Source organism: Dermochelys coriacea, chromosome 24 (genome assembly GCF_009764565.3).
Source record: "Dermochelys coriacea isolate rDerCor1 chromosome 24, rDerCor1.pri.v4, whole genome shotgun sequence".
In the NCBI taxonomy this organism is placed as follows: Eukaryota; Metazoa; Chordata; order Testudines; family Dermochelyidae; genus Dermochelys; species Dermochelys coriacea.
In genome coordinates, this window is record NC_050091.1 from 16,231,972 (window position 1) to 16,335,287 (window position 103,316).

Genomic DNA, 103,316 nt, shown 5'->3' on the forward strand with positions numbered 1-103,316 from the left:
GGTCATTGGGCTGATTCCTCTCGCTCACCCTGGGGTAAATCCAGAGTGACTCCACAGGTGTCACTGCGGCCAATTCCCCCTCATTCACCCTGGAGTAAATCTGGAGTGATTCCACAGGCGTCACTGGGGCCGATTCCCTTCTCACTCGCCCTGGGGTAAATCCAGAGTGACTCCACAGGTGTCACTGCGGCCAATTCCCCCTCATTCACCCTGGAGTAAATCTGGAGTGATTCCACAGGCGTCACTGGGGCCGATTCCCCTCTCGCTCGCCCTGGAGTAAATCCGGAGTGACTCTACAGGTGTCACTGGGACCAATCCCCCCTTGCTCCCCCCCAGTGTAAATCAGGAGTGACAATAGACAAATCAGCCCCATTGACCACCATGAGTTATTCTTGATTTACACCAGGATGAGCAAGAGGGGAGTGAGCCTCAGTGACCCCCCATGGGTTAATCCTGATTTACACCAGTATTTGCCAGTGTTACATCTCACTCCACTCTCTATTTACCCTCCTATAAAGGCCAGTAACTCTTCTCTCCCCCCGCTAGATACACACAGGCACAAAGCGAGGGCAGCAAGTGCCCAGTTACTGTTTATCGACTTCTGATGCCTGCCTGCACCCCATCCAGGCATCGCTGTCCCAATGCAGTTAGTGCTGCTCTGTGCCAACAGGATGGATAGGCTCTGGTTTCAGCTCCCTGAGGTGACTCCGGAGTCACCCTTCACCCAATGATAGCAATGGAGCCAGCAGCGGATTCTGCTCTCAATTGCACAGGGTAAATCTGGAGTAGCTCACTGACTGTGATGGGGTCATGCTTTGCTTGGAGGAAACCCAGAGGAACTCCACAGATTTTAATTCAGATTCTGATGTCTGTTATGCTGGTGTCAATCTGGCCTCATCCCTTTCACCCCAGTAGCAGTAGCACCAGATGCTAATCTCCATGACCTCGATTTCTGTCCAGAGATGAACTAGCTAACTGAATGGAATTACTAGAGAGTTAATCCCAAAATGAATGAGCCCCAGTGACACCATTGGGGTTTCTCCTGATTTATACCAGGGTCAGTGAGAGGGGAATTGGCCCCATTGATCCCAGTGGAATTACTCCTGAGTTACACTAGGGGTACTCCTGAGCGAGAGGGGAACAAGAACATAAGAATGGCCATACTGGGTCAGACCAAAGGTCCATCCAGCCCAGTATCCTGTCTACCGACAGTGGCCAATGGCAGGTGCCCCAGAGGGAGTGAACCTAACAGGTAATGATCAAGTGATCTCTCTCCTGCCATCCATCTCCACCCTCTGACAAACAGAGGCTAGGGACACCATTCCTTACCCATCCTGGCTAATAGCCATTAATGGACTTAACCTCCATGAATTTATCCAGTTCTCTTTTAAACCCTGTTATAGTCCTAGCCTTCACAACCTCCTCAGGCAAGGAGTTCCACGGGTTGAATGTGCGCTGTGTGAAGAAGAACTTATTTTTATTTGTTTTAAACCTGCTGCCCATTAATTTCATTTGGTGGCCCCTAGTTCTTATATTATGGGAACAAGTAAATAACGTTTCCTTATTCACTTTCTCCACACCACTCATGATTTTATAGACCTCTATCATATCCCCCCTTAATCTCCTCTCTTCCAAGCTGAAAAGTCCTAGCCTCTTTAATCTCTTCTCATGTGGGATCCATTCCAAACTCCTAATCGTTTTAGTTGCCCTTTTCTGAACCATTTCTAATGCCAGTATATATTTTTTGAGATGAGGAGACCACATCTATACGCACTATTCAAGATGTGGGCATACCATGGATTTATATAAGGACAATAAGACATTCTCCATCTTATTCTCTAATCCCTTTTTAATGATTCCTAACATCCCGTTTGCTTTTTTTGACTGCTGCTGCACACTGCGTGGACATCTTCAGAGAACTATCCACGATGACTCCAAGATCTTTCTCCTGATTAGTTGTAGCTAAATTAGCCCCCAACATATTGTATGTATTGTTGGGGTTATTTTTTCCAATGTGCATTACTTTACATTTATCCAAATGAGCCCCTTTGATCCCAGGGGAGTTATTCCTGATTTACACCAGGGTGAGTGAGAGGGGAATGAGCCCTATTGATATCTGTGGCAGTACGCCTGAGTTACACCAGGTTGAGTGAGGGGGAATTGGCGCCAGTGACTCCTGATTCCTGTAGTGTAACTGCCTCAGGGGCTGTATTCGCCAGGGTATAGAAGAGCCATGCTGAGCGTTGTCATGCTCGTGCTCCCGAACTCAGCCCCAGGGCTCTGTGTGGCCTCCTGCTCCATGTGTGTGATCAGCCCACAGCCCTGTGCACACACTAAGCCCCTGTTAGCCCAGGGTGTTAGTCAAATGTTTGCAGATACTTTTCCCCTCATGGCACCTTCAGAGGCATGATACTTCCGTGTGCAAAACGCTCTCAAAACACTCACCGATGTCAGCTCTGCCTCTAGTGCAAAGTCTAACCAGGGAGCACCCCGCCCCGCCCAGAGCTGGGGCTAGAACCCAGGCTCCCAAGCCCCCTCATTAAACACACTAGACCCCCACTCCCCACCCCCACTAGACCCCTCCTAGAAATGGGAACAGAACCCACAAGTCCGACTTCTACTTGTTCTCAATACAAATGTTTATTCAGGGACCAGTCACCTTGCCATCGACAGGGCCAAATCCCCAGCTGGTGTAAATCAGAAAGGGTTCATTAATTTCAGTGGAACTACAGCCAATTGACCCCAGCTGGGATCTGGCCCCACTGCTTTATTCCTCCCTATGGCTGGGGTGTGGCTGCCAGATTTCAGGCATTTATCTGATGCCCTGGAACAGAGTCAGTTTTGTCCCTAATCTGATAATCCCCCAGCATTTTACCTACTCATGTTACAGTTACAACACCCCAGGGCACAGAGCCAGGGCTGCAGCTGGTTCACACATCACAGGAGTAATGCAGCCACAGGTTGAGTAGCAGACCTCAGAATAGAACCCAGGAGTCCTGGGTCTCAGCCCCCCTGCTCTAACCACCAGCCCCACTCCCCTCCCAGAGCTGGGATAGAACCCAGGAGCTCTGGCTCCCAGCCTCCCTGATCTAACCACTAGACCCCACCCCACTCTCACAGCTGGGATAGAACCCAAGAATCCAGGTTCCCAGCCCCACTCTAACCACTAGACCGGGGTGGCCAACCTTTGGATCTGGAGCCACATGCGGATCGTTGGAAGTTAATATGCGGCTCCTTGTATAGGCACCGACTCCAGGGCTGGAGCTACAGGCGCCAACTTTCCAAAGTACCAGGGGGGTGCTCACTGCTCAACCCCTGGCTCTGCCACAGGCCCTGCCCCTACTCCACCCCTTCCCGCGCCCTCCCCTGAGCCTGCCATGCCCTCGCTCCTCCCCACTCCCTCCCAGAGCCTCCCGCACGCCACAAAACAGCTGATCGGGAGGCATGGAGAGAGACAGGGAGGTGCTGATCAGCAGGGCTGCCAGGGGGTGGGAGGTACTGGGAGCAGGGTGGGGGAGCTGATGGGAAGCTACTGACGTGTTATTGTGGCTCTTTGGCAATGTACATTAGTAAATTCTAGCTCCTTCTCAGGCTTAGGTTGGCCACCCTTGCACTATACCCTCACTCCTCTCCCAGAGCCAGGATTACAACACCATTCCCCAGTATGCTGCTTGGGAACCTTCTGCTACAAGAGGTTATTCTCACACGCAAGTTAAAACCAAGGTCTTCCTTATGCCTCAAAATCACAGATGCGGAAAAGCCCCACTGAATTAAATCAGATATCTCCCTCACCTCAGTCCCTGGAAAAATCATGGAGCAAGTTCTCAAGGAATCAATTCTGAAGCACTTAGAGGAGAGGAAACTGATCAGGTACAGTCAGCATGGATTCAGCAAGGACAAGTCATGCCTGACTAACCTAATTGCCTTCTATGACGAGATATCTGGCTCTGTGGATGAGGGGAAAGCAGTGGACATGTTATTCCTTGACTTTAGCAAAGCTTTTGACACGGTCTCCTACAGTATTCTTGCCAGCAAATTAAAGAAGTATGGGCTGGATGAATGGACTATAAGGTGGATAGAAAGCTGGCTAGATCGTCGGGCTCAATGGATAGTGATCAACGGCTCCATATCTAGTTGGCAGCTGGTATCAAGGGCCCAAGGGTTGGTCCCGGGGCCGGTTTTGTTCAATATCTTCATTAATGATCTGGAGGATGGTGTGGATTGCACCCTCAGCAGGTTTGCAGATGACACTAAACTGGGAGGAGAGATAGATACACTGGAGGGTAGAGATAGGATACGGAGGGACCTAGACAAATTAGAGGATTGGGCCAAAAAAAATCTGAGGAGGTTCAACAAGGACAAGTGCAGAGTCCTGCACTTAGGACGGAAGAATCCCATGCACTGCTACAGACTAGGGACCAAATGGCTAGGTAGCAGTTCTGCAGAAAAGGACCTAGGGGTTACAGTGGATGAGAAGCTGGATATGAGTCCACAGTGTGCCCTTGTTGCCAAGAAGGCTAACAGAATTTTGGGCTGTATAAGTAGGGTCATTGCCAGCAGATTGAGGGACATGATCGTTCCCCTCTATTCGACATTGGTGAGGCCTCATCTGGAGTACTGTGTCCAGTTTTGGGCCCCACACTACAAGAAGGATGTGAAAAAATTGGAAAACGTCCAGCGGAGAGCAACAAAAATGATTAGGGGACTGGAAGACATGACTTATGAGGAGAGGCTGAGGGAACTGGGATTGTTTAATCTGCGGAAGAGAAGAATGAGGGAGGAGTTGACAGCTGATTTCAACTAGTTAAAAGGGGGTTCCAAAGAGGATGGATCTAGACTGTTCTCAGTGGTAGCAGATGACAGAACGAGGAGTAATGGTCTCAAGTTGCAGTGGGGGAGGTTTAGGTTGGATATTAGGAAAAACTTTTTCACTAGGAGGGTGGTGAAGCACTGGAATGCGTTACCTAGGGAGTTGGTGGAATCTCCTTCCTTTGAAGTTTTTAAGGTCAGGCTTGACAAAGCCCTGGCTAGGATGATTTAGTTGTGGATTGGTCCTGCTTTGAACAGGGGGTTGGACTAGATACCTCCTGAGGTCCCTTCCAACCCCGATATTCTATGATTAATATATTATCTATGATATCCTTTCCCCATGGCTGATGCCCACATTTACCCTGTCCCCCAAGCTGGAATTCTGAGAAAGGCCCATCTGTTTGCTAAGCTGTCTCCTTGTGTTAAGTTGCAGTTTCAACATGAAGCTGACAAATAAAGTATTAGAGGGATTTCCTGCTCCACAGGGCTGGCGAATGTGAAAGCTGGGACTGGGGGACAAGGACACATGAGGATGGCCTAGTCTTGCTCAAACCATATACAGGCCTAGTTAGATTGGTGAGGAGTGAGAAAATCCTTGTGGCCCAGCTGTGCCGGCAAAAATCCCAGCTACACCCAGAAGAGCACTTCTGTCAATACTGCAAACGGCATTTGGTGACACGGCGTTCTTACCCCACCAGAAAAATTCCATCTGCGGGCGTCTACACAAGGGGTTTGTGCCGGCCTAGCTATGCTTCCCCAGACCTCAGAGGCTGCTGATTGGGACGACAAGGACTGGAGGACCTGGACGCTGGAGAACAGGCAGAACGACCAGGAATGAAAGAAGTGTGTGCCCCAAGAAAAGCAGCGAGAGGCAGGGGACGGAGAGCTACAGAAAGTCCCCCATGACTCTTCTCCAGCAGCACACACAATAGCTGCAGAACACCATGGAGCAAACCGCCCCCAATGCTCTGTGCTCCATGGATGATGCGATGTACACAGAGCCATTCGTACCACACACACACAGCGCCTGTATGGCTGGCCTCCCCTTTCCATGTGGATGGAAGAGAGGTGGGTAGAGAACTACCACCACGCATGCTGTACTTCATTCCGGGTCAGGCAATGAGCTCCCAGTGTGTTTCAGTCTGATGTGTGTAATAGACTCATAGACTTTAAGGCTAGAAGAGACCATCGTGATCATCTAGTCTGACCTCCTCTGCATCACCGGCCATAGAGCCTTGCCCACCCACTCCTGTAATAGACCCCTAGCCTCTGGCTGAGTTACTGACGTCCTCAAATCATGATTTAAAGATTTCAAGTTCTAGCAAATCCGCCATTTACACTCGTTTAAACCAGCAAGTGACCCATGCCCCATGCTGCAGGGCAAGGCGAAAAAACCCCAAGGTCTCTGCCAATCTTACCTGGGGGAACATTCCTTCCTGTCCCCAAATATCACGGTCAGTGGGTCTACCTTTTAAAAAGGCTGCATGTGAGGTTTTCCAGCTGGTGATACCCCTCAGTGTTTGCTGTTCTTAAGCAGTCTGGTTTTTTGCACTCAGTAAAGTTTGCTTTTGAAAATTACTGTTTGTTTTATTGGGTGTCAGACGTGTCCCAAACCAAATCTCCCATGTTCCCTGCCCTTCCTCCCCCACCATGCCAACTATCACATTCACAGCAGACATTTATAGGATCACAGAAATGTCAGGCTGGAAGGGCCTCGAGAGGTCACCTAGTCCAGTCCCCAGCGCCAAGACAAGACAAAGTAAGCCAGGACCACACTGACAGATGTTTGTCTAACCTGTTCTCAAAACCTCCAGGGATGGGGATCCCACAACCTCCCTAGGTCACCTGTCCCAGTGTTGACCTAGCCTGAAAGCATGGACGACGCATGCACCCCCCGTTCGGGGAAGCTAGCCCCTTGCCCCTCCTCTTCCACCCAAGACCCCACCCCCACTCCGCTCTTGCCAGCTGCCCACTGGTGCAGCCCCAAACCCCTGCCAGTGCCCGGAGTAGCCCTGAACCCTGGCTGGCCTTCTAGTGCCTGGAGCAGTCCAGAGGGCCAAGCGCTAAGTCCGGGCCACCCAAAGGAGTTCTGAGCCCCACAGCAGCCCGGCCCGGAGGCTGTAGCCGGGAGCATTAGTGGAGGTTTGAGGAGCCTTAGCCTCCCACAGTCTTCATTACCCATCACCCAGGCCTTAGAATTAGAAAGATTTTCCTAATATCTAACTTGTTACCGCAATTCCTTCTTGTCCTACTCTTGATGGACATGAAGAACAATTGATCCCCACCCTCTGTATAACAGCCATTGACATATTGGAAGATTGTTATCACGTCCGCCCTCAGCCTTCTCTTCTCTGGACGAAATCACGCACATCCCACAATGAAGTACACTACACAAAGCAGCACAAAGCAGTGCTGTACTCTATGGGTCAAGCGATGTTTATGACACATAGGTAAAGTGATCTTTCAAGGCCACCGTCAGCCCTGCCGCTCCTCTATGGGTGATTCCTGCCCTCACATCTGGCTGTTCTAAATCGGCAGACTGCCTTTCCACTTTGCCCATCCACCCATCCAGGAGCATGACAGGAGCGTAGAATTGGAGAGACAAGGTGGGCAAGGTAACATCTTCTATTGGACAAAGTTCTGCTGGTGAAAGAGACAGGCTTTCCAGCTCCACAGAGCTCTTCTTCATGTCATAGGCCAGGCATGGGAGGTTGTTGTCTCGCTCTGCTCAGCACTGGGGAGGCTGCGGCTGGAGTCCTGGGTCCAGTTCTGGGTGCGGCACTTTAGGAAAGATAAGGACATATTGGAGAGAGTCCTAAGGAGAGCAACAAAAATGATCTGAGGTTTAGAAAACGTGACCTACAAGGAACAGTAGAAAGAACTGGGCCTGCTGGGTCTAGACAAGGGATGGCTGAGGGGGACTTGATGACAGTCTCCGAATATGTTATGGGCCATTATAAAGAGCATCAAGTGTTCTCCATGTCCACTGAAGGCAGGACAAGCAGGAATGGGCTTAATCTGCAGCAAGGGAGATTTAGGTTAGATATTAGGAAAACCTTTCTAACTCTAAGGGTAATTGAGCTCTGGGATAGGCTTCCAAAGGAGGTTGTGGAAGCTTGGTCATTGAAGGTTTTTAAGGACAGGTTGGACGAACACCTGTCAGGGAAGGTCTAGGTTTACTTGGTCCTGCCTCAGCGCAGAGGGATGGACTAGATGCCCTCTCACGTTCCCTTCAAGACCAACCTTTCCATGACTCCCCACTTCGCTTCACAGCTATGAGGTGATACACACCATGCAGCAATACCAAGAACATCTGCCTGGCTGTGCCCCAGAGTAGCCAGAAAGCATCACCAAGCACCCATTTCAGTCTACCAAACCCACATTCTACAGCCATCCTGAAGCTGTCCAGACAACAGCTAAACCTCTCCTTGCTGCTCTCCAGGTGTCCAGTGAAGGGTTCCATAAACCAGGGAACAAAGGGTAGGCCAGGTGTCCCAGAATCACTACTGGCATTTCAATTCCAGGATCTACGCTAGGAATTATTTGGGGCAGTTCTCTGGCCTATGCTATGTAGGTCAGACTAGATGATCTACTAGATGGAGGCAGGGATAGCACAGTGGTTTGAGCATTGGCCTGCTAAACCCAGGGTTGTGAGTTCAATCCTTGAGGGGGCCATTTAGGGATCTGGGGCAAAAATTGGGGATTGGTCCTGCTTTGAGCAGGGGGTTGGACTAGATGACCTCCTGAGGTCCCTTCCAAACCTGGCATTCTATGATCACAGTGGTCCCTTCTGGCCTTGGAATCTATGAACCCTGATGTGATTATGCCATGGTCCTACTTGTATCTTTGGGGAAAGTTCTGTGTGCCCAAAGATGTGAGTTCCACACACCTTCCCAGACCAGCCACCATTCACACCAGTAAAATATCCCTGGTAATCCACCAGCACAGTGTCATGGATTCACAGCATCTGGGTGCTATCCAGGCCTTGAAACAGGCCTGTAAGGATCTTGAATGTGCCAGGTACCACAGCAGCAAAGGGGATGGGAAAGATGCTTTAAGATCTATGGATAACAGCCATGGTTTCACCTGAATTCATAATTGCCAAGCTAGAGGGTTGGAGCTCATCCTGGTTCAAGTGACCTTGCTCAATGCAGTCTTGACGGAGGAAGAGATCTGACAAAAATGGGAATTTGGGTATCGTTTTTATCATGCTGCAGTGTGTCTCACTTTCCCTTGGTGCTTCATACTGCTGTTCACTGAATGGGAGGGGAGAGGGCCGAGGCATTGGCCTCATGAAACCAGAGTCAACAAATGGGACACAACCAGTGCCTATGAATAGAGGGTTGGAAGAGACAGTGGAAAGCCAGTGGCCAGGACATTCCCACCAAATGTGTAACAACCAAGAGGCAGGAAATTTATCCCCCTACACACTGCTCATCAGGGAAGCAGACCAGAGGCCCCGAGCTGGAGAAGGAAGGGAAAGGTGACTGGCACCTGCGGAAAGAGGTCAAGTGAGCAGAATCCCCCACAATGAGGGGTTGGATGAACACCATGGTCCCATAAGTCAGCTTGTCACTGAGTAAAAAGAAAAGGAGTACTTGTGGCACCTTAGAGACTAACAAATTTATTAGAGCATAAGCTTTCGTGAGCTACAGCTCACTTCATCAGATGCATTTGGTGGAAAAAACAGAGGAGAGATTTATATACACACACACACACACACAGAGAACATGAAACAATGGGTTTATCATACACACTGTAAGGAGAGTGATCACTTAAGATAAGCCATCACCAGCAGCGGGGGCGGGGGGGGGGGGGAAGGAGGAAAACCTCTGATATTCTTGTTAACTGCTGGAATTAGCCTACCTTGCTTGTCACCATGAAAGGTTTTCCTCCTCCCCCCCCCCCCCCCCGCTGCTGGTGATGGCTTATCTTAAGTGATCACTCTCCTTACAGTGTATGATAAACCCATTGTTTCATGTTCTCTGTGTGTGTGTGTGTGTGTGTGTGTGTATATAAATCTCTCCTCTGTTTTTTTCCACCAAATGCATCCGATGAAGTGAGCTGTAGCTCACGAAAGCTTATGCTCTAATAAATTTATTAGTCTCTAAGGTGCCACAAGTACTCCTTTTCTTTTTGCGAATACAGACTAACACGGCTGCTACTCTGAAACCTGTATGACATATGTAATGCTGTGAACAATAGATTGGGGTGGGTATACTAACAGTATGGGTGTTTCTATTACTTAATAAGGGGTTTTGGGGTGTTGTAACGGATGTAGGCGTTTACATTCTAGCTTGAATAAAAAGAGTGTGCTGTAACTAATCCAGTGCTTACTTGACAATTGGATCGAGGGGAATAAGTTTCGCAATAAAGAATCCCATCTACTCAATCTGCCTCTGGGTCAACCTGCTCTTTTTCTTCTAACAAGTATCATTTCTTCCACACATAGCTCAGTAGCAACCCCTTTGGCTAATTCAGGGTTGAATTTGACAGGTTCCTAAAGGAGGCAAGTTTGCTTCTCTAAACAGCAAAGATGATAGCTGTGATGTAGGATTTTCAGGGTGGAGAATGAAAAATAAGGGGATCCTCGTGGTCAGAAGATCCCACAGAGAACCATTGGTAAGAAATGGGGACCGATTTAACCCAGTGAAGGAAGAGTTAAAGTGTGTTGAAAATGCTGTGCCAGTTCACGACAAAAGAGCCGTTAATGACTGGCTTCAGAGCTTACTCCTTTACCTTGGCAAACTTCATCAGCATGTTCTCCCAGGGAATGCGGAACTTGTCCATTTTTAAGTAGCCATTATCCATTTCATCATAACCAAATTTTGGTCCAATGTCACCCATAGTAATACTTGCCATAGAACAAACAATGGGAAGGATGATTAACGACAGATGAAAGACCTAACCCTTCTATGACGGGATCCCCAGGGTGCAGCCTGGGACTGGGGAACCGCTGTGCCACCTGAACTCTCTCCACCCCGAGCTGTCTCTCACTGTGCCTTGCTAGTGACCAGCAGCAAATCCCTCCAGGTGCTGTGATCACTCAGCACAACCGCATGTGGAGACCCCAAACCCAGCTAGCTTGCCTGAATGCTCCCAGAGCCACTCACAAATCACACAGAGAAAGGCACCCGCCAAATCCCCCCAGCTCCCAGCCTTGTACCTCAGCTCAAGACGAGTAATGCAGATTTATTAATTGGTTCACCACTTCATCAATGGAAAGTGCACATACACCAGCCTTTGCAAAACCTGAGCAGATTTGCCCCACACTTCATACAAACTCACTGGTAAAGATAAACAGTTAAAGAAGTTTATTGACTACAAATGATAGATTTTAAGTGATATTAAGTGATAGGCAAAAAGTCAGTGTTAGTTACCAAAAGAAAAGAAAATATAAGCACACAGTCTAAACTCTCAACCCTATTAGACTGGGCAACATCTCGATTAAGCAGTTTTTCTCACCCCACTGGATATTGCAGTTCTGCACTGCACTTGTTCTCTGAGTTCAGTCTGAAAGATAAGCCATGTATGTTAACAATACTTGCAAAGCTATATGGCCTGACAATGTGTTGACCCTTTGTTTCCCAACAGTGCTAAACCCAAATGTAGACTCTTACCTGGCAAAGACTCATAGGTGCCCAGCTACTGTATGGGTACAATGAAGGCATGCAGCCCTTTGCATTGGCCCTGAGTGTAGAGCTGAGCCAGAATTATGTCATGGTTCAAGGTCTTTCCAACAGCAAGAGCAGAGAAAAAATATATCATTTTAATACATGCAAACTCTCTCCGATAAAACACCAGCCGTGATTTGATTAGCTCTACAATGTCTGAGCTTATCAGTGCTAATTGAGGGCCTGATCCTATAGCTGGATCACAAATGGAACTTTCATTAGGCGGAGCCGGGGGACCAGGAGTCCGGGGCTGGGACTGCACGGGTGGAGCCGGGGGACCAGGAGCCCAGGGCTGGGATGGCAGGGGAGGAGTCAGGGGACCAGGACCACGGGGCTGGGACGGCAGGGCGAAGCCGAGGGACTGTATCTACCCTGACTTTATGTATCTGTCACCCAGGCTGGGCAAAGTTTGATTTTAATGTATATTTTTATCAATTTAAATTTCCACAGTTGCAGAAAATTGGGGGGGGCCTGGGGGGTGGATGAGACACTATGGGGGTCAGTCTTGGGGGGTTCACACACTGGGGGGGGGTCAGACAGCTGGGGTGCATCTCGCTGGGGTAAAACACGGAGTCAGTGAAACACAGGATGTCAGTCTCGGGATTCTCACACTGGGGGGTCAGACATGCGGGGTCAGTCTCGGGAGGGTCAGAAAAACCTGGGGTGTCAGTCTTGGGGATTCACACACTGTGGGGGTCAGACATGCGTGGTCAGTTTCTAGGAGACAGTAAAACACAGGGTGTCAGTCTTGGGGATTCACACACTAGAGGGGTCAGACATGCGGAACTCAATCTCGGCGGGGGTCAGTGAAAGATGGGGTGTCAGTCTGGGGATTCACACACTGGGGGAGTCAGACACGCAGGGTCAGTCTAGGGGGGGTTAGTAAAACACAGGGTGCCAGTCTCAGGGATTCACACACTAGACGGGTCAGACACGTGGAACTCAATCTCGGCAGGGGTCAGTGAAAGACGGGGTATCAGTCTCTGGGATTTAAACACTGGGGGGTCAGACACACGGGGGTCAGTCTCGGGGGGTTAGTAAAACATGGGGTGTCAGTCTCTGGGATTCACACACTGGGGGGTCAAACACACGGGGTCAGTCTCGAGGAGGATAAGTAAACCACAGGGTGTTAGTTTCACGGATTCACACATTGTGGGGGTCATACACGTGGGGGCCACTCTCAGGGTGCTCAGTAACACACAGGGCGTCAGTCTCAGGGATTCGCACACTGCGGGGTCAGACTCGGGGGGGTCAGTGAAACACGGTGTGTCAGTCTTGGGGATTCACACACTGCGGGGGTCAGACACGCGGGGGTTAGTCTCGGGGAGGTCAGTGGAACACAAGATGTCAGTCTCGGGGATTCATACACTGGGGGGGTCAGACACGCGGGGTCAGTCTCGGGAGGGTCAGTAAAACATGGGGTGTCAGTCTTTGGGATTCCATAATGGGGGGGTTCAGACACTCGGGGTCAGTCTCGGGGGGGTCAGTAAAACACGGGGTGTCAGTTTCGGGGATTTACACAATGGGGGGTCAAACACGCGGGGGTCAGTCTCGGGGGGTCAGTAAAAAACGGAGTGCAAGTCTCAGAGATTCACACACTGGTGGGACAGACACGCGGGGGTCAGTCTCGGGGGGGTCAGTAAAACACGCTTTGTCAGTTTTGGGGATTTACACACTGGGGGGTCAGACACGTGGGGGTCAGTCTCGGGGGTCAGTGAAACATGCGGTGTCAGTCTCGGGATTCATACAATGGGGGTTCAGAGAAGTGGGGTCAGTCTTGGGGGGTTCAGTAAAACACATGGTGTCAGTCTCGAGGATTCACACACTGTGGGCGTCAGAAACGTGGGGGGTCAGTCTAAGGGGGGGGTAAAATACAGGGTGTCAGTCTCGGAGATTCACACACTGGGGGGGTCAGACATGCCGGGTCACTCTCAGGGGGGTAAGTGAAACACAGGGTGTCGGTCTCGGGGATTCACACACTGGGGGGGTCAGACACGCGGCGGTCGGTCTTGGGGGGGGTTCAGTAAAACACGGGGTGTCAGCCTTGGGGATTCACACACAGGGGGGTACGATATGCGGGGGTCAGTCTCGGGGGGGTCAGTAAAACACGGGGTGTCGGTCTCGGGGATTCACACACTGGGGGGTGAGACACTCGGGGGTCAGTCTCGGGGGGTCAGTAAAACATAGGGTGACAGTCTCGGGGATTCACACACTGGGAGTTCAGATACACGGGGTCACTCTCGGGGGGGTCAGTAACACACGGGGTGTCAGCCTGGGGGATTCACTTACTGGGGGTTCAGACACGTGGGGGTCAGTCTCAGGGGGGTCATTAAAACACGGGGTGTCAGTCTCGCGGATTCACTCACTGGGGGGTGTCAGACATGCTGGATCACTCTCGGGGGGGTCAGTGAAACACGGGGTGTCAGTCTCGGGGATTCACACACTGGGGGGGTCAGACATGCGGGGTCAGTCTCGGGGGGTCAGTAAAACACAGGGTGTCGGTCTCGGGAATTCACACACTGGGGGGCTCAGACATGCGGGGGTCAGTCTCGGGGGGGTTCAGTAAAACATGCGGGGTTAGTCTCGGGGATTCACACACTGGGGGTCAGACACGTGGGGGTCAGTAAAACACGGGGTGTCAGTCTCGGGGATTCACACAGTGCGAGGTCAGACACGTGGCGGTCAGTCTTGGGGGGTTCAGTAAAACATGGGGTGTTGGTCTCAGGGATTCACACACTGGGGGGTCAGACACATGGGATCAGTCTCTGGGTGGTCAATTAAAAATGGGGTGTCAGTCTGGGGGTTTCACACACTGTGGGGGTCAGACACGTGGGGTCATTCTTTGGCGGGGTTCAGTATAACACAGGGTGTCAGTCTCGGGGATTCACACACGGGGGGATCAGACACGCGGGGGTCAGTCTCGGGGGGTCAGTAAAACACAGGGTGTCGGTTTCGGGGATTCACATACGGGGGGTTCAGATACGCGGAGGTCAGTCTCAGGAGGTCAGTAAAACATGGGGTGTCAGTCTCAGGATTCATACACTGGGGGTCAGACAAGTGGGGGTCAGTCTCGGGGGGTCAGTAAAACACGCGGTGTCAGTCTTGGGTTTCACACACTGGGGGTCAGACACGTGGGGTTCAGTCTCGGGATTCACATACTGTGGGGGTCAGAAACGTGGGGTCAGTAAAACACGGGGTGTCGGTTTCGGGGATTCACACATGGGGGGTCAGACACGCGGGGGTCAGTCTCAGGGGATCAGTAAAACACAGGGTGTCAGTCTCAGGATTCATACACTGGGGGTGAGACACGCGGGGGTCAGTCTCGGGGATTCACACACGGGGGGGTCAGACACGTGGGGGTCAGTCTCAGGGGGTCAGCAAAACACCGGGTGTCAGTCTCAGGATTCACACACCGGGGGGTCAGACACGGGGGGGTCAGTCTTGGGGGGTCAGTGAAACACGTGGTGTCAGTCTCGTGGATGCACACACGGGGGGTCAGACAAGCGGGGGGTCAGTCTCGGGGATTCACACACGGGGGGGTCAGACACTAGGAAGTCAGTCTTGGGGATTAACAGACGGGGGTCAGACACGCGGGGGTCAGTCTCAGGGGGCCAGTAAAACACAGGATGTCAGTCTCGGGGATTCACACACTGGGGGGTCAGACACGCAGGGGTCAGTCTCGGGGGGTCAGTAAAACACACGGTGTCAGTCTCGGGGATTCACACACGGGGGGTCAGACACACGGGGGTCAGTCTCGGGGATTCACACACGGGGGGGTCAGACACGCAGGGGTCAGTATCAGGGGTCAGTAAAACATGCGGGGTCGGTCTCGGGGATTCACACACGGGGGGTCAGACACATGGAGGTCAGTCTCGGGGGGTCAGTAAAACACGGGGTGTCAGTCTCAGGATTCACACACGGGGGGTCAGACACGCGGGGGTCAGTCTCGGGGATTCACACACGGGGGGATCAGACACGCGGAAGTCAGTCTCGGGTATTCACAGACGGGGGTCAGACACGTGGGGGTCAGTCTCGGGGGGTCAGTAAAACACGGGGTGTCGGTCTCGGGGATTCACACACTGGGGGTCAGACACTCGGGGGTCAGTCTCGGGGGTCAGTAAAACACAGGCTGTCAGTCTCGGGGATTCACACACTGGGGGGTCAGACACTCGGGGGTCAGTCTCGGGGGGTCAGTAAAACACAGGCTGTCAGTCTCGGGGATTCACACACTGGGGGGTCAGACACTCAGGGGTCAGTCTCGGGGGGTCAGTAAAACACAAGCTCTCAGTCTCGGGGATTCACACACTGGGGGGGTCAGACACGTGGGGTCATTCTCGGGGGGGTCAGTAAAACATGGGGTGTCGGTCTCGGGGTTTCACACACTGTGGGGATCAGACACGCGGGGTCAGTCTCGGGGGGGTCAGTAAAACATGGGGTGTCAGTCTCAGGGATTCACACACTGGGGGGTCAGACCCGTGGGGTCAGTCAAAAATGGGGTGTCGGTCTTGGGGTTTCACACACTGTGGGGGTCAGACACGTGGGGTCAGTCTTTGGCGGGGTTCAGTACAACACGGGGTGTCAGTCTCGGGGATTCACACACGGGGGGATCAGACACGCGGGGGTCAGTCTCGGGGCTTCAGTAAAACACAGGATGTCGGTTTCGGGGATTCACACACGGGGGGTTCAGATACGCGGAGGTCTGTCTCAGGGGGTCAGTAAAACACGGGGTGTCAATCTCAGGATTCATACACTGGGGGTCAGACAAGTGGGGGTCAGTCTCGGGGGGTCAGTAAAACACGCGGTGTCAGTCTTGGGTTTCACACACTGGGGGTCAGACACGTGGGGGTCAGTCTTGGGGATTCACACACTGTGGGGGGCAGAAATGTGTGGTCAGTCTCAGGGGGTTCAGTAAAACATGGGGTGTCGATCTCAGGGATTCACACACTGGGGGGTCAGACACATGGGGTCAGTCTCGGGGTGGTCAATTAAAAATGGGGTGTCAGTCTGGGGGTTTCACACACTGTGGGGGTCAGACACGTGGGGTCAGTCTTTGGCGGGGTTCAGTATAACACGGGGTGTCAGTCTCGGGGATTCACACACGGGGGGATCAGACACGCGGGGGTCAGTCTCGGGGGGTCAGTAAAACACAGGGTGTCGGTTTCGGGGATTCACACACGGGGGGTTCAGATACGCGGAGGTCAGTCTCAGGGGGTCAGTAAAACACGGGGTGTCAGTCTCAGGATTCATACAATGGGGGTCAGAGAAGTGGGGGTCAGTCTCGGGGGGTCAGTAAAACACGCGGTGTCAGTCTTGGGTTTCACACACTGGGGGTCACACACGTGGGGTTCAGTCTCGGGGATTCACACACGGGGGGTCAGACACGCGGGGGTCAGTCTCGGGGATTCACACACTGTGGGGGTCAGAAACGTGGGGTCAGTCTCAGGGGGTCAGTAAAACACGGGGTGTCGGTTTCGGGGATTCACACACGAGGGGTCAGACACACGGGGGCCAGTCTCAGGGGGTCAGTAAAACACAGGGTGTCGGTCTCAGGATTCATACACTGGGGGTAAGACACGCGGGGGTCAGTCTCGGGGATTCACACACGGAGGGGTCAGACACGTGGGGGTCAGTCTCAGGGGGTCAGCAAAACACCGGGTGTCAGTCTCAGGATTCACACACCGGAGGGTCAGACACTGGGGGGTCAGTCTCGGGGGGTCAGTGAAACACGTGGTGTCAGTCTCGTGGATGCACACACAGGGGGTCAGACACGCGGGGGGTCAGTCTCGGGGATTCACACACGGGGGGGGTCAGACACACGGAAGTCAGTCTCGGGGATTAACAGGCGGGGGTCAGTCTCGGGGGGTCAGTAAAACACACGGTGTCAGTCTCGGGGATTCACACACGGGGGGTCAGACACACGGGGGTCAGTCTCGGGGATTCACAAACGGGGGGGTCAGACACGCAGGAGTCAGTCTCGGGGGTCAGTAAAACACGCGGGGTCAGTCTCGGGGATTCACACACGGGGGGTCAGACACATGGAGGTCAGTCTCAGGGGGGTCAGTAAAACACGGGGTGTCAGTCTCAGGATTCACACACGGGGGGATCAGAAACACGGAAGTCAGTCTCGGGTATTCACAGACGGGGGTCAGACACGCGGGGGTCAGTCTCGGGGGGTCAGTAAAACACAGGCTGTTAGTCTCGGGGATTCACACACTGGGGGGTCAGACACGTGGGGTCAGTCTCGGGGGGGTCAGTAAAATATGGGGTGTCGGTCTCGGGGTTTCACAGACTGTGGGGATCAGACACGCGGGGTCAGTCTCGGGGGGGTCAGTAAAACATGGGGTTTCAGCCTCGGGGATTCACACACTGGGGGTTCAGACACATGGGGGTCAGTCTCGGGGGGTTCAGTAAAACATGGGGTGTCAGTCTCGGGGATTCACACACGGGGGGTCAGACACATGGGGTCAGTCTCATGGGGTTCAGTTAAACACGGGGTGTCGGTCTCAGGGGTTCACACACTGGGGGGTCAGACACATGGGGTCAGTCTCGGGGTGGTCAATTAAAAATGGGGTGTCAGTCTGGGGGTTTCACACACTGTGGGGGTCAGACACATGGGGTCAGTCTTTGGCGGGGTTCGGTATAACACGGGGTGTCAGTCTCGGGGATTCACACACGGGGGGATCAGACACGCGGGGTTCAGTCTCGGGGGGTCAGTAAAACACAGGGTGTCGGTTTCGGAGATTCACACACGGGGGGTTCAGAAACGCGGAGGTCAGTCTCAGGGGGTCAGTAAAACACGGGGTGTCAGTCTCAGGATTCATACACTGGGGGGTCAGACACGTGGGGTCAGTCTCGGGGGGTCAGTAAAACAGAGGCTGTCAGTCTCGGGGATTCACACACTGGGGGTCAGACACGTGGGGTCAGTCTCGGGGGGTAAGTAAAACAGGGGGTGTCGGTCTCGGGGTTTCACACACTGTGGGGATCAGACACGCGGGGTCAGTCTTGGGGGGGTCAATAAAACATGGGGTGTCAGTCTCGGGGATTCACTCACTGGGGGTTCAGACACACGGGGGTCAGTCTCGGGGTGGTGAATTAAAAATGGGGTGTCGGTCTTGGGGTTTCACACACTGGGGGGTCAGACCCGTGGGGTCAGTCTCAGGGGGGTCAATTAAAAATGGGGTGTCGGTCTTGGGGTTTCACACACTGTGGGGGTCAGACACGTGGGGTCAGTCTTTGGCGGGGTTCAGTATAACACGGGGTGTAGGTCTCGGGGATTCACACACGGGGGGATCACACACGCGGGAGTCAGTCTCAGGGGGTCAGTAAAACACAGGATGTCGGTTTCGGGGATTCACACATGGGGGATTCAGATACGCGGAGGTCAGTCTCAGGGGGTCAGTAAAACACGGGGTATCGGTTTCGGGGATACACACACGGGGGGTCAGACACGCGGGAGTCAGTCTCAGGGGGTCAGTATAACACGGGGTGTCAGTCTCAGGATTCATACACTGGGGGTCAGACACGAGGGGGTTAGTCTCGGGGGGTCAGTGAAACACGTGGTGTCAGTCTCGTGGATGCACACACGGGGGGTCAGACACGCGGGGGTCAGTCTCGGGGATTAACAGACGGGGGTCAGACACGCGGGGGTGAGTCTCGGGGGGTCAGTAAAACACAGGGTGTCAGTCTCAGGATTCACACACCGGGGGGTCAGATATGCGGGGGTCAGTCTCGGAGGGTCAGTGAAACACGTGGTATCAGTCTCGTGGATGCACACACCGGGGGTCAGACACGCGGGGTCGGTCTCGGGGATTCACACACGGGGGGATCAGACACTCGGGGGTCAGTCTCGGGGGGTCAGTAAAACACAGGGTGTCAGTCTCGGGGTTTCACACACTGTGGGGAACAGACACGCGGGGTCAGTCTCGGAGGGGTAAGTAAAAGATGGGGCTTCATCCTCGGGGATTCACACACTGGGGGTTCAGACACATGGGGGTCAGTCTCAGGGGGGTCATTAAAACACGGGGTGTCAGTCTCGCGGATTCACTCACTGGGTGTTCAGACACACGGGGGTCAATCTCGGGGGGTCAGTAAAATACAGGGTGTCGGTCTCGGGGATTCACACACTGTGGGGCTCAGACATGTGGGGGTCAGTCTCGGGGGAGTTCAGTAAAACATGCGGGGTTAGTCTCGGGGATTCACACACTGGGGGGTCAGACACTTGGAGGTCAGTCTCGGGGGGTCAGTAAAACACGGGGTGTCAGTCTCGGGGATTCACACACGGGGGGGGTCAGACACGTGGGGGTCAGTCTTTGGCGGGGTTAGTAAAACACGGGGTGTCAGTCTCGGGGATTCACACACGGGGGGGGTCAGACACGTGGGGTCAGTCTTTGGCGGGGTTCAGTAAAACACGGGGTGTCAGTCTCGGGGATTCACACACGGGTGGGATCAGACACGCGGGGGTCAGTCTAGGGGATTCACACATGGGGGGGTCAGACACGCAGTGATCAGTGTCGGGGGTCAGTAAAACACGGGGTGTCAGTCTCGGGGATTCACACACGGGGGGATCAGACACTCGGGGGTCAGTCTCGGGGGGTCAGTAAAACACAGGGTGTCAGTCTCGGGGTTTCACACACTGTGGGGAACAGACACGCGGGGTCAGTCTCGGAGGGGTAAGTAAAAGATGGGGCTTCATCCTCGGGGATTCACACACTGGGGGTTCAGACACATGGGGGTCAGTCTCAGGGGGGTCATTAAAACACGGGGTGTCAGTCTCGCGGATTCACTCACTGGGTGTTCAGACACACGGGGGTCAATCTCGGGGGGTCAGTAAAATACAGGGTGTCGGTCTCGGGGATTCACACACTGTGGGGCTCAGACATGTGGGGGTCAGTCTCGGGGGAGTTCAGTAAAACATGCGGGGTTAGTCTCGGGGATTCACACACTGGGGGGTCAGACACTTGGAGGTCAGTCTCGGGGGGTCAGTAAAACACGGGGTGTCAGTCTCGGGGATTCACACACGGGGGGGGGTCAGACACGTGGGGTCAGTCTTTGGCGGGGTTAGTAAAACACGGGGTGTCAGTCTCGGGGATTCACACACGGGGGGGGTCAGACACGTGGGGTCAGTCTTTGGCGGGGTTCAGTAAAACACGGGGTGTCAGTCTCGGGGATTCACACACGGGTGGGATCAGACACGCGGGGGTCAGTCTAGGGGATTCACACATGGGGGGGTCAGACACGCAGTGATCAGTCTCGGGGGTCAGTAAAACACGGGGTGTCAGTCTCGGGGATTCACACACGGGTGGGATCAGACACGCGGGGGTCAGTCTCGGACGGTCAGTAAAACACGGGGTGTCGGTTTCAGGATTCATACACTGGGGGTCAGACACGCGGGGGTCAGTCTCAGGGGGTCAGTAAAACATGGGGTGTCAATCTCGGGGATTCACAGACGGGGGGTCAGACACGCGGGGGTCAGTCTCGGGGGGTCACACACGGGGGGGTCAGTCTCGGGGGGTCAGACACGCGGGGTCAGTCTCGGGGGGATCTGACGTCACTGGTTTCATGGCGGAGATGTTGGGGTGCAGACTCAGAGCTTTACACCTCCAGCCGCTCGGGCCGCCCCCCCCCCAGCGCGTGTCCCGGGGCCGCTCCCGAGTCCCTCCGTGCGGCCCCGCCTTCCGCGGCTCGAGCCCCGGCCCTCTGGCCCGTGGTCCCCGGCGGGAGGTCTCCCTCTGCTGGGCGCTCCTGGAACTGCTGGCTGGTGGCATGGTGGGGCCGCGGTCCGTCGTGCAGGGGGCAGCCCTCAGAGACATCACAGCTACCCACTGCTCCCAGCTCCGGCTCTGGTGCGGACGGGGCGGGGGTGCAGTGCTGGGGGCGGGGTGGGGCTGGGAGCCAGGACCCCTCGGTCTCTCCCCAGCTCTGGGAAGGGCGGGGGGGTCTAGTGGTTAGAGCGGGAGAGGGCCACGACTCTTGGGTTCTCTCCCCAGCTCTGGGAAGGGAGTGGGGTCTAGTGGTTAGAGCGGGAGAGGGCCAGGACTCCTGGGTTCTCTCCCCAGCTCTGGGAAGGGAGTGGGGTCTAGTGGTTAGAGCGGGAGGGGGCCAGGACTCCTGGGTTCTCTCCCCAGCACTGGGAAGGGAGTGGGGTCTAGTGGTTAGAGCGGGAGAGGGCCAGGATTCCTGGGTTCTCTCCCCAGCTCTGGGAAGGGAGTGGGGTCTAGTGGTTAGAGCGGGAGGGGGCCAGGACTCCTGGGTTCTCTCCCCAGCTCTGGGAAGGGAGTGGGGTCTAGTGGTTAGAGCAGGAGGGGGCCAGGACTCCTGGGTTCTCTCCCCAGCTCTGGGAAGGGAGTGGGGTCTAGTGGTAAGAGCAGGAGGGGGCCAGGACTCCTGGGTTCTCTCCCCAGCACTGGGAAGGGAGTGGGGTCTAGTGGTTAGAGCGGGAGAGGGCCAGGACTCCTGGGTTCTCTCCCCAGCTCTGGGAAGGGAGTGGGGTCTAGTGGTTAGAGCGGGAGAGGGCCACGACTCCTGGGTTCTCTCCCCAGCTCTGGGAAGGGAGTGGGGTCTAGTGGTTAGAGCGGGAGAGGGCCAGGATTCCTGGGTTCTCTCCCCAGCTCTGGGAAGGGAGTGGGGTCTAGTGGTTAGAGCAGGAGGGGGCCACGACTCCTGGGTTCTCTCCCCAGCTCTGGGAAGGGAGTGGGGTCTAGTGGTTAGAGCGGGAGAGGGCCAGGATTCCTGGGTTCTCTCCCCAGCTCTGGGAAGGGAGTGGGGTCTAGTGGTTAGAGCGGGAGAGGGCCAGGATTCCTGGGTTCTCTCCCCAGCTCTGGGAAGGGAGTGGGGTCTAGTGGTTAGAGCAGGAGGGGACCAGGACTCCTGGGTTCTCTCCCCAGCTCTGGGAAGGGAGTGGGGTCTAGTGGTTAGAGCGGGAGAGGGCCAGGACTCCTGGGTTCTCTCCCCAGCTCTGGGAAGGGAGTGGGGTCTAGTGGTTAGAGCAGGAGGGGGCCAGGACTCCTGGGTTCTCTCCCCAGCTCTGGGAAGGGAGTGGGGTCTAGTGGTTAGAGCAGGAGGGGGCCAGGACTCCTGGGTTCTCTCCCCAGCTCTGGGAAGGGAGTGGGGTCTAGTGGTTAGAGCAGGAGGGGGCCAGGACTCCTGGGTTCTCTCCCCAGCACTGGGAAGGGAGTGGGGTCTAGTGGTTAGAGCGGGAGAGGGCCAGGACTCCTGGGTTCTCTCCCCAGCTCTGGGAAGGGAGTGGGGTCTAGTGGTTAGAGCGGGAGAGGGCCAGGACTCCTGGGTTCTCTCCCCAGCTCTGGGAAGGGAGTGGGGTCTAGTGGTTAGAGCAGGAGGGGGCCACGACTCCTGGGTTCTCTCCCCAGCTCTGGGAAGGGAGTGGGGTCTAGTGGTTAGAGCGGGAGAGGGCCAGGATTCCTGGGTTCTCTCCCCAGCTCTGGGAAGGGAGTGGGGTCTAGTGGTTAGAGCAGGAGGGGGCCACGACTCCTGGGTTCTCTCCCCAGCTCTGGGAAGGGAGTGGGGTCTAGTGGTTAGAGCAGGAGGGGGCCAGGACTCCTGGGTTCTCTCCCCAGCTCTGGGAAGGGAGTGGGGTCTAGTGGTTAGAGCAGGAGGGGGCCAGGACTCCTGGGTTCTCTCCCCAGCACTGGGAAGGGAGTGGGGTCTAGTGGTTAGAGCGGGAGAGGGCCAGGACTCCTGGGTTCTCTCCCCAGCTCTGGGAAGGGAGTGGGGTCTAGTGGTTAGAGCGGGAGAGGGCCAGGACTCCTGGGTTCTCTCCCCAGCTCTGGGAAGGGAGTGGGGTCTAGTGGTTAGAGCAGGAGGGGGCCACGACTCCTGGGTTCTCTCCCCAGCACTGGGAAGGGAGTGGGGTCTAGTGGTTAGAGCGGGAGAGGGCCAGGACTCCTGGGTTCTCTCCCCAGCTCTGGGAAGGGAGTGGGGTCTAGTGGTTAGAGCAGGAGGGGGCCACGACTCCTGGGTTCTCTCCCCAGCACTGGGAAGGGAGTGGGGTCTAGTGGTTAGAGTGGGAGAGGACCAGGACTCCTGGGTTCTCTCCCCAGCTCTGGGAAGGGAGTGGGGTCTAGTGGTTAGAGCAGGAGGGGGCCACGACTCCTGGGTTCTCTCCCCAGCACTGGGAAGGGAGTGGGGTCTTGTGATTAGAGCGGGAGGGGGCCAGGACTCCAGGGTTCTCTCCCCAGCTCTGGGAAGGGAGTGGGGTCTAGTGGTTAGAGCAGGGAGTGGGGGCTGGGAGCCAGGACTCCTGGGGTCTCTCCCCGGCTCTGGGAGGGGAGTGGGGTCTAGTGGTTAGAGCAGGGAATGGGGGCTGGGAGCCAGGACTCCTGGGGTCTCTCCCTGGCTCTGGGAGGGGAGGAGGGTCACGTGGTGGAGCTGGGCATTATGACTCTTGGGTTCTGTTTTGAGTTCAGTGTGTGACCTTGTACCCAAGCTGCTGCTTCTCGCCAGGCTCAGTTTCCCCCCGGATACACTCCTATGGCAGTAGCTGATGAGGGTAGACCCAGGTTCATATCCCGGGACTGTCTCCCTTTCCCTGAGTTCCTCCTTATTTGGGAATCAAAGACATGGGTGCCATCCTGGAGGGGGAGGGGCATTGGAATCCCTGGCTTTGTGTGTGTGTCCCCTCTTCCCTGGAGGACATACAAGATAACCTACTACTACTGCACCTTAGGGGTCTGACTCCTGTCGCTCAACAGGGGCGTTCTGTCCAATGGGGCTGGTATCTAACCAGGGCTGGGTTAAGACAATCAGAGACCCCTGCAGTCCCATCCCCTGTGCCATGTCTCCCCCTGGCAGCATGTGGCCACCTTCTTTCCCTCCAAGATAATAGCAAGGGACTGCTGTCCTCCTGCAGCTGGGATGTTTGTGCTTGGTTTCGAGGCTGGGCCACCCCCTTTATGCCCTCCCAGCTCCCTGCTGGGGTAGGGCTGGCATGACCCCAAGGGCAATGGGGTTAGAGATTGACACCCTTTTGGGATGCACAAAGGAGCTCTCACCCCTCAAACCAATGAGCTCATGCTTAGACAGCGTTGCTGCATCAGCTACATCAGGGCAGCTCCCCCCTCTGAGCAACACGCTCAGGCTCTCTGCAGATGCAGGCAGCATCACTGCATTCGTCACACATGGGGCAGCTCCCCACTCTCTCAGCAATGGGCATACACTCACACAGGCACCAGTCATTTTTTTGTCACAACCACATGGATGAGAGTCTCCAGATTTTTTAATGCACCTGGGAGCCTGCTGGATTCTCATGACTCAAGGAGCCGGGGCCCCAGACTGGAGGTTATAATGCCTATGCCGTAATCCACCATTGTTCCTGTTGGTCTTCAAATATGTTGATCCCTGAGAATACTGGACCTGTCCACGGAGTATAGACTGTACCCCAAGTAGGATAGGAGGGGTGAAGAGTTAAAATCCTAATTAATCTCTGCACTGAAGCAATCTATTTCTTGGACCTAGCATTTTCCGTGTGTCTTTGGCCAATTTTTGTCCACTCCCCAGACCTGTTACATTGTGCTGGGTGCAGTGCTCTGCCCCACACAGAGCTGCTTCTCAGGGGCAATATGCTTCCTATTCAGCCCCTTAGACATGATAAGGACTCAGTTATCAGTGCTTCCCTGTGAAGGAGAGAAGTGATTTTATAGCCTGGAAAACAGAGGCATGGAAAAGGGAAGTGAATTGCAAAAGGCCTGAGAGAGACAACACACACCAAAATCCAGGAGTCCTGGCTCCCAGCCCCAGCCACTGCTCCCTTCCCAGAGCTGGGATAGAACCCAGGAGTTCTAGCTCCCAGCCCCCCTGCTTTAACCACCATATCTCCCCTCCCTATCCTATTCTAGATCCCGGGAATCATGGCTCAAGTCCTAGCCCCCCCCCCATCCATAGCTAGAACCCAAGAGTCCCAGCTCCCCCCCCCCCCAACCACTAGACCCCACTCCCATTCCAGAGCTGGGAGAGAACCCAGGAGTCCCAGCTCCCAGCCCCTCTGCTCTAACCACAAGACGCTACTCCCCTCCTAGAACTTTGCTAGAGCCCAGGCTCTAATTTTTTTGGCCTTTAGACAATTCATCCCTCTTTCCCGACACCTCCCAGCTGGTGTCTGCAGTGACATCCGGGTTGTGGTGTCGCTGGATCCTAAGGACTGGGTTGGGTGGTGTCAGTGCCTATTGTTATCTGGTCGCTGGGTGGGGCATTTGTGTCCTCTTAATTCTTTTGCAGCCTCAATTATCATGAGCAAGGGAGCAAGAGAACCTAACTCAGGATCTTTTTGTTCTTTTAAATAATAGGTAACTCATAACCACCATTCCCCACACTCCCTCCTCTCCTGAGGGACCTCTGCCCCTTTGCAGGCTCGGGACTCAAGATCCAATCTGCTTTGGAACAATGTGTTCCAGTAAGAAGGCTCTTAAAGCACTCTGCAGGGAGCACCCACCCAGCACTAAGGTGCAGCCACCTTTGGGGTGGGGCAGCTGGGAACAGAGGAGGTGCCTGGAGATGACTAGGTGTCACGAGTCCCTGAGTGATGCTCTGGAACTGCTTCCTACGAAGCCAGTCAGGACTCTGGGGAAGTCGCCTTTCCGTGAACAGACTGTCTCCAGGACACACAGCTTCCACCTTCCTGGGTCTGACCTCGGAGCATTCAGCATCCTCTGCCCCTCAGTGCACTTCCCACAGCAAGTCCGTCCAGGCGGGGTCCTGGGGAAGCCAGAGGGTCCTGCCCCCCAACTCCGCAGTCAGATGTGACTCTCAGCCAGCCAGTAAAACAGAGGTTTATTAGACGACAGGAACATGGTCTAAACCAGAGCTTGTAGGTACAGAGAATAGGACCGCTCAGCTGGGTCCATTTTGGGCAGCAGTGAGCCAGACAACCACATCCGCACTTCACTCCATGACCCCAGCCAGCCCCCAACTGACTCTCTCCAGCCCCCTGCCCCCCTTCTCTGGGGTTTGTCCCTTTCCCAGGCCAGGAGGTCACCTGATTCCTTTGTTCTCCAACCCTTTAGCTCTCACCTTGCAGGGGGAAGGGCCAGGCCATCAGTTGCCAGGAAACAGGGTGTCGGCCATTCTTGGTTCCAGATCCCTGCACACACCCGTCCTTTAGGGCTCTGCAATGATCATACACCCCTATCCCACCCCCTAGATACTTAAGAACTGCATAGGGGAAACTGAGGCACCCCCACAATATTCAGAGGAAACATTAAGAACAGTCCCGCTTCATCACACTTGCCCCACAGGGACACATCACCCAGCACTGAGATGCAGCCATCTCTGGGGTGGGGCAGCTGGGGAACAGCCACATAGCAGCAGTGCATGGGGAAGACTCGTGCCGGGCCCAGATTCAGCCACCTCTGAGGCATAACAGGTAGGTAACACCCATACAGCTGTGCCATAATTTGGGATCTGACAAGAAAGGGAATCCTGTATCTAATCCAACCTTGAGGGGTAGGTTTCACACAGATGGACTGGGTACAAATTTAACCAGGATGAGGGCTGGGAAGGCAGAGCTTGATCCTGACAGTGCATGGAAACAGGGGGCATCCACCCCTGAATTCCATATCAAAGAGATGGGGGGGGGCTGGGAGCCAGGACTCCTGGGTTCTATCTCTGGCTCTGGGATCTAGTGGGTTTGAGCAGGGGGGCTAGAAGTCAGGACTCTTAGGTTGTAGCCTCAGGCCACACAGGCAGAACCTCACTGATGATGGAGTTCCCTCACCCCAGTCCTCTTGCTAGGCTAATCTGAGCAACATGCGTTAAAACACAGCCCAGTGGAAGGTCATACAATGCGGGGGGAGACACAGACTGTCAGTCAAGCTCACAGGCTGGAGAGGAGGGGCTGTACTCTGGACAGCAGTGACTCTGGGAAGAACCCAGGTGTCCTGGTGGAGTCAACTGCCCATGAGCTCCCCAGGCGATGCTGTGGCCAAGAGCGTGAGTGTGACCCTGAGCTGCAGAACCAGGGGGATAGTGAGTAGGAGCTGGAAGGTGGGGCGCATAAGGGAGACTACAACTAGAAACTGCACCCAGCTTGGGGGGGGGGGTGTGCATGTCAAACAGAGCGTCAGGAAATCGGGGAGGGGGTCAGAGAAGAGCCACAGGAACGATCCGAGGGCTGGAAAACCTGTCCAAGAGCCAGGGACTGAAGGAGCTCGATCTAGTGCATTTAACCCAAAGAAGGTTCAGAGGGGACTAGATCCCTGTCTGTCTGACCTCCCCGGGGAGATTTCAGGGAGCAGAGGGCTCATTAACCCAACAAGCAAGGGCAGAGCAAAAGCCAATGGCTGGAGCCAGACAAATCGAGACTGGGAATAAGGGGCAGATTTTCCCAGAAGACTGCCCCAGGGAAAGGGCGGGAGTCTCCAACCCTTGGAGTCTTTCCATGGTGATCAGACACCTCTCTAAAAGCTGCACTCTAGCTCAACCATCAGATCTGTGCTGGAGGCCAGGATTCCTGGGAGAGGTTCTCAGCCTGGGCTAGGCAGGAGAGATGAGTGGGTGGGCACTGGTTGCAAAACAGCCTTAAAAATGTGATGGAAGTGTAACCAACACAGTGCTGCTGCCCGAGTTTGCAGACAGCCTGAATCAATTGCTCTGATAGTGCGGAGCTGTGCCAAGTACAACAGATGCAGCAACACAGATTGGAACTGGCTGCCCCAGAAGGCCCCATATCCCATTCCCTGACCCAGCTAGTCCTCCTTGCCCTTATCAAGTTAAGCAAAATCAATATTACAACATAAATGTTTTAAGAGAACTTGATCAAGATTGCAAAGCCAAGCACTCCAAAAGGTAGGAAATGCCAGAGTTAATGCAGTCTGTGCAACCTTAATTAGGGCATCTGCATTGTGAGACAGTCTCTGATTACAGGATCACATACACTGTTTCCAGAAGATGCCAGCCTTGTGCTAATGGAGTAACTGATAGCAGTAGTAGGTTGTTATGCTCTGTGCAGACAAGCCACTAGAGGCAGATGAGACACTTTTCCAATAGGTTTCACAAATGTTGGCTGACAGGACTGGTGAGACTCAGGACATCTCAATTCCATTCTAGGCTTTGGAGGGGAGCATGTTCTTATGGTCAGACCCTTCTGCCCATTTCTCCCCAGTCCTGATCTGTTCTGCTCCAGCCAGCCAGCCCCTTCCCCAGTCCTGTCTCTTCTCCCCTAGTTCCTTGTCCTATTCTCTCCCCATCCCAGGCTCCTTGTCCTGGTAGTCTTAGTCTTCCCCTCTAGGTGCCCCCTTCCAAGTCTCAGTCTTCATCCCCTGGCTCCCAATCTCCCCAACATGGATCCTTGTCCCAGGCTTCTCCCACGCCTGAGATCCAACTGTTGTCTCCTCTCCATTCGAGTCCAGCTACTCCCTTGTCCATGCTACCTGGGTCCAGCAATAGGGCACTAGCAGCATGGGAGAAACTGTGGCTGCTGCCTGTTCCACTTCCACCGCATGTGGAGGAGCAATTCCAGGGAAAGTCGAGCTGGGACCCAGCAGCCCAACATGTCTTTATTGATCATGTGATAACTGAGAGCTTCATTTTTGGGCAAATTCAGGCAGATTTTCAGAAACACAGGAAAAGGCACATCCCTGACCCCAGGGTGACCACACCCTTCCAAATTTCCAGTCCCTGTTCCAAAGCATGGATGTGCTAGAGCTGCTCAAGGCAACAGTTGTGTTAAAAAAAAATTTTACCAAGCAAAAACAAGGTGTTCATCCTTAACATTGAAAATGGCTAAATTGATACTGAAATTTTAAAAAAACAAAAAACAAAACAAAACCCAGCTGCCTGAGTCAGACACACAGCATGGAACATTTCAGCCCAAATGGATAAAATTTAGCAAAGTTATAAGCATGAAAATAGGTTGTTATAATGGGACATGCCAGGCAACATTAACCTAGGCAGTGCTACTAGAGCTGCTTATAATAAAGTAAGTTTAATTTATATTAAGAAATACACCACATTTCATAATCATTTAAGTAAATTGATTTAAATCTGATTTAAAGTTAAAACAGTGCAAACTATGAATATAGACAAGTCATCCATTCTTTGTCAGCCATCGTTGTTTAGATTTTGAGCTCACGGGCACTGTCTCATTGTGTGTCTGGGCAGTGCCCAACATAATTGGGCCCTGATCTCAGTTGGCAACCTTCATGGGGATACTGTAATAGAAATAAGTAAATACATCTTAGGAAGGCCAAAAAAAGTATTTGAAAAACAAAATGGCCAAAGACTCAAAAAGTCATTGCAAAATTTTTTTTAAGTACATCAGAAACAGGAAGCCTGCTAAACAACCAGTGGGGCCACTGGATGATCAAGATGCTAAAGGAGCACTCAGGGATGATAAGGCCATTGTGGAGAAACTAAATGAATTCTTTGCATCGGTCTTCATGGCTGAGGATGTGAGGGAGATTCCCAAACCTGAGCCTTTCTTTTTAGGTGACAAATTTGAAGAACTGTCCTAGATTGAGATGTCATTAGAGTAGGTTTTGGAACAAATTAATAAACTACATGGTAATAAATCAGGACCAGATGGTATTCATCCAAGAGTTCTGAAAGAATTAAAATGTGAAATTGCAGAACTACTAACTATAGTCTGTAACCTATCATTTAAATCAGCTTCTGTACCAAATGCCTGGAGGATAGCTAATGTGATGCCAATTTTCAGAAAGGGCTCCAGAGGTGATCTTGGCAATTACATATTGGTAAGCTTGACTTCATTACTGAGCAAAATGGTTGAAACTATAGTAGAGAACAAAATGGTCAGACACATAGATGAACATAATTTGTTGGGAAGAGTCAACATGAGTTTTGTAGAGGGAAATCATGCCTCACCAATCTAGAATTTTTTGTGGGGGGGTCAACCAGCATATGCACAAGGGGGATCCAGTGGATATAGTGTACTTAGATTTTCAGAAAGCCTTTGACAAGATCCCTCACCAAAGGCTCTTAAGCAAAGTAAGCTGTCATGGGATAAGAGGGAAGGTTCTCTCATGGATTGGTAATGGATTAAAAAGATAGGAAACAAAGGGTAGGAATAAATGATCAGTTTTCAGAATGGACAGAGGTAAATAGTGGTGTCCCACAGGGTCTGTACTGGGACAGTCCTATTCAACATATTGATAAATGATCTGGAGGTGAGGTGGCAAAATTTGCAGGTGATACAAAACTACTAGAGAGTTAAGTCCAAAGCAGATTTTGGAGAGTTACAAAGGGATCTCTCAAAATTGGGTGACTGGGCAACAAAATGGCAGATGAAATTCAATGTTGATAAATGCAAACTAATGCACATTGGAAAACATAATCCCAACTATACATATACAGTGATGGGGTCTAAATTAGTTGTTACTACTTGAGAGATCTTGAGGTCATTGTGGATTGTTCTCTGAAAACATCTACTCAGTGTGCAGCAGCAGTCAAAAAAAAAAAGCTAACTGAACCTTGGGAATTGTTAAGAAAGGGATAGATAATAAAAACAGAAAATATCATATTGCTTCTATATAAATCCATGGTATGCCCACATCTTGCATACCATGTACAGTTCTGGTTGCCCCATCTCAAAAAAAATAAAAATATTGGAATTGGAAAAGGTTCAGAAAAGGACAACAAAAGTGATTTAGGGGTATGGAACGGCTTCTGTATGAGGAGAGATTAATAAAACTGGGATTTTCATCTAGAAAGAGATGACTAAGGGGGAGGAGAGATATGATAGAGATCTATAAAATCATGACTGGTGTGGAGAAAGGAAATATTATTTATTCCTTCTCATAACAAGAAATAGGGGTCACCAAATGAAATGACCAGGCAGCAGGTTTAAAAAAAAAAGGAAGTATTTCTTCACACAATGCATGGTCAACCTGTGGAACTCTTTGCCAGAGGATGTTGTGAAGGCCAAGAGTATAACAAGGTTCAAAAGGAGCTAGATAAATTAATGGAGGATAGGTCCATCAATGTTTGTTAGCCAGGATGGGGAGGGAAGGTGTCCCTAGCCTCTGTTTGTCAGAAGCTGGGAATGGGCAACAGGGGATGGGATAGCTTTACGATTACCTGTTCTGTTCATTCCTCTGATGCCCCTGGCATTGGCCACTGTCAGGAGACAGGACAAAGGTCCATCTAGACCAGTAGACTGACCCAGTATGGCTGTTCTTATCTGTATTGCAATGTTTTGATGCACAAATCCTGAGCCGGGGGGGGGGGGGCAGAAAACCACACACCTTTCAACCAGTATTTTCTGGCTTGGGCTTGCGTTTTTTTTTACAATCAAACTTTTCACTAATAAATAGGGAGCACTGCGTCCTGGAAAATGATTAAGTTCCAGCTGTTCCTTTGCTCAGCAATTATCAGAAGAAAAGGCAGAAGCGATAGTGTAGAGTTGACCCAATGCTGAATGGATAAAATCAGTCTGAGTAGTTCCATTCTGGGTCACAGCCATTCAAACAAAGCACCATATCCCACATACCACACTCTGACCAGCTGGCACTGAGTGCACATTCGTGTCATAATGGGCCATGCTTTTCAGAAGAGGTTCATGATATTGACAACAGCCTGATATCTGCTCCCAAATCTGGGAGAGGAGTTGGATCTAGTGGGTCAGAGCAGGGGGAGCTGGGAGTCAGGATTCTTGGGTTATATCCCTAGCTGTAGAAGTGGAGTGGGGTATAGTGGTTAGCATTGAGACCTGGGAATCAGGACTCTTGGCTTCTATTCTCAGTTCTGCTGTTAGAAACATCTGCAGAGTAGGATTTAACTGTCACCTGAGATCAGGGCCCTATTGTGCCAGATGCTGCACAATCAACAAGAGACAATCCCTGCCCCAGTTGAGATCAGGTCCCTGTTGTACTAGCTGCTGCACAGACACATGAAAGGCAATCCCTGCCCACAAAAGCTTACAATATAAATAGACAAAGGAGGCAGGAAGTGGGACAAAGAGGGGGAGAGGCCTGCCCAAGGTCCCACAATATATCAATGGCAAAGCCAGGAACAAAATCCAGGAACCCTGCCCCCCCAATGCAGTGTCATTGCCTCTAGGCCCCACTGACACCCAGTGGCAAAAGAGATTTGCCAAAAGATGAGTGAAAACCAACCACAACCAAGGCATGATGATTCCTGACCGGCTGCCCTTCAAGGTTCTGCCCAGTGCTTAATGTCCTGAGTGATGGGGCTTTCACCCCACTCTGGAGGAGATTCCCCAGCTGCCCAGAGCCCTCTTTGCTGGGGAATGGCCGTTGGGTCCCAGCATGACATTCTTCTCACCTTAATGGTATTGGGCACTCGGAGAATGAATGTTAGTCAATAGGGATGGCAGAGTGGCCATAGGCTAGATGGTGCAGGATATATCCTGCACCCAGCACTCACTCATGGCTACCCCCATGTGGCAGCTGGAAGTACTTCAGCACTGCACTGGGCAGGTCCCACAGGCTTTCCAGAAGGATCCAGCCCACCGTTCCAGCCTATTGAGTCTCAGCAGCCAATGAGCAGGAGGCACCACCCACCCTGAAAGGGGGCTGGGGATGAAATATTGCTGCAGGGTGCCAAGTGGGCATGTCCCTCCTGCCATTGGATGGACCCCCAGATGCAGATTGTACAAAAGCCTGACAATCCAGATGAGATTTCATCCAGATGGCCCTGACGAAGTAAGTCCAGTCATGTGGTTAGAGCATGGGGGTGCTGGGCACCAGGGCTCCTGGGTTCTATCCCTGGCTCTGGATGGCAGTGGAATTAAGTGGTTAGAGCAGGAGGGACTGGGAGCCAGGACTCCTGTGTTCTGTCCCCAACTCTGGGAGGGGGAGAGGGGTCTAGTGGTTAGAGTAGGGAGGGGCTGTCAATCTATTTCTTATTTTCTCTTGTTTGTTGCAGAAATGGGGCCCATCCGGATGCTACTGCTCTGGGCCTGGCTTGCTCTCCTCTGTGGTGAGTTGAATTGTGGGATAGGTGCTATATACAGGGTGGGGGCTTGTGCTGTATGCAGGAGGGCATGTGCTATATGTCTGGGTGGTGAGGACCTGTGTATACAGAGTTATGCCATGTGCTGGTGGTAAGGATCTACCAAAATTAGTGGCCATGAAAAACATCATGGCCTGTGAAATCTGGTTTCCCCCATGAAATCTGGCTATTGTTTGGGGGGGGTCACAGTATTGCCACCCTTACTTCTGTGCTTCCTTCAGAGCTGGACAGCTGGAGAGCAGCAGCAGCTGCGCCCAGGCCCTCAGCTCTAAAGGCAGTGCTGCTGCCAGCAGCAGCACAGAAGTGAGGGTGGCATGATACGGGGACATTGTCACTTTCTGGGGGGCAGGGCCAGCCTTACAGGTGGGTGATTGGGCAGCCACCCAGGGCACCATGGATAGGGGGGCACCAATGTTACACACACACACACACACACACACAGCCCAAGGCTCTTTTAACCCCTGAGTGATGGGGCCAGAGCTAGGGAGGGACAGGGCTAGGGGCACCCCAACCAGGGGCTCCTACTGGCTCCAGCTGCTAGTCCTAGCTGGGCTGAGGAGGGACGGGACTTCCTCTTCCCCTGCACAGGCTGCTCCAGGGCCAGGTCAGACCCACCTCTAGGAACCTCCCCTGGCTGCAGGAAGCTCCATGGCTGTTGCTGGCGGCAGTACAGAAGTAAGGGTGGCAATACCATAGCATGGAACTCACTTCTGTGTTGCTGCTAGCGGCGGCACTGCCTTCAGAGCTGCTTCCAGCAGCTACCGCTTTCCCACTGGCCAGCTCTGAAGGCAGCGGTGTGGTGGCAATACTGCAACCTCCCTCCAATAGCCTTGCGACCCTGCAAATACCCCCTTTGGATCAGGACCCCCAATGGTTACAACACCAAGGCATTTCAGTTTTAAAATATCTGAAACTGAAATTTCAGATTCTTAAAATCTCCTGACTGCAAAATTTACCAAAATGGAAGGGGAAATGAAATTTCAAAATGAAATTTGTTAGGGCCCTAGCTGGGGGATGACGTGTTGTATATGGGGGGGAGCAGATGTCAGGTGCTGTGTACCTGCAGGGGGGAGGATCTGTGTAGACAGGGGAGGACATGCCATGTGCTTGGGGGGAATGTGCTGAATACAGGACGGGTCAGGTGTTGTATATTTGGTGGGAGGATCTGTGTACATGGGGGGGAAGATGTGCCTTGTGCTTGGGGGGGAAGATATGCTGTATATGAGATGGGGAGAAGGTGATATATATGGGGGGGGGATGCTCCCTGCTCTCACAATTCATTAGTACAAGTTACCAGGCAATGTTATCATACCTGGGCCCCCCACCCCTTCCACTTGCACCAGCTAAAGGGGGAACCACAGGACCCCCTCACCTGCCATGGCACAGCTCCCCTCTACCCCCTGCCTCTCTCCCCAGCATGCCCCCCCAACCAAGATACCCTTCCTTCCTGCTCAGCCTCCCTCCTGCTCCCCACAACCCCTTGCGCCCTCCTCAGCCTCCCTCCTGCTCCCCACATCTCCCAGCTTTCCTCCTCCCCCATTCAGAAAGAGGACCAAAAAATGCCACCATGGGAGAAAACGGAGTGGTTAGAGACCAAAGGGCATCCTTTACAAAAAAATGGAAGTCAAATCCTAGTGAAGAAACTAAGGAAAAAAAAAAAAGAGAGAGTGTAGACTTTGGCATGTCAACTAGCAAAACACAAAAAACAGTAAAAAAGTGCTTAAGTACATCAGAAGCAGGAGACCTGCCAAACAATCAATGGGGCCAGTGGGCAATTGCGGTGCTAAAGGAGCACTCAAGGAAGACAAGGCCAGCGCAGAGAAGCTAAATGCTTTGCATCAGTCTTCACTGTGGAGGAAGCGAGGGAGATTCCCACACCTGAGCCATTCTTTTAGGTGACAAATTTGAGAACTGCTCCAGATTGAAGTGTCAATAAAGGAGGTTTTGGAATAAACTGATAAGTCACCAGGACCTGACAGGATTCACCCAAGAGTTCTGAAGGAACTCAAATATGAAATTGCAGAACTAATAACTGTGGTATGTAACCTATTGCTTAAATCAGCCTCTGTACAAGATGCCTGGCGGATAGCTAATGTAATGCTGATTATTTAAAAGGCTTCAGAGACAACTCTGGCATTTACAGGTAGGTAAGCCTGACTTCAGTAGCAGGCAAATTGGTTGAAACTATAGTAAGAAAAGAATTGTAAGACATGTAGGTGAACACAATTTGTTGGGGGAGAGTCAACATGGCTTTTGTAAAGGGAAATCATGCCTCACCAATCTACAGGAATTCTCTGAGGGGGCCAACAAATGTGTGGACAAGGGTGATCCAGTGGATATATTTCAGAGTAGCAGCCGTGTTAGTCTGTATTCGCAAAAAGAAAAGGAGTACTTGTGGCACCTTAGAGACTAACAAATTTATTAGAGCATAAGCTTTCGTGAGCTACAGCTCACTTCATCGGATGCATTTGGTGGAAAAAACAGAGGAGAGATTTATATACACACACAGAGAACATGAAACAATGGGTTTATCATACAAACTGTAAGGAGAGTGATCACTTAGATTCATAGATTCATAGATACTAAGGTCAGAAGGGACCATTCTGATCATCTAGTCCGACCTCCTGCACAGCGCAGGCCACAGAATCTCACCCACCCACTCCTATGAAAAACCTCACCCATGTCTGAGCTATTGAAGTCCTTAAATCATGGTTCAAAGACTTCAAGGAGCAGAGAAGCCTCCCTCGAGTCAACCATGCCCCATGCTACAGAGGAAGGTGAAAAACCTCCAGGGCCTCTCCAATCTGCCCTGGAGGAAAATTCCTTCCCGACCCCAAATATGGCAATCAGCTAAACCCTGAGCATATGGGCAAGATTCACCAGCCAGATAGCCAGGAAAGAATTTTCTATAGTAACTCAGATCCCATCCATCTAATATCCCATCTCAGGGGATTTGGCCTATTTACCCTGAATATTTAAAGATCAATTACTTACCATTATCCCATCATACCATCTCCTCCATAAACTTACCGAGTAGAATCTTAAAGCCAGATAGATCTTTTGCCCCCACTGGTTCCCTTGGAAGGCTATTCCAAAACTTCACTCCTCTGATGGTTAAAAACCTTCGTCTGATTTCAAGTCTAAACTTCCTGGTGGCCAGTTTATACCCATTTGTTCTTGTGTCCACATTGGTGCTGAGCTTAAATAATTCCTCTCCCTCTCCTGTATTTATCCCTCTGATATATTTATAGAGAGCAATCATATCTCCCCTCAACCTTCTTTTAGTTAGGCTAAACAAGCCAAGCTCCTTAAGTCTCCTTTCATAAGACAAGTTTTCCATTCCTTGGATCATCCTAGTAGCCCTTCTCTGTAGCTGCTCCAGTTTGAATTCATCCTTTTTAAACATGGGAGACCAGAACTGCACACAGTATTCTAGGTGAGGTCTCACCAGTGCCTTGTATAACGGTACTAAAACCTCCTTATCCCTACTGGAAATGCCTCTCCTGATGCATCCCAAAACCGCATTAGCTTTTTTCACAGCCATATCACATTGGCAGCTCATAGTCATCCTATGATCAACCAATACTCCAAGGTCCTTTTCCTCTTCCGTTACTTCTAATTGATGCGTCCCCAACTTATAGCTAAAATTCTTGTTATTAATCCCTAAATGCATAACCTTACACTTCTCACTATTAAATTTCATCCTATTACTATTACACTTAAGATAAGCCACCATCAGCAGCAGGGGGGGGGAAAGGAGGAAAACCTTTCATGGTGACAAGCAAGGTAGGCTAATTCCAGCAGTTAACAAGAATATCAGAGGAACAGTGGGGGGTGGGGTGGGAGGGAGAAATACCATGGGGAAATAGTTTTACTTTGTGTAATGACTCATCCATTCCCAGTCTCTATTCAAGCCTAAGTTAATTGTATCCAGTTTGCAAATTAATTCCAATTCAGCAGTCTCTCATTGGAGTCTGTTTTTGAAGCTTTTTTGTTGAAGGATAGCCACTCTTAGGTCTGTAATCGAGTGACCAGAGAGACAGAAGTGTTCTCCAACTGGTCTTGACGTCTGATTTGTGTCCATTCATTCTTTTACGTAGAGACTGTCCAGTTTGGCCAATGTACATGGCAGAGGGGGGCATTGCTGGCACATGATGGCATATATCACATTGGTAGATGCGCAGGTGAATGAGCCTCTGATAGTGTGGCTGATGTGATTAGGCCCTATGATGGTATCCCCTGAATAGATATGTGGACAGAGTTGGCAACGGGCTTTGTTGCAAGGATAGGTTCCTGGGTTAGTGGTTCTGTTGTGTGGTGTGTGGTTGCTGGTGAGTATTGGCTTCAGGTTGGGGGGCTGTCTGTAAGCAAGGACTGGCCTGTCTCCCAAGATCTGTGAGAGTGATGGGTCGTCCTTCAGGATAGGTTGTAGATCCTTGATGATGCGTTGGAGAGGTTTTAGTTGGGGGCTGAAGGTGATGGCTAGTGGCGTTCTGTTATTTTCTTTGTTGGGCCTGTCCTGTAGTAGGTGACTTCTGGGTACTCTTCTGGCTCTGTCAATCTGTTTCTTCACTTCAGCAGGTGGGTATTGTAGTTGTAGGAATGCATGATAGAGATCTTGTAGGTGTTTGTCTCTGTCTGAGGGGTTGGAGCAAATGCAGTTATATCGTAGAGCTTGGCTGTAGACAATGGATCGAGTGGTATGATCTGGATGAAAGCTAGAGGCATGTAGGTAGGAATAGCGGTCAGTAGGTTTCCGATATAGGGTGGTGTTTATGTGACCATCGCTTATTAGCACCGTAGTGTCCAGAAAGTGGATCTCTTGTGTGGACTGGTCCAGGCTGAGGTTGATGGTGGGATGGAAATTGTTGAAATCATGGTGGAATTCCTCAAGAGCTTCTTTTCCATGGGTCCAGATGATGAAGATGTCATCAATGTAGCGCAAGTAGAGTAGGGGCATTAGGGGACGAGAGCTGAGGAAGCGTTGTTCTAAGTCAGCCATAAAAATGTTGGCATACTGTGGGGCCATGCGGGTACCCATCGCAGTGCCGCTGATTTGAAGGTATACATTGTCACCAAATGTGAAATAGTTATGGGTGAGGACAAAGTCACAAAGTTCAGCCACCAGGTTAGTCGTGACAGTATTGGGGATACTGTTCCTGACGGCTTGTAGTCCATCTTTGTGTGGAATGTTGGTGTAGAGGGCTTCTACATCCATAGTGGCTAGGATGGTATTTTTAAGAAGATCACCAATGGACTGTAGTTTCCTCAGGAAGTCAGTGGTGTCTCGAAGATAGCTGGGAATGCTGGTAACGAAGGGCCTGAGGAGGGAGTCTACATAGCCAGACAATCCTGCTGTCAGGGTGCCAATGCCTGAGATGATGGGGCGTCCAGGATTTCCAGGTTTATGGATCTTGGGTAGCAGATAGAATACCCCAGGTCGGGGTTCTAGGGGTGTGTCTGTGCAGATTTGTTCTTGTGCTTTTTCAGGGAGTTTCTTGAGCAAATGCTGTAGTTTCTTTTGGTAACTCTCAGTGGAATCAGAGGGTAATGGCTTGTAGAAAGTGGTGTTGGAGAGCTGCCTAGTAGCCTCTTGTTCATATTCCGACCTATTCATGATGACAACAGCACCTCCTTTGTCAGCCTTTTTGATTATGATGTAGTGTACTTGGATTTTCAGAAAGCCTTTAACAAGGTCCCTCACTAAAGGCTCTTAAGCAAAGTAAGGAGTCATGGGATAAGAGGTCCTCTCATGTAACAGAAACAGGTTAAAAGACAGGAAACAGAGGGTAGGAATAAATGGTCAGTGTTCAGTATGGAGAGGTAAATAGTGGTGTCTCCCACCAGGGGTCTGTACTGGTACCAGTACTGATCAACATATTCATAGATCATCTGGAAAAAGGAGTAAACAGTGAGGTGGTCAAGTTTGAAGATACAAAATTATACAAGATCATTAAGTCCCAAGCAGACTGCAAAGAGCTACAAAAGGATCTCTCAAAATTGGTGACTGGCAACAAAATGACAGATGAAATTCAGTGTTGATAAATGCAAAGTAATACACATTGGAAAACATAATCCCAACTCTACATATAAAATGATGGGGTCTAAATTAGCTGTTACCACTCAAGAAAGAGATCTTGGAGTCACTGAGTGGATGTTTTCAGAGAACTATCCACAATATGCAGCAACAGTCAAAAGAACAGCATGTTAGGAAGAAAAAGTAAAGATCAAAATGTCACTCTATAAATCCATGGTATGCCCGCACCTGGAATTCTCTGTGCAGATCTGGTCGTCTCATCTCAGAAAAGATACATTAGAAATCGAATTGGAAAAAGTTTGGAGAAGGGCAGCAGAAATGCTGAGGAGTTTGAAACAGCTTCAATATGAAGAAATGTTAATAAGACTGGGACTTTTCAGTTAGAATAAGGGGGGATATGATGGAGGTCTAAAAATCACAAGTGGTGTGGCAAAAGTAAATAAGGAAGTGTTATTTATTTGCCTCTTCATGTAAACACAAGAACTGGGATCACCTGATGAAATTACTAGGCAGGAGGTTTAACACAAACAAAAGGAAGTATTTCTTCACACAATGCACAATCAGTTGAGGGGGGGGGGAGCAGGGGGATGCAACTAGGCAGCAGTGACCATGAGATGGTTTTGAGTTCAGGATCCTGACAAAGGGAAGAAAGGAGAGCAGCAAAATATGGACCCCTGGACTTCAGAAAAGCAGACTTAGACTCCCTTAGGGAACTGATGGGCAGGATTCCTTAAGAGGCTAATTGAAGGGACAAGGAGTCCAGGAGAGCTGGCTGTATTTTAAAGAAGCCTTATTGAGGATGCAGGAACAACCCATCCCTAAGTGCAGAAAGAATAGCAAATATGGCAAGTGACCAGCTTGGCTTAACAGTGAAAACTTTGGTGAGCTTAAACTCTAAAAGGAAGCTTACAAGAAGTGGAAATTTGGACAGACGACTAGGGAGGAGTATAAAAATGTTGCTCGAGCATGCAGGGGTGTAATCAGAAAGGCCAAGGCACAATTGGAGTTGCAGCTAGCAAGGGATGTGACTGGTAACAAGAAGGGTTTCTACAGGTATGCTAGCAATAAACAGGTGGTCAGGGAAAGTGTGGGACCCTTACTGAATGGGGGAGGCAACCTAGTGACAGATGTGGAAAAAGCTGAAGTACTCGATGCTTTTTTTGCCTCAGTCTTCACAGACACGGTCAGCTCCCAGACTGCTGCACTGGGCAACACAGTATGGGAAGTAGGTGAGCAGCCCTCTGTGGTGAAAGAACAGGTTAAGGACTATTTAGAAAAGCTGGACATGCACAAGTCCATGGGTCAATCTGATGCATCTGAGGGAGTTGGCTGATGTGATTGCAGAGCCATTGGCCATTATCTTTGGAAAATCCATGGCAATCAGGGGAGGTCCTGGATGATTGGAAAAAGGCAAATCTAGTGCCCATATTTTTAAAAGGAAAGAACAAACCCGGGGAACTACAGGCCGGTCAGCCTCACTTCAGTTTCTGGCAAAATCATGGAGCAAGTCCTCAAGGAATCCATTTTGAAGCACTTGGAGGACAGGAAGGTGATCAGGAACAGTCAACATGGATTCACCAAGGGCAACTCATCCCTGACCAACCTGACTGCCTTCTATGATGAGATAACTGGCTCTGTGGATATGGGGAAGCAGTGGATGTGACATATCTTGACTTTAGCAAAGCTTTTGATATGGTCTCCCACGGTATTCTTGCCAGCAAGTTAAAGTAGTATGGATTGGATGAATGGACTATAAGGTGGATAGAAAGCTGGCTAGATTGTCGGGCTCAACGGGTAGTGATAAACAGCTTGACGTCTAGTTGGCAGCCAATATCAAGCTGAGTGCCCCAGAGGTTGGTCCTGGGGCTGGTTTTGTTCAACATCTTTATCAATAATCTGGGTGATGGGATGACTTGCACCCTCAGCAAGTTCACAGATGAGGGGGGAGAGATAGATACGTTGGAGGGTAGGGATAGGGTCCAGAATGACCTAGACAAATTGGAAGATTGGGCCAAAAGAAATCTGATGAAGTTCAACAAGGACAAGAGCAGAGTCCTGCACTTAGGATAGAAGAATCCCATGCATTCCTATAGGCTGGGGAGCGACTGGCTAAGCAGCAGTTCTGCAGAAAAGGACCTGGGGGTTACAGTGGATGAGAAACTGGATACAAATCAGCAGTGTGCCCTCGTTGCCAAGGCCTCGTTGCCAAGGCCAACAGCATATAAGGCTGCATTAGTAGGAGCATTGCCAGCACATTGAGGGAAGTGATGATTCCCCTCTATTCGGCACTGGTGAGGCCACACCTGGAGTACTGCGTCCAGTTTTGGTCCCCCCGCTACAGAAGGGATGTGGACAAATTAGAGAGAGTCCAGAGGCAGGCAACGAAAATTATTAGGGGGCTGGGGCACATGACTTATGAGGAGAGGCTGAGGGAACTGGGGTTATTTAGTCTGCAGAAGAGAAGAGTAAGGGGGGGATTTGAGAGCAGCCTTCAACTACCTGAAGGGGGCTGTTCCAAAGAGGATGGAGCTCAGCTTTTCAGTGGTGGCAGATCACAGAACAAGTAGCAATGGTCTCAAGTTGTAGTGGGGGAGGTCTAGGTTGGACATTAGGAAACAGTATTTCACTAGGAGGGTGGTGAAGCAATGAAATGGGTTACCTAGGGAGGTGGTAGAATCTCCATCCCTAGAGGTTTTTAAGGCCTGGCTTGACAAAGCCTTGGCTGGGATGATTTAGTTGGTGTTCGTCCTGCTTTGAACAGGGGATTGGACTAGATGACCTCCTGAGGTCTCTTCCAATCCTAATCTTCTATGATTCTATGTGGGGGAAAGGAGGGAGGCTGAGGGGAGAGCAGATGGAATTCATTGCCAGGGGATGTTGTGGAGGCCAAAAGTATAACTGGGTTCAAAAAAGAATGAGCTAAGTTCCTGTGGGATAGGTCCGTCGATAGCTAGTAGCCAAGATAGTCAGGGATGCAACACCATGCTCCAGGTGTCACTTGCCTCAGACTGTCAGAAGCTAGGTGTGGAGGACAGGATAGATCACTCAATGATTGCCTGTTCTGTTCTTTCCCTCTGAATCATCTGGCACCAGCCACTGTCAGGATGCTGAGCTAGATAGGCCATGGGTCTGACCCAATATGGCCATTCTTATGTCCTCCCACACACACATCCTCCTGTCCCCCTCAACCCTCCTCTTGCCCTCCATTGCCTCTGGATCTCAGTGGGGTGCCACACCTATAAAGACATAGCCCATCTAGTGTCAAAGTGAGTGACTCCAGTTTAGGATCATACAGAGCAGTGGTTCTCAACCAGAGGTCTACATTAACTCATCTAGATATTTGCCTAATTTTACAACAGGCTACAGAAAAAGCACTAGCTAAGTCAGTACAAACTACAGTTTCATACAGACAATGACTTGTTTATACTGCTCCATATACTATTGTAGCGACACGACGACTCACCAGTGCGGTGCCTCCTGCAGGTCATCTTGGGAATTAGCTCTCCAGCCACCAGAGCACCCTCTGCAGGCTAGTGTCCCGCTTGTCTCAGGCCCCCACCCGGTGCCCCTTACCTCAGGGTTCTGCCCTATGCAGGACCCCCACAGTCTCTGGGTGTCCCCTCCCAGGGAACCCCCACCCTCTATCCCAACCTTGCCTCAGTGGCTACTGCCAGTCATCATCTAGCCCCCGCTCACTGGGGCAGACTGCAGTCTGTACCACTCATTATCAGCAAGGAGGGTTTGGACCTGCTGCCTTTGCCTAACCCTGGGCTGCCCCTCTGCAACCCCAATACCTGCTTCGGGCCTTCGGCAAGGCTGCAACCTGGGGGTTCTCGAGGTTGGAGCTCCCCCGCTCCTCTGACCTTTCCCCAGCCCTGCTCTACTCCAAGTATTCTTTTCTCCCAGGCAGCCAGTCCTTCTCTCTCTAAAGCTAGAGAAAAGAAAAGGAGTACTTGTGGCACCTTAGAGACTAACAAATTTATTAGAGCATAAGCTTTCGTGAGCTACAGCTCACTTCATCGGATGCATTTTCCACCAAATGCATCCGATGAAGTGAGCTGTAGCTCACGAAAGCTTATGCTCTAATAAATTTGTTAGTCTCTAAGGTGCCACAAGTACTCCTTTTCTTTTTGCGAATACAGACTAACACGGCTGCTACTCTGAAACCTAAAGCTAGAGAGAGAGAGTCCTCCAACTTCTGGCCCACAGCCATCTTATAACGGCCAGCTGTGGCCTGACTGAGGCATGGCCCCAGCTGTGGCTGCTTCCCCCATCAGCCTAGCTGTTCCCAGCCACAGCCCTCTCCAGGGCTGCTTTAACCCCTTCAGAGCCGGAGCAGGGTGACTACCCCCGCTACAACTATACCCTGAAATGGAAGTACAATATTTATATTCCAATTGGTTTATTTTATACATAGGGCTGTCAAATGATTAAAAAAATTAATCATGATTAGTCACACGATTAAAAAAATTAATAACAATTAATCACATGATTAATTGTGCTGTTAAACAATAATAGAATACCATTTATTTAAATATTTTTGGATGTTTTCTACATTTTCAAAAATATTTATTTCAATTACAACACAGAATACAGAGTGTACTGTGCTCATTTTATATTTCTTTTTATTACAAATATTTGCACTGTAAAAAACAAAAGAAATAGTATTTTTCAATTCATCTAATACAAGTACAGTAGAGCAATCTCTTTATCATGAAAGCTGAACTTACAAATGTAGAATTATATACAAAAAATAACTGCACTCAAAAATAAAACAATGTAAAACTTTAGAGCTACAAAGAAAAGGAGAACTTGTGGCACCTTAGAGACTAACAAATTTATTTGAGCATAAGCTTTCGTGATCTACAGCTCACTTCATCGGATAGAGCCTACAAGTCCTCTCAGTCTTACTTCAGCCAATCGCTCAGACAAACAAGTTTGTTTACATTTACGGGAGATAATGCTGCCTGCTTCTTATTTACAATGTCACCTGAAAGTGAGAACTGGCATTTGCAGCTGGTGTTGCAAGGTATTTACGTGCCAGAAATGCTAAACATGTGTATGCCCCTTCATGCTTCAACCACCATTCCAGAGGACATGCTTCCATGCTGATGACACTCATTAAAAAAATCATGCGTTAATGAAATTTGTGAATGAACTCCTTGGTGGAGAACTGTATGTCCCCTGCTCTGTTTTACCTGCATTCTGCCCTATATTTCATGTTCTAGCCGTCTTGGATGATGACTCAGCACATGTTGTTTGTTTCGAGAACACTTGAACTGCAGATTTGATAAAATGCAGAAGGTACTAATATAAGATTTCTAAAGATAGCTACAGCACTAGACCCAAGGTTTAAGAACCTGAAGTGCCTTCCAAAATCTGGGAGGGACAAGGTGTGGAGCATGCTTTCAGAAGTCTTAAAAGAGCAACACTCTGATGAGGAAAACTACAGAACCCGAACCACCAAAAAAAAATAATAAAATCAACCTTCTGCTGGTGGCATCTGACTCAGATGATGAAAATGCACATGTGTTGGCCCACACTGCTTTGGAGTTGTCAAGCAGAATCCATCAGCAGCATGGAAACATGTCCCCTGGAATGGTGGTTGAAGCAGGAAGGGACATATGAATCTTTATGTATCTGGCATCAGGCATGTAAATGCCTTGCAATGCCTACTACAACAGTGCCATGCGAATGCCTGTTCTCACTTTCAGGTGACATAAACAAAAAGCAGGCAGCATTATCTCCTGTAAATATAAACAAACTTGTTTGTCTGAGCGATTGGCTGAAGTAAGACTGAGAGGACTTGTAGGCTCTATCCGATGAAGTGAGCTGTAGATCACGAAAGCTTATGCTCAAATAAATTTGTTAGTCTCTAAGGTGCCACAAGTTCTCCTTTTCTTTGTAGCTCTAAAGTTTTACATTGTTTTATTTTTGAGTGCAGTTATTTTTTGTACATAATTCTACATTTGTAAGTTCAGCTTTCATGATAAAGAGATTGCTCTACTGTACTTGTATTAGATGAATTGAAAAATAATATTTCTTTTGTTTTTTACAGTGCAAATATTTGTAATAAAAAGAAATATAAAATGAGCACAGTACACTCTGTATTCTGTGTTGTAATTGAAATAAATATTTTTGAAAATGTAGAAAACATCCAAAAATATTTAAATAAATGGTATTCTATTATTGTCTGAGCGATTGGCTGAACAAGAAGAAGGACTGAGGGGATTTATAGGCTCTAAAGTTTTACATTGTTTTGTTTTTGAGTGCAGTTATGTAACAAAAAAATCTACATTTGTAAGTTGCACTTTCACAATAAAGAGATCACATTACAGTACTTGTATGAAGTGAATTGAAAAATAATATTTCTTTCATTTATCACTTTTACAGTTTAAATATTTGGAATCACAAATAATATAAAGTGAGCACTGTACATTCATATTCTGTGTTGTAACTGAAATCAATATATAGTATATCTGGCACTTTACCAACTGGAAAGCTCTAGAAACCGGCATTTCTGATTTCCATTTAAAGTCTAGTTGGCATGGGGCTCCCTACCTGCTCTGCATGGCTCCCCAGAAGTGGCGACATGTCCCTTCTGCTCCTAGGTGGAGGGACAGCCCGGGGCTCTGTGCGCTGCCCCCTCCCCGTCCGACCCTGAGCACTGTCTCGGCAGCTCCCATTGGTCAGGAAACAGCGCCACCTAGGAGCTTGCAGGGAGCCGCCCAAGGTGAGCACCACCCGGAACTGGCACCCCAAAACCCCTCCCACACCCCAACCTCCTACCCCGAGCCCCCTCCCGCATCCAAACTCCCTCCCAGAGCCCATGCTCCACACCACCTCCCAAAGCTCAACCCTCATCCCTGAGCCCCCTCCCACACCTAAACTCCCTCCCTCTTAGTTAACTGGAACTTTTGACTTACCAGCAGCCCTCATTCCTCCAGCATGCCAGATAACAAAGCTTTTCCGTATTTGAAATGGTAGAAGAACATCCAAAAATATTGAATAACTTTCAATTGGTATTCTGTTGTTTAGCCTTGCAATTAAAACTGCAATGAATCACAATTAATTTTTTTAATCATGATTAATTTTTTGTGTTAATCATGTGAGTTAACTGCGATTAATCGACAGCCCTATTTATAATTATATGGTAAAAATGAGAAAGGAAGCAATTTTTCAGTACTAGTGTGGCTGTGACACTTTTGTATTTTTATGTCTGATTTTGTAAGCAAGTAGTTTTCAAGTGAGGTGAAACTTGAAAGACAAATCAGACTCCTGAAAGGGGTACAGTAGACTGGAAAGATTGAGAGCCACTGATATAGAGAATTCTGGAGCCATAGAGTTGAAGGCCACAGGGGAGTACCAAATCAACCGGCCTCACCACCTGTACATCACAGTCCCCCAACATCCCCCAGCACCCCCACGCTCCACCCAATCACCAAAATGAGACCAAAGTTACAGCTCACAGGAGACGGGACTATGATGTGCCACAGGCAGAGCATAGGAGGGACCAAGGTCCGCCAGTGTCCGAGGCCCCCGCAATAGCAGGGCAATGATTAAGTGAGAAATACCCATATAACCTGGCAAGTGACCCACCCCCCACGCTGTAGAGGAAAGTGAAAAATTCCCCAAGGTCCCTGCCAATCTGAGCTGGGGAGGGAAATGCCTTCTTGACATCACCTATGGTGATTAGCCAGACCCTGAGCATGTGGGTGAGAACCAGCAGGCCAAGCACCAGAGGAGAGAATGCTCAGTGCCACTGCAGAGCCCTGGCCCATGCTGCCCAGTGTCCCCTCTCCAGCTGTGGCTGTCCCCTGTGCTTCAGAGGCAGGAGAAAAATCATAACCCAGAGTAGAAATGGGAGTGGATCCCTTCCTGATCCCTGCAGGTGCCTGTCTGAAGCCCTGAAGCATGAGAGTCTAGGAACATCAGACATAAACCAGAAGAGACCCCCAAAGCTGCCAAACGCTGCCCTCCCATGACAAGCAGCTTCGTCATGCAGTCCCACTCATAAATTTGTCGAGATCTCTTCAAAGCAAATTAAATGATGCCTACCCTAGGCAAAAAGAAAAGGAGTACTTGTGGCACCTTAGAGACTAACAAATTTATTTGAGCATAAGCTTTTGTGAGCACTTCATCAGATACATCCAAAGTGAGCTGTAGCTCACAAAAGCTTATGCTCAAATAAATTTGTTAGTCTCTAAGGTCCCACAAGTACTCCTTTTCTCTTTGTGAATACAGACTAACACAGCTGCTACTCTGAAACCTGCCCTAGGCAGAGACAATGTGTGGGGGGGGGGCACGCCAGGTCGCATGCCTCCCCCCGCAGATTTCTGCCTTCCATTTAGCACAGAGTTTTTCAAACTGGGAGGGTGTGCCCCAAAACCGTCACCTCCTGCCAGGAGCTGGCAGATCAGAAGTTGGATGGGAGCCGCCCAGCCCACTCAGGCCCCTGGCCTCCGCGCTGTAGGAGATGGGATGCTGATTGGCTGCCCGGCAGCCCTCCCTGCCCTGCTCCCTGAGCCAGGCTGCCTCTGCACGGCCGGGCACTCCTCAGACAGGGCAGGCAGCACACCTCTGAGCTGCCCTGACATGCTCTTGCCTCTCCCCTGAAGGAGCCCCATGCCAGACCCTTGGAGCTGGCTCCTGTACATGGAGCCCAGCTGCATGAGATGCTCCCAAGGTGCTTGCTCACCACTGTCCTGGCACTCCTGGCTCTGCTGCTTCTCCTCAGCCCAGAGGCAACGTGTGGGGTGGTTATGTGCCACCCCAGAATTGTGCCCCACCACCATTAAGAGTTACATGTCATCTCTGGCCATAGGCCAGCTACCCGACTCTCCCAGCTGCAGGCAATGCAAGCCCCCTCTTCTCAGTCTACACAGGCCCCACTGCCTCTCTGCAGTCAGCAATATGACACACCAACCCCCAAGTCTGCCGAGTATCCCCCTGCTCCCCCAGGTCCTCCCTCAGCCACTGCTACCAAAGGACCAGTACACCCTGAATTACCATTACCCCTCCCATCACTGCCCCATGGAACACATAGCACTTACATATGAAACAGACACAAAGCAAAGGGATATCAACTGGCCACAGAAAGTTTAGGCTTGAAATTAGGCAAAGGTTTGAAGTGAAGTTCTAGAGCAGCCTCCCAAGGGGAGCAGAGGGGAAAAAAAACCTAATTGGCTTCAAGCTTGAACTTGATAAGTTTATGGAGGAGATGGTTTGGTTAAGGACTATTTAGAAAAGCTGGACGTGCACAAGTCCATAGGGCCAGATCTAATGCATCTGAGGGTGCTGAGGGAGTTGGCTGATGTGATTGCAGAGCCATTGGCCATTATCTTTGAAACGCATTCTAAGCTGATATTAACACTTTCAGTGTCCTTAAAAATTTAGATGCTTCTCACCACAGGCTGGCTTTTCAGCCAGGCTCTCCCCTTTGATCAGCATTTCAGTCATGTGGTGGTGGTGGTGGTGGTGTCTGTAGAGTAAGGTGGAAGAGAGCGAGCATGGCAAAATATCTCTCCCTTTTATCATGTCCTTTCCTTGTGGCTTCGCCCCCCACCCCTTCAGAGTCAGGGGAGCATTACCTCATCGCAGTCCCAAACTGACCAAAGGAATGGGGGTGACTCCCTCTAGGATCTAACACAGGCCTGCACAACTCGTAAAGCGGCGAGGGCCATATTACTCCAAAGAAAACAGCTGAGGGCCAACAACCCCTGGCCCCACCGAAACAACACCGCCCCCCGCCCAGCGCCGCCTGCCCTGCGGAAACAAACCCTCCTTCCCCAGTGCCACCACGCTGGGTGTGAGGGGGTGCAGGAAACGGGCAGGGCAGGGGGCTGGGGATGTGTGAGGGGAGTGCAGGGGGCTGGGGAGCTGTGAGGGGGGTGAAGGGGTCAGGGTGGCCTGACCCCTGCACCCTCCTCACACATCCCCAGCCCCCTGCCCTGACCCCTGCACCCCCTCACACACCCCCAGCCCCCTGCACCTCCCACACCTCCCCTGCCCTGACTCTTGAACCCCCCTCACACACACCCAGCCCCCTGCCCTGACCCCTGCACCCCCTCACACCTCCCCAGCCCTCTGCACCCCCCTCACACACCTCCATCCCATTGCCTTGCCTTGGCCCCTGCACGCCCTTACACCCAGCGGGGTGGCACTGGGGAAGAAGGGTTTGTTTCCGCAGGGCAGGCGGCGCTGGAGGGTTGTGTTGTTTCGGCGGGGCCAGTGGGTTTCAGCCCTCAGCTGTTTTCTTTGGAGTAATACGGCCCTCACTGCTTTATGAGTTGTGCAGGCCTGCTTTAAGCCATGAGGATACATTTTCAGCCTCATAACTATATACATGAAATGATAACCTATAACCTCACTATAACATTACTTCATCGGATGCATCCGATGAAGTGAGCTGTAGCTCACGAAAGCTTATGCTCAAATAAATTTGTTAGTCTCTAAGGTGCCACAAGTACTCCTTTTCTTTTTGCGAATACAGACTAACACGGCTGCTACTCTGAAACGCTGCTACTCTGAAACATATAACATTACTGTAACAATTACTATAACATCCTATAACAACCATGCTCAGTGCATTATGAGCCTTCCGAAGACCCCCAACATAACAAACTTTGCATTGGATACCACACAATCATATTATAAAGATGAACTGGGGGTGTAGAGTATTCCCCAAGGTACAGAGCATCACAGGGAGGGCTAGGGCTAGGTTGGATATTAGAAACACTATTTCACTAGCAGGGTGGTGAAGCACTGGAATGGGTTACCTAGGGAAGTGGTGGAATCTCCATCCTAAGAGATTTTTAAGGCCCGGCTTGACAAAGCCCTGGCTGGGATGATTTAGTTGGGGATTAGTCCTGCTTTGAGGAGGGGGTTGGACTAGATGACCTCCTGAGGTCCCTTCCAACCCTAATCTTCTATGACTCTATGATGAGACTGCCTACAATGGCATGTAGCTGATCTGTGACTGGTAGCAGCAATATCGCCCACACCCAGTGATGGGACACTCGATGGGGAAGGCTCTGAGTTACTACAGAGAATTCTTTCCCAGGTGTCTGGCTGGTGGGTCTCAGTATATTACATATTGGAGTTAAGGCTGCATTTTAGTCATGGGTATTTTTAGTAAAAATCATGGGCAGGTATTGGGAAGTAAACAAAAATTCACAATCCGTGACCTGTCCATGACTTTTACTATATACCCCTAAATAAAACTTGGGCCAGGGGGCCGTGGGTGCTGGGCAGGGGTAGCTTGGGATCTCCGCTGATGCTGGGGGGGGCGGACAGCAGTGTGCGACGCAGGACCCCCGCAGGCGCTGGGGGAAGAGGGGTCTCAGGTCTGGGTCAGGGTGTTGGGGTGGGGGTGATGCTTACCTGAGGGAGGGAGCTCCCTGGCTCCCACTGATGTCCCTGAAGCTCCTAGGAGGAGGGGAAGCCAGGGGGCCTCCGCATGCTGCTCCTGCCACAAGCGCCAGTTCTGCAGCTCTGATTGGCCGGGAATCGCAGCCAATGGAAGCTGCGAGGGCAGCACTTGTTGGTGTGAGAAGTGCATGGAGCCCCTCCACCTAGGAGCTGCAGGGAGATGCCAGTGGGAGCTTTCCCCCCCCCCCCAGGTAAGCGCCGCCCTATACCCCAACACACTGCCCCAGCCCTGACCTAGAGGTTGCCCAGCTCAGGCAGTCCCTTAGCCAGCCACACCAGCTGCAGAAGTCACAAAGATCACAGAAAGTCATGAAATCTGTGACTTCCATGCATGGGCAGTGGGTGAACCAGTGGCTTGGGGAGGCTAGACCCAGCCTGGCCATTCCTTCTGACTGAGGCCCGTCCCTCCCTTCCCCTTTCCCCCCAAGCGCAGACACACCTCCTGCAGCCCCGAGCCCTGGATCACGGGATGGGCGGGTGGCCCACAGCCCCAGAACACCGGGCAGGCATGCACATCCCACAACCCCAAAGTACCAGGCCGCCAGCCCACCCCTCACCCCAGCTGCGGAGCACCGGACACGCTGGTGGCATGTGGTCCCCCTGGTCCCCTGCCAGCCCTGGAGCGCTGGGTGGTGCAGCCCCTATGCCAGAGGCCCTCCCACCACTGGGCAGCCCCAGCTACTCCAAGTCCCAGCCGCCCTAGCCCCAGCCCCAGCCCCAGCAGGCTTCCCTTTCCGGAAGAGGAGCAGCCTACCTGGGCTGCGGCCAACTAGCAGCAAGAAGGGACCTCTGGACAGAACGTGGGCACGGCCATTCGGGGGTGTTTGGGGAGGCACAGCCTTCCCCTGCCTATTAGATGCACCACCCATGCTCCCTCACCTCCGTGACAGACACGCAGTCTTAATTAGAGTCAAACAATGGGCTGACTACGTGCAGTGCCATAGATGGCTGGCCCAGGTGGGTCCCTGTGCCGTCCTGCCTCACGTTGCTGTTTTTAGGAGCCAGCTTCGTTTCCAGCTCCCACTAGCTACCACCCAAGTGGCAGATCTTGCCATGAGCATGAGTGGATTCTTCCACGGTGGCCTTTTCAGTGAATAGTGTGTATTTTTCTTCCTCAGCTGCTGTTCCCGAGCATCCCAAGCACCCAGATCCCTGCAGTGGAGTGCAGTGCCGAAGGGGGTACCAGTGCATCGACAAGAATGGAGAGCCAGATTGTATCCCTGACTTTCGAACCTGCAACTCAGTATACTGCAAAGAAGGAACTACTTGCAATATTGTACATGGCTGGCCCAGGTGCATCCCCAACCCACCATCCTGCCATCACGTCAAATGCAAACAGGGGACTGTGTGCAAACTTCAGAATGGCTGGCCCAGCTGTGTCCCTGTGCCATCCTGCCAGAACACCCATTGCAAGGACGGGACCTTTTGCCAGATGGCAGACAGTGGGCCCAAATGCATCCCTGTACCATCCTGCCAGAACACCCAATGCAAAAAAGGGACCATGTGCCAGGTCGTAGATGGCTGGCCCAAGTGTGTCCCTGTGCCATCCTGCCAGAACACCCAATGCAAGGAAGGAACCATGTGCCAGGTCATAGATGGCTGGCCCAAGTGTGTCACTATGCCATCCTGCCAGAACACCCACTGCAAGGAGGGGACCATGTGCCAGGTCATAGATGGCTGGCCCAAATGCATCCCTGTGCCATCCTGCCAGAACATCCACTGCAAGGAGGGGACCATGTGCCAGGTCATAGATGGCTGGCCCAAGTGTGTCCCTGTGCCATCCTGCCAGAACACCCACTGCAAAGAGGGGACCATGTGCCAGGTCATAGATGGCTGGCCCAAGTGTGTCCCTGTGCCATCCTGCCAGAACACCCACTGCAAAGAGGGGACCATGTGCCAGGTCATAGATGGCTGGCCCAAGTGTGTCCCTGTGCCATCCTGCCAGAACACCCACTGCAAAAAGGGCACTGTGTGCAAAGAAATAGATGGCTGGCCCAAGTGCGTCCCTGTGCCATCCTGCCAGAACACCCACTGCAAGGAGGGGACCATGTGCCAGGTCATAGACGGCTGGCCCAAGTGTGTCCCTGTGCCATCCTGCCAGAACACCCACTGCAAAAAGGGCACTGTGTGCAAAGATATAGACGGCTGGCCCAAGTGTGTCCCTGTGCCATCCTGCCAGAACACTCACTGCAAAAAGGGCACTGTGTGCAAAGAAATAGATGGCTGGCCCAAGTGTGTCCCTGTGCCATCCTGCCAGAACACGCATTGTAAAAAGGGCACTGTGTGCAAAGAAATAGATGGCTGGCCCAAGTGCATCCCTGTGCCATCCTGCCAGAACACCCACTGCAAGGAGGGGACCATGTGCCAGGTCATAGACGGCTGGCCCAAGTGTGTCCCTGTGCCATCCTGCCAGAACACCCACTGCAAAAAGGGCACTGTGTGCAAAGAAATAGATGGCTGGCCCAAGTGTGTCCCTGTGCCATCCTGCCAGAACACCCACTGCAAAAAGGGCACTGTGTGCAAAGAAATAGATGGCTGGCCCAAGTGCGTCCCTGTGCCATCCTGCCAGAACACCCACTGCAAGGAGGGGACCATGTGCCAGGTCATAGACGGCTGGCCCAAGTGTGTCCCTGTGCCATCCTGCCAGAACACCCACTGCAAAAAGGGCACTGTGTGCAAAGATATAGATGGCTGGCCCAAGTGTGTCCCTGTGCCATCCTGCCAGAACACTCACTGCAAAAAGGGCACTGTGTGCAAAGATATAGATGGCTGGCCCAAGTGTGTCCCTGTGCCATCCTGCCAGAACACTCACTGCAAAAAGGGCACTGTGTGCAAAGAAATAGATGGCTGGCCCAAGTGTGTCCCTGTGCCATCCTGCCAGAACACCTATTGTAAAAAGGGCACTGTGTGCAAAGATATAGACGGCTGGCCGAAGTGCGTCCCTGTGCCATCCTGCCAGAACACCCACTGCAAAAAGGGCACTGTGTGCAAAGATATAGATGGCTGGCCCAAGTGTGTCCCTGTGCCATCCTGCCAGAACACCCACTGCAAAAAGGGTACTGTATGCCACATGATATATGGCTGGCCCAAGTGTGTCCCTGTGCCATCCTGCCATGACACACTCTGCAAAGAGGGCACCGTGTGCCAGGTCATAGATGGCTGGCCCAAGTGTGTCCCTGTGCCATCTTGCCAGAACACTCATTGCAAAAAGGGTACCATGTGCCAGATCATAGATGGCTGGCCCAAGTGCATCCCTGTGCCATCCTGTCAGAACATGCATTGCAAAAAGGGGACCGTGTGCCAGGTCGTAGATAGCTGGCCCAAGTGCGTCACTGTGCCATCCTGTCAGAACACGCATTGCAAAAAGGGCACTGTGTGCAAAGATATAGATGGCTGGCCCAAGTGTGTCCCTGTGCCATCCTGCCAGAACACCAACTGCAAAAAGGGCACTGTGTGCCAAATCATAGATGGCTGGCCTAAGTGTGTCCCTTTGCCGTCCTGCCAGAACACCCACTGCAAAAAGGGCACTGTGTGCAAAGATATAGATGGCGGGCCCAAGTGTGTCCCTGTGCCATCCTGCCAGAACACCCACTGCAAAAAGGGCACTGTGTGCCAAATCGTAGATGGTTGGCCTAAGTGCGTCCCTTTGCCGTCCTGCCAGAACACCCACTGCAAAAAGGGGACTTTTTGCAGCATAGTAGATGGCTGGCCCAGGTGTGTCCCTGTGCCGTCTTGCCAGAACATCCAATGCAAAAAGGGTACTGTGTGCCAGATCATAGATGGTTGGCCCAAGTGTATCCCTGTGCCATCCTGCCAGAACACCCACTGCAAAAAGGGCACTGTGTGCAAAGATATAGATGGCGGGCCCAAGTGTGTCCCTGTGCCATCCTGCCAGAACACCCACTGCAAAAAGGGCACTGTGTGCCAAATCATAGATGGTTGGCCTAAGTGCGTCCCTTTGCCGTCCTGCCAGAACACCCACTGCAAAAAGGGGACTTTTTGCAGCATAGTAGATGGCTGGCCCAGGTGTGTCCCTGTGCCGTCTTGCCAGAACATCCAATGCAAAAAGGGGACCAGGTGCCAGATCATAGATGGCTGGCCCAAGTGTATCCCTGTGCCATCCTGCCAAAACACCCACTGCAAAAAGGGGACTTTTTGCAGCGTAGTAGATAGCTTGCCTAGGTGTGTTCCTGTGCCATCCTGCCAAAACACCCATTGCAAAAAGGGCACTGTGTGCAAAGATATAGATGGCTGGCCCAAGTGTGTCCCTGTGCCATCCTGCCAGAACACCCACTGCAAAAAGGGGACTTTTTGCAGCCTAGTAGATGGCTCACCCAGGTGTGTCCCTGTGCCATCCTGCCAAAACACCCATTGCAAAAAGGGCACTATGTGCCAGATCATAGATGGCTGGCCTAAATGTGTCCCTGTGCCATCCTGCCAGAACACCCATTGCAAAAAGGGCACTGTGTGCAAAGATACAGATGGCTGGCCCAGGTGTGTCCCTGTGCCATCCTGCCAGAACACCCATTGTGAAAAGGGTACTTTTTGCAGCAAAGTAGATGGCTTGCCTAGGTGTGTCCCTGTGCCATCCTGCCAGAACACACAGTGCAAAAAGGGGACTGTGTGCAAGGTTGAAGATGGTTGGCCAAAATGTGTCTCTGTGCCATCCTGCCAGAATACCCATTGCAAAGAGGGGACCCTCTGCCAGGAGGAAGGTGGCTGGCCGAAGTGTGTCCCTGTGCCATCCTGCCAGAACACCCGCTGCAAAGAAGGGACTATGTGCAAGGTTGATGATGGTTGGCCCAAGTGTGTTCACATCCCACCATCCTGCAAAGAAATCCAATGCAAAGATGGAACAGTGTGCAAGATGGTAAACGGCTGGCCCAACTGCCTCCCTGTGCCGTCCTGTCAGAACACCCATTGTAAAGAGGACATGGTGTGCGAGATGCTTCAGGGCTGGCCCATGTGTGTTTCCTCTCCTCCTTCATCATGTGCTGCCTTTTTGTGCCAAGAAGGGACCATGTGTGAGATGGGGAAGGATGGCCCCAGGTGTGTTCCCGTGCCACCATCCTGCCTGAATTTCCAGTGCCCACCGGGGACTGTGTGCGAGATCATTCACAGCTGGCCCAATTGTGTCCCAGTGCCATCCTGCCACCACTTCAAGTGCAAAGAGGGCACTGTGTGCAAACTGGTGAATGGCCAGCCAGAGTGTGTGCACACCCCACCGGCCTGCAATGGAGTACATTGCAAGGAAGGGACTGTGTGTAAGGCCATAGATGGCTGGCCCAAGTGTATGCGATTTTTCAGAGCTGCCCCATTGTCTCCTCCGTCTTGTGCTGAAACTGCCTGCAAACTGGGCACCGTGTGCCAGATGGTGGACGGCTGGCCCAAATGCGTGCCAAAGAAACGCTCCTGTGAAGGCATCCATTGCAAACCAGGTGCCATGTGCCGTATGCTGGACGGCTGGCCCAAGTGTGTGCTAAAGAAACCCTCCTGTGACAGCATCCGTTGCAAACCAGATACTTTATGTCAGATTGTGGACGGTTGGCCCCAGTGCGTACCAAAGAAACCCTCCTGTGACAGCATCCATTGCAAACCGGGTACCGTGTGCCGGATGGTGGGAGGCTGGCCCAAATGCGTGCCAAAGAAACCCTCCTGTGACAGTGTGCATTGCAAACTGGGCACCGTGTGTCAGATGGTGGACGGCTGGCCTCTGTGTGTGCCAAAGAAGCTCTCCTGCGACAGCATTCGTTGCAAACCAGGTACTATGTGCCATATTGTGAATGGCTGGCCCCAATGTGTGCCAAAGAAACCCTCCTGTGAAACCATCCTCTGCAAACCGGATACCTTGTGTCAGATGGTGGATGGTTGGCCCCAGTGTGTGCCAAGGAAACCCTCCTGTGCCAGCATCCATTGCAAACCAGGTACCGTGTGCCAGATGGTGGATGGATGGCCCAAGTGCATGCCAAAGAAACCCTCTTGTAATGGTGTGCATTGCAAACCGGGCACCTTGTGCCAGGTAGTGAATGGCTGGCCCAAGTGCGTGCCAACCCACAAGTCCTGCGACACTGTCCAGTGCAGCAAAGGGATGGTGTGTGAGGTGGCAGGTGGTTGGCCCCAGTGCGTCCCAGCATCACGCTCCCAGCCCATCTGCTGGGCCTCAGGCCACCCCCACTACCACACCTTCGATGGGCACAGCTTCGACTTCCATGGCACCTGCAGCTACACCGTGGTCAAGACCTGCAGCCATAAGCCCAAGCTCCCTGCCTTCCACATCATCACCAAGAGCCAGAAGCGCGGCAACACACAGGTCTCCTTTGTCAGCCAGGTCACCATCCAGGTCTACCACTACAACATCACCATGGTCAAGTACGAGTATGGGCTTGCCAGGGTAAGGACTCAGCACAACCCACAGCCATGCCATTGGGGTAAATGGGGCCAAGTCCCCTCCCACTCACCTGGTGTAAATCCGGAGTGACTCCATTGGAGCTAATGGAGTTACACCTTTGTGTGTGAGTGGAGAAGCAGGTTCCACTGACTATAACAGAGTGGATCAGATGCATCCAGGGCCACCCTTTTTTTCCGGGCACTGCCCAGACAGAGCGAGACCCAATCCCTGCCCCAGCTGAGATTGGAGCCCTGTTGTGTCAGGCGCTGCCCAGACAGAGCAAGACACAGTCTCTGACCCACCTGAGATCAGGGCCCTGATGTGCCAGGCCCTGCCCAGACACACAGCGAGAGACACTGCCTGTCCCCAAGACCTCACAATTTAACTCCAGCAGCTGAACAGGAGTGGGAGGACGTTGCAGTGCTAGCCTACAAGGTAGGAGACCTTAGTTTACAATTCCCTCCTGTGCCACAGATTCTCTGTTTGATCCCTGTATTCTGTGGAAAATGGCCCTGCTCTCCCTCCCAGGAGTTGTGAAGTTAAATCCGTTAATACTTGCGAGGGGCCTAGATGCTCCAGTGGAGGAGATCCCAGCACTGGGAGATTATGGCTGTGTTCTGCCAGGTAGGCTACCTGGTTCCCAAGGGAAATTGGCATCCAGATCCCTTGTAAAGGATGGTGGAGAAAAAATCCCACCCTAGTACAAGGAGTCTGGGACAGAGACAGAAATCAACACTGCTGAGGCCTAGCCCAGCCCCCAAGCCAATGCTGAGAGAGAGCCCTAGCGCACAGGTGGGACTTGAACTCAGGTCTCCAGAGACCCCAGCCAAGGCCTTAGCCACAAGGCTGCTTTTCCCCTGAGCCTGGTGTTCAGTATTTAGCCTGATGGAGGCTGTTCCCTTAACCCTCCCCAGGTGAACGGCCAGCGGACCCGCCTGCCCATCTCCCTGCACGACGGGAAGCTCTGGCTCCACCAACGGGGAGGCCAGCTGGTCGTGGAGGCCGAGTTCGGCCTGAAGGTCTACTACGACTGGAATTACTACCTGGTGGTCAAGGTCACCAAGGCCTTCCTGGGCAGGCTGTGTGGCCTGTGCGGCAACTACAACTGGGACCCCAGCGATGACTTCCTCACCCCCTCAGGGCATCTGGCCACCAGTGCCATAGAGTTTGGCAAGAGCTGGAAGGTGGAGGACGGTGACAGACAGTGCAGGCATGGCTGCAAGGGGAAGTGCGGGGGCTGCTCACCGGAGTTGGTGAGGCGCTACCATGGAGAGGCCTACTGTGGTCTGATCACCAAGACAGCCCAAAATGGCCCCTTCCGAAGTTGCCATGCCCTGATCAACCCCAAGGCCTTCCTGGATGACTGTGTGGCCGACCTCTGCACTTACGATGGCTACAAGCAGATCCTTTGCCGGGTGCTCAAGACTTACGCGGATGCCTGCCAGCGTGAGGGCACAGTGGTGAAAGACTGGAGGAAGCAGGCCGGCTGCCGTGAGTAATTAGAGGAGATGGGGCCATGGGCAGCCATATCATTGAGTGCTGGGAGTGTGGGGAAGGGCTAGGACATGGGTGTTGTGTCCAATGGGTACATTTCGCTGGGTTTCCACCAGAATGGAGCTCTGGGTCCCAATATGATGGAATGTGGTGTAAATGTCTGGATGGAAGGATAGGTATAGGTCCTGAAGAAGGGTCGATAGACAGAGTAGATGCATATATGGACAGACACATCTGTTAGATGGATGGGTGAATACCATGGATGGATGGAGAGGTGAACAGATAGATAGAGACAAATGGAAGATAGATGGATAGACTGAGGGATGGATGATAGATACCGCAGATGGATGGAGAGATGGAGACAGATGGAAGATGGATGGATAGATATTGCAGAAGGGCAGTTAGATGTATGATGTAGATGGAGATGGACTGTAATTGGATGGATGGATAAATATACTTTCTGCAGTATGCATGTGTATAATAACTACCACCTCCCACAGGATGTGTTGCACCTGGTCTGTGTGTGTATGTGAGTGTGACTGCACTCACTGCTGGATGGAATCAGACTTGAATAGCTGTGTGTCATACCCCCCATACTGCTGTCAACAGGAGGCCCAGGCCTGTGTTTGCACAGCAGGAGGATCTGAGTGCCTCTGATGTGTGATAGAGACCCCAGGGCACCTATATAATGCAGCAGAGATTCCGGTGGCCATGGCTTTGTTAGGAAGCAGTAAACACTGACGCTGGTGTCCTGTCCCTTTGACAGCTCTGCCCTGCCCAGAGAACAGCCAGTACCAGCTCTGTGGCTCCGCCTGCCCTTCCACGTGCAATGACTTTGCAACCCTGGACAAGTGCCGCTTGCCCTGCATGGAGACCTGCCAGTGCAAGAAGGGCTACATGCTGGACGGGGGTCAGTGCATCCCCAAGGGGCGCTGCGGCTGCATCCACAAGGGGCGTCTCTACACCCCTGGAGAGCATTTCTGGGGGGATAAGAAGTGCCAGCAGAAGTGCCAGTGCAACCTGCACAGCAGGAAGGTCACCTGTCAGATCTCCCGGTGCCAGCAGGGCGAGGAGTGCCGGGTGGCCAATGGTATCCGGAGCTGCTATCCCACCCGCTATGGAACCTGCTCCGCCCTGGGGGAGTCGCACTACATCACCTTCGATGGGCTGCACTACGACTTCCGCGGCACTTGTGTCTACCTCCTGGCTGGTTTGTGCCACAAGAACTCCAGCCTGGTGAAATTCCAGGTCCTGGTGCAGTACCAGAGGAAGGGCAGCAAGAGTGGCTCTGGCACAAAGGTGGTAGAGATTCAGGTCTACGGAGTGAAGCTTGTCATTATCCACGGAAAGGTCCGGGTAAGTGTACAGTCGTTGCAGGGCAAGTGTGCAGTCGTTGCAGGGCAAGTGTGCAGATGCTGCAGAGTAAGTGTGCAGTCACTGCAGGGTAAGTGTGCCACTGGTGAAGTGCAGGGTAAGTGTGCAGTCGTTGCAAGGCAAGTATGCAGTCACTTTAGGGTAAGTGTGCCATTGCTGAAGTGCAGGGTAAGTGTGCAGTCATTGCAGGGCAAGTGTGCAGTCATTGTAGGGTAAGTGTGCAGTCACTGCATGCAGCTGCACAGATGCAGGTGCCTTCTTTTGACATCAAGGAGTACTATCCAGTAAAGAGTGAGTAAATTCAGAATAAAGAATGAGTAAAGAGAAACTACTGAGTAAGGAATGAGTAAGGAGTTATTAGCAAATAGCTAATAAGTATTGAATAAGTACTGGGTAAGGAATATGTAACAAGTAGCTACTAAATAAGGAAGAAGTGTTGAGTAAGGAGTGAGCAAGTGAATAAATACTGACTAAGGATCAAGAAATGAATTTACTACTGAGCAACTTGTAGGGAATGAGTAAGTCATGAATAATGAATGAGTAAATAACAAGTAAATACTGAGAAAGAATGAGTAAGTACTGAATAAGGAGAAAGGAAGTAGTAACTACAGAGTAAGAGGTGAGTAAGTACAGAGTAAGGCATAAACATTGATGAAGGCATAACTTCTTAGTAAGTAGTAAATACAGAGTAAGGAATTCAAAAGGCACAAATACTGAGCAAGTAAGGAGCAAGGAAGTTATAACTTCATAGTAGGTAATGAGTAAGGAGTGAGTAATCAACAAACAGCTCCGTAATGTAATTTTCTAACACTGCATTGTTCAACAGAATTATTTTAATAGTGTTGATTTTGAAACAAACTTGTGTTGTTAACATAAGAAAGTGTTGTTTACTACTTCTCATAACACAAGAACTACGGGTCACCAAATGAAATTAATAGGCAGCAGGTTTAAAACAAACAAAAGGAAGTATTTCTTCACAAAACGCACAGTCAACCTGTGGAACTCCTTGCCAGAGGATGTTGTGAAGGCCAAGACCATAACAGGGTTCAAAAAAGAACTAGATAAATTCATGGAGGATAGGTCCATCAATGGCTATTAGCCAGGATGAGTAGGAATGGTGTCCCTAGCCTCTGTTTGCCAGAAGTCGGGAATGAGCGACGGGGGATGGATCACTTGATAATTACCTGTTCTGTTCATTCCCTCTGGGGCACCTGGCATTGGCCACTGTCAGAAGACACGATACTGGACTAGATGGACCTTTGGTCTGACCCAATAGGGCTGTTCTTATGTTCTCATGTCCCTGTTTGAACATGAATTGTTAATTCCGTGAGCATTCATGGCCCGCCATACAATTTCCAGACCCAGATGTGGCCCTCGGGCCAAAAAATTTTCCCACCCCTTAGTTACTAAGGGGTAAGGAATAAGTAAGTAGTGAGTAGGGAATGAGTAACTCCTGAGTAAGGAATGAATCATGAGTAAGTCATGAGTAATTAATAAAAACTACTGACTAAATACTAAGGACTCAGGGTTAGGCTCTGTGGTCAAAGATATACAAGATGTTCCAGGCTTGGTCCTGTCCCCACTGAATGGGATCTGTATTCACCTAGACACCAATGGGTGTTTTTTCCTGGGCTAAAGACGTTTCCATAGCCAAAGGTCAGTTTTAATTGTGCAGTATTCTCTCTCCCCTTGTATCCCACTGCTGCCCTCCACAGCTGAATGGCCTGCAAATCAACCTCCCCTACAATATCGACTATGACAAGATCTCGGCCTACCACCGGGGCTGGGACATAGTAGTGAAGACGGCTTTTGGCCTAACAGTGACCTTTGACGGCCAGAACCACATCCGGGTGAAGGTGCCGGCCACCTATGGCCGCTCAGTGTGTGGCCTGTGTGGGAATTTTGATGGGGAAGATGACAATGACATGACCATGAGCAACCTGCTGCCAGCGCCCACCCCATCGGACTTTGGGAGGAGCTGGAAGGCCCGGGACATCCCAGGCTGCAAGGAGATGGAGAAGGAAGACTGCATGGACATAGCGAGAGTGGAGAAACAGCATAGGAAGGGCAAGAAGGAGTGCGGGCTCCTCCTGGACAGGGACGGCCCATTCAAGAAGTGCCACAAGAAGGTGAACCCGGAGGGGTACTTCAAAGACTGCATCTTTGATCGCTGCTCCCACAAGGACAACCAGACTGTGGTCTGCCACATCCTTGCCTGCTACGCCGCAGCCTGCCAAGCAGCTGGTGCCAAGGTCTATGAGTGGAGGACCAACAAATTCTGCCGTGAGTGTGCTCACCGCATGGTGTGTCATCTCTTCCCCTGCCCCCCACCCCCAGGCCTCTTGCTTTTAGATCCAAGGGAGTCCGATTTGATTCCCACTGGGCACTCTGTATAAATACATTCCCACGGACAAGCCTGCTGGTGACACTTCCACTGTTCCAGCCGTCCAGGGATGGGGTGGGATCCAAGGGGCAGGTCCTCTCTCCAGTCTCTGGTTGGGTGGGAGAGGGGCAGGGGCACACGGGAGGAGGGGTTGGGTTGTTGGGGGATGGAGAACAGGGGAAGGGGGTTTGGGAGCATAGAGGGGATGGGGAGGGATTCACGGAAATAGGGGTCAGAGTCAGCACTAGGAAGCTGGGACATCCACATCCCTCTGACGTTTCCTCATAGGGCCACCCTGCCCCCAGAACAGCCACTATGAGATGTGCTCCAGCAGCTGTCCCGCCACCTGCCGCAGTCTCTACACCCCAACCCGCTGTCCCACCAAGTGCCGGGAGGGCTGTGTGTGCGACGAAGGCTTTGTGCTGAGCAGTGATCAGTGCGTCCCCCTCTCCCAGTGCGGTTGTGTCCACCGGGGCTTCTACTACAAGCCGGGCGAGACCTTCTACCCCAACGGCTTCTGCAAGCAGAGGTGTTCGTGCCAGGCAGGGGGGATCGTGGAGTGCTACCACTTCTCCTGCGGCCCCAACGAGGAGTGCCGGGTAGTGGACGGCATCCAGAGATGCCACCCAGTGGTGCCCAGGACTGGCACGTGCCATGCCGCTGGTGACCCCCACTACCTGACCTTCGATGGCTTCCCCTTTGATTTTCAAGGCAACTGCACCTATGTCCTTGCCAAGAGCTGTGTCCGAAAGGGCTACCTGCCCTCCTTTGCCATCCACGTGAAGAATGAACGTCTGGGCAGGAGCAAGGCTGCTGTCACCAACACTGTGTCCATCATCGTCTACAGACGCACATTCACCCTGGTGCGGAACAGGAACGGTGTTGTCCTGGTAAGAGCGCACACAGGGCTTTTGGGAAGCCTCTGTCTCTGATTGGCTGCCAAAGGTGGCAGGGCATGGGGGAAAGGCAGGGTGGAGAAATGGGGAAGAGGGGAGGAAGGATGCAGGAGAGTGGTAGGTGGAAGGATAAGGGGGTGCAGAGAGAGAAGGGTGGAGAGATAGATACTAGACTGGTGAATAGGTGGATTAATAGGTGGATAAGGAGATGCATAAATGGATATTAGTGGATGAATGTATATAGCTTATTAGGTGGCTGGATATTGGTGGATGGATGGATGGAAGGGAGTGTGTGTGGATGGATAAAGTGAGTAGGTGAATTGGTGGCAAGATGGATAAGGTGGATGGATGGGTGGATGGATCAGAGAGATGGATGGATAAGGTGAGTGGATGGACGCACAAGGGGGATGGATGGATGGATGGATGGATGGATGGATGGATGGATGGATAAAGTGGGAGGATGGAAGGATATGTAAGGGGGCCTATCATAGGCAGTAGCTACCTTTCACAGTAAATGCCACAGTTCCTATTAAACCCACTCTCTCCCTGCCCCTGCCCCAGGTGGATGGCATCTCCTACTACCTTCCCTTCCAGCTGAAGAATGGCTTGGTGCGTGTCTACTACCATGGTGCCAATGTGGTGTTGCACACCAAATTTGGCCTGCACCTCTCCTTTGACCTGAACTACTATTTGGCCATCACTGTGCCTAAGAGCTACCATAGCCAGACCTGCGGCCTGTGCGGCAACTACAATGGCAAACCACATGATGATCTCCTGCGGCCCAACGGCCACCTGGCCCGAGACCTGCGTGACTTGGGTGTCTCCTGGAGGGTGAGAGTCCCCGGGGCAGTATGTGACCATGGCTGTGCCAGCCTGGTCTGCCCCGCCTGCCAGGAGTCCCGGAAGGCGAGCTACATCCACAACAACTACTGCGGCATCATCCGGGCGCCCTATGGGCCCTTCAGCGCCTGCTTCTCCACCCTCAACCCCACCGTCTTCTTCAACAACTGTGTGCATGACTTGTGTAAGGCCGGGGGAAACCGGAGGCTGATGTGCAGGTCCATCCACAGTTACGTCACTGCCTGCCAGGCTGCTGGTGTCAAGATCAAGCCCTGGAGGACCAAGAAGTTCTGCCGTAAGTGTTGCCCATGGCTGAAACCAATCCATCCCTCCTCGATATCCCTCTGCTTGTGTCACGGACTCAAAGGTAGTGCCCACTCTTGGCCCCATACAGTCCCTGGGGGGAACCCCCTTCAGTGTGACAGCCCTTCTTGGGGGTCCACTCTCAGGGGTTAAGCCCCTCTGCCTCCTGGAACCACACCTATCTGAGCCTTTAACATACCTGTCTCTCATCGTGGACCCCCTCAGGAAGTCCACTCGCTCACCGAGAGCCCCCCGCTTTCCAGCTGGGCATCCGATATCACCGGCCCCAACAGCTCCTCCCCGATCCTTTGTCTTCCGTACCAGGTCTGATACTGGGTTGGATGAGCCCATTGATCTGATCTGAGGTTTGTCCAAGTCTGGGTTTACCAGCATCAGTCCCTGGGTTAGAGCCTCCTCCTTGGCACTGCTCGGTCCAGACCCCCTTGTCTGGCTTGTCCAACTTACCAATCTTCATCATGGGAGCTAAGGTGGGGTACAAACCTTCAGTGGTACCCGGCCATCCCATTAGAGGCCTGGACTTGTGTCTTGGTTTGAGGAATGGGCCACTCTCTGGTTACCTTCCCCTGGGCTGGCTCTGGCTTTAGGCAGCCGCTTCCCACCGTGTGGCCCAGGTACGACACCTCTGCCATCCCCATCTTACCCCTTCCGGCCTCTATCATCCATCCTGCATCCTGGAGGCCTTCCAGCCCCCTCTTCACTGGGACACATGGTTCTCCCAGGTCGGGCTGAAGGCACGGATATCATGAACATATATATGAACATATACACAGGGCATAGTTCTCCACCTCCCCTCCCCGCAGGGACAGCTAGATTAGTGAGCTCAGGTCGGCTGGCACCCGGCTGCGGATACGGATGCAGCTCCTCTGATCTCAGCTGGCAGGGAGGGGTTATCTGGTCAGAGGGGGAAGTTATTCCAGCAGGAGGTCAGCTCCTGGGTCAGGAGATAGATTCCCTTTCCCCTTCTTCCCCTGCCCACACACACGGCCACACCAACAGTCTCCCTGTCAAAGTACAGCTTCATTATGTTGACATGGTACAACTGCCCAATTGGGCATCTCCAGCACATGCATCACCTCCTTCAGCTGGTTGCTGATTTCACAGGACTCTCCCCAGGCACTCTTCACACTGAGCTGAGACCCCTCTTCTGGTCCCCGATCAGGCACACTGTCATACTAGCCCTTTTGCAGTTCCTGGACCCCGGCTAGATTCTTCCTGGCCAAACCCATGAGCTCAGTGAGCTTTCTCCAGAACGATAGTTTAGAATCCACCACCGAGTTCCCATTTCTTTCTCATCAAGTCCAGGGATCCCCTCCTTCTCCTTCCACACACCAACTCAAAAGGGTGGACCCCTGTGAATTTCCAGGGCAGTAAACATTCTGCAGCAGCTCTCGCCAGGTGCGCTGAACCTCCTGATGTTTAGAAGACAGGACATCCCCCCGGTGGTACTTCTGGGGGACTACCAGACACCATCTGATCCCCCAAGTTCAGTTTTCCCTCAGGGAGCCCTTTCTTGGTACTGGATGGCTTCTCTCACCTGGATCCTTCCCCAGGATCTCGCAAAACCGGGGCCCACAAGGCCCCCGCTTCTTCCAGGAGGGATCCTTCTGCAGCTAGGTCTAGAATTCAGCGGCTGGGTTTGGGGCCCAGCCCCCATCACTGTGCCTTAGTTTTCCCATGTCAGGACAAGGCCTTGGTCTCAGCCCTGTTAAGCCCTGTCCCTGGCAACTCACTTCCCCGCACTGGAGCTTCCACGCCCCCCTGCAGGGTGGATTGCCGGTGCCAGGCCAAGTGGCTCTCCCTGACCTCAGCCACAGGCAAGGACCAGGGCACCGTCTGGCCAGTTCTTCAGTCCATCCCCCATCTGCACCTCTGCAGGTAGCTGATCATGCACCCCAACCTCTTTGGGGCCCTCATTCAGATGTGTCCTCGCTACAAGATCTTAACTGGGGGTCCGATCACCCCCAGCACTCATGTCCCAGTGAGGGTAGGGAGCAAGCCCACCGCTTTGGTTGCCGCATCAGAGCCAGTGTGAGCCACCTCTCCCCTGTGCAGGGCTGTTGTCCCACTCAGCTCCAGGACCAGGCTACAGACAGGCAGGAAACCAGAGCTTCTCAGTTCTTCCCTTGTGCTACTAGCCAGGGGGAAAAGTACCCCACTCCCTGCCAACCGGGCCATATATGGGCCATTCACGTGCTCACTGGCTCCTATCCTCTGCACCTTCCGATCTCTGGGTTCAGCTCTTTGGCCGTTACAGTTACTTCCCAAGAATACATCAAAGCTGATGTGCTGAAGGACCCCAACCAACAGCCCTGCACCCCGATCCTTCCTGTGTCTACACAGGAACCCCGAGTGAATGGCTGCCATCTGGGAGCCTTCCCCCAAATTATACGGCCCCATAGCAGCTGGTGAGGTTGCATCACACCCACAAGAGTCTCATCCCAGAATTGCTTCACTCCATGAATGTCTTCCCACAGCCCCCCACTTGCTGCTCCCACTGGGGATCAGAGGGGCCTGAGCCCAGGAGTCACAAGCAGACATATCTGCTGGGCTTGGAGGGGAAGCCTGTCTGCCTTCCCCCTTCCCCTGGCCAGCTCTGCCCCAGGAGCCGGCTGGGTGACAGGTTCCCAGGTCACTCTCTCAGCCTGTTTTACAGGCCGTTAACCCTTTGAGGGTTCTCTTGGGCAAAAATTTCCTGTGTCTTTGGGCATGACACCACCTTGAGTCCTTTTTAGCCACAGTAATTACATTTCAGGTCCCTCAAGTCCCACGAGGGGGGTCAGCCCACCCCGGCCTTCATGGGCACCCCTGAGTTGGGCTTCCTGGAGTCCCACCTTTGAGAGGTCTCTGGGTAACTCCCCTTCTGAGTCCCCAATGTGGGTCTCCTGCCTGTCCCCAATCTGCTGTCCACAACTCATCTGCCAGTGCCCCCGCACAGTGCAGATCTTTAGGCTTCCAGTCCACTAACCACATCTTAAGGTCTGGAGGGCAGATATCATACAGCTGCTCCAACCCCACCAGGTTATACATGTCCTCGACAGTAGTGGCCCCTGTGCCCTTTCCCCACTTGCAGAGAGATGTTCCCCTAGCAGGTTGGCGACCTTCTAGTAGGTGATGCCTGATGTCTTGCGTACATGCTGGAATTGTTTCCTGTACACCTTGGTCAGTTCAAACTTCAGCACCAAAGCCTGTTTGAACAGGTCATAATCCCCCATCTCAATACCATCCATTTGGCTGACGGCGTCTATGGCCTTGGGATCCAGCAGGGAGGTCAGACAGCGGAGTCTGTCTGCGGGGTCAATCTGGTTCAGATCACAAGCTTTCTCAAAGGCTGTGAGGTAGGCATCAACATCCTTAGGCTGGGCCAGCAGTTTTGTGTCTAGATTCTCCGCAGAACTGGCGTCTCGGGGCCCTTCCCCATGTACCCCCTGGCAGGCCCTCTTGGCCCGCCGCTCATCCAACTCCTGCTCATGTTGTCACTGCTCATGTTGTCACTGCTCCGAGCGGCCAGCTAGCCTCTGCTCCTCCAGCTCCAGCTCCTTCACTTCCAACTCCAGTTCCCATCTCTTCACACTCACTGGGAGGAACCCAGGTGGGCAGCCCCGATCCTGGCTGGGGAACTGGGTCCAGTGGACCCTCTGCCACTATCCCAACTGCCCCCCTGCTATTACCAGGCTCTCCGGGCATCCCAGAAGCCTGCTGGGATCTGGAACTTGGCCCTTGGACTGGTCAATCTCTACCAGCCAGGCAATCAGCTGCTCCTGGGTGAGCCTACCAATGCTCAACCCTCTTTCCCTGCACTGATGTGCCAGGTTCCTCTTACAGAGCTGGTTATAGACCATTTCCGCGCTGTTTCCTTTAATCCCCTCGTTTTATCGCAGGCAGCCACTCACTGCAAAGCGCCTGTGCTCACAGCTAACTGTCTACAGGGTGCATCCACAAACCATCCTCTGCCCACTCTTGGCCCCATACGGTCCCTGGGGGGAACCCTCTTCAGTGCGACAGCCCTTCTCAGGGGTTAACTCTTGGGGGTTAAGTCCCTCTGCCTCCTGGAACCACACCTCTCTGAGCCTTAGCAAGCCTGTCTCTCGCTGTGAGCCCCCTCAGCGAGTCCCCTCACTCTGGACCCGCGGGGCCTTCACTCCCAGAGGGAATAATGCCCCCTGTTCTCTAGACTGGAGCGACTCTCAGCCAGCGTAAAACAGGAAGGTTTATTGATTGTCTGAACCCAGCACAGGAAACTCTCAGGGCCTCAGGCCTGGCCTCCCTAGCACAGCACATATAGGTCTCCCCTGCATCCAGGGGGGCTCTGCCTGCTCTCTCTCTCCAGTCCAGAGACCCTGCGCTTTCCAGCTGGGCATTGGATATCACCGGCTCCAACAGCTCCTCCCCTATCCTTTGTCTTCCATCCCAAGTAAACAGGTCGCTGGGACCCTCTCTCTTCCGTCCTTTGTTCCCCTCAGGCTGGAACTGCTTGGTCAGGTCACCAGGGCCCTCTCTCCTCAGCCCTTTGTCCTTCCGCTGGCCAGAACCAGCTAACAGCCAGGCTTAGCCTCCAGGTCAGCAATTGTTAGGGTTCCCCATCTCCAGGCCGTTGTCTGGGAATCCCAGCTGCTAGGCGAGGTCACACCTGGTCCTTTGCAACAACGCACCTTCTCCCACCACCTTGTTAAACATGCAGCACACAGGGAAACTGAGGCGCACACATGCTATTTATGTAAAACACTACAAAAATCCCCAACTTTATCACAGCTTGTCTCTGCATCCCTCCATCCACTTCTTTCTTGGTCCATCCATTCACAGCATCCACCTCTCTTCAGGATCTATTTCTCTCTCTTTCCACTCCATCCACAGCATTCATCTACTAACAATATCTATATCTCTACCCCACTGTCCATCCGTCCTTCTTCAGTATCCTTCCCTCCACATTCATCCATCCATCTGTTTGAAATCTCTCTCTAAGTCCCTCCATCCCTGCTCAGGATCTATCTCTCCACAGATCCGTCCATCCACAGTATTTATCCACCCATCCATTCACAGTATCTATTCCACCATCCATGATATCTCTATCGTCTCCTTTCATGCATTTGCAGTATATGTCCAGCTAGTCACCCACAATAGCTTTCTTTCCATCTATCCACCAATTCATCCATCTATCCCTTTATTTGCAATATCTCTGTCCATCCAACCATCCATCCACAGTATCTGTCCACCCATCCATCCCTCCATCTATCCATCTGCAGTCTCTGTCCATCCGTCCATCTATCCACAGAATCTGTTCATCCTTCCATCCATCCATCAGCAGTATCTGCATCCACACATCCATCCATCCACAGTATCTCCATCCATACATCAGCAGTATCTCTGTCCATCCATCCACCTATCCCTTCCTCCATCCATCCTAGTATCTGTCTGTCCATCTATCCATCAATCTACAGTATCTCTGTCATTCCTTCATCAGCAGTATCTCTGTTTAGCCATCCATCCCTCCATCCAGCAGCAATATTTGTGTCCATCCATCCATCAGCAGTATCTCTATCCATCCATTCATCCCTTCCTCCATTCATTCATCAGCAGTATCTCTGTCCATTCATTCATTCATTCATCCATCCCCGCTTCCATCCATCAGCAGTATCCCCATCCATTCATCTGCAGTATCTCCACTGCTCCTTTCCTCCATCGATCCATCCTCAGTATCTCTATCCATCCCCGCCTCCATCCTTCCATCCATCAGCAGTATCTGTCCATCCATCCATCCAATCATCCAAGAGTACCAGAAAAAGGACACTTATAAAACCCCTTCTTCCCCCTCCTACTGCTCCATTCCCTCCCCACCCCTCCTCTATGTACTAACCCTCTCCATTCCCCTCTCTTCCCCTCTAGCCATGACCTGCCCAGCCAACAGCCATTACAAACTCTGTGCCAACCCCTGCTCCAGCGGCTGCAAAGGGGTGGCCAACATCACCAAGTGCCCCAAGATCTGTGCTGAAGGGTGCCAGTGCAACAAAGGCTATTTCTGGGGCGGCAATGAGTGCGTCTCCATTCGGCACTGCCACTGTTTCCACAAGGGCAGGTACTACAAGGTGAGCCCTCGCCCGATAGGGCCAGCCCAGTGCGGTAGGCATCTGGAGGCAGAGAAGGACCCAAATGAGAATCCACAGCTGCCCCACACAGAGCTGGGAAACCAGGGGTTCAGCACAGGACTGATATGTGACGGGGGAACAGAGAGAGATAGGGGACTGTGGGGAGACAGATAGATGGATGGAGGGGTGTGAATGGGGATGGATAGCTCAAAATACCCTAACATTGGAATCCTCCAGTCTGAAGCTGCTACTATGAAATCAGAAAGGATGTAACATTCTATTCTGGATATTCCCAGAGCTGGGGTTAGAACCCAGGAGTCCTGACTCCGAGCCCCCCTGGTCTAACCCACTATACCCCACTCCCCTCCCAGAACCCAGGACTCCTGGCTCCCAGCCCCCTCTCCCCCACTCTAAGCACCAACCCCCACCCTGCTCCCAGAGCTGGAGATAGAACCCCGGAGGCTGCTCTCTCGCTGACCATGTGCCTGTCTCTCCTGGCAGCCAGGTGCGCGGGTGCTCACATCACAGTGCCGGCAGCGGTGCAGGTGCATCCCGAGAGGGGGGGTGGTGTGCCAGTCATTCCAGTGCCCGGCGGGGGAGCTCTGCGAACTGAGCCAAGGCCGATGGGGCTGCGTGAGACGGGATGGGAACTGTACCATCACCCGAGGAGATGTCTTCACCTCCTATGATGGGGTCTCAGGGAAGGTGCCCCTGGACGGCACCTACGAGATCTCCTCGCTCATCGACACTAGGGCCGCCAGCTGGTTCCGGGTGGTAGTAGAGTTCCAGACCTGCAAAAAGTGCCGTGCACCCAGAGTCACGGCCATCACTGTCTACTTTCACAAGCTCACCATCCTGGTCAACCGCAACGGCAGAGTCTTGGTAAGGGGGAAAGGTGGGGAGGTGCCACTGGGAGGCCTGTCGGTCTGTCTTCCTATTGCCCCTACAGTATCTGTCTATCCATCTGCCCATCCATGTCACCTACATTGTCCATCCATCAATCCATCAATAGAATCTGTCCATCCATCTAACCATCCATCTATTGTATCTCCCATCACCATCCATCCATCCATGCCACCTACAATGTCCACCCACCCTTTCATCCATCCATAGCACCTAGTGTCCATCCATCCATAACATTTATAGCCATCTATCTGTCTATCCATCTAACCATCCGTCTGTCTATTGTACCTGAGATATCCATCCACCCATCCATCCCTTGCACTTACAGTATCCATCCATCCATGCCATCTGCAATGTCTGTCCGTCCATCCCTCCATCCCTGGCACTTACAGTGTCTGTCTCTGTACCCACCCGACACAGACCCTCTCTCCTCAGTCTCAAGTGTTTCTCTATCCCCTCTCTTTGTCTCTCTGGTGTCTCTGGCTGTGATCTCTCCCTTTGTACATTCTAGGTGAATGGGCGCCCAGTGCGACTCCCGGCCAGGCCCTCCAGAGTTGTGTCAGTGAGCCAGGCAGGGAACGTGGTGACCGTGGCCCAGGGCTCGGCACTGCAGGTTCTCTTCAGCACCCGTGGGGACGTGACGGTGAGAATTGATGGGAAGCTAGCCAGGAAGGTGCAAGCCGCCTGCGGGAACTACAACGGGAACAGTGCCGATGACCTGCGCCTGCCCGATGGGACAGTCCTGGACAACATCGGCGAGGTCCTCAGCTACTGGAGATTCTCCGAGAACCCCCAGGATGGTACGTGGGGCAGAGCAGAACCAAGAGCCTGTGTCCAAGGGAGCTATGGGGCCAGTGTCCCAGATTGGTATCCCCTGCCACAGATCAGATCAATGGGCCCATCTAACCTGGTATTCCGCCTCCACCCTGCCATCCAGGGCCCATCTACCCTGGTATTGTTCCCCCAACCCCCATCGCCACCCCAGATCAAATCAATGGGCCCATCCAACCCAGTATCCCCCCACTACGGCCCCATTTCAGACCCATTGGCCCATCTAGCCCTGTATTTTTGGAATAACAGAATTTTGACTCTCAAACAAAGAGGAGGTTAAGTGGTTGCTTTTTTTAAACCCTCCCTCCTTATTTTTTTGTTGATTTTGTTGTTGTTGTTTTAGATTATGACTGAGATACGAATTTCTGAAGCCCTTTAAGGATTCGGGTCACCCTCTGGAAATCCACCAGCTCTGAGACACAACGGATCCCAGCTTAGCACAAGCACTAAATTCCCTTCCCTAGATCCCTGTGCAGAGCAGCTAACTTTGTGGATTGCTTGCAATGCAGAGATGCTGTTTAAACGTGATGGCAGTGGATGTCCTCAGCTGCTGTCAATCGGCGTAGACCCAGCAATGGATTTCCACCAGCGGAAGATCTTAGTCTAGATTGCAAATTAATGCCTGATTTCAAAACTCTCCGTGTTTTTTACTTAATATTACCAAGCCCTTTTTGTCTCAAAGTGTTATGCAAATTATTTATGTTGAGGTCACTTTACCTGCCACTGAGATGCAGCCACCTCTGGGGAGGCAGCTGGCGAACAGCAGCACAGTGATGCTTCACAGGGATGGTTCGCCCAGCACTGAGATGCAGCCACCTCTGGGGCGGGGCAGCTGGGGAACAGCCGCACGGTGATGGCTCGCCCTGCGCTGAGATGCAGCCTCCTCTGCGGTGGGGTGCAACAGGTGTTTAACGCACAGATGCACAGCAACACTTTGGGACAGGAAGTGAAGGAGAATCCTGAATTCGACTGAAAGAGCTCTAAGAATCTATGAATCAATAAACGCTTTTGGCAAAGGCTTTGGATTTGCTTCTGTGCCATTATTTTTCTCCCACCTACATCTTAGTTAGTTACCCATTTCTCTTTGCATGTGGCTAAATAGACAAACAATCTCCTTCTGAGCCCCCGCTGCCCTGCTCCCAATAGCACAGTGCTCCCTACTCAGCCCCTGTCCTGCTCTCTGCAGCCTGGCACCCCCTACTCAGCCCCCCCATGACACCCCCTACTGCGCCCCCTACTCAGCCCCATCCTGCTCTCTGCAGCCCGGCATCCCCTATTGAGTCTCTGGATAGATAAATAGAGAGAGAGCGAGAGAAAGAGAGAGTAGTGGATGGTGGACGGAACAATAGGTTGATGCACCAAAGGATGGAGTGATAGATAGACTGGTGAAAAGCAATATCACACTGATCCCTGGGCAACACAGAAGGAAATTCAGGGAAATGCATCAAATAAGTGGGGAAAGCTTGTGCCAGGAGGCAAATTCATACTGTCACGAAGTCCAAGGCCAGAAGGGAGCATTGCGACCTTCTCATCTGACCTCCTGAATAACACAGGCCAGAGATCTGCCCCACAATAATCCCTTGAGCAGATCTGTTTATAAAGCATCCAGCCGGGAGCTCAAAATGGCCAGTGATGGAGAATCCACCACACCCCTGGGGAAATGGTGTCAATGATTCATTCCCCTCACTGTTGAAAATTTACACCTCAGTTCCAGTCTGACCTCATGAAGCTTCTTCCATTTCCAGCCATCAGATGGTGTTAGACCTTCCTCTGCTCAATAGAAGAGCCAGTTACTAAATATTTGCTCCCCACTGGAGGAGTGTTTAGAGCACCAACAGCCAGGGCACAAAGCACAAACTTGGGAAAAGGCATTGTAGGCGGTGATCCAGAGCAGTTGTGGAATGGTTGCCCATCAGAGTTCAAGGTGGACACTCTGTATAAAAAGAAAAGGAGGACTTGTGGCACCTTAGAGACTAACAAATTTATTAGAGCATAAGCTTTCGTGAGCTACAGATCACTTCATCGGATGCATTCCACCAAATGCATCCGATGAAGTGATCTGTAGCTCACGAAAGCTTATGCTCTAATAAATTTGTTAGTCTCTAAGGTGCCACAAGTCCTCCTTTTCTTTTTGCGAATACAGACTAACACGGCTGCTACTTTGAACTCTGTATAAAGAATCTGCCACAGTGGTGGAGGCAGCCAAATTGGTTAATGTGCTGGAGAGCCATAGGGAGGCATCAGAGAGTAAGAAGCTGTTAATTCCTTGGAAAAGAGATTCAGGGTGACTGGGTCAAGAGAGGAAAGCCCAGGGAAAGTTGTCCCAAAGGAGAGCAGGATGGTAGGAAGGCAGACGGGAAATATGCAGCTATAGAAAAGAGATCAGGTTGGTCTGGCACGACCGACCTTTATAAGTAAGAGTTTCCCCCTAGATCAGATTGGCAGAGACCCTGGGGGGCTTTTGCTTTCCTCTGCAGTGTGAGACACAGGCCATTTGTTGGAGTAAATGGTGGAGTCCCACTAACTTGAAGTCCTTAAATCAAGATTTGAGGACTTCAATCCCTCAGCCAGAGGTGGACGGGTGACATTCTGTGACCTGCAATGTGCAGGTGGGATGCAAACAAAGGTGTGGTTGATGGCGGGTACGTCACTGCTCCCAAGTTACACAGAAACTCTCTCCCTTTAAATAGATTTACACATCTCATTGCAATCACTACACATTGCATCACACAGTCTTGGCTTGGCTTAGTTACTTTGTAGGAACCAATCCCTGTGCAACATGCTCTGGGCACATTTGTCCATGTTCAACCTACTCTTTACCTCATCTCTACATTCCTAACTTATTTGTTTACAGTAAATATTTCCCTGGGAGGTCTCCCTCTTTTCTTAGCTAGCTTGTCTTTTCGCTTACTGACCTATTACTTACCTTGGTTAGCACAAACATTTGGTTTCCAGCCTGATGATTTATTTACCTCCCTAACCTATCGTTCAAAGACTGAGGCATCGCCCCATGTGTTTAATTTCACATGTCAGGCCAGGAAACCTCAGGCATGCCTCAGCTTTATAGCCCTATTCTATGGGAAGCAATTTAACCCTTATAGACACCGTAGGTAACAGCACAAAGTTCGTGGTTAGGTACAGGGTCATACACATTGGTCAGAAACATGGACAAGTAGTAATGGGCTTAATCTGCAGCAAGGGAGATTGAGGTTAGATATCAGGAAAAACTTTTCAACTCTACTCTATCTCTGAGATAGGCTTCCAAGGGAGGTTGTGGGATCCCCGTCACAGGAGGTTTTTAACAACAGGTTGGACAAACACCTTGTCGGGGCTGGTCTGGGTTTACCTGGTCGTGCCTCGGTGCAGGGGGGTGGACTTGAAAACTTCTCAAGGTCTCTTTCAGTTCAGCATTTCTTTGATACCATACTACAGAAATCTGTGATTCACACGCACATAGAGGTTGATAGAAAGGACCTGTGGGAGTGGAGAAATGCCAGGTCTCAGTTTACCATGGTTCAGTCCAATTTAAAAGAGTAAAGATAGTTCTCCCCTGCAGGGGGATGTCTCTGACCGGCATTGAGTACACATTGTCCGTGGTCCCTCTGTCTCATGTAGACATGAAATGGCCTGGGAATTCAAGTCTGGTTGAAGTTGGGTTGTCAGACACAATGCGTGTAGGTATTCTTGGGGGTAATGACTTGACAATAAATCAGGGATGGGCAAACTTTTTGGCCCAAGGGCCACAAATGGGTATGGAAATTGTATGGTGGGCCATGAATGCTCACGAAATTGGGGGTGGGGCCAGAAATGAGGAGTTCAGGGTGTGGGAGGGGGCTCAAGACTGGGGCAGGGGGTTGGGGTGCGGGGATGGGGGTGGGGGTGAGGGCTCCAGATGGTGGTGCGGGCTCTGGGATGGGGCTCGGGATGAGGGATTGGGGGTGCAGGAGGGTGCTCTGAGCTGGGACCGAGGGGATCAGAGTGCAAGAGGGGGATCAGGGCTAGGGCGGCAGATTGGGGCACAGGACTGGGTCAGGGGTGCAGGCTCCAGGCAGCGCTTAACTCAAGCAGCTCCTGGAAGCAGTGGCATGTCCGCCCTCCGGCTCCTACGCAGAGGTGTGGTCAGGCAGCACTGCCCCATCCTCAGGCGCCACCCCTACAGCTCCCATTGGCTGCAGTTCCTGGCCAATTGGCGCTCCGGGGGCAGCACTTGGGGTGGGGGCAGTGTGCAGAGCCCCCTGGTTGCCCCTAAGCATAGGAACCAGAGGGGGGGCATGCCACTGCTTCCAGGAGCCACGCAGAGCCATGGCATGTTTGGAGAGGGGCAAGCCTCAGACCCCACTTCCCAGCGGGAGCTCAAGGGCTGGATTAAAATGTCTGAAGGGCCAGATGTGGCCTCCGGGCCATAGTTTGCCCACCCCTGCAATAGATGCCAATATTGATTTTATGGTCACACACAACCAAAGGGAAAAGCTGGCTGCAAATCAGCAGCAAAATGAGCTCATGGTCATTGTGACGCTGTATGGAATTGTAAGATACTTTGTATTAATTATTATTATTATGAATACCAATATTATAAAATTGCAATGAATTGTGCTAGATATGCCATGTAAGGTGTGAGTGAAAATGTTATGAACTGCCAAGTATGATAAACTTGTTTATATGTTTGTATCACCTTTGTATTATGAGTTATAGATATGTAGGATATATCTGTATTTCAAACTTATGCTGTGTTTCTGGGTGACACCCCCAGACAGATTGGCATCAGCACTGCCTAGCCTGTTTGATGGCTAAGGGTCATCAACTGTACAATGAACCCATTGAAAGGAGCCAGGGGATACATTTAAGAGTTAGCAAGGCATGTAGGGGCAGGCCTGTGGACAGAGAACTCTAAGGCTTTTCTATGCCATGTGCTGTGAAGCTTATGTTTGGGACACAGGAAGTACGAGCCACATGGCAAAAGGAATATAAAGGGCAGCTGAATCAGCTCCATTTTGTCTTCAATTCTGCTTCTTACCTCTGGATTGACTTTTCTACAAACAAACCTCTGAACAAAGAACTGAATGACCCATCCAAGCAGAGGGACTTTCAAGCCAGCAAACTCACCAGCACTGCTAAGAATCTGTTATATGGACTTTGAAGTCTCTGTATGTATGTGATTGCTTTACCATTTACCAACTCTCTTCTTCTTCTTTCTTTTTTCCTTATAATAAACCTTTAGTTTTCTACACTAAAGGATTGGCTGGCAGTGTGGTATTTTGGGTAAGATCCAAACTAATATTGACCTGGTAACGTGGCAGGCCCTTTGGGGTTCAGAAGAACATTTTGTATAGTGAGCAGAGTTTTCTAAATAAATTCTCACTGTACTGGACCTAGGTACTGATTGGGAGCCAGAGAACTGGAATGCAATGAAGGGGGCTATGTGATTTCTTTTTTCAGCTTCTCAATAACCAGTGGGGGGATCAGGAGCACAGTCTGTGACTGATGGGGAGTTTAATTTCAGTGTGACCCACCTGTCTTGGGAGAATCTGCTCTCCTTTTTCCAGTCTGCCCTGTCATTGACATTTTCAGTGAGGGCTGCCCCAAGCACATAGATGCACAGTCACGAAGCAGGTAGAGCCATGGCCTGCGATAGTAAATTCATGTCCTAAAGGGAGCTGTGATTGAAAACCTCCCTTATAGTGATGGACTCAATGCGCTCACTCTAGTTAGCGTAACAAAGAGAAGGCTAAGGAGTGACTCAATCGCAATACCTACATGGGGAACAAATATTTAGTAGTGTGCTCTTCAGTCTAACATGATCCAATGGCTGGAAGTTGAAGCTCAACAAATACAGACTGGAACTAAGGTGGAAATTTGTAATGGTGAGAATAATTAGCCATTGGAACAATTTCCCAAAGGTGATGGTGGATTCACCATCAGTGACAATTTTTAACTCAAGATAGGTGGTGTTTCTGAAAGACCTGCTCTAGGGGTTATCTGGGGGTAGTTCTCTGGTCTGTGCTGTACAAGAGGTCGGCCTAGATGACCACAGTGGGCCCTTCTGACCATGGACTCTATGAATCTGTGACGGGAACGATGTGACTTCTGAATGCTTCGAGGCTGAAGAGCAGAAAGATGAAGGGTAAAGCCCCAGCTCTGAAACAGAACCCCTTGAAGCGTTGGAGCACAGCGAGGAATTTAGAAAAGAATCATAGACTCGTAGAAGATTGGGGTTGGAAGAGATCTCAGAAGGTCATCTAGTCCAACCCCTGCTCAAAGCAGGACCAGCCCCAACTAAATCATCCCAGCCAGGGTTTTGTCAAGCCTGGCCTTAAAAACCTCAAAGGATGGAGATTCTACCACCTCCCTAGGGAACCCATTCCAGTGCTTCACCACCCTCCTAGTGAAATAGTGTTTCTTAATATCCAACCTAGACCTCCCGCACTGCAACTTGAGACCAGCAGAGGGATAGATCTCAGGCCTAATTCAGGGAACTAGCCACAGGGAAAGTGAATGCTCTCTCCCTGACAGCTGTAGGTGTCATGCTTTGGGGTGCTGTGACACACAGTCCACACACAACAGCCAGTGGACAAGCATGCCAGTATCCTGAGTGCCCATGTTGTATGCTGCCCTGATTCAGCACTCGTGACCCCAGCAGCCTGCTGACAACATGACAGCCCCACCCTGCTTTCCACCAGCTTTGCGGGTGACCCCCACCACCCTTTCAGTCCCAAATTCTTCTCAGCCCAATCATCCCTGAAGTGGCCAACCCTCTTCTGGGCCACTCAGAGAAATAACGAGGCTGGTTTGCTCCTTTAAAGAGACAATCCCCAGCAGCTTGCCATGTTGACTGGAATTAAGAATCACTCCCATTCCAAGGCAGCACTGGGTTGGTTTAGATTAAAATATGACAAGTTGATTAACAAAAGGACATAGGTTCAGTGACACCAAGGAAACACAAATGAAGGTGGAGATGGTCACAAGAAAATAAAAGTGAAAACATGCATTGAAAAGTCTAAAACTTACTCTAGCAAGGCCCGGCCTTTGGTTAAGATGGTTTGACTCACCAATTACTCACCAATTACTCCATCATGGATGACTGTCTGTCAGGCAGGGCCTTGCAGGGAAGTATGAGGCACTGGGTTTCCCTTGTCTTCTTAGGTGAAAGGTAAAGGCAGAGTCTCTGTTCTGTATATTCCCAGAGAATTGTCTTTGTTCTCAAAGTTAGGAAGGCCTCATGGGGATTGTGTTTCCCGTATCTCTTGGGATGCAGAAGCCAGGTTAATTCTCTAGACTTGTCTATACTTACAAAGCTACAGCAGCGCAGCTACAGTGCTTCAGTGTAGACGCTACCTATGCCGATAGGAGTTTTCCCACCAGTGTATGTAATCCACTTCCCTGAGAGGCCGTAGCTAGGTCAAAGGCAGAATTCTTCTATCAACCTAGGGCTGTCTATACAGGAACTTCGGTCAACTTAACTACGCTGCTCAGGGGTGTGGACACAGTTGGGTCGACCTCATTTTCTGCTGTAGACCAGCCCTCTGTCTCTCAAGTGAAAACTCAAGACAGCCCATGCTGGTTTGCCTGATAGCTTGGCTTCTGGCTACTCGGAATTTGAGGCAGACCCATATTCCTTTGCCTTGGACAGCCCTGATTGAGCAATTACTTCATAACTTCATATGTGGGGCTAACGCTCACATTTTACAATGATATTCGTGACCAGGGTGCTATTAGTTTTTCAGGGGTGCCTTCCAAGGCATACTCAGGACAAATATCATTGCAGTAGCATGTAGTGTGAATACTGGGGGGCCCCAGTGGGCAAAGAGTGATCTGGGATAAAAATCTGTTGTATAGAGAATGGGTCTCTTAGAAGGCCAGGGCAATATGAGGGGGCAAAGGTGGCTAAGAAATGGGCTAATTAACCTAGCAGCACCTGGGGGGAGATTTAGGCTGGATTGACAAGGACTAATTGAAGATGGAACCCATCTGTGGGAGGGGCTTGTATGAAGCCAGGAAATGACCATAGAGGCAGGAGTAGGAAGAAGCCAAGGGAAATGCCAGCAAGGTTTGGAACAGTGCAGACCTGGGGTGGGCTGGAACCCAGAGGAGCAGACGGTCCCTAGTTCCCCTGCCAGCCAATGGGAAAGTGGCACAGTCTTGAATCAGAAGACTGCCTGGGATGGCACCCAGACAGCTGGTCCAGTGAGACTTTGATACCCTGGCAGGGGAAACCCGTATAATGACTAAACCATGAAGAGGAAGGGCCAAGCTACAAAGAGGAAGCACTGCGACTCCTAGAGATCAAGAGGGGCCACAGCACGAGCTGAGTAGGGGGCATTGGACCCAGCAGAGCTAATCCCCAGACGCAGCCACCAGGAGACGCTCCGGTGATGCATGTGTCACAGGGAGTCAGAAGGAAGCTTATAATTCCCACGAAACAGAGGGAGCAGGCATTGCCAATAGCAACTTTTTGGGGGCATATACTGACGACAAAGCTATTTACAGCAAAATGGGAGACTCTCCACTCCCACGTGTGCAAGCAGGCTTAACAATTAAAGCAGTAAGATCCAAAGTGGGTCTGACCAAGTAACGTATCTTGGATACTGAGAAGGAAATGAAGTTATGAGGCCGGAGCATAGTAAGGTAGAAGACATAACAGGCCAGTCTCCTCCCAAGACCAAGAATCAGGCATCATTGTCCACAGGGCCGGCAGAATATTATGGACAATTTATTCCCAATTCCAGACCTGAAGAAGAGCTCTGTGTAGCTTGAAAGCTTGTCTCTCTCACCAACAGAAGTTGGTCCAATCAAAGATATTCCCTCACACACCTTGTCTCTCTCATATCCTGGGACCCACTCAGCTATAGCAACAATGCAAAGTACACTGGGACACCAAGATGGGGTCCCTTCCCTATTCTTCGCAAACAACTTTCAGACCTAACAAATTCACTACACCAAACACGAGTTGCAGTGTATTTTTCCAGAAAGAGTAAGCATTTTCAGGGTCTTTTTTGTAAAAAAATTTGGGAACTTTTCAGTGTTTATTTCCAAGCATTAAAACCAGGATTAAATCAGGCTAAAAATAAAAAATTAAAAAATTGGGAAAAATCGGGGGAAAAGAAAAACAAAAGAACATTTATAATATATACATTTTACTACAGTATAATTGGGGGAAAAATGTAATGTACAAAGGTATACTTTCTCTCTCTCAGAGCTACTAGCTTTTCCAGAAATCCTGGTTTGCAAACACTCACATAATTTTCTTCAGAGTATCCTCCCTCACGTTGAGCCTCTTGCTGTCTTGGAGGTAGTCCAGCTTTGAAAATAAGTGCTTTGCATCAACAGGCTAAGGGGGTACACTCAAAGCTCACCATGCCCCTTTGCTGAAGTTGGAAAGTGTGTCTTGATGACTTCCAAAATTATGGGGAGTGGCTGGAGAGAGGCCTTGATCTGATCTTGGGGCTTTCCCACCCTCTGGCACACCTCACAAGACCGGACATAGGTAGAAACATTCTTGCCCATTCCCTCCCAGTGAAATGACTTCCCCAAACGGTCTTTGGTTCTGTTCATCCCAGCATGGCCACTAGGGTGATGGTGGGCTAAGCTCAAGAGATTTTCCCTATACTTAGTTGGAACTACCATCTGTCTCTGAGGATGCCAGTCCTCCTGGTGCCCACCAGAAAGGGTTTCCTTGGATAAGAGTCCTCCTTCAACAACAAACCTGGACCTATTGGAAGAGCTAAGAGATGGTGGCTTGTTCCGTGCTGCTGTCTAAGCTTAGGCTTTCAGCCGCTTCCTGCTCTGCCTGGAACTGCTCCCTTAATGCTGGAGACATTAGTTCCTCTTGGGTTGTGGACTTGGGTGTGATGTCGCGCTCCATATGTTTTATGGTGTGGAAGTGGAAAAAGGGATAAAGGGAATTTGAACGCAGACATCTTAGTTTTCTTAGGAATAGAGCAAGAGTCAGGCTAACTCTAACTCTAATAAAGCGAGACTTCAAGGCAGGGCCTGGGCAAGTGGGAAGTGAGTGGGAAAACTGTAAGAGATGCTATTTTGACCTTGTGTCAGATAAGAATGGAACGCAGACTGTAGCAGGAACTGCTGAGAAAAGTAAGATATCAGGAAGGAATATGTATAAACAAGATGCAGCTGTTGATCATCATTATGCAACAAAAGGTATAAATGCTTGCCCTAATTGTTTATCTGGCGGAGACCTGCCGAGGAAGGGGGAATCCCTGTCCGTGCGCACTCTCCCCCTTGCAATTGCTTGAGAATAAACTGTCTCTGACTTGTTGCAAACAAGCTAAGAGTGGAGACTGCGTTTTTCTTCCACAATTGAAATATGCTAATCATAGCATCAGAGAATATCAGGATTGGAAGGGACCTCAGGAGGTCATCTAGTCCAACCTCCTGCTCAAAGCAGGACCAATCCCCAACTAAATCATCCTAGCCAGGCTTAGTCAAGTCTGACTTTAAAAACCTCAAAAGAAGAAGATTCCATCACCTCCCTCGGTAACCCATTCCAGTGCTTTACCACCCTCCTAGTGAAAAGGTTTTTCCTAACATCCAACCTAAACTGTCCCCACTGCAACTTGAGACCATTGCTTCTTGTTCCATCATCTGCCACCACTGAGAACAGCCTAGATCCATCATCTTTGGAACCCCCTTTCAGGTAGTTGAAAGCAGCTATCAAATCCCCCCTCATTCTTCTCTTCTGCAGACTAAACAATCCCAGTTCCCTCAGCCTCTCCTCGTAAATCATGTGCCCCAGTCCCCTAATCATTTTTGTTGCCCTCCGCTGGACTCTTTCCAATTTTTCCACATCCTTCTTGTAGTGTGGGGCACAAAACTGGACACAGTACTCCAGATGAGGCCTCACCAATGTCGAATACAGGGGAACGATCACGTTCCTCGATCTGCTGGCAATGCCCCTACTTATACAGTCCAAAATGCCGTTAGCCTTCTTGGCAACAAGGGCACACTGTTGACTCATATCCAGATTCTCGTCCACTGTAACCCCTAGGTCCTTTTCTGCAGAACTGCTGCCTAGCCATTCGGTCCCTAGTCTGTAGCGGTGCATGGGATTCTTCCATCCTAAGTGCAGGACTCTGCACTTGTCCTTGCTGAACCTCATCAGATTTCTTTTGACCCAATCCTCTAATTTGTCTAGGTCTCTCTGTATCCTATCCCTACCCTCCAGCGTATCTACCTCTCCTCCCAGTTTAGTGTCAGCTGCAAACTTGCTGAGGGTGCAATCCACACAATCTTCCAGATCATTAATAAAGGTATTGACAAAACCGGCCCCAGGACCAATCCTTGGGGCATTCCGCTTGATACCAGCTGCAACTAGACATGGAGCCATTGATCACTATCTGTTGAGCCCGACAATCTAGCCAGCTTTCTATCCACCTTATCGTCCATTCATCCAGCCCATATTTCTTGAACTTGCTGACAAGAATACTGTGGGAGACCATATCAAAAGCTTTGCTAAAGTCAAGGAATAACACGTCCTCTGCTTTCCCCTCATCCAAACAGGCAGTTATCTCATCATAGAAGGCAATTAGGTTAGTGAGACATGACTTGTGCTTGGTGAATCCCATGCTGACTGTTCCTGATCAGTTTCCTCTCCTCTAAGTGCTTCAGAATTGATTCCTTGAGGACCTGCTCCATGAGTTTTCCAGGTACTGAGGTGAGGCTGACTGGCCTGTAGTTCCCAGGATCCTTCTTCTTACCTTTTTTAAAGATGGGCACTACATTAGCCTTTTTCCAGTCATCCGGGACTTCCCATGATCACCATGAGTTTTCAAAGATAATGGCCAATGGCTCTGCAATCACAACGCCAACTCCTTTAGCACTCTAGATGCAGCGCATCCGGCCCCATGGACCTGTGCTCGTCCAGCTTTTCTAAATAGTCCCGAACCACTTCTTTCTCCACAGAGGGCTGATCACCTCCTCCCCATGCTGTACTGCCCAATGCAGCAGTCTGGGAGCTGACCTTGTTCGTGACGACAGAAGCAAAAAAAGCATTGAGTACATTAGCTTTTCCCCATCCTCTGTCACTAGGTTGCCTCCCACATTCAGTAAGGGGCCCAAACTTTCCTTGATCTTCTTGTTGCTAGCTGTGCCCACAAGGGCTGTGGGGGAAGATACCAGCAAAAGGAGGACACTCAGGCCTAAGAATAGTAAACTATGCTTTACTGAAGAAAGGAAGAATTTACGTTCCAATCTGCGTGGGGAGCCCCTAGGATGCGCGGAGGGGCTACAGGGGACTCTGGCCGTTTGGGACAGCTGACTAGGCAGGACTCCGCCAGGTCGAAGTACTCCGTGGCGCTATATTCTCCACGCTTATCTTGGGGTTACATGGGATCAACAGACAGTTACATTCTTACATGTACGATTTATGCTTATTACATAAACTGACTCGTTTACAGACAAAAATATGCTGAGCTAGGCTACAATGTCTTTTGGCAGGGTTTGTCGGACAAAGTTAATTGAAACTGCCTGCATCCTCCGCTTACATCCAGTCACGTACTCAGTCCACCACTTAGCTCCTCTCCAATCTTCTGCAACCTTGCCCCTACACTAACATACCTGAAAAAACCCTTCTTGTTACACTTAATATCTTTTGCTAGCTGCAACTCCAAGTGTGATTTGGCCTTCCTGATTTCACTCCTGCATGTCTGAGCAATATTTTTATACTCCTCCCTGGTCATTTGTCCAATCTTCCACTTCTTGTAAGCTTCTTTTTTGTGTTTAAGATCAGCAAGGATTTCACTATTAAGCCAAGCTGGTCGCCTGCCATATAGAATCATAGAATATCAGAGTTGTAAGGGACCTCAGGAGGTCATCTAGTCCAACACCCTGCTCAAAGCAGGACCAATCCCCAACTAAATCATCCCAGCTAGGGCTTTATCAAGCCTGACCTTAAAAACTCCTAAGGAAGGAGATTTCACCACCTCCCTAGGTAATGCATTCCAGTGCTTCACCACCCTCCTAGTGAAAAAGTTTTTCCTAATATCCAACCTAAACCTCCCCCACTGCAACTTGAGACCATTACTCCTTGTTCTGTCATCTGCTACCACTGAGAACAGTCTAGATCCATCCTCTTTGGAACCCCCTTTCAGGTAGTTGAAAGCAGCTATCAAATCCCCCCTCATTATTCTATTCCGCAGACTAAACAATCCCAGTTCCCTCAGCCTCACCTCATAAATCATGTGTTCCAGTCCCCTAATCATTTTTGTTGCCCTCCACTGGATGTTTTCCAATTTTTTCACATCCTTCATGTAGTGTGGGGCCCCAAACTGGACACAGATGAGTCCTCACCAATGTCGAATAGAGGGGAATGATCACGTCCCTCAAATTGCTGGCAATGCCCCTACTTATACAGCCCAAAATGCCATTGGCCTTCTTCACAACAACGGCACACTGTTGACTCATATCCACTTCTCATCCACTGTAACCCCTTGGTCCTTTTCTGCAGAACTGCTGCCTAGCCATTCAGTCCCTGTCACGGAGTCCCCGGGGGATGCTCTGGAACTGCTCCCTATGAAGCCAGGCAGGACTCTGGTGAGGTCTCCTCTCTGGGAGCAGACTGTCTCCAGGACAGACAGCTCACACAGCTTCCACCTTCCTGAGTCTGACCTCGGAGCATTCAGCGTCCTCTGCCCCTCCGCGCACTTCCCACAGCGAGTCCGTCCAGGCGGGGTCCTGGGGAAGCCAGAGGGTCCTGCACCCCAACTTTGCAGTCAGACGTGACTCTCAGCCAGCCAGTAAAACAGAGGTTTATTAGATGACAGGAACATTGTCTACAATAGAGCTTGTAGGTGCGGAGAACAGGACCCCTCAGCTAGGTCCATTTTCGGGGGCAGTGAGCCAGACAACCATGTCTGCACTTTACTCCATGTCCCCAGCCAGCCCCAAACTGAAACTCTCTTCAACCCCTCCTCCTCTGGGCTTTGTTCCTTTCCCGGGCCAGGAGGTCACCTTATTCCTTTGTTCTCCAACCCTTTAGCTCTCACCTTGCAGGGGGAAAGGGCCAGGCCATCAGTTGACAGGAAACAGGGTGTTGGCCATTCTTTGTGTCCAGACCCCTGCACACACCTGCCCTCTAGGGCTCTGCAACGATCATACACCCTTATCCCATCACCTAGATACTTAAGAACTGCATAGGGGAAACAGAGGCACCCCCACAATATTCAGAGGAAACATTAAGAACAGTCCCACTTTGTCACATCCCCTAGTCTGTAGCGGTGCATGAGATTCTTCCATCCTAAGTACACAACTCTGCACTTGTCCTTGTTGAACCTCATCAGATTTCTTTTGGCCCAATCCTCTAATCTGTCTAGGGGCCCTCTGTATTCTATCCCTACCCTTCCACGTATCTACCTCTCCTCCCAGTTTAGTGTCAGCTGCAAACTTGCTGAGGGTGCAATCCACACCATCCTCCAGATCATTAATGAAGATATTGAACAAAACTGGCCTCAGGACCGACCCTTGGGGCACTCCACTTGATACCAGCTGCCAACTAGACATGGAGCCATTGATCACTACCCGTTGAGCCCAATGATCTTGCCAGGTTTCTATCCACCCTATCGTCCATTCATCCAGCCCATACTTCTTTAACTTACTGGCAAGAATACTGTGGGAGACCATGTCAAAAGCTTTGCTAAAGCCAAGGAACAACACGTCCACTGCTTTCCCCTCATCCACAGAGCCAGTTATCTCGTCATAGAAGGCAATTAGATTAGTCAGGCATGATTTGCGCTTGGTGAATCCATGCTGACTGTTCCTGATCACTTTCCTCTCCTCTAACTGCTTCAAAATCGATTCCTTGAGGACTTGCTCCATGAGTTTTCCAGGGACTGAGGTGAGGCTGACTGGCCTGTAGTTCCCAGGATCCTCCGTCTTCCCTTTTAAAGATGGGCACTACATTAGCCTTTTTCCAGTCATCCGGGACCTCCCCCATCACCATGAGTTTTCAAAGATAATGGCCAACGGCTCTGCAATCACATCTGCCAACTCCTTTAGCACTCTTGGATGCAGCACATCTGGCCCCATGGACTTGTGCTTGTCCAGCTTTTCTAAATAGTCCCTAGCCACTTCTTTCTTCACAGGGGGCTGGTCATCTCCTCCCTGTGCTGTGCTGCCCAGTGCAGCAGTCTGGGAGCTGACCTTGTTCGTGAAGACAGAGGCAAAAAAAGCATTGAGTACTTCAGCTTTTTCCACATCCTCTGTCACTAGGTTGCCTCCCTCATTCAGTAAGGGGCCCAAACTTTCCTTGACTTTCTTCTTGTTGCTAACATACCTGAAGAAACCCTTCTTGTTACTCTTAACATCTCTTGCTAGCTGCATCTCCAGGTGTGATTTGGCCTTCCTGATTTCACTCCTGCATGTCTGAGCAATATTTTTATACTCTTCCCTGGTCATTTGTCCAATCTTCCACTTCTTGTAAGCTTCTTTTTTGTGTTTAAGCTCAGCAAGGATTTTACTCTTAAGCCAAGCTGGTCGCCTGCCATATTTACTATTCTTTCTACACATCGGGATGGTTTGTCCCTGTAACCATAATAAGGATTCTTTAAAATACAGCCACCAATCCTGGACTTCTTTCCCCCTCATGTTATTCTCCCAGGGGATCCTGCCCATCAGATCCCTGAGGGAGTCAAAGTCTGCTTTTCTGAAATCCAGGGTCGGTATTCTGCTGCTCTCCTTTCTTCCCTGTGTCAGGATCCTGAACTCGACCATCTCATGGTCACTGCATCCCAGGTTCCCATCCACTTTTGCTTCCCTTACTAATTCTTCCCGGTTTGTGAGCAGCAGGTCAAGAAGAGCTCTGCCCCTAGGTGGTTCCTCCAGCACTTGCACCAGGAAATTGTCGCCTACACTTTCCAAAAACTTCCTGGATTGTCTGTGCACCACTGTATTGCTCTCCTAGCAGATATCAGGGTGATTGAAGTCCCGCATGAGAACCAGGGTCTGTGATCTAGTAACTTCTTTTAGTTGCCTGAAGAAAGCCTTAGATGTTACTTGTAACAAAAGCAGGTACAAAAGTTTTAGGCAGACAATCAGGTAGCCCTAACAGTCCTTCTCTGGGTACAGCTCCCCATTCCAAGAAATTCCCCACTTACAAGGTAGGCAATGATAAAGAGGCCTTCTTAGAAAATTTTGAAAGGGTCTGCCTTGGGTACAGCTTCCCTGCAGACCAGTATATGGTGGAGCTGAGGCCACAAATCAGTGGACCCTTAGCAAGGTGGCAGCTGAAATGCCTAAAGAACACATGAACGAGCATAAACTTTTTAAACAAAAGGCCAGAATTTGGATGAGGCTAACACCCAAGCAGGCTCGTCGGTGGTTCAGAGCCCTATGGTGGAAACCAGACGTGGCATTTTCCCGACACGCTGACCACATTGTGAAACATTGGGATGTCTGAATATCAGGAGCACGTATTGAGCCTCGGGAAGATCGGTCTCTCCTAATGCAAATGGAGCCTTTCTCAGATGGAGTTCTGAGGAAATAGAAAGGTTCATCCTCGATGGGAAGCCCAAAACTGTAACTGAGGCAGGAGAGATCGGAACCAAATGGGTGGAGTGGCAGAGAAAAAGAAAGCTAGTAGCAGTTGGAGCAGATACCAGGAGGGGCAACCCGAGATGACACCCCACCATCACAGTCAGCCCAAGGCCCCACCTCGCAAGGAGGAGCCCTCCATGCAGCCAGAGAGACCCCAGATGCCCTCTCGTCCCACCACCCCACTCTCCAACCATCCACCTCGCCCCAGCCCACAGTCAGCTGGGCGATGCTTCAAATGTAATGAGCTGGGTCATGTGAAGACCAACTGCCTCAAGAGCACCAGCCGACTGCAACTCATCACCCCAGGGTCCCAACAAGAGCCTTCACGGCCAGATGCCTCACAAATATCCCCAGAGCAAAGGGAAACTGTGAGTGTGGGTAGGAGGAAGATTACTGCCTGGAGAGACAGTGGAGCACAGGTGTTAGCTACCCACCAATCCCTGGTGGACCCCAAATTCATTGACCCAGAGGCTCAACTTATGGTGCAACCCTTTAAAGCCATTTACATTCGACAGAGACATCCCCTTCACCTACATCGCTTCCAGTGGGACCAAGCCCAATGTGACAGGTTCAGTCACAGAGACCCACTTGGGATTGTCACTTGATGTGCTGAAACTACCTCTGAGCCCATTTTTCCTGCCAGCTTGGGACTTCAGAACCCTGCCTTGTTGAGCCAGACACACAAGCCTGCTGCAACACAGACCCAGGGTCTGAACTATGCCCCTTAAGCTGCAGACTTAACTGGAAACAGCTCAGCAAGTACTCCTGTCTCCGGCACCCAGACACCCAGTTCCCAATGGGATCCAAATGCCAAATAAATCCATTTTACTCTGTATAAAGCTTATACAGGGTAAACTCATAAATTGTCCACCCTCTATAATACTGATAGAGAGATATGCATAGCTGTTTGCTCCCCCAGGTATTCATCACTTATTCTGGGTTAATTCATAAACAAAATGGTTTTATTAAGTATAAAAAGTGGTTTATATACTAATATATAAGTGTATAAGTGGTTATATACTAGTATAAAAGTATAAAAGTGGTTTCAAGTAATAACAGACAGAACAAAGTAAGTTACCAAGCAAAATGAAACAAAACACACAAGTCTAAGCCTAATACATTAAGAAACTGAATACAGGTAAATCTCACCCTCAGAGATGTTCCAATAAGCTTCTTTCACAGACTAGATTCCTTCCTAGTCTGGGCCCAATCCTTTCCCCGGTACAGTTCTTGTTAGTGCCAGCTCAGGTGGTAACTAGAGGATTTCTCATGACTGGCCGCCCTTTGTTCTATTCCACCCCCTTTTATAACTTTGGCACAAGGCAGAAATCCTTTGTCCCTCTCTGGGTTCTCACCCTTCCTTCTAAATGGAAAAGCACCAGGTTTAAGATGGATTCCAGTATCATGTGACATGTTCATATGTCCTGTGAGACTTCATTATTCACTGGCTGGCACCCACAGGAAGGCTTACAAGTAAACAAAGCCATTTACAACCAATTGTCCTAGTTAATGGGAGCCATCAAGATTCCAAGCCACCATTAATGGCCCATACTTTGCATAGTTACTATAGGACTTCAGATTTCAGAGTAGCAGCCGTGTTAGTCTGTATTCGCAAAAAGAAAAGGAGTACTTGTGGCACCTTAGAGACTAACAAATTTATTTGAGCATAAGCTTTCGTGAGCTACAGCTCACTTCATCGGATGCATTATAGGACTTCAGACTAATACTTCGTATTTCTAGCTTTAGATACAACGATACATTCATACAAATAGGATAAACACATTCAGTAGATTATAAGCTTTGTAATGATACCTTACAAGAGACCTTTTGCATGAAGCTTATTCCAGTTACATTATATTTACACTCAATTCTCATATTGAGGATGGTCAGCGAGTTATCTTAAGTGCCTATACACAAATGCAAGAAGCCTGGGAAACAAGCAGGGAGAACTGGAAGTTCTGGCACAGTCAAGGAATTATGATGTGATTGGAATAACAGAGACTTGGTGGGATAACTCACATGACTGAAGTACTCTCATGGATGGATATAAACTGTTCAGGAAGGACAGACAGTTGGATCTTTATTCTCACTTACATAACCCCAATTCTGATTTATTGGGAGTGCTCACAAGTGCTACGTGGTTTGCAAGAGCAGTGGTTTAAGCAAAAACTGATAAACTGGGGCACACTGCCCCTTTGGGTGCAGAGGATCTGGTATTTCTGGGAGTGGCAAGTGTTAGGGGCTTGATATCACATGGGAATGATTCAAAGAAACTTGGGGTACACCTATTGTTAACCAGCCAGGTAAAGACAGGGCTGGAATAGCCCAGAGGAGAGTGTTTGGCAGTGCCAGGGATCTGACTCCCAGCTGCCACAAGAAAGATGCCTCTCACAGAAGGAAACTACTGGGTAAGCCTGAGAAATGTAACAGTAGTGTTGGCAGCAAGATCTGTACTCCATTTTCTAGCTATCCACAAACCACACTCCAGCACATACCCACCAGTTACTGAGAGACTACAGAGCATGAAGATAGGGAGTAAGTGCAACCCTTCTGCCAGGCGGGACTGGCACCAACCAGGGCTGGGTTCAATATCTAGGGGTTATTTTTCAACAATACAACACAGAACCAGCTCGAGCCCCCACCCTGTAACCTGGGAAAATTACACACCACCCCATGGACGCCTCTGTAACGATGCTGGTTCTGGCGGGATCCAACTGAAAGTGCCAATTCAGGACAAATTGCTTCAAGCAGGACAGTTATAGCCCAAGCTGGGGTTTGTATGCACACCAAGGCAAACCAAACCAGCCAGACAGAGGAGACTTTGGTTTTACCCCACTGGCTAACCACAAGTCACACAAGCAATTCCCTTAGACACTCCAGTTTCCCAGTATCACCACCAGTGCCATTTGTTGTGGGGACAGATGGTTATGAAAACCAATACCCCATTAAAAGAAAATAGGTTCTCTCGATCCCAAAGCACCAAGCCCCAGACCCAGGTCAATATACAAATCAAATCTTAATCACAAATCACCTGTTGCCAATCCTTTAGAACCTAAAATCTAAAGGTTTATTCATAAAAGGAAAAAGATAGAGATGAGAGCTAGAATCGGTTAAATGGAATCAATTACATACAGTAATGGCAAAGTTCTTGGTTCAGGCTTATAGCAGTGATGGAATAGACTTCCGGTTCAAATCAAGTCTCTGGAGAAGATCCACAGCTGGGATGGGTTTTCAGTCCTTTGTTCAATGCTTCAGTGTAGCAAAGTCCCTCCAGAGGTAAGAAGCAGGATTGAAGACAAGATGGAGGAGCTGCAGCAGCTTTTTATATTCTCTAGCCATGTGGTCTTTCTTTCTTTGTTCCAAAGACAAGCTGTCCATCACATGGCCTGGAAAAACCTCAGAGTTCTGTCCATAGGCATGTCCCTGTATACCTTCCTGAGTCGCATGGCATGTCTGCCTTCTCTCAGTGGGTCAATTTTATAGCTGATGGTCCTTAATGGGCCATCAAGCAGGCTAGGCAGAGCTGACACCAACTTGTCTGCAGTGCTCCTTAGAAGCACAGCACAAGTTTGAAATACAGACAGTTTAGAGCCAGTAGTCATAACTTCAACTACAAAAATGATACACACATATAGACAGCATAATCATAACCAGCAAACCATAACCTTGTCTCAGACACCTTATTCGACCCCCTTTACACCCCCTTTGGTGTCACTACAGGACTTTGGTTGCAACAATGATCTATACGGTCCCAGTTTATGTCAATAATGTCACACCCCCAATGCAAAATTGATGCAGGAAGGGATGAGACAAACATCACTGACTGCATTCCAAGAGCTCCCCATCCTGGGTTGCTAGTATTGAGTTCGAAGCTGTACCAGTGTATAACTGAAATGGATTATCAAAGTCATGTTCAATAATATGGTTGGTTTCAGAGTAGCAGCTGTGTTAGTCTGTATTCGCAAAAAGAAAAGGAGTACTTGTGGTACCTTAGAGACTAACAAATTTATTAGAGCATAAGCTTTCGTGAGCTACAGCTCACTTCATCGGATGCATTTGGTGGAAAAAACAGAGGAGAGATTTATATACACGCACAGAGAACATGAAACAATGGGTTTATCATACATACACACTGTAAGGAGAGTGATCGCTTAAGATAAGCCATCACCAGCAGCGGGGGGGAAAGGAGGAAAACCTTTCATGGTGACAAGCAAGGTAGGCTAATTCCAGCAGTTAACAAGAATATCAGAGGAACAGTGGGGGGTGGGGTGGGGGGGAGAAATACCATGGGGAAATAGTTTTACTTTGTGTAATGACTCATCCATTCCCAGTCTCTATTCAACCCTAACTTAATTGTATCCAGTTTGCAAATTAATTCCAATTCAGCAGTCTCTCGTTGGAGTCTGTTTTTGAAGCTTTTTTGTTGAAGGATAGCCACTATTAGGTCTGTAATCGAGTGACCAGAGAGATTGAAGTGTTCTCCAACTGGTTTTTGAATGTTATAATTCTTGACGTCTGATTTGTGTCCATTCATTCTTTTACGTAGAGACTGTCCAGTTTGGCCAATGTACATGGCAGAGGGGAATTGCTGGCACATGATGGCATATATCACATTGGTAGATATGCAGGTGAACGAGCCTCTGATAGTGTGGCTGATGTGATTAGGCCCTATGATGGTATCCCCTGAATAGATATGTGGACAGAGTTGGCAACGGGCTTTGTTGCAAGGATAGGTTCCTGGGTTAGTGGTTCTGTTGTGTGGTGTGTGGTTGCTGGTGAGTATTTGCTTCAGATTGGGGGGCTGTCTGTAAGCAAGGACTGGCCTGTCTCCCAAGATCTGTTAGAGTGATGGGTTGTCCTTCAGGATAGGTTGTAGATCCTTGATGATGCGTTGGAGAGCTTTTAGTTGGGGGCTGAAGGTGATGGCTAGTGGCGTTCTGTTATTTTCTTTGTTGGGCCTGTCCTGTAGTAGGTGACTTCTGGGTACTGTTCTGGCTCTGTCAGTCTGTTTTCAAGGAGGAAAACCTTTCATGGTGACAAGCAAGGTAGGCTAATTCCAGCAGTTAACAAGAATATCAGAGGAACAGTGGGGGGTGGGGTGGGGGGGAGAAATACCATGGGGAATCCTTTCCCCCCCCCCTGCTGCTGGTGATGGCTTATCTTAAGTGATCACTCTCCTTACAGTGTGTATGTATGATAAACCCATTGTTTCATGTTCTCTGTGTGTGTATATATATCTCTCCTCTGTTTTTTCCACCAAATGCATCCGATGAAGTGAGCTGTAGCTCACAAAAGCTTATGCTCTAATAAATTTGTTAGTCTCTAAGGTGCCACAAGTACTCCTTTTCTTTTTGCGAATAATATGATTGAATTTCTTTACAAACTCAAGGTAAAACCTGGTTAGAACAATAGTGGATTGGATCTGCTCTTGCAGCATGATTCCTGTATGTCTCATGTGATCTTGCCAAGGCTCTTATCCATCCAAGCTCTGGCAAATGTTTGAAACCCAATTAACATCAAGTCAATATAGACATTAATGTTGTCCATAGTATAGAAATCTTGGCATTTAGCCGTGAAAGCAATATACGGTAGTGTGCCTCAGTTTCCCCTTTCATACAGCACATCAGGTTTGGAATATCTTTTCCCCTGTGAAAAGTTCCAAGACTGTTTACAGGCATTAACTGTGCAACATCAGTATAACAAGGTCTTTTAACATAAAGTGTGATCTTATGTATCACTTTTAACATATTCAAAAGATTTTCCAAAAGATTAGGCACATTGTACATTTTTACAGTTTTTGGTAATAGCAACACATCAGTTACAAGAATTATCATTAGCAATAACAACAAATTCATTGCAAGTATCCATTTACAATCATTTTTGTCATGCCACATCTTTGGCTCAATACCATTGAGGTTTGGGCCTTCTGGGGTTAGCTTGTGGCTTCCCTTTACAGAAATAAGGTCTCTCTTTCCCCCTTGTCCTGAAGGATCAAACCCCGATTTTTCTTTCTTAACAGAATTCACTGGCTGATTGGGTGTGCTCTTTGTACTAACAGCTATTAGCAAGTCCTTTTTTTCCCTGCCAACCAAGTAATTTGCTTTACCACAGACAGGAGCCAGTTCACCAGTTTTCAGATCCTTAACAGTTACCAATTCCAAGGCTGGACTCTTGTCTTAAAGAGATACCATCCATTTCCATTAACAAGCCAGACTCAAAGTTCTGTTGTCTTTCCCTTACCAACCTCTGCTTCCACATGGAATCAGATGTTAAGTTCACTGAGAGAATACAAGTCATATCCAAAGTGTCTAGAGATGAGAGTACACCTGCCATCCCCTGTATTCTTGAGAGATTACCTGTACAGCTGTTCTGCTCTGCGGACTCAGCTACCCAGTCTTCCCTCTGAACCATATGTCTACACTACGAAATTAGGTCGAATTCATAGAAGTCGAATTTTTAGAAAGCGATTTTATATAGTCGACTATGTGTGTCCCCACTTAAGACCATTAAGACCATTAAGTCGGCGGAGTGTGTCCACAGTACCGAGGCTAGCATCGACTTCCAGAGTGTTGCACTGTGGGTAGCTATCCCACAGTTCCCGCAGTGTCCGCCACCCATTGGAATTCTGGGTTGAGATCCCAATGCCTGATGGGGCAAAAAACATTGTCGCAGGTGGTTCTGGGTACATGTTGTCAGGCCCCCATTCCCTCCCTCCCTCTGTGAAAGCAATGGCAGACAATCATTTCGCACCTTTTTTCATGGGTTACCCGTGCAGATGCCATACTACAGCAAGCATGGAGCCCGCTCAGCTCACTATCACCGTATGTCTCCTGGGTGCTTGCAGATGTGGTACTGCATTGCTACACAGCAGCAGCTCATTGCTTTGTGGCAGCAATACAACTAGTAGCCATCCTCAACGTCTCCTGGGTACTCTTGGCTGGCCTTGGTCAGGTCGGTCGGGGCTCCTGGGCAGACATTGGTGCTCCTGGCGGACCTCGGTAAGATCTGTCAGGCACCTGCACATAAATGGGAGTGACTCCAGTCATTTTCTTCTTTAAGTTTTGTCTAATGGAGAGTCAGTCCTGCCTAGAATATTGGCAGAGGGATAGCTCAGTGGTTTGAGCATTGGTCAGCTAAACCCAGGGTTGTGAGTTCAATCGTTGAGGGGACCAGGCTGCTCTCCCAGGCAGCAGCACCATCTACTGCCAGCCTACCCCTCCGTAAAAGCAACAGCCGACAATCCTTTCATGCCTTTTTCTGTGCTGGTGCCATATTGCTGTTAGCATCATCATCCACCCGCTGCTTCCACTGCCACTCAGCTCTCCTGCTCACGCCATAGCACGGCAAGCATGGAGTCCACTCAGATCACTGTGGCAGTTGTGAGGGCTCTAAACACCATGCGCATTATCATGCAGAATATGCAGAACCAGAACCTGCAAAAGCAGGTGAAGAGACAACAGCAGCGCCGTGACGAGAGTGATGAGGACATGGACACAGACTTCTCTCAAAGTATGGGCCCCAGCAATTTGGCCATCCTGGTAGCAATGGGGCAGGCTCATGCCATGGAACACCAATTCTGGGCCCGGAAAACAAGCACAGACTGATGGGACCACATAGTGTTGTAGGTTTGGGATGATTCCCAATAGCTACAAAACTTTCGTATATGTAAGGGCACTGTCATGGAACTTTGTGACTTGCTTTCCCCTGCCCTGAAGCGCAAGAATACCAAGATGAGAGCAGCCCTCACAGTTCACAAGCGAGTGGCTATAGCCCTCTGGAAGCTTGCAACACCAGACAGCTACTGGTCAGTCAGGAATCAATTTGGAGTGGGCAAATCTACTGTGCGGGCTGCTGTGACGCAAGTAGCCAACACGATCTCTGAGCTGCTGCTATCAAGGGTAGTGACTCTGGGAAATGTGCAGGTCATAGTGGATGGCTTTGCTGCAATGGGATTCCCTAACTGTGGTGGGGCAATAGACGGAATACATATTCCTGTCTTGGGACCGGACCACCAAGGCAGCCAATACATAAACCAAAAGGGGTACTATTCAATGGTGCTGCAAGCACTGGTGGATCACAAAGGACGTTTCACCAACATCAACGTGGGATGGCCAGGAAAGGTACATGATGCTCGCATCTTTAGGAACTCTGGTCTGTGGGAACGGCTACAGCAAGGAACTTACTTTTCAGACCAGAAAATAACTGTTGGGAATGTTGAAATGCCTATAGTTATCTTTGGGGACCCAGCCTACCCCTTAATGCCATGGCTCATGAAGCGAAACACAGGCACCCTGGACAGTAGTCAGGAGCTGCTCAACTATAGGCTGAGCAAGTGCAGAATGGTGGTGGAATGTGCATTTGGACATTTAAAAGTGCGCTGGCGCAGTTTACTGACTCATTTAGACCTCAGCGAAACCAATATTCCCATTGTTATTACTGCTTGCCGTGTGCTCCACAATATCTGTGAGAGTAAGGGGGAGATGTTTATGGCAGGGTGGGAGGTTGAGGCAAATCGTCTGGCTGCTGATTACACGCAGCCAGACACCAGGGCGGTTAGAAGAGCACAGGAGGGCACACTGCTCATCGGAGAAGCTTTGAAAACCAGTTTCATGACTGGCCAGGCTACAGTGTGAAAGTTCTGTTTGTTTCTTGACAAAAACCTGCCCCCTTGGTTCACTCTAATTCCCTGTAAGCCAACTACCCTCCCCTCCCCGCTTTGATCACCACTTGCAGAGGCAATAAAGTCATTGTTGTTTCAAATTCATGCATTCTTTATTAATTCGTCACACAAATGGGGGGATAACTGCCAAGGTAGCCCAGGAGGAGTGGGAGAGGAAGGAAGCACCAGGTGAGGTGGGGGAGGATGGAAGGACAAGGCCATACTTCACTTCAGAACTTACTGAATGCCAGCTTTCTGTTGCTTGGACAGTCCTCTGGGGTGGAGTGGCTAGGTGGCCGGAAGCCCCCCCCCCCCACGTTCTTGGGCGTCTGGGTGAGGAGGCTATGGAACTTGGGGAGGAGGGTGGTTGGTTACACAGGGGCTGCAGCGGCGGTCTGTGCTCCTGCTGCCTTTCCTGCACCTCAACCATATGCCGGAGCATATCAGTTTGATCCTCCAGTAGCCTCAGCATTACATCCTGCCTCCTCTCATCATGCTGACGCAACCTCTCCTCTCGCTCATCCCTCCTCTCCTCTTGTTCATTTTGTGATTTCCTGGATTCTGACATTGTCTCCCTCAATGCATTGTGCTGGGCTCTTTCAGCATGGGAGGCCTGCATGAGCTCAGAGAACATTTCATCGCGAGTGCGTTTTTTTCGGCTTCTAATCTTTGATAGCCTCTGGAATGGAGATGATAGGGGGAGCATTGAAACATTTGCAGCTGTGGGAGGGAAAAAAGGGAGATTAGTCTTTAAAAAGAGACATTTTAGAGAACAATGGGTAGATTCTTTCACGGTGAACCAAGCTGTTAACATTACATAGCACGTGTGCTTTCTTTACAAGGTCGCATTTTGCCTCTTATATCGAAGGCCTGCCGGTTTGGTGTGAGAGATCACACACACAGGGCTGGCGGACAACAGAATTTGGCTTGCAGGCAGCCATGGTAAGCCACAGTCTTTTGGCTTCTTTAACCTTCCTAACATGTAGGAATGGTTTCAAACAGCAGCACCCTCATTTCACATACCAAGCACCCATTGGGTTGGCCATTTAAAAGGAGGGGCTTCGGTTTTCGGGTTAACGTGCAACACAAACCCAACTAAACACCCCACCACAAACATACACACACCCAATTCTCTGGGATGATCGCTTCACCCCTCCCCCACATCGCGTGGCTAACGGCGGGGATGATTTCTGTTCAGCCACAGGCAAACAGCCCAGCAGGAACAGCCACCTCTGAATGTCCCCTTAAGAAAATTCCCCTATTTCAACTAGGTGATCATGAATGATATCACTCTCCTGAGGATAACACAGAGAGATAAAGAACGGATGTTGCTTGAATACCAGCAAACACTGGGACCATACACTGCAATGCTTTGTTCTGCAATGATTCCTACCTACGTGCTACTAGCCTGACGTGGTAAAGTGTCCTACCATGGAGGACGCAATAAGGCTGCCGTCCCCAGAAACCTTTTGCAAAGGCTTTGCGAGTACATCCAGAGAGCTTCATTGAGATGTCCCTGGAGGATTTCTGCTCCATCCCCAAACACGTTAACAGACTTTTCCAGGAGCTATACTGGCCGCGAATGCATCCCAAGTCTTCAGGGCAAATTAATCATTAAACACGCTTGCTTTTAAACAGTGTATTATATTTACAAAGGTACACTCACCAGAGCTGCCTTCTCCGCCTTCAAGGTCCGGGAGGCCGGGTTGGGAGGGTATTGGATCCAAGGTGATAAACAGTTCCTGGCTGTCAGGGAGAATGGTTTCTCCGCTTGCCTGGTGTGCGCTATCTTCAACCTCCCCCTCCTCATCATCTTCCTCGTCCCCCAAATCCTCATCTCTGTTGCGTGAGACTCCCCCCTTACAGGAGTCCACGTACAGGGTTGGGGCAGTGGCAGGGGCACCCCCTAGAATTGCATGCAGCTCATCATAGAAGCGGCATGTCTGGGGCTCTGACCCCAAGCAGGCATTTGCTTCTTGGGTTTTTTGGTAGGCTTGCCTAAGCTCCTTAAGTTTCACGTGGCACTGCTGGGGGTCCCTGTGATAGCCTCTGTCCTTCATGCCCTTGGAGATTTTTTCAAATATTTTGGCATTTCGTCTTTTGGAACAGCATTCTGATAGAATGGATTCATTTCCCCATACAGCAATCAGATCTAATACCTTCCGCTCGGTCCATGCTAGAGCTCTTTTGCGATTCTGGGACTCCATGGTCACCTCTGCTGATGAGCTCACCACACTGGCCAAACAGGAAATTAAATTCAAAAGTTCATGGGGCTTTTCCTGTCTACCTGGCCAGTGCATCTGAGTTGAGAGTAATGTCCAGAGCAGTCACAATGGAGCATTCTGGGATAGTTCCCGGAGGCCAATACCATCGAATTGCGTCCACACTACCCCAAAATTCGACCCAGCGAGTTCAATTTCAGTGCTAATCCACTCGTCAGGAAGGAGTACAGAAACCAGTTTTAAGAGCCCTTAAAGTCGGAAAAAATGGCTTTGTAGTGTGGACGGATGCAGGGCTAAACCAATCTAACGCTGCTAAATCCAACCTAAACTCATAGTGTAAACTAGGGTTAAGAGAGCAGGATGACTGCTTAGAGCTCGGGTATGAAACTGCAGAAAAACCTGAGAGTCTCTGGATTAAGTTTAGAAGTGTGAGCAACACGGGTGATGTTGTGGTGGGAGTCTGCTATAGACCACTGGACCAGGGGGATGAGGTGAACGAGGCTTTCTTCCAGCAACTAACAGAAGTTACTAGATCGCAGACCCTGGTTCTCATGGGGGACTTCAATCACCCCGATATCTGCTAGGAGAGCAATACAGCGGTGCACAGACAATCCAGGAAGTTTTTGGAAAGTGTAGGCGACAATTTCCTGGTGCAAGTACTGCAGGAACCAACCAGGGGCAGAGCTCTTCTTGACCTGCTGCTCACAAACCGGGAAGAATTAGTAAGGGAAGCAAAAGTGGATGGGAACCTGGGAGGCAGTGACCATGAGATGGTCGAGTTCAGAATTCTGACACAAGGAAGAAAGGAGAGCAGCAGAATACCGACCCTGGACTTCAGAAAAGCAGACTTTGACTCCCTCGGGGAACTGATGGGTAGGATCCCCTAGGAGAATAACATGAGGGGGAAAGGAGTCCAGGAGAGCTGGCTGTATTTTAAAGAATCCTTATTGAGGTTTCAGGAACAAACCATCCCGATGTGCAGTAAGAATAGTAAATATGGCAGGTGACAAGCTTGGCTTAACAGTGAAATCCTTGTTGAGCTTAAACACAAAAAAGAAGCTTACAAGAAGTGGGAGATTGGACAAATGACCAGGAAGGAGTATAAAAATATTGCTCAGGCATGCAGGAGTGAAATCAGGAAGGCCAAATCACACTTAGAGTTGCAGCTAGCAAGAGACGTTAAGAGTAACAAGAAGGGTTTCTTCAGGTATGTTAGCAACAAGAAGAAGGTAAAGGAAAGTGTGGGCCCTTTACTGAATGAGGGAGGCAACCTAGGGTATGTCTACACTACGAAATTAGGTCAAATTTATAGAAGTCGGCTTTGTAGAAAGCGTTTTTATACAGTCAAGTGTGTGTGTCCCCACACAAATGCTCTAAGTGCATGTAATCAGCGGACTGTGTCCACAGTACCGAGGCAACCGTTGACTTCCGGAGCTTTTCATTGTGGGTAGCTATCCCACAGTTCCCGCAGTCTCCACCACCCATTTGAATTTTGGGTAGAAATCCCAGTGCCTGATGGGGCTAAAACATTGTCGTGGGTGGTTCTGGGTACATATCATCAAGCCCCCATTTCCTACCTCCCTCCGTAAAAGCAAGGGCAGACAATCGCTTTGCGCCTTTTTTCTTGAGTTACCTGTGCAGACGCCATACCACGGCAAGCATGGAGCCCGCTCAGCTAACCGTCACCATATGTCTCCTGGGTGCTGGCGGACGTGGTACTGCATTGCTACACAGCAGCAGTTTATTGCCTTTTGGCAGCAGACAGTGCAGTATGACTGGCAGCCATTGTTGATGTAGTCCTGGGTGCTCTTTTAACCGGTCGCCTGGGCAAACATGGGAGTGACTCAGCCAGGTCATTTCCCTTGTTTTGTCTCATGGCGATTGAGTCCTACCGGCAGTGCACTGTCTTTTAATCTGCAGCCAGCAGAAAATGATGGCCAGCAGTCATACTGCACCGTCTTCTGCCAAGCACCCAGGAGGTGGCGATGGCTAGCAGTCGTACTTCACAGTCTGCTGCCAGAAAGATGTATAAAGATAGATGAAGTAGCTCAAAACAAGAAATAGACCAGATTTGTTTTGTATTCATTTTCTCCTCCCTCCCTCCCTCTGTGAAATCAACGGCCTGCTAAACCCAGTTTTGAGTTCTGTCCTTGAGGCAGCCATTCAGTTCCTCGCAAAGCCACCCCCTTTGTTGATTTTAATTTCCTGTAAGCCAACCCTGTAAGCCATGTTGTCAGTCACCCCTCCCTCCGTCAGGGCAACAACAGACAATCGTTCCGCGCCTTTTTTCTGTGCAAACGCCATATCACGGCAAGCATGGAGCCCGCTCAGATCACTTTGGCAATTAGGAGCACATTAAACACCACACGCATTATCCAGCAGTTTATGCAGCAGCAGAACCTGGCAAAGCGAAAGCGGGCGAGTAGGCGATGTCAGCGCGGTTACAAGAGTGATGAGGACATGGACACAGACTTCTCTCAAAGCACATGCCCTGCCAATGTGGGCATCATGGTGCTAATGGGGCAGGCTCATGCGATGGAACACCGATTCTGGGCCTGGGAAACAAGCACAGACTAGTGGGACCGCATAGTGTTGCAGGTCTGGGACAATTCCCAGTGGCTGCGAAACTTTCGCATGCGTAAGGGCACTTTCATGGAACTTTGTGACTTGCTTTCCCCTGCCCTGAGGCACAAGAATACCAAGATGAGAGCAGCCCTCACAGTTCACAAGCGAGTGGCAATAGCCCTGTGGAAGCTTGCAACGCCAGACAGCTACCGGTCAGTCGGGAATCAATTTGGAGTGGGCAAATCTACTGTGGGGGCTGCTGCGATGCAAGTAGCCAACGCAATCAAAGATCTGCTGATATCAAGGGTAGTGACCCTGGGAAATGTGCAGGTCATAGTGGATGGCTTTGCTGCAATGGGATTCCCTAACTGTGGTGGGGCCAGAGACGGAACCCATATCCCTATCTTGGCACCGGAGCACCAAGGCAGCCAGTACATAAACCGCAAGGGGTACTTTTCAGTAGTGCTGCAAGCACTGGTGGATCACAAGGGACGTTTCACCAACATCAATGTGGGATGGCTGGGAAAGGTACATGATCCTCGTATCTTCAGGAACTCTGGTCTGTTTCAAAAGCTGCAGGAAGGGACTTTCTTCCCAGACCGGAAAATAACCAGTGGGGATGTTGAAGTGCCTATAGTTATCCTTGGGGACCCAGCCTACCCCTTAATGCCATGGCTCATGAAGCCATACATAGGCAGCCTGGAGAGTAGTCAGGAGCTGTTCAGCTACAGGCTGAGCAAGTGCAGATTAGTGGTAGAATGTGCACTTGGACGTTTAAAAGCGCGCTGGCGCAGTTTACTGACTCGGTTAGACCTCAGCGAAACCAATATTCCCACTGTTATTACTGCTTGCTGTGCGCGCCACAATATCTGTGAGAGTAAGGGGGAGATGTTTATGGCAGGGTGGGAGGTTGAGACAAATCGCCT

At 50.7% G+C, this 103,316-nt stretch overlaps 1 protein-coding gene across 1 annotated transcript; it reads left to right on the forward strand.

The window, feature by feature from the left end:
- The first annotated feature begins 27,274 nt into the window (after positions 1–27,274).
- Positions 27,275–72,756, forward strand: LOC119847612 (IgGFc-binding protein-like). Its single transcript, XM_038382528.1, has 16 exons — positions 27,275–27,458; positions 52,008–52,280; positions 52,356–53,448; positions 53,602–54,586; positions 55,271–55,791; positions 55,939–56,327; positions 56,814–57,280; positions 58,192–58,768; positions 59,538–60,127; positions 61,861–62,428; positions 62,817–63,418; positions 63,986–64,559; positions 70,469–70,668; positions 71,170–71,550; positions 72,083–72,371; positions 72,746–72,756. The coding sequence occupies exons 1-16, from the start codon at positions 27,275–27,277 to the stop codon at positions 72,754–72,756; spliced, it is 7,704 nt and encodes a 2,567-aa protein (XP_038238456.1).
- The last annotated feature ends 30,560 nt before the right edge of the window (positions 72,757–103,316 follow it).

Bases quoted from the DNA above. Each gene is read 5' to 3' on its own strand.
- LOC119847612 (XM_038382528.1), top strand. From the start codon at position 27,275: ATGCGGGGGGAGACACAGACTGTCAGTCAAGCTCACAGGCTGGAGAGG. The intron at 53,449-53,601 runs ATCCTGCCAGAA...GTGTGTCCCTGT, and splicing joins CCCAAGTGCGTCCCTGTGCC to GCCATCCTGCCAGAACACTC. The intron at 56,328-56,813 runs GTGCCATGTGCC...ATTGCAAACCAG, and splicing joins AGGCATCCATTGCAAACCAG to GTACCGTGTGCCAGATGGTG.